Source organism: Pygocentrus nattereri, chromosome 4 (assembly GCF_015220715.1).
Source record: "Pygocentrus nattereri isolate fPygNat1 chromosome 4, fPygNat1.pri, whole genome shotgun sequence".
Taxonomy (NCBI): Eukaryota; Metazoa; Chordata; class Actinopteri; order Characiformes; family Serrasalmidae; genus Pygocentrus; species Pygocentrus nattereri.
Genome location: NC_051214.1, coordinates 44,522,005 through 44,666,183, shown reverse-complemented (window position 1 = coordinate 44,666,183; position 144,179 = coordinate 44,522,005). Strand labels below are relative to the sequence as shown.

Here is a 144,179-nt window from a genome sequence, read left to right as displayed (position 1 = left end):
TGTATAGTGATAACCTTGCAACTATACCTCTTTGCCAAATACATTTTGGATCTGTGTGTTAAATGAGGCAGTGTGCTGAAGTCTGCAGTGTTTTGGCCCACAAGGACTGGAGCCTGACACGTGTGTTCTAGCATGTCTCATTGTCAAAATCATTCCAGTACACTGGAACTGTAGTTTCCTGAAAGTTCCCACAATCTACTGTAAAAACCAGTGAGCATCAACTGTTCACTGTGGTAACTGACCAGAAACAGCATCACATGTCCAATTCAGCTTCCACAAAGTTTTCAAAGGAGGATATGTTATCTGACTGACCTCTCTACCTGGCAAAAATATTACATGTTTATTTTTCATAGTTGTAAATAAAAAAGCTACCAACAATAATAAGATGCCATTATCAGGTTTCTGCTGCCTGAAATGTTCCTATAGAAACTATTTAGCAGTAGCTAAGCAACATTTTTCTCTAAACTTTACTTATTTTCTTTGATGTTAACGTTTGTAATTTACTACCTACAAAATAATCTATAACCCATTATAATTCACAAGTATTGCTCTATTAAAGTTGGCTGAGCTTCTTACAGGCTAATAGCTAACAGGCTAATTATGTCCCTTTAGAAGTATCTAGTTAGACACTTTAAGTTAAAATCATTACTGAAAGTGTCTGTCGAAATTTTACTGAAATGCTTACTGAATGTTAGTTTAGTCATCTGTTGACTCTGTTTCAGTTACAGCTGCCATGAACTGTGTAGGAGTTCTGTGGTTAGCTTAGCACTACAAATGCTAATGGGAACTAGCATTACCCTAGCAGTGGTAAAGGAGAATTTCACCCAATTTTTCAAACATTTCTGTATAACTTAGTGGTGGAAATGTGAACATTCAAGTCATTAAGAGTGCTTTTTTGTAAAATGGTTGGTTGTCGAGAATCTTTATAGTGGTAGTGATAGGAACCAGGGGTTGCAATGTCTACAATGCAAATGTAGTTGTTTTATTTACTATCCAAAGCACATGCATGTGTCTTGTGAGGTTTTATATGCTGCGGCAATAATAAATAATGTTAAATCTGATTTTAAAAAGTTTTATTTGGAGATTATTTTGCCTTACAACACCCTGCATGTACCACTCCACCATGATTGACCTGATAGCAAGAGGATAGTGATTCACTGTCGGACCACTGATGGCAAAGCTGGTGGTCCACTGGAATTTGCTCAGCATGTTCAGCGGTTAAGCAGAGTACTAGATAAAATTCCGCTTATCATTACTCATTTTCCACTCACAGTCCAACTTACTTATTTTTCCTTTCTGCCTTTTTCAGCACCACGTTTTTTATTGTACAACCCCATTTCCAAAAAATGTTGGGGTGCTGTGAAATGTAAATAAAAATAAAATGCAATGATGTGCAAATCATTTAAGCCCTATATTTCATCGAAAATGCTTTAAAGACAACATATCAAGTGTTGAAACTAAGAAATTGAAAAACACTTCTGAAAAACACTGTTTATGAAAACAGGTCAGCACTGCATCCACAAACTCTTACATGCAAAAAGAAACTGCATATAAACAAAATCAAAGAATGCTGTCTATTTCTCTGGGCCTGAGTTCATTCAAAATGGGCTGAGGCAAAGTGGAAACGTGTGCTGTGACCCGACAAATCAACATTTAAATTCCTTTTTGGAAATCATGGACACTGTGTCCACCGGGCTAGAGACCACTCAGCATGTTATCAGTGCACAGTTCAAAAGCCAGTATTCATGATGGTTTAGGGGGCATTAGTGCACATGTCATGCATGAGGTGCACATCTGTGAAGACACCATTAATGCTGAATGATACATACATGCTTTGGCAACATATGGTGCCAACCAGACAACGTCTTTTTCTGGGAAGGCCTTGCTTATTTCAGCAAGTCAATGCCAAACCACATTCTGCACATATTACAACAGAATGGCTCCATAGTAAAAGAGACCAGGTGCTAAACTGACTTGCCTGCAGTCCAGACCTGTTACCACTGAAAAACGTTGGCACTTTATAAAATGAAAAATATGACAAAAGAGACGCCGAACTGCTGAAATGCTATATAAAAATGGGAAAACATTTCACTTTCAAACCTCAGTAATTGGTTTCCTCAGTTTCCAAACACTTGCAGAGTGTTGTTAAAAGAAGAGGTGATGAAACACAGTGGTAAACATGCCCTGTCCCAACCTTTTTGCAAATGGGGAGGTATTTTAGACTCAGTTATTATTTTTCTCTCAGTTGTTTGTGATATTTGTCCTAGTTTATTTTCAAAGATAAAAGGTTATGTGCACCTAAAATCTGTTTGAGGAGATTAAAAACAAGTGAGAGCTTGTAGGCAGGACAATAATCTGGCTGGTCCGAGGGTGGACCAGCAGCAGCGAACAGTCAGCAGGGTGCCGATCTTATCAAGTCAGCGAATGGATATTTGCTTGCTGTCTGGGTGGATTTTAAAAAATATGTTGTAGGCCAAAACCTTATCTTAAAACTATCAAAAAGCAATGTCTCAGTCGTCACACAGCATAATAGCAACCCTTTATGTGATACGTTTCTGTGAGGGAGTCATTAAACTCTTCAGACATCTGGTCACCAACACTGTGAACAATTCTACTCAGTAAGTTTAACTAGAACAGAACATTTCACATTTGTTTACCCATTAAAATGCTTAATTTTGCAGAAGTTTCGGAAAGGCCAGGGAAGTTCTCTTTAACTAAATGAAGAAAGGTTTAATTGCATTAATTGCTGCCATGAGTTTCTGACACATGATTGTATCTGGGTCTTAGTGTAAACAAAATTAAAGCGTTAATGAAATGACTGGAACATCCAGTCTAAACACAACACAATATGATGGCTGTTGTTGGTTAAGTCCTTTCTGAACGGTGTAATGCATTCACCTTCCAGCATTGGGAATGAAAATCATTTCTAAAATCAAATGGCAAGCTGACTCCTACACACAACCAAAAGAATATCCTGTTGTTTACTTAGTTAATGTGTGTGGAAGAATCAGGCATGGTATCGGTGTACTTTGTGATAGGGTTATGAGATTGCTGGGATGTTTGAGCAGCATTCAAGTGAGGAATTACGGCCGTATGTGTGTGTGTGTTGTAGGAAAGCCACGGCCCGTGTCGATGCCGGCGGACGTCTGTCTGGGCATGTCCCACTCGCCCTGTCCGCCCTGGGCACTTGGAAGGAAAGGTATGACCAACACCTGCCTGTGTTTTTACCTGAGCCAAAACAAACAGAGCTAATCTTCTGCTATCAGCTGGAGCTTTACACAAAGCCCCCATTAACACGTGCTCTGCATTCCTGCACTGTTTATATATCACTAATTACAGCGAGGGTCACTGACAGTTAGGTCATAAATGGGCTTTATGGGGTATGTTTTGATAAAGTGTGCTGTCTTTTTACACACATTTGTGGTAGAATCAGCAGCACTTATTTTAGTATAACTGGCCCCTTTATTAGAAACCTCTACCTTGTAGCTCCGGTTTGCTCGTGTACAGTTACAGTGTGCTTGCTCAGATATAAAATATATAAAATAAAGACAATACTGTTATCAGGGTGGGGGAGAAATTATATATATAAAAATAATTTTGGCTACAAAATGAGCACGTATATTATTGAACAGTATTCCTATCATATTTCAAATTTGATACCATCTTCAGATGCATTAACTTTATAACATGATGCATTGATACATTTGTACACCCCTTTAGATTATTCACACTCTGGTCAGCAGCAGGCCTGTGGTCAGAAACTGTGGTGGCCTGGATTTGGCTCATATGCGGTGGACCTGTGGCTGAGTTGAGGCAGCCAGGCTGACAATGAGTCAACGCCAAATTTGGGCCATAATGGAGCTGCAGATGTTGGGGTAGAGGGGGACTAATGAATTGTGTTGCAACAGATGGGCTTCAGCCTGTAACTGTATGTAAACGTAAGGTTTCCTAATAAAGTGGATGGCACATGGAAGTGGCAGGAAAGTGGAAGTCAGTGTCTCTAATAAAGTGGGCAGTGAATGGAAATCAGTATTACTAATAAAGTGGTCAGTGAATGGAAGTCAATCTTTCTAATTAAGTGACCAGTGAATGTACTTTAGTATATCTTTAATGTTATGTCCAGTATCTGTGCACCTATTCTAAGAAGAATCTCATGATTTTTCTCCCTCACAGGTGAAGACGTTTTGCGCAGGTACCTGAGTAACGAGCGAATCCCCACTATCTCGGAAGAGTCCCCTTGTTACCCCGTCCCGTACAGACCCCCAGGTGAACGGCTGGTCCGAGGGGTTGATCACATCCGGGGCAGTCAGTGCTTTATCAATGCTGACTTGCACAACAGTGCTACCATCCCCTACCAGGAGGCAGTGGCCAGAAAAAATTCAACAGCAAAGGCCTCCAAACGTCCACCCTCAGAACCCTCTCTATTCAGCAGCTGGCTAGCTAAACTCAAACTCTTCACACACTGATCACTACTGTGGATACACACTGCAAAAATGATATTTTGGCAAATGAAAACATCTTAACGTATTAGTTTGATCAAACATACCAGGGTTCTTCGATTCCACTTCCACTGACCTGATGATTAAAGATGAATTTACCCAATTTGTCAAAATGTCAGCATAATTCAGTCATTGTGAAGTGGTTCATTGTAGAGAAACTTACACACTCAGAGTTCTTTACAGTGGTGGTGATAGGAACCAAGGGTCACTATGTCTACAACACAAATATAGCCATTTTATTCACTATCCAAACCAGTGAGTGAAGACAGGAAATTGTTATATGTAATGTTGATGATAGTAAGATTGAAATAAATCTGAAAAAACATGTTTTCTTTGGGGACTAAAGTTTTAGGCCAAGACTTTTTCAAAACTATTGTGAAACATTGTCTTGGACATCAGGCAGCATATTTGTGACATTTTATGTGAGGGAGCTTTTAATTCAATGAAACTTCTCTTTAATTATTAAACTCTTCAGATGTCTGGTTCCTGTCACCACTACTGGGAGCAATTCTGAACTTCTGAGTTTCACTGAATGACTTTCTTTATATGTTAACTATTTAGTTATTGAAGTGAAGCATGGCTATGGCTGTTATGAAGTATCAGGACATAACTGTTTGCAAATGGCACCCTATAGTGGAGAATCTACAGCCTGCTAAACGTGAGTGAGTGAGTGAGTGAGTGAGTGAGTGAGTGAGTGAGTGAGTGATTGAGTGAGTGAGTGAGTGAGTGAGTGAGTGAGTGAGTGAGTGGCAAAAAGGACCTATAAAATAAGTATCCCTTTACATAAATAAAAATGTCTAGAAATATTTGGATTTAGTGCCTGATATGCCTGAAGGAATATCATAATGAGAATTCATTTAAAATGCATTCACTTATCAAGATAACACTTTTTGCAATGTGAGTGTGTGCCGCTACGTCTTGTGCCTTTGCTCAACCATTATACAGAGTGGCTGCCATCTATGCTCAGTATTATTATTATTATTATTATTATTAAAGAGCTTTGAAAACTCACAGTGGCATTGGCTCTGAGAGTAATTCTTCATGCCATGTGCTCTGCAAAACAGCACCTTAAATGTAGAAATATAAAATATATCTAAATGATATTTATATATAAATGACAGGTTTTACCTATTGTAAGGGATTCTATAAAGTAAAACAGTCCTACTGAAGACCCAGATCACTTTATTTACTTCAAGCAGTCAGACAAGCCAAATTATTTGCCATTGCGGTAAAATAATTTCACTTAAATGCTTAAATGCTCATCTAGAAAACTGTTTACAACTATTGATCTGAGGAATAAAACCTAAAAAGTAAATACAAATAGACATATGTACAGGAAAAGTAAGAAGTTTTTAAAAGATATTCATTTGTTGTTTAGAAACCTCAGGTTTTGTTTTCGTTCTAATGTCAGTGTTATTTTTGGAATTTATATCCAGCAGATGCTCTTACCCAGAGCCATCATGTTACAGAGGCAGGTGTGTGTAGAGTTTGGAGTCTTACAAGTGCTGTGTTGAGTTAAAACCTGCTGGGTGGAGGGCAGCTGTAGTATCCAATACTCTTCACCAACTTACATACTTTTTTCTCAGACAGCCTAAGACTCTGTTCACAAAGACGCTTGTGCCATTCATTCCAAGACCTGCCATTCATTTTAAGGAGAGCAGTGCATTAACAGTGCATTAACAGACAACCTCACAGCAAGAAGGGCCTGGGTTTGATTCCCGGCTGGGTGCCAGGGTACTTTCTGTGTGGAGTTTGCATTATTCATTTATCATGAAAATCTATAAAATTTAAAAAGTAACCTTTTGGACTGAAAATGCAAAGGTACAATAAGAAAATTCGAGTCTGCAGCCAAACCAAATTTTGATTCTGTTGTAATAAGGTGGTCGGTATTGGGCATAAATGGGCAACACAAAATGGAAGAGAGAGAAATGACTGCTGCTCACATCCCAGGCTGTAAAAATCCAGCTCTGAAGGTTCAGTACGACAGCAACTGGTTAACAAGATTAAAACTAATCCATTGTTTTTTGGTTCATTCTATGAAAAAAAGCAGATTCTCACAAAGAAGCTTCCATGTTTGCAGGAGTTTCCCGCTCACATCGATCTCCACCCACAAACACACCCACAACAAACCAGTAACCCACATTTCTGTGCTTTTTGTTTGTTTTTCTTCATTAAAACACCTGGTCCTTGTGAATGCACCCTAAGACTATTGCACACTACTATATGTTGAGTAACGTTATGATATTCTTACAGAAATCCCGTTAAGAGAAACATGATATATTGTCTATACAGTTGTATGTAAAAGTTTAGGCGCCCCTGCTCAAATGACATGCATCGTTGATTTTCTAGGTGAAAATAAGTGAACACATCCTCTACAGAGAACACAGAACTGCACATTTTACTTCACAGTTACTGTTTATTTACAGAACTGTGCAAAAGTCGTGGTACTTTTTTATGTTGTGCTTAGTTTTTTTTTATAAATATGCACTAAAATTGGCAGAAAATGGCATATTTAAGTCTGTTCCCCATAGAGGATGTGCCAGCTTGTTGTTATGTCATGTAACTTTTGCATACCACCATATTTAAGATGCATGCTTTTGCCAAGACAGCATTTTTGCAGTGTGTGCAATTTGCGTTGTTACAGACACGCTTACAAAAAGCCTGTTCAGTACAGAGGAACTCACAGGGGAGTTAATATTATTGCTGTGTCTTTTTATAGAAATAGAAAGATTCTGAATCGGGTCAAAATCATTTCCGCTCATATCTGTGTGTGTGCTGTGTCATTTGTACTTGGTAATAAGTTATTTCATCTGTGTATTTGTTTTCTATACTGGTTCAGTCACTTGGTTCAGTTTCCCAACAGGAATGACTTTACTGTGTTTTTGGATACGTTTCTTTATTATGTACCTCGTTTCTGAGAAATCTTGCCACTGGGGTTGAACATAAGGCTATAAGCTATGCAGAACATGTCGTGTTCACAGCATGAGAGGAGCATGTCTATAAACGTGAGAATGCGTGTGTATTTGTAAAATGTAAAATATTTTATATAGTTACTGAGTTGACTTTTAATGTGGCTGCTGTGCCTTCTTCTTCCTTTCATAGTTTTTCTCCTATGGAAACTATAATAAAAACGGGTTTAGCACAAATAACACAATGTTAGCGTTAATATTAAATATGCAATAAACGTTTTAACCTGAAACGTGATCAAACAATGGGCTTCACTCTCAGAGCATCATTACCAGAGTAATATATGTCATTGCTTCTGTTAACAGTGGGATCAACACCCACGCTGCAGTACGTCTATGCAATAAAACTAATACAGCAAATCTGCCGTTATGGTGGATTCGTTCATGTGTTCTTATTGTTCACAAATCATGTCAATAAAGAATAAATGTCATTTCTCAAGCCCAACTGAAGCCTTTGATTTCATTCTTGACCCCTTGTACGTGGTGTCCACACAACTGGACGGTTGATTTGAGGCCTTTCTTTGGTAAATTAGGCAGAAGCAATGCTGAAATCAATTGTTGGCTGAATAATGAGAACCATTACTGTAATACAGAGCATCAGCCATTATGCTGAACACAGTTTTATCCTTGATTGCTGGCGCTCTCAATCCAAAATGGGTAAAGGTAACCTCATCTCTGGTACACTGGTCTAAACTTTACACTCACCTCATCTCATTGTCATTGACTGCTAGTCCAGATCGGGTCGCGGTAGCAGTTGAGAGAGCAGAGAATCCCAGATGACCCTGTCCCCTGCAGCTTCCTCCAGCTCATTCCCGGGGACCCCAAGCTGCTCCCAGGCCAACTTGGAGATATAATCCCTCCAGCGGGTCCTAGGACGACCCCGGGGTCTTGTCCCGGTAGGCCGTGCCTGGAACATCCCCACCGGGAGGTGTCCAGGGTGCATCCGGATCAGATGCCCGAACCACCTCAGCTGGCTCCTCTCAATGCGGAGGAGTAGCGGCTCTACTCCGAGCTCCTCCCGGATGACTGAGCTCCTCACTCTATCACATACACTAAACTTTACAAAACATTTTGTCAGATGAACTCTAGTGAACTTGATTAGGGGTTTTATAAAAGTTCTTTATGTATTTATATTCTTTTAAATTAAATTAATCAACCATCCACATAGAGTTAAACACAAAGGTTAACAAGGAATAGGAGCAAACTTAAATATGACATGTTTCTGCCAATTTTAGTGCATTCGAGTTTAATATACTGGACAAAAAAAACATAAAACAAAAAAACTAGCTATCATTTTTTTTAATAACAAACAAACAATAATTGTACATTAAATGTGCAGTAATGTGTTCTCCGGACAGGATGTGTGAACAGAATTTGATTGTGGGTGCCAACACTTTTGCATAAGACTGTATGTGCACCTCGTGAAACAACACATCTAACTGCGTACAATATTTTTTGTACACCTTTTGGATAAAATCTTTAAATCTATCTATAGATTTGACAAACACAAATACATATAGTCAGCTGCATAATTATTGGCACCCTCAGCAAAGAATGGCACAAGCTGTGTTACGAAAAAAGTCTTTGTAATGAATGTGCTGAATCTCTAACTAAGCGTATGAGAGAAATCTAATATGTATCTAATATGGAAGTGAGTTTCATCTCTTTTTTTAACAAAAGCATGTGTCAAAATAACTTAGACATTTTCTGAACAAAAGTTATTAAAGCATATTTGCATCTATTTATTGAATTGTTTTTCACTTGAGTGTTCCGGACCTCGAGCTCACTTATAGGCACCCCTGGTTAAAACGAGTTTTAAGAATGTGGTTAATTAGCTCAATCTCACACTAAAAATATGAGAGACTTTTAACATTTATTGCAGTACATTTGGTCCAAGGATACAAAAACCATCCTCAAAAAATATGATTTTTTTTTTTTTAATAAGGGTGGATATCCTTAAAAACATACTGTAGGTCTTGTTTCATTCCTTTAATGTTGTTTTCACAAAATGGACAGTTCTGTCACTTTTTAATTATTATTTTTAAATAGTTACTTGCTGCTGTAAGTAGCAAATCTGCATGTTTTAATCATTTGTGTAGTCATGAAGAAACAGCGACGCCTAGTGACTGAACAGGCGAAGCGCATTAAACCGTTCGGCTCACGTACTGAAGAAACCTGAATAAAAAGCCAGGAGCAAAACACTAACAACGTCTACAAACGAGTCTTATTATAGTCTTATTCTCCAGCTTCTTGTCTGAATTCTCACGTTCCACCTTAACTGATGCAGAAGTTACATTCGGGCGCCAGAATATAGGCTGCCCCATTAAATGCCGCGCCATTTAAGGTGGAACGGGAAAATTCCAAACTGAGCCTGGAGCATGAGGGGCTGAGTCCAGGCTCGTAATCTATAACCCGGTGCTGCGTAATCAGTTATGCTGCTGATTAGGTCAGTATTTGTCCTTTGACCCAGACGCTGGAGGACAGGAGTAAGTGTGTTTGTGTCCCTCAGGATGTCCACCACCAAAGTGTTTTTGAGAGCTATTTCATACACGTCTTGGAAGCTACACGTTTTCCAGTGCTGGTTGCAGGTAATTTCAACCATTAGATCCTTGACAACCCAGTTTTCTCGTGTAGTTTCTCTCGAACTGTATCTGTTATTGCTAGTTGGCATTTTTGCTCAGGAAGGATCACCAAACAGTCCAATGAGGCCTACAGAGGAGACCCTCACGTCCCTGTGTTGACGTATATCACTGCTTTAAGGTTTTTCTCCACCTCTCCTTTGCAGAATGTACTTTCTCCTTTTGCTTCTCCATTTATGACCAACATGGAGCAGTCTGTAAGTCATCACACTGCAAAAAAGAATGTCTTGGTAAGTGTAAACATCTCAAATGTAGAAATATTAGAAGATTACTGCTTGCCTTTAAAAGGCTTTCGTCTGCTAGTCGGGCAGTTTCCCTTCCTCTTCTCTGGGTTTGTAGGGGTTTGGTGGTGTGGTATGCAGATGTCGTCCTGGAATAGATGGTTAAAAAGTGATAGTTTGGTGGGATCAGTATTCGTTCATTTACACCCCCACCCTCTTTCACCACTACCACTGTATGGTTGATCAGCTAACACATGGTAAGTTTCCTTCTTGAGCTCATACTCCACCAATTAGGGTTTTGCGAGATGCATGACTAATTTATGACCTACTTGCCTCAAACTAAAACAGACTTTCTTAAGTTGTGAGTGTTTTTGGACATTTTATGTGTGTTATCTATTAAAACTGGACAAATGTAGGCTACACAGCGAGGGCAAATAAGGTGGTTAAGGGCACTGGGTGGGCATGTAAACGTCTGGGCCTCAGCCCAGTTCTCTGCAGGGCTGTTTTGCCCTACACCCAGATTTTTTTTTTAATTCACCTATAAAATGTGGATCTTCTGACTTTATAGAGTGTGAAGATCTATACATCAACATCGCTTACAGCACTTCAAAATCCCTCTTTGGTGTGTAATATAAAAAAAATGTAAAAACATGCCAAACCACAGTTTACTACAGAAAATAAAAAAAGTCAACAGAGATGTTTTCCCATAATGCCTTTTTTTAACGTCCTCCACACATTTCCTCTCTCCACATCTACCAGCTGTTCTACGTGTCTCCTTTCTAGTGTCCTAACAGACAGTATATCTATATATTTTACACATTTATTGATGCATTAAAAGGCTAAGTGGTCAGTCAGTAAAACTGTTCATAAGACCAAACTAAAAACCTATTTTCAATGTAAAAAACACGACAAATCAATCCACGTGGGTACGTTTGTGAGTGGCATCCTGAGCCAGAGGCGTTATAAAAGACTTTGTTGAAGCCCAGAATGGAGAATTTTAGGCTGATTTTTCGTCTCGTCATATCCCGATTCTTCTAATTTTCCCCATTCCATCTTAAACAGTGCAGCAGTTGCATTCTGGTCTTTTAGGCACCATTTAACTGGAACAGGAATCAAATGAGAAGAATCAAATGAGAAGATGACTTCAGCTTCATAAAAAGTCATCCATTAAGAGACATTTTACAAGAAACTATTCTGCTTCTGTGGAAATGTTTCCTGCTGGAGCTGCGAGAAAAGTGGCTATAGTCTGCATTTATGTTTATATTATATTTTTAGCCTATACTAGAACATTAGCATGCACTGAGACATATATACAGCCGAGATGGTGAAGTGGACGTAAAATGATGTGGCAATTTTTGTTGAAAAGGACAAAATTGCCTTCTTAACATTTGGGTTGCCGACCCCTGTTCTAGAGCACTGGGCTGTGAAGCAGTGCAACGGCATTCTCTGGAGTGATGGAGCTCCATCCAGTACCTTTGGGATTGTGATCCAGAACTAATCGTCCAAAATCAGTACCTGACCTCACTAATGCTCTTGTGGCTGAATGCAATCAAATTCTCAAGCAATGTTCCAACATCTAGTGTAAAGCCTTCCAAAAGAGTAGGCAGCAAAGGAGGACAAAGTCCCCATTAATACCCTTGATTTCAGAGGAAATGTTGGATGAACAGGTGTCTGCAAACCTTTGGACATGCTTTGCATGCTGTAAACACTAATGGCCTGAGTTTTGGCCATTTTCGTAGCAGTATGTCATAAGGCCGGGCACAGTTTGAGGAGAGCATGTGATGGTGGCCATTACTTCCAATACTTGTTAGCTGAATTAGAATAATAATCCGGTACAAAACTAAAGAAGAAACCATCTGACGCCAAGCATATCTACATATCTACATTTCACTAAAAGGAACAGGGAGATTTATGAATTAAAATTTTTGTCAAAGTATCACTTTAAGGGTTTGCAGTGGCAGCAGCCTCAACTTTGTGGTACGTGTGTGTGTGTGTGTGTGTGTGAGAACTTGTGGGAGGGGAAGTGTGTGAGTGTCTGGTGTGTGTGTGTGCGCTCCAGAGCTGCACTCGGTGTCATTGCTCTTGTGAATGTGAGTTGTGTGGGCTGATGGCTGAGTTGCTCTGTTTTAAAGCTCGATCGTCTTTTCTCTCCTCTCGCCTCAACTCAAGGTTCCTCTGCAAGACTTCTCCAGTGCGAGGTGTCGAGGTAAGTGCATCATACCCAACCCAGATGGACATGCCTGCACACAGTGTGGATGTTAGGGCCGCACAATATTCTAAATATATTGCTACATATAGAGATCCTGATATGCCTTACAGCCTGACCGGTGGCCACATTCCTAGAAGTGTGTTTATTGTACATGAAATGTATTTACATTTCACAATCAGGTGTTGTGCGGAAAAAGAAAATAATAAAAATGCTATGTTAAAAGGGCCCACATTCTTTTTCTTGTATATTATTGTTTTTTCCAAAGCGCTCATAAAACGTTTGTGGGTTTATGCAGAAAAAAAAACTAGTGATACATGATAATATCTGCAGATATTTCCGTTTAAAAAATATATCGGCATTGGACTGTTTCGATTTGACTGATATTACAAACCAACATTTGATGATGTATTTATTGTGCTCTGCAAGAGCCGAATGTTTTACTGCTTTTGTAAACTTCCACAAGCAAGTGATGTATTTCTATGTAATCCTAATCCAAGAGAATTTAGTCCCAATTTCTACATTTTATTAATGATTTTATATATCAGAATTTGCCTGCAGCTTCCATATCGGCACATCTTTTTTCCCTTTAAACAAGCTGGCTTTGTTATTGTGCCTTTGATACAGATGTATGCACAGTGCTGTGAAAGACTTTGCTCCCCAATTGCCCCTATATTTGCATAGTCGCACTTAAATGGATTTAGGTCCTCATACAAGATGTAATATAAGACTGAGAGAACACAAAGAAACACAAAACGTGGTCTTTAAATGATAATGTCATTTATTGAAGGAAGAGAGATTTTTAACAGCTTTTTTTCTAAATTGCTTTAATTCAGCCACATTGGAAAGATTTTTAAGGTCTTGCCACAGCATCTAAATGGGTTCAAACCAGTGCTTTGACTAGAGCGCTTCAAGCCCTTAATTCCATTTCTTTTGAGCCATTCAGAGCTGGACTTGCGTAGCCCAATTGTGTTTGCGCATCATGGATTAATGATCAGACATTCTCCTGCATCATTTTCCAGTAGAGAGCAGAGTTTACGTTTCTGTCAGTTATGGCAAGTTGTCCAGGCCCTGAAGCAGCAAAGAATCCGCACACCATCACACTGCCACCACCATGTTTCACTGTTGGTATGATGTTCTTATTGTGAAGTGCTGTGTCAGCTTTACGCAACGGGACTACAGTCTTCCTACTGTCTTTCAATGCATTAGTGCTTAGAACATTTTTCCAAAAAGCTTGCTGGTCATCAAGGAGGAATATGAGACAAGCGTGTTCCTCTTGGTTATCAGTGGTTATCACCTTGCAGTGGTGGAATCATGTCTGAAGTAGGTGAGATCCTCAGTTTTTCCTGGAGTTTTCACTGTGCTTTTGAAAGAATTTTGGTAGTCTGGCCACTTCTGGGAATGTGCCCCGCTTACTGTGGTCCTTAGAAATTGCTTTGTGACCACTTTCACATTGATATACTTCAACTTTCAACTGTATCACTTCCTGAATTTCTATTTCTGTTTTTGCTGCTGGTTGAGAGCTTTAAGCCTACTTCACATAGCTGGAAAGCTTCTATTTAAGTGCTATTTAGATTCAACAGGGCTGAATCAGGCCTGAGTGAATCTAGTTTATCAATTTACTTTTTCCCACAGGGTCAGTTGGTGTTGGATAACTCTCTTTTTTTTTATCATTAAATGAAAAAATGATAAAATGGTATTTTGTGGTTCTCATGAAATACTTTGTTTTATATTCACTTGTGTTTGCAGACCTGAAACCATTAAGTGTGACAAAGATGCATACATTTGCTGTATTCAATTACATCATTAAGAAAGCTCCGTTGCCATTTTAGGAAGCAAGCTGTCACTCTGATTGTGCTCTGATGGAGCTCGTCTTCCATTGCAGCAGCTAAAACCCTGCAGGTGGTTGGAGACCAAGCTAGATAGACCAGAATGTCAACAAAAAAGATTCCAATGTATGTAGTCGCTGGAAATGCTATGGAGAATAGATAAGCCAATCTTATAATCTGTATAATCTGAACACGTCTTGAGGGGGGAGTTCAGTGCATGAGATTTTAGCAAAACTGAGAAAAGTGGCTACCAAAGCTCTTCAATAAACATGCACACAGGGGTTTTCCAAGATCAAGACTGGCAGCCTGTGCTCAAAACAACATTTCTGCATTTCCCATTTTAGCTATACTGAAAATGGAAAATGGGAAGTGTTTTTTTTTTGTGATTTATATGTTTCACTTTCAACAAACGACTACGAATTGAATTTAGCTTCTTATTTGAAAGTTTTAGTACACCTACATGGTACTGAAGTTACACTGAAGTGCCTTGTGTCATGTTTCAAAGTTTCATGTCCTAACAAACAGTTTCTGGACCTCATTTGGAAAGTTGAATAGTTGTTTTTGTTATTGATGTTGGATATTTGTGAATGTATGAAAGGGGAAATGTAGAAGGCTGTGGCACTAGGAATGTTGCTCTCAGCACAGGTTCTCAGCCCTAATGTTGGAAACCCCCCGTCCTACAAGTTACTGTTTTTTTTTTTTTTTTTTTTTTTTTTTTTTTTGTAACACACCCACTTCAGCTTGTTAATTATCTGTTCACAGAGATAATTAAGTGGCAGAGAGATCTTAACTCTTGGATAGTCTTATAAACTGGGCCCTGATTCGTTGAATCAGGTATGTTTAATGTAGCATAACCTTAAAATGTGTACTAGAATTGGTACCTATTGATTTCCATTATATTAAAGGGGAAGTCTACTGTTTGTTAGAAATTTCTGCATAATTAAAGGGGGGCAGTTGTGGGCTGGAGGTTAGGGATCCAGCCTCATGACCGGAAGGTGGCCGGTTTGATCCCCAGAGCCGACAGCACATGACTGAGGTGTCCTTGAGCAAGACACCTAACCCCCAACTGCTCCCTGGGCGCTGCGGATTGGGCTGCCCACCGCTCTGGCCAAGTGTGCTCACTGCCCCCTACTGTGGGTGTGCTCACTAGTGTGTATGTGGTGTTTCACTTCACGGATGGGTTAAATGCGGAATTGAAATTTCCCCGTTGTGGGACTAATAAGGGTCACTTAATCTTAATCTTAAATTGTGAAGATGCAAGCAAAGTCATTCAGACTGGTTTGGTGTGAAGTGCTCTGGTCTAGTGAAACTCAGAGTTGTTTACAGTGGCGGTGATTGGAATCTGATCTGATGAGCTTAGTGCGTCTAACAGCTCCTTTACAGAAAGCATTACATGACATAGTTATAAATACTGCCTGACACCTGAGACAATAATTTTGAGTTTACTAGTCCCACAAGAAACACATTCTTCAGATATTCCGTAATTTTACAATCATCACCGTTACATATAAAAACTCGTGTAGGTTCACTTGTGGTTTTGGATAATAAATAAAATACCTGTATTTGTGCTGTAAACATTGTAACCCCTGGTTCCTATCACTACCACTATAAATTTGAGTCAGCAAGTTTTGAGGAACTACAATGAACTATTTCATTGTACTATTTCATCAGACCACTTTGAATGACTTTTTACAACTTAACAACTGAATCAAGCAGGAACTTTGAAAAATTGGTGAAATTTTCCTTTAGGAATAAACTGATATGGGCGTTTCGGACTGCGGATGATATTGAATATTTTTATGTAGATGTCTGCTGATGCTGATACATAAACACTTAAAAATGTTGAGGTTAGGATCAAATCTATGTAGATTAGCATTACAAATATAAGATGTATTTCTATAGGGTTACAAATACAGTAAAATGAATAAAATGCTTTTATTTTTGCACAGAAACCCAGCATCACCTAAACATTCTGCTCCGTCTGAGTTCAACAGATGCCTCCGTGTCAGTTTGAAATATCTGCCAAAGCTTAACATCTGTTTGTTACAGATTTTTTAATTATTATTAATTATAATTTTGGGTCCAGTCTTATCTAATATCTACATAAATGATATTGCTACCTCTGCTTCAACCTCAGACTGCAAAATTCACCTTTATGCAGATGACACGATTTTATATTGCTTAGCTGATTCTATTCATGCTGCAACAAGAAAATTACAGAGCTCATTTAATGCGCTGCAGGTGGCGTTATATAAGCACAGACTAGTTTTAAATGCCACGAAAACTAAGTTCATGCTGTTTTCCAGATCTTTTAAAACTGATTTTAGTACTATAAATATTACTATCCTGGCAGGATCCACTATTGAGAGAGTCACAGAATATAAATACCTTGGCATATGGCTGGACGATAAACCACACATAAATAAACTAGTCAGTAAATGCCGACAGAAGCTGGGTTATTTTTATAGACATAAGTCCTGTTTCCCCATGCACACCAGAAAAAGACTAGTTGAAGCAACTTTGCTATCAGTGCTGGACTATGGTGACGATATCTATAAATATGCTCCCTCCAGCTCTCTCAAATTACTGGACCTAGTGTATCACTCTGCCCTGAGGTTCATCACTGGAGATTCGTACAGAACTCACTACTGTGAGCTGTATGCGAAAGTTGGGTGGCCCTCTTTAACGGTACGAAGAGAAACACATTGGTTGATTTTTATTTATAAGACACTCTCTGGTCATTTGCCAGAATACATCACTTCATTGATGAATACAAATAGTAATTATCAGACTCGCTCTAGTAATTGGATCAGCTGCCAGGTACCAAGAGTTTTTACTGAACTGGGAAAATCTGCTTTTAGTCACAGCACCAGCTGGAATTCACTACAGGACACACTAAAACTCGGCTCACTGGCGTCACTCAGTCATTTTAAACTTTTAATATCAAACCACCTACAGACAGCCTGCACCTGTTTTACCTAATCATATTTATTCGTAACTTTTATTTTTGTGTTAGTTCTCCTTAGTTCTTTATCTCTTTTTATTTATTTATTCATTTCCTCTCATTTTATTTTTAATAGTTTTTTTAATCATTATTTTTTCATATTTGTGATATTATATTATTACCTTACTAGTTTCTTATCTACTTTTGATCTTAATTTCTTATCATTTAAATCTCAAGTTCTATGTTTATCTACTTTTATCTTTTATTCACTGTTATTTTAAATTTTCTTTTCATTTAAAATGATTAAATGTAGTTATTATTTTCTTTGTCATGCCAATCCCTGTTTTTGTAAATGCTCGGCTACATTGAAAATGAGGGTTGCCCTCAATGTACTTCTGAGTCATATTAAAGGTTGATTGATTTGATTGATTATCTGCTAATACAAATAAAATTTTGATTCTGATCATATATCCCTAATATTAAAAAAAACTCACTGGTTAGTCAGTAATTGTGCATTAGCTTTAATAAAATTATTGTTATTGAAACTGTGCTGGCCTGGTTGCACCATTTGACTATTACAGGTCTCGCCACCTAACTTTTCAGACTAATTTCAAATTAAACAGGTACCTACCTAGATATCTGTAAAAACCTTTGTTTTTGAACATGATTTTATACTTAAAAGTTTGCAAATAAATAAACAATTATAATAATGACACATTTTCATGTTTTTTTTCTGAGCTCACACCACCTTACACAGTAAAACTTCACAGTAAAACTTCACAGTAAAACTTCACAGTAAAACTTCACAGTAAAAGCCATTCTAACCCCAATTTAAAATGACTCATGATACAATGCCAAGGGCTACTGACCTTGGCATTGCACTATGAAGATCACTTTGGGTCTATTTTATAATGCAGTACCCTGGCTCCTCTTTCGTAAAAGCATGTCAAAATAAAAGTTGTTTTTGGTTGTGCCGCCTGATATTTAGGTTAGTAAGACTACGCAGACAAAAGTTTTTCAGAGAGTTGAGCACTTTTAAAGTTGCCATATTTTATTTTAAAGTTTTCAACCATAAAATCACACTTTACTTTTGTATTTAAAAAATTATTAATTTATTTAACTAAATTGCCTTATTTCATAGTGTACTTAACATATGGCTGACTGGTTACAGCACCTGATTAAAATGAATTTTCAATGGATGCACTAAAAATTGTTTGATGCTAAAGAGATTTCTGAATAATTTGATATGTCATGCATTTATTAAATACTTTTTGGGAAAATAATGGATCATGTATACATTCAGTGTCCTCTGTGATTTGTAGTCTCTCACCCTCATTAATAGAGCTTGTGGATTTTTGTTGGTGGAGGATCTCAAGGGAACTTTTTTTAGTTGATTTTATACATAGTTCGCTGGTGACCCCTGTCCCTTGCAGTCCTGAAGTTAAGATTAAGTGACCCTTATTAGTCCAACGATGGGGAAATTTCACCTCCGTGAAATTTAACCCATTCGTGAAGTGAAGCACCACATACACTCTAGTGAATGTACACACACTAGGGAGCAGTGAGCACACTTGCCCGGAATCCGCAGCACCCAGGGAGCAGTTGGGGTTAGGTGTCTTGCTCAAGGACACCTCAGTCATGTGCTGTCGGCTCGAACCAGCGACCTTCCGGTCACGAGCCTGGTTTCCTAACCTCCAGCCCATGATTGCCCCAAGTTGCTGAAGGAATCGCTTTAAAAGTAATTTAAAAGCTGTATTTGAATGGGAGGGCTACATCATTCTATCAGAGCAACATGCAGCCCACCTCAGCTGGGCTTCAGTCTGCGCTACTACAAGTGGGTCAAAGTAGGAAAATGTGTTAACAGCATTGTTGTGATGTTTGTGTCCTGTAGGGAATGTTGCGATGAGTCGGAGGAGGGTGTCGGTGAAGGATCTTGGCCAGGCAGACTCTCAGGGCTGGCTGTACAAAAAGAGAGAAAGCAGAACGTTCCTGGGGCACAAATGGAAAAAATACTGGTTTGTGCTGAAGGGAGGCTCCCTGTACTGGTACACGACCGAATCAGTAAGTCTTCGGTCTGTTTCCAGTCACTAAAGTTGTCACAGCTCTACGGCATTAGTCCAGTTTGCTCTGATGAAGACCACTTCCTACACACTTAATCTGTTTTTAAGGGTTCTTTAGTAAAGAAAACACGAGCATTCAAAGAACCCTTTGAATGATTCAAGGGTTCTTTGCATGGTGAAGGGGTTCTCCAGATTGATGGAGAATGTGTTGTATATGGTTCTATATAGCACCTAAAAAGGTTCTTCTGTTGTAACAAGTCTGACATTGTAACAGTAGAAGGACCCTTTTAAAAAGATAGTCTATATAGAACCATCTACAACACATTATTTTTCAATCTAAAGAACCATTTCACAATGTAAAGAACCCTTTAATTATTCAAGGGCTTATTTGAATGTTCATGGTTTTCTATATAGAACCTTTTCTTTCCTAAACTACCTTTTGAAGACCCCGATCATTTATAAGTATGTAGATTCACAGGTGAAGATAACTTGAGCCTTAACCCAAACAGTGATTAGAGATTTCTCTGAACTCACACTGATGATTTAATGCATACAATGAGATCTAAACTTTCACCATAATTCCACAGGGTTCCCACACATCCTGGAAAGTCTGTACACTTAGAGACTAGTTTTCCAATCATAGTAAACACCTGGAAAATGGTAACATTTCTGAATTGTCCTGGAAAATGTTTCTATTCATATTTGTTTTGAAAGGTGTTTAATTGAATCACCAATTTTCACCAATATAAACATTTATTAAATCAAAGTTTATTTATTTCATCAGAGGAATCGTGACATAGCTGGAATTCTGCAGATTTGGGAATGTGGTTTAAACAGTGTCAGAGTGCTCTTATAGTATTTCAGTATAGTCCTTGAACTCTGAACTAGTGTAATCGATACAATGATGAAGAGAAATGGAACTTTTTACATAGAAATTGACGAGGTGGAGTGAAATAGAGTAACTCTGTGGTTAATGTCTTATATTTTAGTAATAATTAGTGATAGAAGAGGAATGTTTTTAAAGTGTCTGCCTGTCAGTCATTCAGTAGGAGGTCGTAAAAGACAAAATCCACTGAATTCTCAACTATTCGGATCATTTCACTCATTGAGATGTAAACAGAGTGAATCAGTGTGGTTTGATATGAAATGATTAATTACAGAGGAACCTCCTAATTCTGATTTCTTTACAGTGGTGATGATAGGAACCAGGGGTTGATTACAGCCATTTTATATATTATACAGAACCACCAGTGAACCTTCACGTCTTCTGAGTTTTGTAATGTAATGTCGATGATGGCAAAATAGTGAAAAATCTGAAAAATATGTTTTCTTTGGGGACTCTTTTGCCTTGCGACACCTTGCACATGCCTCTCCACAATTAATAGATATTTAAAAGTACATTTTAGTGCAAATGCTTTTTGCAGAAGTATTGTGGAACAATGTCTCAGGCATCAGGTATTCATAAGCATTCCATGTCATAACTTTCTGTGAGGGAGCTTTTAGAGGCATGAAACTCTTCAGATGTCTGGTTCCTATGACCACCACTGTAAATAGTCCTGAATTCTCTGGAACTGCTCTGAATGACTTTGTTTACATCTTAATGATTTAATCATAGAAAAATGTAGAATTATCAGTGGAATTAAGGGTTGCCTTTAATGTTAAGGATGTGAGCAGATGCAATGCCTCCTGATATGACCTTCATTGAGAGAGAGAGAGAGAGAGAGAGTTGTCTCGTGTGGAAGTGATGGAGAATGTCCTGGAAAAGTCCTGGATAATGTTTTTTTTTATAGTTGTGATGAGGGGGAACTCTGTTTGATTTGATGGCACAGTTTTTACAAAATCTGAATGTACAAACGATAAACAGCCAAGGATTTTATTGAGGCCAAAATATGAAAATTGAAGCACTGAAACACAAGTTGGAGTGCATTATTGTGAAATAAGATCACAGCTGTGATTTGGCTCTAGACCAGCGCGACTTTGGTGTTGTTCATGGTAATGTGTAAAAGAGTATTTAATTGCTTTTATATAGCAGTTTTGCGCTGTAAATAAAAAATTAAAAACAACAATATTGAAAATCATTTCAATAATTTTAACACAGCCATTGTTAGCAACCAAGGGGTCAATGGAATGATATAGGTACAGTGAAATGCCATGAAACTAATTGCATTGTGTGGTTGGAACTAACTATTCTGTATATTGTATATATTATTTATTTATTTATTTATTTATTCATTCATTCATTCATTCATATATTCATATACATTGTAATGAGTTAAGTTTCAAACTGATGCCGTTTTACACCTGTAATGGTGAGTTTAATGGACAGTGTAAAGCAAGCACAGTGGGTAATTAGCATAACAAAACCATCCCAGCCTGTTCATCAGCAGTGATTAATCAGGTTGTTAACTACAGATTAGATTGACTGAATTTACAAGAAGACCAATCAGGGTGCATTTATAAAGTGGTGCCTAGATGCTGCAAAGTTTCAGACATCCACTGCGAGTCTGTTTCTCCTACATCTCCTTCTAGGCTGACAAAGCAGAAGGCTTCATCAGTCTCAGAGACTTCATTCTGGAGCAGGCACACGAGTGCCGGAGGAAGTTGTAAGTGTGTTTTTTTTTGTTTTGTTTTGTTTTTCCTTGTATTATCTTATACATGGATCAGGCATAACACTATGACCACCTCCTTGTTTCTATGCTCATTGTCCATTTTATCAGTTCCCCTTACTTTAAAGGTGCAGTTTGTAGTTCTACAATTACAAACTGTAGTCCACCTCTTTCTCTGCTTACTTTGTTAGCCCCCGTGTTGCGCTCGTCTGAGTGGATCCGGCACAAACTCCAGCAGCACTGCTGTGTCTGAGCCACATGTACCAGCACAACACACACTAACACACCACCACCATGTCAGTGTTACTGCAGTGCTGAGAATGATCTGCCACCCAAATAGTACCTGCTCTGTGAGGGTCTTTGGGGGTCCTGAGCACTGAAGAACAGGGTACAAGGGGGCTATGTAGAGAAACAGATGGACTATAGTCTGTAATCGTAAAACTACACAGTGCTCCTATATAGTAAGTGGAGCTGATAAACTGGACAATGTGCATAGAAACAAGGTGGTCATAATGTTATGTCTGATTGGTGTACTAGATACAGTGACATAGGAAACCATGTATCAACTTCCTATGCACCAACATAGACTATCTATATATTGCCATGTAGTCTGTGCTTTACTAATATATACTATCTGTGCTTTAGTAGTGTAGTCTATTTGTGATTTACCAGTATAAACTGTCAGTGCTTTAGTAGTGGTCTGTATGTGCTTTACATTATAGACTGTCAGTGCTTTAATAGTGTAGTCTATTTGTGATTTACCAGTATAAACTGTCAGTGCTTTAGTAGTGGTCTGTATGTGCTTTACATTATAGACTGTCAGTGCTTTAATAGTGTAGTCTATTTGTGATTTACCAGTATAAACTGTCAGTGCTTTAGTAGTGGTCTGTATGTGCTTTACATTATAGACTGTCAGTGCTTTAATAGTGTAGTCTATTTGTGATTTACCAGTATAAACTGTCAGTGCTTTAGTAGTGGTCTGTATGTGCTTTACAGTATAGACTGTCAGTGCTTTAGTAGTGTAGTCTGTTTGTGATTTACCAGTATAAACTGTCAGTGTTTTTAGTAGTGGTCTGTATGTGCTTTACAGTATAGACTGTCAGTGCTTTAGTAGTGTAGTCTGTTTGTAATATACCAGTATAAACTGTCAGTGCTTTAGTAGTGGTCTGTGTGTGATTTACCAGTATAAACTGTCAGTGCTTTAGGAGTGGTCTGTATGTGCTTTACAGTATAGACTGTCAGTGCTTTAGTAGTGTAGTCTGTTTATGATTTACCAGTATAGACTGTCTATGCTTTAGTAGTGTAGTCTGTTTGTGATTTACCAGTATAAACTGTCAGTGCTTTAGTAGTGGTCTGTATGTGCTTTACAGTATAGACTGTCAGTGCTTTAGTAGTGTAGTCTGTTTGTGATTTACCAGTATAGACTGTCTGTGCTTTAGTAGTGTAGTGTAGTATAAATTGTGCTTTAGTAGTGTAGTTTGTATGTGCTTTACCAGTATAGATTGTCTGTGCTTTAGCAGTGTAGTCTGTACATGCTTTATCAACATGGACTCTCTCTGTATTATGTGTGTAATCTTGCTGTGCTGTGCTTTACCAGTACAGACTGTCTGTGCTTTACTAGCATATATAATATGTGCTTACTAGTATAGACTGTGTTTTAGCACTATAATCTGTGTGCATTGCTAGTGTAATCTATGTATACTTTACCAATATATTCTATATACACTTTACCAGTGTAATCCATCTATCTGTACTTTACTAGAATAAACATTCTGTACTTTACCAATGTAGTCTATATGCATTTTACCAGTACAGCCTAAATGAACTTATCCAGGGTACGTTTCATGTGCAGTGTCCATGAGCTTTACCAGTATAGTCTGTATGTTTTTTTTTTTTTTTGTTTGTTTTTTTTTACCAGTATAATCTCTATGTCCTTTACCAGTGTGAACTTTATTAGCATGTGCCGTTGTAACTGACAACAGCTAATATTAGAAATGGCCATATTGCTAAAGTCTTAATGTGATGCTCAGGCAGTTTTAAGTGTTTGAACATTGTGCGTGGCCGAGGTCGCTGTCCCTCATGTAAATACAGAGCCTAACAGACATGCGATCTCAGCGTGGTTAAGCATCTGCTCTAATAGCATGCTGCCACCCCCTCCCCCAGTCACAGGAAATGGTCTGGTACACACATATTCTTAACTACAGTGCTCACACACACTTCCTTTGCAGACAGAGCTGCCCTACTCTGATGCATTTGTATATTTATACCAAACATGCTAAAGTGGTGGGCACCAATAAAAATCTATTCATTGAATTCTATCAATATAAGTCCTGTTAAGTAAAAACTGACCTTGTACACATTTTTGTTCTGTGTTTTTTCCAGTGCAATAAAGGCCAGCCACCCGCAGGTTGTGACACTCTTCTTTGCAGCCGAGAACACGAAAGACATGCACAAGTGAGTGTGAAAAAAAGCAGAAATGGGAAGTGGTCTTGAATCTCCTCTCTCTCTCTCTCTCTCTCTCGCTCGCTCGCTCGCGCTCTCTCGCGCGCACGCTCTCTCGCTCGCTCTCTCGCTCTCTAAAAGACTATCTGTCTTTGTGGTCACCCACAGACATGCTTTTGGTTGATAGGCCATGAAAAGCACCATAGCCATGAGGTTGACTGATCACAGCATTAGAACTTATATTTATCAGAAATGATGAATAAGCTTGAGCTGCTGAGGATGAGGGAGTTGCACAGACTCTGGTTACCAGCCTTGCGTAGGTGTGATTTTACATTTTGGCCAGAGGTGAGGATGCTTCTCTGGTTGACTCAGTAGTGTGTGCATGTGCCCTTTAACATCTTTTTTTTTTTTAAATGTACCTAATTTTGAGGGGAATTTCAGAAATTTTGCACAGTTCAGTCAGTGAGAGGTAAACAGTCATTCAGAGTGTTTTGGTGCGAAATGGTTCATTGCAGAGAAACTTACAGACACAGACTTCTTTAGAGTGGTGGTGATGGGATCCAAGGATAACAAATTTAACTGTTTTATTTGCTACTCAAAACCTCCAGTAAGACCTGCACATCTTCTGAGTTTTTATATGCAATGTTGATGATGGTAAGGGTTTTAAAAGGCTTTTAGGCCAAAACCTTAGAACCTTCATGAAACAATGCATTTCAGGCAATGTATTTATAACTGCTTCATGCAGCTTTCTGAGAGGGAGATTTTAGAGACATTAAAATCTTCAGAAACCTGGTTTTTATCATCGCCACTGAAAACAATTCCAACTTGGCTTCTCTAAAATAGAACTTTCATGTCAAACCACTTTGAATCACCTGACCATGTTTACATTAAAGCTCCCCTTTAAATGTTTTCTTTTTTCAAACCAGGTGGTTGAATAAGCTAGTTGCAGCTTCCAAAAAGCAGGAGCTAACAGAAACTGCTAGTGAAGGTATTGACACTCACCATCCTACACACACACACACACACACACACACACACACACACACACACACACACACACAGTGCCTTATATGCAGTTGTGTGCAAATGTTTGAGCCCCCATGGTCAAACGATGTGTTGATTTCCTAAGGGAAAATAAGTGACACATCCTTTAAAGATAACACACTTCTATAAATTGTAATGGATGATTATTATTTATTTGCCACACTTAACATATTGCGGGGCTTTGGAGTTAAACCTGGTAAACACAGCCAAAAAAAGTAGTGCAGTAAATAACTAGGAAAAAAGTTATACAACTGTATGCAAAAATGTTAACACCTCTGGTTAAATTAAAATGTTCTCTTCTCTTAGCAGAAATGGAATATAATACAGAAAACCTTGTTTTCATTATTGTATGATCATCTATGACTATAACTCAATGTGTTTGTTAGCGTATAATGAGCCTTTCATATCTCCATAGGGAGCAGGTTGTTTTTCAACAGAGGTGACCATGTTATACCACCATGTTTCTACAGTACCACAGTACAGATAAACTAAACAGTGGCTCTAGGGTTCCTTTTGCATTTTTACAGTGAAGCAGCATGCGTTTTATAGCTCTGTTGCACACTGTTGGAAGAAGTAGAAAGAAGAAGACTCGGTCATTGCTGCATGTTTTCTCTAACAAATCTGCACTGTGAGAAATTCAGACAAATGGAGGATTATGCTTATTATTTTGCACAAGAAAAAGTGATGGAGGGTGAATCTTCATTGTCAAAGGAGCAAAAACATGAAGTAAAAGATCATTGGGACAGACGACAGCAGAAGACCTGACCGCCGCTGCAGGTTATACTGCACGCTTGGAAAGGGAAGGGGTGAGGGACTGGGGATTCAATTGGTTGCAATTGGCAACCTTACCACTAGATGCCACGAAATCTTACACACTGCAGCTTTAACACATCATCTACAGAGAAAAGACTGAAATATGACATTTTTCTGCAAATTATAATGCACAGTTTCTACTTATTTGAGATTTACTTTACTTACTAAAAAAATCAAATATAAAATGTGCCAAATATTTTGCTCAGGCTGTGTTGTATTTCCTGCCAGCATGTTAAATTGACCAAAGGAACAGTAATTGTACATCAAAATGTATATCAAAGTAAGTCGTCTGTAGTCGACCTGTTAACTTACCTGTTAACACTTAATTCATCCGGGGATATTCAAACTTTTGCATACTTATTTATAACCTGGCCCGCTGTACTGACTTCATGGGTAAACCAAAGTAGGCCACAGTTAGCTTGTGCTCTTTTATGTGGTCAGAGCATTTAGTTCAGATGTCACCACTGTGTGTGTATGTGTGTTTGCTTAGAGTGCTATAGTGAAGCCAGTGATGATGACGATGAGGAAGAAGAAACAGCAGAAACCTGTGGCCAGCATACTGAGCAGCTCATGACCAGCTCTATCAATGTGAGTAGCATGTGTCACACAGTTCTTTATGCAATCTAACTTCGTTCAGTGGGGTCAGTATCTTGTTCCTTCTATTTAAATTTGGTCACCCATAATGTGTTATGCGTTCACCGGCATTCTGTTGTTTTCTAACTCCAGACAAACACATCCAAATTATTCTCTGTAGTAACCAGTTGTTATTTCTTTAAGTACAACTATAGGTGCTACACAAAACTGAAAGAAACACATCTCCAGTTGTGGGCACGTCTTCGCACTGCGCAATTTGCTTAGTTTGCACTCTTTTGTAGTTCTTAGCTCTGTTTTGATGGCTGATCAGTTTGAGGGGGCGTTCAGACAACACCTTTTTAGACGCGTGCTGTGCCACGTCACATGGTTTAAAAGAAGTAGAACTTACTACCTCTGTACCTCAAATTGCTCTGTACTCCCTACGTGGGGGAATTAAGACTCCACGCAGATGGTACAGAATATAGCTAATAAATGGGCTTTTGGAATTCAGCCATGTGTGTACAATTCCATACTGTGTGTTTGGGTGAAGAAGGCTGAATTACATAACTTACATGGTGCACTATATAGGAAAGAGGATGGAAACGTTTGAGATTCATGGTTGCTAAATTGCCTTTAAAGTTTCCAGCCAAAAAAAATAAAACCAGCCAAAATGCTGTCTAAAAATTACGCAACAAAAAAACAACCGAAGGTCTTTGTAACTATAATGCAAAATAACACAGCACAGCATTTAACGAACAGGGCACCAATCATTGGCGTCTGGTGAAGACGATGTAAAAGAGCTTTGTTTTTCATTTTGTCATGTTTTCTACACATTTACATTTACAGCATTTAGCAGACGCTCTTATCCAGAGCGACTTACAAGAAGTGCTCCGTCTATCTAGAGAAAGTATCTTAGCTGGTTACCAGTGGGTTAGAGAGAAAGACAGTCCTGAGCTCAGATACTGCTAGAAACAAGTCACTGTAGATACAGAGAGAGAAGGAACAGAGTTGAGCACAGAACTCCGTGTCATACAATGCAATACAGTAAACTACAATACACAGTGCAATACAATAAAATATAATATATAAGTACACATCACTGTTACAGTAATGTCATTACTGTGTGCATGCATTTCATGTTTTTTCCACTGTAGTGATCACTTTTCTGTCTGGCATGAATTCTTCTCTGTAATTTAGTGAGCAGAAGCTACTCCTGAAGCGAATGATTTTGCATGAAATAGTTCAATAATATAATACATGTTCATTTTCACATGAGAAAGTAAAAAAACCCAAAAAGTTAATGAAATGACCACCGAATACACGGATGGGTGACTGTGCATCCTTCTCCTTTTTAACAGGCCATGGTTGCTTAACAACAGTAACATACTGTAAAGTGACTACATTTACTGATGGGATAATTGTTTATCTTAATTACTATTAATAATAGCTTAAATTATTTAGCTAAAATGTGTGTATTTTATCATACCTTTTGTTTACCATTTTCTAAAATCAATTAACCATCTAACGCTGTGCATTACAGGGATTTTACCAAGTGTAAGGGGGTTTTATTTCACTTTGAGTCATGCATAATAAACCTAACCTGTGATTATCACTGTAAGGCACAGTCTCAAGTGACTTATTGCTTTATTGCAAATAATGTTGTTTAAAAACAGCCAAAACTTGCTTTTCCTTTATAACTTGAACGTATGGTTTAAAACCACAAAACATGTTTCACAAGATAGAGAATTGCTTCTCAGTGCGCATTGCTTCATAAACAGCAATGACAAGGAGGCTTGAAAAGGCAGTGTCTGAGTTCCCCTTAGACTTTACATGTTCATCTAATTTTTTATAGGTAGCACTCTGGATGGTGTGTGACTGTGGTGTCTGTGCTAATGCCTCTAAATTATTGGTGAACTGGTGATGACTTGTGCAGTGATGTGTATATGCAAAAGTTTGGGTGCCCCTGATCAAATGTCATTGTGTTGATTTTCTAAATGAAAATAAAGTTTCACATCCTCTACAGGGAACACACTTCTGCAGATCTCCATGCACAGCTACTGTTTATTTGCTGAATTTAATATGGTGGGGAAAAAGCCACAAAATATGGTCTGTGCAAAATGTTAATGCTATGGTATGGCATAATGCTGTGCATACCATAGTTAAAGGCCCAAGTCAACAGAAATTGTGCCATATTTAAGTGCGTTGTGGTGTGTTTTCTCTGTAGGGGACGTGTTAAAACTTGGAAAAATCAACAAAACATGTCATTTGACCAAGGGTGTTCAGTCTTTTACTAACATTTAAAAGTTTGTAATCACAGGTAATTGTTAGAAAGCTGTGAAATATCATCCATCCATCCATTCTCTAAGCCGCTTCTCCATCAGGGTCGCGGGGGGGTGCTGGACCCTATCCCAGCAGTCTTCGGGCGTAAGGCAGGATACACCCTGGACAGGTCGCCAGTCCATCGCAGGGCAGACAGACAGACAGACACAGACAGTCACTCACACACACTAGGGGCAATTTAGCACGTCCAATCGACCTGACTGCATGTCTTTGGACTGTGGGAGGAAACCAGAGAACCCGGAGGAAACCCACGCAGACACAACAATAAATATTTATTATTTATTTATTTTAAATGTTTGTTTTTTTTAACAACTTTCAATTCAACTCTGTAGAGATTCTACAAATTCGGTGGTAGACACCACCTCTGTTCAGTTGTAGATGCCACCTCCACAACCTCTGTTTGGTTGTAGAGTCCCTGTCTATACACTTGTAGAGTTCACCTCTATTTGTTTAGAGGAGTCCATCTCTGTTTAAATCAAAAGTTGTCATAAAATTAATGTTAAAATTAATGTTGTTGTGTTTTTTTTTTACAAACAACTTCAACAAATACAGTACATTATAATATACTGTTGATTCATAAATACTGTCATGTTGCCATAATCTCAAACTTTTGACTTAAGTATCCACAGCTACCTTCTGTTGTTTAGTTTAGACTATTTAAATCTGTACTTTTAGAGTTGTTATATACTTGTTATATGTAAGTTGTTATGTAAAATAAAATGATATATACGTATATTTATATTATAATATTCCAAAATACATGTAATTCAATTGCTGCCTTCAGAATGATGATGTTTTTTAAACCTTGTTGTGCGGGTCTGTTCTGCAGGGTTGTCTCCCTCCTCCACGCTCCTGCTCATCTCCATGCGCGGCAATGCTCCCCCTGGTGTCTCCCGTCTGTGACAGTACAGAGTGCATGAGTTCAGACACAGAGTCATGGCTGGAGCTCAGCTCTGACTCCCAGACCCTTCAGGTGTCCATCAGCGAAGGAAACGCCCCAGGCCGCCTGCAGGATTACCATGGCGATGAACGTGAGTGACCACCCAAAACACATTATTCATCCTGAGATACCGCTTCTGCGTGGCGTGAGCGACTAAGCAGCGTTTGTCCCATAGAGCAGTGCAGTAGGGCTGGGTATTGTGGCAGGTCCAGGGGAATTCACATCCACAGGAGTGCGGGCCTCTATTCTGAATAACAAGATTCTGTTATAGGCACAGGTCTAAGGAAAATGTTGCTAGATGTCTGCTTAATGTGGGGCCATAAACTTGCACACCTGGTGTTTAAAGGGCATTCTGGCCCATCACTAGAGTTTTAATATTTTATTTGTTGTCTCATGCAGTATTCTGTAGCATAGCATTGCATCCCTTACACTCATCAGTTTGACAGTATTCCCGATTTTATGTTATTTTCACGCTTGCATTCATCAGTGTTCACGTACTATAATACCCAGCATGCCGTATGCCATATACAACTCTTGGAAATCCCTGTGATGTCAATCAAGTCCTGACTGCTACCCTAGCCGCCGAGTTATAGTCAAACTGAAGTATTCCCGGATGTCAGCAACTTTGCCAATGTAGCTTTTTGTTGTCGTCCTTATCTGACAAGTTATTTCTGTTGTTTGAGGAATCCAACCTGGTTTCAATAAGGTATTAGGCCTTATAGCACAAACATTAGCTCTTCGGCTGATTTCTGTTCGCCGGTTGGTTAACAACAATATTCTCAGAATAGGCGCAAAAATCACCCACAAAGCAAACATTCCTCCCACCAACAGAATACATCGTCAGAAGGAGGTCTGTGAACCAGAAAATCTCACTTATAGATACCACTACAGCGCCACTGTAGGATAGAAGTGAGCGTGTTTACAATAGAGGATCTAGCAGTGATTAGATTTTTTTCATTTTGGCTGGTGTAACAAGCAAATAAAGTGCATAGAAATGCCAGCAGTACACAGACAGGAAGTTAATAAGAGCATATCGACATTCTCAGTAAAGGTTCTTGAAGTGGTAGTTTGAGGGAGGTGAGGTGACCGCCACATTTATCTGATTAGATTGAGCAAAATGGCATGGGAAAGAGCTGTCATGGTGATGCACTGCAGTGGTTTCTTTGAGTCAGAAGAGGAAAAGGGGGGATGCACAGTGTAAAGAGAAAGCGTGAGAATTCTGTCAGTGATGACGCTTGTGCTGTTTTTAGTGTTCTTATGCCATTTTTACTCTGTTCCAATCAGTAAACACATACAAAATCCTTTCACAAAATCCATCCATCCATCCATCCATCCATTTTCTTAGCCGCTTCTCCGTCAGGGTCGCGCTGGAGCCTATCCCAGCAGTCTTCGGGCGAAAGGCAGGATACACCCTGGACAGGTCGCCAGTCCATTGCAGGGCAGACAGACAGACAGACACAGACAGTCACTCACACCTAGGGACAATTTAGCACACCCAATTTAGCACACCCAACTGACTGCATGTCTTTGGACTGTGGGAGGAAACCCACGCAGACACGGGGAGAACATGCAAACTCCACACAGAGGGGACCTCGGTCACCCGGCCGGGGAATCGAACCCAGGCCCTCCTTGCTGTGAGGCGACAGCGCTACCCACCACGCCACCGTGCCGCCCTTTCACAAAATCCTTACACAAAACTGTACTCGCTTCCCAACTTACTTAAGTGCCCTTAGTTGTAAGGGTTCAAAGTCAAAGGCTGCGTTTAGGAACTTTTGCTACTGCTCCTGTCCTCCCCCTCCCTGCTTACTGCTCCCTTCCTACCCCAGAAGAAGGTGGATGAATCAAGGAGAGGAAACGAGCTGGAGGAATAGAGAGAACAAGCAGAAACTGGGGACAGTTGATTCTTTTAGCGTCATTAAATTTAATAATCATTACTGATGAGCCAACCCTGCCTTCCACCCAATGGCAGCTGGGAGTAGGCTCCAGCACCCCCCGCGACCCTGAGGGAGAAGCGGCTAGGAAGGTGTGTGTGTGTGTGTGTGTGTGTGTGTGTGTGTGTGTGTGTGTTAGGCCCAAACTTTATCCTAAACCATCATAAAACAGTGTCTCAGGTATTAGGCCGTTTATTCATAGCCAAAAAGTGTATTAGTTTTAAATGCTTTTCGTAACAATATGCGTGGTTCCTATCATCACCACTGCGAACAATTCTGACTCTGTAAGTAAGTAAAGATGGAGCATTTCACATCAAACCACTCTGAATGACTTCATTTATATCAACCATTTATTCAGGAATTTTGAAAAATTTGTGGAATTCCATTTTAAGCTTACTGTGCTTAAAAGAGATCATCCAATTGTTGTGTTATTCCATCAGGGCCTCCATCTGATGAGCTAGAGATGTTGTATCTTGACCTCAAACATGCCAACCTGACGCCATGCGGGAAGTTGCAGCCTTTGTCCAAGAGGGATTACAGGTCCTCCTTTGTCAGACGCTGCAAAAATGACGCAATCAATGAGAAATTACACCTGGTCCGAACACTCAACAGCACTTTAAAGGTAGGACTGGAGAATCCACCTGGTTTTAAAGGGACCAGATCATGATTTTCATTTTTTTTTTTTTTATTGGAGGATGCAAACATTGTTTCAAGTTTAAAAGCACCATTTTTACTCTTTACAGTTTATATATGGAAACTAAGCTGCAGCAGAAGAATCATGAATTTTGTGATGTCACAACCATGAACACATTTACATATAATTATCCATTAAGCCTGCAGCAGCTTCGCTGTGACAGTTGACTTTGAAATGGTGCAGCAGCTAGTCTGTTATCAGTCAGTTATCGGAGTGGAAGATGATTAAATGGTGTGCAAGGAAGCAAATTCAGTCTTGCTGGGGATCCAAACATCTGAAAGGAGCAGCTTAAAGTTAAAGTAGTTGGGAGTCCCATGCCTTCAAAGAAGGGGAAGTGATTTATTTATCACCCTCCATTGATATTAACCTCAAAGTCAGCTATTCACCAGCTTCTGGTTCAAATTTTTACATTCCACCTTAAATAGTACAGCAGTTACATTCTGGCACTTCGGTTGTCAGTACAGACTAAGATAATGGTTATCATGATTTTTTTTAATGGAGAAAATATTCATATTTGTGGGTTTCATTGTGTAGCCATCTTGCTGTTTTTTTCTTTTTTCCTTATAACTCCTGTTTGGAGTGAGCCTCTGAAAAACCTGTTTGGAGGGCCCTGTAGCCCTAACACTTCGCCCTACCCCTTTATCTCAACAAAAACTGTGACACCAAGCCCCTAGATGTGAATGCACACAATGGAGGGCTAAGGGCTAAGAGGTAGGAGCAATGGGGTGAAATGGGATTGAGGTTCAAAGTTTCGAGAAGTCATCTGAGGCGGACAGCAGGTGGCAGTATTGAGATTCATTGGATTCTGAAAAAAGCTTCACCAGAGTTTGTGTTCAGTTCATAGTCCAAAAAAAAAAACATATGAAACATATATATTCATATTCATTTATGTGGCCGGTGTAAAAGATTAGTTTTTTCCAGTATGTTAAACTCAGTAAATAAAAAGAACATATGCACTGAAACTTGTTGATGCCATGTTTAAGTTTGTTTTCTGTAGATTGTGTTTTTATTAACATTTAGAAAATGGAAAACGTCATTTGACTAGGGGTGTTCAAACCTTTACCTACGACTGTAATTCCATACACTCACAAAGTGTTAGAAAGCAAGCAAGTCAGTAGGTTATGTATAAGTCTAAGCTGTCTATATGTTGTGTTCCAGGCCAAAGAAGCTGACCTGCTGGCCATAGAGCAGGTTCTTGCTGATTCAGCGTTGGACAGCAATAAGTACCGACAGTGGAAGAGTGCTAATGTGCTTCTGCTGGAGGAGATCAGCAAGAAGGTTCAACCAGTGGAGGAAACCCCCCAAACCCCCCAGCCCAAAGAGCCTGTTCAGAGTCAACCACAGTGCTCCACTTCAGCTATTTCCGCAGAGACCAGCGTGTGAGCACACACATGTTCTGGATGGTGACCTGGTTTGGAGGATGGTAGCTATATTTTGGACAGCGGCCTTTACCACGTGCCCCACTTTACATTTGAACTCAGTTGTTTCACCTCCTGCTTACAGATTAGTTGTGTTCTTTTGAAAGGGCATTTGAGCAGATCTGTTCCTGACCGTCATTGTTATTTACTGAGTTATCTCATCTTGGACTTGTCAAGTGACCTGCTTGGTTTGAGGCAGACAGCAGATGGTAGTATTGAGATTCTCTGGATGCCTCATCAGAAATGGTTCAAACTTAAAATGTACTTAGAAGTACAATACAAGTTTTTTTTAAAGGGTAACTCCACTATTTTTACAAAAATTCTGCCTAATTCAAAGGGGTTTGATGTAAAATGGTTTTATTGTAGGGAAACTTGCTGATTTCTTTACAGTGGTGGTAATGGGAACCAGGGGACACAATGTCTACAACACACACGCAGCCGTTTTATTTACTGTCCAAAACGACCAGTGAACCTACACATGTCTTCTGAGCTTTTATATGTAATGTTGATGGTAAAATAGTGGTAAATCAAAAAAAAAGGTTTTCTTAGGGGACTATTTTGCCTCAGACCACCCTGTATATACCTGACATGAAAGGATTTTAATTAGTATATTTGTAACCATTACATGTAATAACTCTCTGTCAGGGAGCTTTTAGACGTCTGGTTCTCATCATCACCATTGTGAATAGTTTTGACTCTTACGTTTCTCTGGAACGGAGCATTTCACACCAAGCCACTCTGACTTTGTTTACATCTTAACCACTTAATGAGGCTGAAATTTAGAAAAAAAATTATGCAACTGCCCTTTTAAAAGTTATATTTTAAGTTACCTTACAGAAGCTCGAGAGCAGAAGTATTCAGCGTATTTAATCATGAAAGCCTTAATTTAAGTCGTCTTAGATTTGTCAAGTGTCTTCAAGGGGAAACACTTGCATCTATCACTAAAAGTTAGTTTCAGGAAAACACTTCGCTCCCTCCGTTCAGTCATGACACCTCGTCACTTTCGTTCACCTCTGGTTCTTACTTTCTGTCATGTCAAGAAGTTGTTTTCAGGTGTGGACATTTGCATGCTTTGTATTTTAAAATCAAACTCCTGGTTGTTCCATTCAGAAGAACAGATGTAGACCTTTGCACAGTAAACTCTCTCCATCAGACAGTTCAGAACAACTTTTAGAACCGTTTGAAATGTATACAGATAGATGGAATTCTCTTTTAAGAAATAACTGGAAGTAAAATTTCATTTTTCTGTTTGTATTTTAGATAAATGTGTATTTACAACTGTAAATAAATACCTGAAGTATTTTAATTGTTGCATGATGTCTGGATGATTTGACTGGATTTATAAAAGCATTTTTTTTAATATGCCTATTATGTTGTGAAGTAAATACTGTACTGGTGATTTTTATTTTTATTTTTTTTTTAAATCCAAATGTAACTTAGCTGTGATTTGTTTTCAATGGTTTGTACATAATTGAATCATTCACTCATTCAGAGTGGAAATGCATACCAACATTATGGAAAAACATTCCAACTCAATTTGCTCAACCACCAGTGAACCTACACATGTCTGAATTGTATATGTAGTGATGATGGCATTAGAGTGGTTAAAAAAAGTTATTGTTTATGTCAAAGCCTCCTCAGACCTACTGTAAAACAGTATTTCAGACATCAGCGTACTTGTTCATGTCATAACCTTTTGTGAGGGAGCTTTTAAAGTCATATTAAACTCTTCAGACGTCTGGTTCCTATCACCACCTCTGTGAACAATTCTGACTCGGTACGTTTCTCTAGAAACACAGCAATTTCACGCCAGGCCACTCTGAATGACTTGGTGTATTAAGGTAGTTTATTTATGCACATTTCATATAGAAAGGCAATTTAAACTGTTTCACATCACTGACTCTCTAACCCATCCTTAGGTCCCCCTTCTAGGTGGTACACATTTCTTTGCTTCGACCCAGCTTGCAATGTTTTATATAATGAATATGATGAATATTTATATAATAAAAATAAAAAAGGAACATTAGTAGGAAATTAGAGCAACAAAAATCATGTTTCCAAGAGGTTACTAGAAGTAAAACTTAATGTAATGTGTATATATTGATGCGCTGTTTATGTGGGAAAGCAAAATCTGATGTAGTCTCACTGGGGATGCTTTTTTTTTTTTTAAATGTAAATGGAAGAATACAACATCAATAGATTGCAAGATATAAACAAGCTGTCTGATGGTTGAGGCATTTATTTGCTAGCTACATTAGCCTCATAGCTCCAGTGCAAAAACTAAAGTAGGCTTCAGGCACTAAGTACGTCTTTCCTAATTGACTATATATTTGTGAACCGGGAAATGTGTACATTTGATGTATTGCTGAACTATAACTTTAAATAAGGTCGCTCAGATATGACCTTGTGCAGTTCAGTAGTGAATGCTGGCTCTGACTAGAATCCCAGGCAGCCTGTGTAAAGTAATCTAAAGTATCCACAGTGATATGATTACCATTATGACTTCCACAATAGATACAAGCTTAAGCAGCAGCTTTTCTTCTCCCCTCTTGTCAAGCATTTACATAAGCTTTTCTCCAGAAATCAGCACTCCAGAAAGTCTCTAAGCAGAAAAGGAGACACAGACTCTTTTTCCGGCTGTATCACAAAGCCGATGGGCACATTAGTCCTCTGGCAGCCATCTGCGGGTGTGAACTGTGATGAAAGGAATAAGATTGCATATGAATGCCCCAAAAAGATTCATCAATGACGAACCGAGGAACGTGGCTCCAGCATGCAGATCATACTCGGCCATCTGTTGCTGCCTTTTGTGTCGCAGCAAAAAGAGCGCTAAGCCAGGGTCCTGGTGCTGACACTGATTTGAATGAGAATGAGATGTCTGTGCACTAGATGGCACTGTGCAACGTGCTGAGGATTGACCTCATCCTAGACTCGTGATGTTAAAGTGAGAATTCCAGCAATTTTGGAAAAATTCCGTATAATCAAATGGTTAAGATGTCATTCAGAGATTGTCATTCAGAGTGCTTTGATATGAAATGCTCCAGTCTTGTCATTGTTCACAGGGGTGGTGATGGGAACCAGAGGTTATGAATATGCTGCCTGAAGCCTGAGACATTGATTTACAATAGTTTTGAGATGCAATTTTGAGATTTTAAATGTTTTTAGGTCATTTATAAAGAGGAGAGGCACTTACAGGACTAGCCCTTAAAGAAAATGTATGTTTTAGATTTAGCACTATTTTACCATCATCAACATTACATATACTGTAATGTCAGAAACTGACCACTGAGGAAGGGCTAGGTGATGGTTAACACAAACCGTGTGTCAATAGATGAGCTGCAGTTTCTAACCGAACACGTACAACAGACATCTGATGAAGTGGACAGTAAGGGCGTTTTTCCAGAACACCAGAAAACTGAAACTGGGCCGGTTTTTTTCCGTTGACCATCAGCCAGTACTGACGGTTCCAGTTTTGTGGTTGTTGGTACCTGCCCCATACCAGTCAACTTAATCCTAACTGAAATGTGGATGTGGGTGATGGAAAAAAAATTCTAAGAACTTTGAGCCACGTCAAATCTATTGTGAAATCAGTATTCTGTTGTTTAATGTGAGCTGGCTGTACTGGTCAGCCTTGTTAGGAAAAACAGCGTAAACCAGCAAAATCAACATACACTATATGGACAAAAGTATTGGGACACCCACAGGAGCTTTTATGATATGCAAATGTAAATGGATGTCATAAAAGTGACATCCCATTCTAAATCCATAGGCATTAATATGGAGTTGTTCCCTCCTTTGTAGCTACAATAGCTTCCACTCCTCAGGGAAGCTTTGTACGAGATTTTGGAGTGTGTCTGAGGGAATTTTTGTCCATTCACCCAAAAGAGCATTTGTAAGATCAGACACTGATGCAGGATAAGAGGGTCTGGCTCACTATCTCTGTTCTAGTTCATCCCAAAGGTGTTTGATGGGGTTGAGGTCAGGGCTCTGTGAGGGCCAGTCAGGTTCCTCCACACCAAACCCACCCAGCCATGCCTTTATGGACCTTGCTTTGTGCACTAAGGGTCAGTCATGCTGGAACAGAAAAAGGTCTTCCCCAAACTTCCCCAAAAGTTGGAAGCATACTATTGTCCAAAATGTCTTGGTATGTTAAAGCTTTAAGATTTTCCTTCACTGGAACTAAGGGGTCTAGGCCAAGCCCTGAAAAACAATCCTATAGCATTATCCCTCCTCCACCAAACTTTACAGTTGGTGCAGTGCAGTCAGACAGGTATACATTCTACTGGCATTCACTAAACCCAAACTCGTCTATCAGACTTCCAGATAGAGAAGCATGATTCGTCACTCTACAGAATATGTTTCCACTGATCCAGAGTCCAGTGGTGGTGTGCTTTAAAACCAATTTCTTTAATTCTGGAACTCGTACCAGCACCACACAGCACCATGTCACTGCCATGCCACTGTCACTGCATGACTAATATTTGACAAGCTGTGAAAAAAACCCTCATTCTCCATGTCTTCCAGCCCATCATGCCTCATAGAACTGCTTCCTATAAAGAAGGTGCTTTCTTCCACGCCATAGCAAAATGTTTGTTCACTGCATGAGGTTTCCTATGAGTGAGAACCGCTGTACTACATTGTTGATCCGAGTTTATGAGGCCCTCCTTCCACATATAACCCTTTAGCTGAGGCATCAGATGAACGTCTTTCTTCCTAGTTTAGAACATCTGTGGTTATAGAGCCAGAATTCAGCGTAGAATTGTGTCCTTAGGGCCCAAAATAACTGTTTTACTGAGTGCCTCTATTTTTCGCAGGACAAACTAGCCGGAGGCTATTTCACACACAGTGGAGGTCAAACAGAAGACAAGAGAGCAGCTCGTTCTAAACAGAAGAAAGTGCTCTTGTATTTTGTTCTTGTTGAGGAATAAACATCTTTATGATGATAGGAACATTTTGTAGGTGTGAACCATTTTACTGAGGTGTAGCTAAAGGTTAATGTACAAGTGAGGGCACACAATTATTCACTTACCGTATTATACAAATAAATATATATATATATATATATATATATATATATATATATATATATATATGTATAGTCTGTGTGTGTGTGTGTACATAGGTACATTTGGTAAATCTGCAGTTACAGATTGCATTGTATTGCTTTCAAACTATTTTGGAGATTTTGTTTTTGTATTTTCACATTTATAAAATTAAATAAATGCAAATATTTATATGCAAACATTTAGTTGCTCCTGGTCAAATGACATGTTTTGTTGAAGTAAAAATAAATGAGCATCTTATACAGAGAACACACTTCTGCACATTATAAAGCACAGTTGCTGTTTATCTGCATAGTGGCAGAAAAAATAAGATATGTGGCCTGTGCACAAGCTATGGCACATTTAATATATTTTTCCAATATGTTAGGAATAATAAGTAGAAATTGTGCACTAAAAAAGCTGCAGAAAACAGTTTATGTAACTGGTTAAACTGCAAAGCGTCTGAACATAAACTACATAACTTACAGATGAGTTTCATGGTAGTTACCACTTAGTAAAGATTCAATTCTCAGTGATCACAGTATAAAATATTACATATTATTTGTATCACTAAAATTGAGTGTCACATGCGAATGTTTGGGAGCCCCTGGTTGAAAATGTACAAAATTGACATTTTTCTCCAAAATGTTAGTCAGAAAATAAACATGAATGCAGTTGACAGGGTCTTGAAATTTTTTTACATATGACAATAGACAGACAGACGGATGGATAGACAGATAGAAAATGTCACTTCTGTACCAATACAGTATAAATCCATGTTTGTCTGTGTGTGTAAGACAGAGAATTGACCGTTAGGCCATCACTCCACCGCTCCAGATCATTGTAACTAATTCAGTACAATCTACTTTAACTGAATCCAGTTATTTAATTCAATTCCTTGCAGAGTAATAGCTTCAGTCACAAGAACACAAAACAGATGAACAAAAGAGATCCTTTCATGAACTGTATGGATGACTTCAGCACTATGGCTTTGTGCCAAAGCAGCACTAAAGTGGAAACTCTGCTTTCCAGACTTGTATAACATGCACTACGTACATGCCAGACCAGCAGAGCAACAGTGATGTTCAGCACATGACTTTACATGAATTACAGGACTTCTACCTAATAGCTTTTCCATGGCTGTATGTAGTCAGCCTCACTCAAAACATCCATAATTCCTTGAGTGCTTTCTGTACTCTCGCTCCAAATGACTAGACAAACATGAGTCTGTGCTGAAGAGGTTATTATTATTCCTGCCCGGCCTCATGTGTGCACTGCAAGTGGAGTAGTGTATACACACACACAGCAGAAGATGGATGTGCACGTGAACCCTCTGGGCCTTAGTGATATCACAGAGTCTGGAGGCCCTCTCATTGTAGCTCGCTGTTATTTTTAAGCTTAAGGACTTACGTGCAGCTTTATTCTGGGATCTTATTTGGTTATTCTTAGAACGTCATATTGCTGTGGAAACTTTGGGGGAGCAATGTTCGTGCTGTCTCGGGGGAGCACACGTGAGCATATTGGCTTGGGAGATATCCACCGCGCTCTTGACCTTGTGTTTTTCACCAGGAGATGTTTTGCAGCTCAGGTCTGGGCCAACACACCTGTGCATTTCTAGTATTTTATTTTTCCCTCTTTTTCATGTCTCACATTTATGTGATGTGTCTTCTGTACCAAAACAGTCTTAATTCATTTTTATCGTTATTATCCCTTTGAATTACACAGGTTGTTTTTGTTACCATGCCTTTAAGACAGATATGTAAATTACCTTTGTTGTGACTGGCTGTCCAGTACTATACCTTGTTTAAAATGCGTTCATGACAGCAATGTATAGAACAAAGTATATCTAGAATATATATAGAACATCAACCACTGCTCTCGGATTTGTTTTTTTTCTTTTTTTGCTTCCTGACAGCCACGAACAGAACAACATTTAATAATTTTCTGCCTCTCCAGTAACTCTACAGTGGGTCTGTAGTTACATACAACACTTCCTATAACTTTGATATGAAGCCGTAGGCTGACTGGGTTATGGATCAATGGTTAAGGGTGAAGTTATGAGTTCTGTGTGGGGTAGTTGGTATGGTTTGTTTGGGTCTTTAACTCCTTATTTGTCTTTAATTGCACCTACTGTTGTTGTGGTTTTGATTCTGTTCATTTGTGTTCTTTGTCTACTTTCTTATTTATGTTCTTTTATCAAGCCAATTGTAGATTGTAGCTTTAACTATTCCTTTGCTGTCATAGCTGATCCCGCTATGTGCACTGATGTTGTTTGATCTGTACTTTATCGTTTGCACTGACTATGATTCCTTTGGAATCAAAGTGGGGACTGTTAGATCCTAATGTATATATAGTGCATACACTCAATGCACAATCCTGGGTTCATGACTAGGCTTTAGGGCCTGTATAACACAGAGGCCTCAGCTCATTTTTGTGCGTTCATATGGTTATTTGTAACTCATAGTGACAACATTATCTGATCAGCAATGTTTTAACACTATCTGTTGTTTAGGCTCCATGTACCTGGACGTCATAAACGTCCTTGGGGGCCCTTGTCCACCTATAACTCTATTTCATCCAATGCTCTCTCTCTCTGTTGACTTGTCGCATGGTCACGCGATGGTCATGCCATTTGTGTGTATATGAACTCTGCTATTCTGATCAATAAACGGGAAAAGCCTTCTGAGTACAGACCTGAGTACAGAGTTTCCCCCCGCCAGCCGGACTCTCAGGAGGACGGAGGGCTTCTAAATTCACAACTTTGGTACTGAGTTTGAACCACAGAACCTAAAACCATCATCAAACAGTTCTAACAATCAAGAGATATAATCTATCGATCGATGTATTAATATTACATAATCTGATCAATTTCCATTACATTTAGATTATTTGTCTTTTTAAAAGTCAATTAATTTAATAAAGACAGGACAAAAATAATATCAACAAGATTTTTTTCAACAAGACTTTAACTTAACACAAGACAAACAGGACAAATGTGCTGTTGTAAGAAATAAAATGATTATTGATAATTGATGTACACCTCATTTGAAAACAAGAGAATGCTACAGTTCTTCAAATAAAAAATAAAATACTCAAATTTCTATAGATTGGCTACATCTACAACTCTGTTGGGAGGAGTACGTGTGTATATGATTTGAATGTTATATACATTCTACTGTCAATCACTCTATGAATTACAGATACTATGCATCTGTAAGCTGATGGCAGTGGTCTGGTCAGCGGTCATGGCCAGGTGTTGTCTGTGAGGTGGAGGGTTGGTTTGAGTGAGGGTGCGGGGTAATTGGTAAGAGCGTGCATTCGTGGATAACTGTCTCTCTAACATGCCTTTCTTTCCTCAGTAGCTCCTCAGAGAGCTGGGAGACAGGCAACAGAGAAAACCTAATGTCTGAACGACTTTTATCCAACAAAACAAAAGCAGTTATCCATGATTTAATCTGAGGCTTGATCCTATACTAATCTAAGTATAATCCAAATTATATGCAAATACATTTATGATTGTATATATTGCAGCTGAATTTCTTTACATGGACTAGGGAGTAATGATACATAATGAAGCTATAATAATATTCATATAACATCAAAATCAAGCGGAATTTGCTTTTCAATGATCTGAGCCCTTTCAAACAATAACCAACACAATAATATCTTAGAGTCTTCACCCGGCTTATCCCAAAATCATGCCATCAGGCTCTGAGAGTGAATCTGAGGGACGCCTTTCAGCCTCCTGTATGGCCTGCAGAAATGTGCACTTGGGCCTGAACCCAAGACTCCATCCCATACATTCCTCAGAGTGGCTGTGGTTTTGGAGCAGTGCTTGGTCTGCCTGGAAGCCACACAGAGAGAAAGCAACAAAGAGAAGACTTTTAATAGTCTTATCTCCACTTCAAAACTAGAAAACCACTCCTGTGTTGAGTCCTGTTAAAAATAAAAATGGGCTATAACCAGATCTCTCACATACAAAGGACTGAGATTCATATGGTGGTTGTATAAGGTTGTGTGACCTTGGAATACATTGTAGGTTGATTATACGCTCAGGATAGACAGATAGGCATTACCGGAGACCTGCAAAATTCAAAAATATAGAATTTCCAGTATCGTACAACTATTCACAAAAGTGTTTAACATCTAATGATAAATATGGTTAATTTGTGACAGTGTAAAAAAGTGTGTGTGTGTATTTGCTGCACAGAGTGGATCACACACAGCAGTGTTGCTGGAGTTTTAAACACTGCTGGGCTGAGAACAATACGCCAACCAAAAATATCTAACAACAGCAGCTCTGTGGTCAGAAACTGCCCACTGATGAAGGACTAGAGGATGACTAACACAAACCATGCAGCAACAGATGAGCTATCGACTTTACATCTACAAGGTCGACCAACAAGGTAAGTGTTTAATAGAGTGGACAATGAGTGGACACAGTGTTTAAAAACTCCAGCAGCACTGCTGCGTCTGATCCGCTTGTACCAGCGCAACACATACTAACACACCACCACGTCCATGTCACTGCAGTGCTGAGAATGTTCCCCCACCCAAATAATACCTGCACTCTGGTAGTCCTGTGGGGGTCCTGACCATTGATAAATGCAATAAATGGGGACTAACAAAGTACACAGAGATGTCTGTAAGTGTAGATCAGTAAAGTGCACCTATGATACTGTGCAAATACCACAAATGATCATTTTTAAATTGAAAACTGTACACGTTATTTATATTCATATTATTTACATTATTTATCAGGATATATTTCTGGGAAAATTAGATGTATGAAAATCTACTTGCATAAAAATAAGTGGCAAGAGTTTCTAAAACTGGACAAAAGCTGCAGAGAAAATGGGCCTCCTAACAAGCATGCAAGACCAATGAACAGGGACTAGAACAGGGACCAGATTGACCACCTCAGAGTCCATATCACAACATCATTGAATGTGTTTTGATTACTTGGATCGTGAGAAGCAAAAAAATGCAAAGTCAAACAGTGAATGCACTAAATACTGAAAAATGTATGGGAGGCAAAACCTGAAAATGAAAACAATAAAATGTAAACGCAAACCTTTTTGCCATTTCTTTTTCCAAACATCTGCACAAATATCCTGCCAAAATTGAAAATGAAATGAAATGCCGTTTGTGTCAAAAATAAAAATAAATTGAAAACGCTTATTTGTCATTTCATTTTAGTCGTTATTCTGTTTTTCTCACAGCCAAATCTAAAATGAAAACGCTAACAGACAAACGAAATCACAAACTTCACTTTGGCTTTGGCTTTTCTTCATGAAATGCAGAACAAGCCTCAAAACCAAAATCAAAATGCAAAGTTTACTTTCTTATTTCTTTTTCATAGCAATCGGCTGCAAATCTGACAAAATAAAAAATTTCCAGCACTGACGCGCTTTAACTGTTAGAATGTGAATTTCCCCGCTGTGGGACTAATAATTTTTTTTATTATCTTATCTTATCTTATCTTATGAAAAGAAAAATGATAACGAACATCAGTGCCACCTGCTGGAGATTCAATTTTCATTTTCCACTTTTCATTTTCTTTTTCAAACTGACCAACATGCAAATATATGTTAATTAGCACTAGGCAGGGCTACAGGCTACGTTGTAGGACATCCTCAGCTGTCCGCATCAGAAGCGTCATTATTGCTCAAGATAAAAGACTTTGAGTCTCCAGAAAAAACACCATCATGAGTCAGATCTGGTGAAACTGAACATCAGACCAAACGCCATCAGACCAGACAGCCTCAGAGAAAAGGTATCAGACCAAACGGCTTCAGAGAAAAGGTATCAGACATAACGCAAGCCTGGTCAAGCATAGACTGGTTCATATAACTTAGAAAACTATTGTATATCTCAATATAAATGCCAGTCTAACATTTTTAGTTTTTTCTGAGGCTGTTTTGTCTGATACCTTTTCTCTGGGGCCATTTGGTCGACATGAGTTTTTTCTCGGATGGCTGAGAATGTCCTAAAATGCACCCCGTAGCCCCGCCTAGTGCTAATTAACATATATTTGCATGTTGGTCAGTTTGAAAAAGAAAATGAAAAGTGGAAAATGAAAAGTGATTCTCCAGATGGTGGCGCTGATGTTTGTTATCAGTGGCCTTTTCATTCTGACAGTTAAAGTGCGTCAGCGCTGAAAACTGAATCACAGATGGTCACTTTGCTGTTTTGCAATTTAATTAAAATTTTGTCAGATTTGCAGCTGATTGCTATGAAAGAAATAAGAAAGTAAACTTTGCATTTTGATTTTAGTTTTAACACGTGTTCTGCTTTTCACGAAGAAAAGCCAAAGCCAAAATGAAGTTTGTGTTTTCTTTTGTCTGTTAGCTTTTTCATTTTAGATTTGGCCATGAAAAACCAGAATAACGACTAAAATGAAATGACAAATAGGCGTTTTCAATTTATTTTTATTTTTGTCACAAACGGCTCGCGCTTATGTGAGAAATGAAATTGCAAATGAAGGCATTTCATTTCATTTTCAGTTTTGGCAGGATATTTGTGAAGATATTTGGAAAAAGAAATGGCAAAAAGAGTTTTGCATTTACATTTTATTGTTTTCATTTTCATTTCATTTTTGGCTGGATTTGCCTCCCATAAAAATGTAGTTGTTGAGACATCTATAAATGTAGAGGTATACGAAGTGCACTCAAAATGTATGCTAATTTTATATTAAATATGTTATGATTATGGTACACACACACACACACACACACACACACACACACACACACATATATATGTATATATATATATATATATATATATATATATATATATATATATATATATATATATATTATATATGCATATGTATGAGACTGTATACAGCAATTTGACCTGATAAAATGCACAATAAGTGTGGATTCAAGGTACCTAATAAAGTGGCCAGTGGTTGTATGTGACAATACTACCTTGGAAATAACTCTATACCTCAATCAAATAAATAAAAATATGAAACGTAATCAATATTGCAATGGTTCCATAAAGAAGAAGCCCAAATAATCTTCATTTTGGGATGTTTTCATTGAAAAGAAGTCCAAGTTCTTCACTACATACCCCTGAAATAAAAGAAAAGCCAAGCAGCTTGATCTGTATCCTTGAACTCCGCTCAATGTCCCACTGCGCACAATTCCAATCTGGCTTTATCCCCACTGTCAATATCACTCTTGATGGGTTTTCTGTGCCTCAGTGGACTCGTGTGAATAATAATGATATTTGGCCAGACGTGAGGAGTCTGTGTCCCCTGGGCCTTCTCCTTAGAGCTTTCTCAAAGAGTGAAATGATTATATTTCCCCCAGTGAGAGGATCGCTAATACCAACACCCCTCAGCTATGATTATGCAGAGTGAGTGACTGCTCTTGTCATTAACAAGAGGTTGTGGAAGAGATGCTAGCTGTGGATGGGGTTGAATGCACAGGGGAACGGAGGTGCTAATAGTGTTTACCACTGTTTTCTCAGTTAGTCAGCCCTGAGGCTAAAGCTCAAGGCTATATATTAAGACATACTTGAGTTTGTGTGGCTAAAAGGGCCTTACTATGTCTGCAGGGCAGCTGCAGTAATGTGACAATAGTAATGAATTAAACTAATTTAACATCCAGACACAAACAAAATGAACTCAAACTGTCTGGTTGGCTGATTAGCGTTGAGCTTGTGTGAGACATTTAGGACAGGAGGCTCCAGGAGAAATGTGCTAGCAGTAACTAGCGCTGATCTGTGAGTTACAGTCACAGATTTCTGTCATTCTGCTGACTTTAAAGGTATGATAATAAAATTGCCAGTCACGTTTTATTAGCTTATGGTAAGTGACTGGCTGAGGATTTTCCTTTTTACTGTAGACAAAAAAGACATTTTCCAGCTCAAGGACCACCAGATGCCTTCTTTCTCACCACTGTGGAACATTCAGTACTTACGACCTCACGTTCAACACCTATTAATAAGAAACGTTCAAGAATTGAATCAAATTTGAACATTTAGGTTCTTTCTTTAACTAGGCTTTCATAGTATTTGTTCACTGTAGTATTACATTCCTTTAATGTGTGAGCTCATGATTGACTAAGAGGCCTCAGCGTTTCAAGCTTTTATTAGAAACAGCCAGGCAGTGCTATGTTGTTTGAAAGTGATTTGGAGAAACAAGACGAGCAGTCTTAGAGTAAATTAAGGTCAGGCTCATGTGGTTATGGAAGATAAAGAGCTAAACTGTGTTTACAGGGAAGCACAGAATGTTCTTGCTTTAAATAGCTTTTAGTTCTGACAAACCGATCTATTCATAATAAAGACATAATGAAGACATAATGCATGGTCCTATAATGCTCTAAGCGTTTGCGTTTACAGTACCTATAGCTTTCACATTCAACGTCAAACACTAAAGTTGAGGTCTGGACTTTGGTCCGGTCAGTCCATTGTTCTGAGAACAGCAGCAGCTTCTTTGTTTGTCTCTGTCTCCTTTTCTCAGTGAGGCTTCTTGGCAGCTACACATCCATTCAGACCCATAGTGCTGTCATGAGTTGTCTTCTCACGGTGGAAAGATGGACAGAAACACCTGTGGATGTTTATTTTCTCCTCTCTCTCAAAGATGGAAGCTTCAAGTGCTGTTCATCTGATGGTTTGGTGGTCTATTAGGCCTTGAAACAGTTAGCCATCATCAATAAAAGATTAGCTATGCTTTATTATCAAACTCAGCCCCCAGGCTATTTACCAGTTATAAAAGTCTGATGATGCTGCATTTAATAATTAGCATATCTTGCTGTGACTGGCTAAATTACTCAGCAAACAGGCAAGTAAGGCCCAATCTCATTCCTTATTTTCACCTTACCCCTTGTTTTCGAGTGTTACCTTGCCCCTGGAACTAAGTTATAAGGGTAGTGGTTGAAATGTTCCCCTATGGAGGGTAAAGTTCAGCAACCTCACTGCTGGGTTTTACATTTAGGGCATCATATGCCTTCAAAGGAGGGGATGCGATAATTATTTATTATCACCTGCTTCTAATTCTTCAGAGATATGAAGCTGAATCAGCTACTCAGTAGCTTCTTTTTCAAATGTTCTAGCTAAAACTTTGCCAGCTGCTGAGACATCAGCATGCGACTATCAATGTTTTATGTTTGTTATGAAGAAAAGGACCATAATACATCAGAATGACAGTAAACTAAATGATACAATGGCTATAAGAAAACTTTTTTTTCCCCTCCTAACACTGAAAAGCCATGAAGCCCAAACACTTCACCCTTCCCCACTGTCTCAATGAAAACAGGACACCTCTCTAGGCATGAATGTGCGAAACAGCCAAATAATAGGGGTAAGGAGTGAAATGGGATTGGACCTAAATGTGCAACAGGTCCCTTCAGCAGTTCTGCTCCGCAAGCTACATTATCAGCTACTATTTGATGGTAACTATAAAACTTATTTTTTATTTATTTAGCATTTACGGCATTTGGCAGACGCTCTTATCCAAGAGCGACTTACAATTTGATCAATTTTACACAGGTAGGCAAAGGCAGTGTTAGGAGTCTTGCCCAAGGACTCTTATTGGTGTAGTGTAGGGAGTTCACCTGGGTGGGGATTGAACCCCAGTCTACAGCGTAGAAGGCAAAAGTGTTACCCACTACACTAACCAACCAACGATTGAGCTTATTGAGCTCTAAACATTAATCATGCTAATTTCTATCCACAGTTGAATGCCCAAGTGTTGTTTGTTACTTTATTTAGTGCTGAGCTTTCTAATTATTAGACTCATGTATGATCTGTACAGTCTGTCTATATGAAATGTCTTCGTAAAATTAAGATTGTGTGCTGAAAAAACGTGATGCATTTAATTTACTTGATTCAAATGCATAATTTCCATATGAACGACCACATTTTTTGTCTTTCAATTTACAGTCATCAATAGCTGTGCTGATAGATTTTATTCATGTCGAAGTGATGGATAGATTTAGTCATGTACAGAGAAAAAAACAATGCATCACTTCGTATGTCATTTTAATACAGTATAACACTATTTATTTTTAGCACTGTGCCACCCCAATGAAATCTGTGAGTCTTAACCTGCCCACCCCATTCTAAAGGTTTTAGCTGTACATCCCTGCTTTCCCATTCATGATGCAAGTGGATTATCTTGTATCTTAAATCTTTTCTGAAGTATCTCCTGAAAAGGAACACTTTAAATAAAAGTGTGAGAAATACAGAATCTGAATTGTTGCATCCCAAATAGCAAGCATCTATCGGTCGGCTGGCTTGATAAGATCAGCTCCCTGCTCACTGTTTGCCACGGCTGGTCCACCATCAGACCACCCAGATTTTTCCTGCATATAAGATCTAATTAGTTTTTAATATGCATAAACATATTTTAAATTCATGTGGTCTTTTATTTAGGAAAATAATCTGTCAATTCGTGCAAACAGCTCAGAGAAAATTAGATGTTTTTGCTGGTTCCTGGTGGTGTGCAATAGTCACTAATGCTATTTTGTGTTTTCCTGATGGTTTGATATCACAGTGTAAAGCGTTCTAAGTGTTCTGGGACAGCTTGTTAGCTTTCTAGTGGGCTCTAGGTATCCTACAGGAAACTAGTGGTCTCTAATGGTAACTATTAATCCAGTTTCCCTTAGAACTTAGACCAGCAGTTTCGATTAGAACTCCATGCTGGTTTTAAAGTAGCTGTATGCTGGTCACCCAACATGATCACGCTGGATGACTAGTATACCAGCATGCAAAACAAAACATATGCTAGTTTTTTGGTTTTCTAGCAGGGATTGCTGTTAAGATTATTTACAAATTTACAAATGACAGTAGTACAATCCCAATCTCATAAACCCATATTATCTTCACACTAGAACATAGAGGCCGGACGGTGGTGCGGTGGGTAGCGCTGTCGCCTCCTCCAGCGAGGAGGGCCTGGGTTCGATTCCCCAGCCGGGTGACCGAGGTCCTCTCTGTGTGGAATTTGCATGTTCTCCCCATGTCTGCATGGGTTTCCTCTGGGTTCTCTGGTTTCCTCCCACAGTCCAAAGACATTGGCCAGCTGGACATGCTAAATTGCCCCTGGGTGTGAGTGATTGTCTGTCTTCCCTGTGACGGGTGACCTGTCCAGGGTGTAATCTGCCTTCCACCTGATGACTGCTGAGGGAGAAGCGGCTTAGAAAATGGATGGAATAGAACTTAGAATGTCTAGAATGTTGAAAGTGAGACATTTTACCATTTCATGAATAATATTAACTAATTTGAGGCAGCAGCACATCTCAAAAAAGTTGTGGCAAGGCCGTGTCTACTATTGTGTAGCATCCTCTCTTCTTTTAACAACAAAGGGCCAGTGTTGCCCTTAACCCGGGCGACAGCAACACGAGGCTCTTTTACAGCCCTGTAGCAGCTCCACAGCAAAATCAGATTCTTAGGTAATAATAAAATGCTCCCTGCTTTGTAGTAAAATAAAGCTGTGCTGATCGTTCTAACAAAGTTTTAAACATAAATGGTCTGAAGTTAATGTATAACTGCTTCACCCTTTAACCCTGAAGGTCGGCGCGCAGACTGGTAGTCATAGCAACACAGACAACAATCACAGGCCAAAACAAAGAGAATGGGCTTATTTGCGTTTATAAGCACTCCTTATAGCGCTGACACGTTTAATCCGCAACAAGAAACTGTCAAACACTAAAAAGTCGCGAAACTGAAGATTCTCCCGTTCCACCTTAAACGGTGCAGCAGCGGCAATCCGGCGCCTCAGGCGTGTTTAGAGTTGAAGCAACAAATGCTAGCTGGGTTAGCTGGAGAAACTGGCGAATGAGAAGCGACTTGAACACTGAGAGACTTTTTCAATGGAGAAAGCATTTTTAACCTCCCTTTGGAGTAAAAGTTTTCTGCCGGTGATGTAAGAAATGCAGCTATAACTGAGCTAAAGCTTAAAGCACAGCGAAATACGTCTGTGTTTTTGTTTATATATTTTAGCCTACGCTACATTAGCACATACTGTGACATTTCCACGGCCAAGATGGCAAAACGTTGTTTCAATAAATGGACATAAGCCACAGTGTTGTGGTTTCATTTTTGTCGAAAGGACAAAACGTCTTCTTAATATTTGGGCTGACGACCCCTGCGCTATCCCCCTGCTAACCGGGATGGAAGATCCGGTGAGTCGAACAGTGAACGGTAAACAGTTCAAAGAATCGGCTCAAAGAATCGATCTCCACAGCTCTCCGGGCGAGGGATGCGGGCGAGTGTGTGAGGGAGGCGGGCGGGGGGCGTGGCCTCCGCCGATATTGAACCCTGCCTGGCGGGATGTGAGTCAGTGAAAGCGGAGGAGGCGCACAGCAGCACTGACTCGGTTCAGCCTTTATGGACTTATAACTTAGAGACACGTCTTTGGTTTCCAGAAGCGGGTGAGTAAATAACTCGCACGTTTTCTGCTTTGCCTGGTTTTATGACTTCTGCTTTGCTCTTGAGGTTAATGTAGGTTCCTTGCAGTTTCTGTTTTGCTGGATAGAAACGCTTCAGGCTGAGTGCAGCTACGAGTCTGGTTTGTGTGCATTGCTGAGAGTCTTCCTTAGTTCTCATCAGCTTTAGTGATGGCTCATGGCTCTAGAGTTAGTTAGTTAGAGCTATTTAGTTAGGTGGTCAATGCTGTAAGTGCGGAGAGAAGTTTAGCCTCCTGGCAGGCAGCACTGCATGTCTCCAAAGTCATTTCTGCTGTAGTAAAAAGACCTACACTCTCAGAAAAAAGGTACCAAACTGGCCCTGGGGTGGTGCCTCTCTTGTCACTGGGGTGGTACCTTCAAGGGTACATCTCAGTACTTTAAGTCAAGAACCATAATTGTACCATAATCCAACGCAACTATATTTTCTAAGTTATATTGACTCCACAGACCCCGTCTCATCTCCAGGCTTTCCATTATATTGTTCTGTTTTAAAACATTAGGTTATGAAAAGGTACAAATACGTACTTTTCACCTGGAAAAAACTCATTTAAGGTACACAGTTGGACCTTAAAAGCAATGTTGTACCTTTGAGGGAACACTGTTACACTGTTTGTACCTTGATGAACGTAAAATGTTCCTGCACAGAACCTTTATTTCTAACATTGGTTTTCCGTTCTCTTTTCTGTTGATATATGTGAAACGTCTCTCCTTTCTGAAAAAATGGGATAAAAGTGCAGTTTTTCTCATACCAGCTCATTACTGTGGAGCGGCTCCAGGTCCCTGTGGACTGTGAACCAGTTACAAAGCAGTGAAAACCCCCAAAGCCTGACCTCCCCCGTTCATTTCGTTCTTATGGCTCAAGAAACACCTGCTACTCTCTGCATAATCATTTTACCAATACAGACCCCCATACTCTTTTTCTTTATCTGTTTATCTATCTATCCATCTGGTGGTCTTTCTCTGTATACATACATAGGGGTGTAAAACCTCAAGCTCACACAATTATACATATTTTGTGATATTTCAAATGTCACATTAGTATGATCGCATCTGTACAATTCCTTTCAACAAACAATCGATCACTTTGATCGGGCCATTAAACAGTAGGTATTGCAGTGATTGATATCTTTTTGGGGGAAAGTCCCAGTGTAATCATCGCTATTTTTCAGCTAGGACCAGGAAACAGTGGGGAAAAGACATTTTTGTTGAAAAGTGCGCAAACAACATGCAAGAGAATCGATGTACTGTTACACTGTAAAATCCTTACTGTCTACCTCTGGGTTTACACAGTTATTAAACTGGTTATTTGTGGTTGACTACTTTTGTCTTATTTGCTTAAGTTTGAACCTAAGAAGATATTTTTACATTAAAACATTGGGGGGCAGTCGTGGGCTGGAGGTTAGGGAACCGGCCCTGTGACCGGAAGGTCGCTGGTTTGATCCCCAGAGCTGACAGTGCATGACTGAGGTGTCCTTGAGCAAGACACCTAACCCCCAACTGCTCCCCGGGCACTGCGGATTGGGCTGCCCACCGCTCCGGGCAAGTGTGCTCACTGCCCCCTAGTGTGTGTGTGTGCTCACTAGTGTGTATGTGGTGATTCACCTCACAGATGGGTGAAATTTCCCCGTTGTGGGACTAATAAGGGTCACTTAAATTTAGTGTATTTTATTATCCAGTAACATACATTTCGTCCTGTGAATGCAGAGTTTATATGACCATTAACATCAGAATCCTCTGGTTTCCACAGAGTGGACACAGTTTCAACTTTTATTTTTAATATATTCATAGTTAGCCGCTCGTTGATTTATCCACGGTTCTCCTGCTAGCACTGTCCAGCTTAGCCTGTCGGATGGCTGAGAGTATTACTTTAAAACTCTTAAAAGCTATATTTGAACAAGAGGGTAAAATTATGGATTCTATCATGGCAACATACTGTGAGCTGCAGCTGGGCTTCAGTGTGCTCCTCCACAGATGCTTCAGAGTGTAAACGAGTTAATGTGTTAAATTATTGATGCATTATTTAGTACCGTTAATGCATTTTCCTAGTTTGATTATTCTAATCATATATATATATATATATATATATATATATATATATATATATATATATATTGTCCAAAGATTTTGAACTGTCTTCAAAATAGCAACTTTACAGGAGAAGGTTAAAACACACTAAACTTTCACTTTAAGTTGATGTAAAGAGATTTTGTTCCATGTGATTTTATAGCATTTCTGTTGGTCCATTCATCCTGACATTTAAACACGGCGTAAAAGGACAGCTGATGTTGAAATGACACAAATGGAGATACATGGTTTTCTTTGGACAGCGACGATATGAAATACACACACAAATGCTAAACTAAACAGAAATCCTAGTTTTGGTATGCTTTCTTATATTAGATGTTTAATGCATATCAGCGTATCAACGTATCAGTTGTCGAGATGCTGAGCATAAGGTAATATAGAAATGTAGAGTCGCTTCTGAAAATGTGTTGGTTTTCTCTGAAGAGACAAAAATCCATCTATGAATAACAGCATCCACTTTCTATCAGTTACAGTACATCATACCTTAAAGTAGGGCTGAAAGGTTAATCAACAGTCTTAGTACATTTTAAGGGGGTGAATTTAACTTGCTAACACAGAGATTGTGAACTGCCTGTAGTGTTAGACTAGCTAGAAACAACCGAACATCCATGTGCTGTGACATCATAACCACAACTAACTGGTAGTCTGCTGCACTATGTTTAGCATTCAAGCCAGAAAATGTGGATGTTCTGGTCCTCTTGGCCAAAAAATAGGCCTAGGCCTTATTTTGTATAAAATAATATTAATCAGAAAAATCACAATTAGATATTTTGCCCAAATCATTTAACCATTTAATCGTTGACCATCATGACCTTAGTGCTTTTCAATATATGTCCTCTTTGCACAAACACAGCTTGTTAGCCGTACAGCATCCTCATGCATCTTCATTGTGTCTCAAAGTGGCTCCGCTTCCCCCTTCCCCCTGACCGAGAGTGTGTGTCTTTTGTCACGCTACAGAGGAGTGTGTGTCGCAGCAGGTTGCTAAAGAGAACACAAAAGCTTGGCTGAAGTCTTGGAGTGTGGCGCTAGAGGTAAAGCTGATCTTAGATCAGGTCCAAAGCAATAGCTTCACCCAGTGCCTCTGCATATGGCACAAAGGAAGCTCTGTTGTGGAAACACTAGCCCATAATCACCAGTCTCTCACTCTGCCTTCACCAGTCCGTGCCTCTATGTATGCCTGGCCCTTTTGATCAGGATGGCCACATCACGGAGGAATGCACTCCCTGCTGTATTTTTTACTTCTGCTTGGCGTTCTGCCTTCAACAGCATGCATCTGAAATGCTATATTTGACAAATCTGGCCCAGTTCACTGGTTAAAAATGGAATGAACGTCTTGTGTGTCATTTGATTGGCGAATGCGTATGAAAATGAAGACCTCCACGAAATTGAACTTACATCATTTTCACAGCAAGTTTTAAGCGGTAGGTTGGAAAAAATAATCTATGCAAATTTGTACAAAAGGAGTTCAGCCAAAACATATTTGGTGTCTGACATTTGCTCCTTTAGTTTTTGAGCTGGAGCTATGAGGCTGACTAAATCAATGGAATAACTAAGTAACTTACTAAGTCGGAATTGTTCACAGTGGTGGTGATAGGACCCAAACATTTGAAGAGTACAATGCTTTTGAAACCTCCCTGTTTTAAAAAGTATTAAATTGTTTATTTAGACATTGTTTTAGGCCTGAGTCCGTTGTTTTATCCATCAGTAGTGGAGAGGTACATGCAGAGTGTTTTGAGGCAAACCCATCCCCAAGGATTTATCTTTGTTTTACCATTCCCTGGTTCACTGATCATATGAATAGAAAATAAAATGGCAACATTTGCATTGTAGACATGAGAGCCCCTGGTGCCTATCACCACTCTAAAGAAATCTGAGTTAAGTTGAACCATCTCATGTCAACTCACTCTGACTGATTGTCCATAACTCAATGATTGATGCATGCACTTTGAAAAATCGGGCGAATTCCTCTTTGAGAGCTCAACAAGGCTTGGGAAAGGTGTGATGATTTGTGCATACAGTGTACAATGCTTATTGATGCAATACCCCAGCAAGTAATGGGTGAGGGGGCCTATCTTTTAGGCTATGTCTGGAACATGGCCCCCATCTTGAAAGCCACCATGTTGGATCAAGGGCAAGTATTTCCAATGGGAAGGTGGTCATGTAGCATATCAAAGAAGACCAGAATTGTCTCAGAAATCGATTGCCACAATCAAATTTGCAATATCTCTTGTTGCAACAACAACTGGGAATGTTGCCTGCGATGCACAGCTATTTGACGTGTTCAGTGTGCTGTCCCTGGTGCTGAACACAGAGCTGAAGGCGCAGGATCCAATCGTTATGGACCTGCATGAGAATCTCTGGAGAAATGCTGTCACAAGCCCCCACGACGCGGTGCTGAAGGCGGTGTTTGTTGCAGATTTTTTCAGCATACACACTTTGTTTGAGATGACCCCAGAGATAAAAGTCGAGTGCTGTGAGGTCGGGTGATCTGGGAGGCCATTCCAGAGGTCCACGACGGCCTATCCAATGACCAGGGAGTTGAATATCAGGATCACCTCAATCCTCTCTTCTTTCATCAATTCCATCTTCAGTTACCTGTGACGAACAACAAAAGTTTTGAACTTTCTGTGTTGATAACTTTTGAACCACAAGAGATATTGCAAATCTGATTTTGGAAATTGACATTTCTGGTACATGACCACCTTCCCATTGGAAAAATTTACACTTGATCTAATATGGTGGCTTTCAAGATGGCAGCCGTGGCAACCTAAAAGATAGGCCCCCTCACCCCCTCATTACTTGCTGGGGTATTCCAGATATGTCATTTTCCCTTTCATTTCTGAAATAAAACAGTGTCCTGTGACTTTTGACTCACCCTCTATAAAAGACATTGAATATGTCCTAGCAGGTCCACTACATTTGTGCTTTAACAGAAGTCATCTGGCAAACATGACCTTAGCACTCAGCGATATGCACAATCTCTTGATTGCAACAAATCAGCCTTGCTGTTTGGTTTCAATGGAGCGCAAGTGCACAGCATTTTCATATGCTTATCTGGCCAAGCGGTTTGGCCGGCAATGTCCGTCCGCTGACGTTAGTGCACCTGATGGGTATTGTTAGATTGCAAGCACATGGAGGTCAAGCGTGGCTGCGGAATGCTGCGTTCAGTCCAGCGTCTCTGAATCTGACTTGTGTCCAGAGCCATTAGAGTCTGTGTTTTCTTTGCGCTGACGAGCTCTCCCGGAAAGTCTCAGCTTTCATATGGGAGCCCGTGCTGTCTATGTGGGAGCAGGCACTGTCTTTGTTATTCCACACTAGAGTATCAACCAGGCTAACCCATACACTAATTCTAATTGAGTCAAAATATGAGCTTGCTTGTTATGTCTGCCTTTCCATCATGATGGTGTCTATTATGGAGGCCTGTTTTGGAAAGTGAAACCACCTGAAAAATGAGCTTTTTTCACCCTCAACAAATACAGATTAAACTTCTAGTTGACATCTGAACTGAATGGTGTCTACGACAGACCTCTCTGTGTCCGTTTTAAATGCCTTAATTCAGTTGTCATGTTGTGTGTACATGATTTCGACGTGAATAAAAGTAATGCAGTGATGGTGTTGGTCATGAGGACGTCCTGATCTAATCCAGAGGAGCAGATACAGTCATATTTGAAAAGATCGGGTATCAGCTGTATTAACCCTGAGCTATTTCCTTTTTTATTCTTTTTTGATCTATGCCACTATAAGAGAGGTTACGTAAACGGACATTATCTACAACCTGAGGCTTTGTTTCAGAAGATAACAAAGCACTTTAAATGTCTGCAGTGTGGAGCTAATTTACAGTGGAAAATTATAACTTAATTAATAATCTGCCTTGCTTTTGAGTGGCACTACCATCTAAGTGTTCCCTGCTGAACAAAACCCATAGAAACTATTAAGTGCTTCTCTTGGTTCCTTATAGTTTTGTAATGCGTTTTGGCTTTTTTGATGAGTTGATATATTGATGTTCTACAGGAAACTAGTGGTCTCCATTGAAAAGCTTTAAGCCAAGTCCTATTGAAAGGCAAAACCTTTTTTTTTTTTAATTATGGTTTCTAATGGTCCCTTTTCTGCAGGGTTAGTCCTTCATGAGGTGACATCCCATAGCATGCTGTTAGTGAATGTGGTGTCTGTTAGTTGTCATAGCAGAATTAGCAGCTAGTGTTCTCCTGCAAGCATGTTGAGCTGTCAAATGACATTGCATCAATGGCAGTTTGAAAAGAGGAAGGCCTAGCTAGCATGTGGAATTTCCAGTGACTAAACTGGGGAGAAAAATGAGATAAAATGCTCAAATAAAATAAAAATGCTCAATGGTGTTTGAAACAACCTCCATTCCTCTAAACGTGATTGTATAAAATGTGAATGTTTGGCTGTTTCGCTTCCAGTCTGTATTCTATTTACTACATTCCGCTAAAACCATATGGAAAATATAATGACTTGACTAATGACTAGTTAAACCCTGTATCACAGAAATGTTCTGTTTTAATAAAGTAAGCCAAAAAAAACAAAACATACCAGTCAAAAATCTTAAATTGCACACAAACTAAAACCAAAACTTCGTTTTACAGTAGTATTCATTGGCAGAGTAGTATATCTGCACCTGTATTATCTATGAAAATACAAATACCGGATTGGCATTGATTGATACTCAAGGCACAAACAATGTAAATGCTCCCTCAAGGGTGCAACAGTCATCCAAGTAACTGTACCTTAAATACATTTTCCCAGTGGAAAAGTGTGTGTTTACACCTTTTCATAACCTAATGTTTTAATACAGAGCAAAAAAAGTAAAAAGCCTGAAGATGAAATGGGGTGTGTGAAGTCAATACAGCTTAGAAATGATAATATTAATGGATTATGGTACAATTGTGTTCCCTGACTAAAGGTACTGAGATGTACCCTTGAAGTGACAAGAGAGGTACTGCTCCAGTGTTTCGTACCTTTTTCCTGAGAGTATAGATCGGAATGACGGATAAAAAATGGTATTTCTGTGGGAATTATTTACATTTGAATCAAGTAAATTCAAAACAATCAACACAGATGAGCAGTTGCTGTACATTTTGCCTGCCATGCCAGTCCTTACATGCTACCCAATATTGCTTTATGTTTAAACTGATATGGAGTATGCAGTGTCACATTATCTGTGTAGAACTCAGTAGAGATTTCTTGTAATTATTTCAAGGCCCATGGAATCCAAACGATCTCAAGTGTCCTCGTAGCCAACCTCTCGGGACCGTAGCACATAGCCTCCTTTCCTCCTGAGACTATAGATGAAGTGGCCACCCTGCTTTCCAAAGGTCACCAAGCAACCATATGGCCAGTGGACATGCCAGTTATTGTTTGACTGATTAGAGCCTACACCTAGTTAAGCTTTGTTTAAAACAGGCTTTCAATAAGGGTGGATTCAATGAGGGCAGTGATGTATGACTATTTATAAACATGACCCATTCAGGACCATTGGAGGAAATCAAGATTAAAATGAATTATGCTACAGTTGGGCATACCTGAATTTACCTGTTATCTCAGTTAATTGAAGTATACATAAGAAGGTCTGCATTAAATAATGGTCTTTAACTTTAGTTAGTGTGAATTCCTTGATGACACCATGTAATGACTGAGGTTTTCACTGGAGCCTGTTTTCCATTTATTTGTACGGTGCCATGCAGCCTCATATTTCCATGACTAGTTTCCAAATCCTTTGTGAATGAATGGTTCAATAAAGAACCTAAAAATTGCATGTTCTCAGCATCATTTAGATGACAGCTCTTTGACGGCCCAATAAAAAATGACCCATGGTAAACCAAAGGTTTAGGAAGGAGTTGGCACAACTGAGCTACCTTTTCTCACAAAAATCATAATCATATTGGAGTCACAGAGAATTGCTTAAAAAATCTGGACAAGTGTAATATTTCAAGCTAACTTTTGATGTGTTTATTGGCCTCATTAGAGCAGAATGTTTATGTGATGCTGGGTTACTGTGTTAAAATGTCTGTACTTTATTCATCATACTGCATTTGTAACCCTACAGTAATGTTATTTTTCTCTATAATGCTAATCCAGTCCCAATTTCAACATTTTATCAATGTTTAGGCATCAGCATCTGCAGACACATGCATGAAAAATTACAATTGCAGCGATGTACAGTGGTATGCAAAAGTTTGAACACCCCTGGTCAAATGACCTTTGTTGCTTTTCTAAGTAAATATAAGTTTACACATTGTACACATGACGGTTACTTAGAAAATCAACAGTTCATGTGATTTGATTAGGGGCACCCAAACTTTTGCACACAACTCAATCACACAGTCGTATGTGTTATTTAGTTATCGAGCATTCAAGCAAGGTTATATATAACATATGTCAAATCATTAGACCTTCTCTGAAGATCCAGAAGACCCAAAGATTTCTTCACTGGTACAGTGTAAGTGCTTCTACAGTCTTAAAAAAGATGGTTCTTAATAGGTTCTTCAGTAAAGAAAATGGTTCTATATAGAACCATGAGCACTCAAAGAACCCTTTGCATGATTAAAGGGTTTTTTTGCATCATGAAAGGGTTCTACAGATTGATGGAACCTGGAATCGCAGTCGTTAGGGAACTGGCCCTGTAACCGGAAGGTTGCCGGTTCGATCCCCAGTGCCAACAGTCCATGAGTGAGGTGTCCTTGAGCAAGACACTTAACCCCCAATTGCTCCCCGGGTGCCGTGGATAGGGCTGCCCACCGCGCCGGGCAAGTGTGCTCACTGCCCCCTAGTGTGTATGTGGTGTTGCACTTCACGGATGGGTTAAATGCGGAGGTGGAATTTTCACATTTGTGAGATTTTATCTTAACTTTACTAGAACCTCTTTACTAAAGAACCCTTGAAGAACCATCTTTTTCTGTGTGTATGTAATGCCAGCATCCTGTATTTGGACTAGTGATGGAAGACAAGAAATACAGACGCTGTTCAGCATGAAGGCACTGATCTTACATTCATTCATATTAACGATACCCTTTTGGTTAATCTCTGTGTGTCTGTCTGTCTGTCAGTCTGTCACTGTCTCTTCTGTTGGACGGTTTGAGGCTCATCCTCATATTCACGCAGACCAGACTGACAGAGCCGGAGAGAGGGCGAGGAAAGTGAAGTTAAAGCATCACTAGTCTCCTGCGTTCGTTTTTCCATTGCTGGTCACTGTTGGCCAGCAGCCTGGCTGCATCTCTAATCGAGTTTTGAAAGTGCCTCCATGTCTTTTGTGGGCAAATGCAGAAGAAGGGCTTTCTGTTTCCAGCTGTCTGAACTGCTGCCGTGTGGAATTTGTGGTGGATTTTCTACCTAATTAACCTCCATTTTCTCGTGCAAAGGGACTTTTTTTTCCGATGGAGGAATGTGATATGGCTTTAGCGCTCCTTGCGTTTAGTTATTTTCTCTAAGCCTGGCTCACGCGCAACATTAACCTGCTTGTTTGGGCCCAGCGGAACCGTGTAATTCCACAAAGGCGGTGTAGACTCTACAGCTCTGGAGACGAGGAGGGGGGCGCGATAACATCTTCACAGTTTATTTTAGCCAAACTCAACTCAATTCGTCGCACCACATGCCAATGGCCTGCATCAACAAAATGTCTCGCTATCTCAGGCATAGTGGACTTTGTTTTGTTGTTGTTATATTTTTCTGTAGAGGATATTGGGCTGTTCAGTTACATTGGCTTATTAAGTTCTTGTCTAAGCTTTGGTCTATTTAAGGCACCTATGATGGCTGAACTTTGATAAATTTAAAGCAGTATGAAGTAGTTTTTGAACATTTTGCTCATCAGTCACCAACGCTGAGCATTTTGCTTAGATTTGCATCAGAGCTGTGAAGCTATCGTAGCTTTTATGGTCTCTGTATGACACATTGTTTTAAGTAAAAATGGACAGAAATACGTTGCGAAAACACTTAGCAGTCATCCCAAAGCCTGTACTTTGTCCATTGTTGTGTGCCGTATGGAGCCAGAGACCACATAAGCAAGTCTGTTTAGGATTACGTGTTGAAGAGTTTAACCTGGTTTGGGTTAGACAAGTATGTGATGTCTGCAGCCCTCAGACTTTTATATTGTCGCTGTCCAAAGAGAAATGTGCATCTCCAAAATACTGAACAGTAGGAAAAAAAAAACATTTAGTGTAAATTAATGTAACAACTCATTTTGGAACGTTTGGAGCTTATAGGAAAAAAATGGATATACATCTTTTATTTCGGACAGTGATGACATGATACACCATAGCTCAGTAAGATTAATTAAGGGAGCCTATAAAAGGGTTCCTAAGGTCATGATTAGGGTCATTGGGTCATACCTCAAAACACCCTTAAATAGCAACTAACATGGTATATACTGAATGGTATGGTATTGGGCTGGTCTTAAGGGTCTATCTAGTACTGGCTAACAATGTTGTGCAATGTTGTGAATATAAAATCATGAGTAGAAACATTTAAACCTTGCCTATCACCAAATAGATTCCCATTCTCATTGACTGAAATGTATGAGGTTCCTGGGAACATAGACGCCTTGAAACACGAGACTGGTTCAAAAAGGGATCCAAGGGCGCAATGCTAATTGGTGGCTAAAAGCTTCTTGTATTTAGGGATGTTACTTGGAGTGTTTAGGGATGAACAAGATTCAAATGCTCAGATTTATGCTCAAAACAGGAAATTGCCAATCGGACAATTAATCGTTTTTATTTTGGCTGAGCTATGTTGCAGTTTCATGCTGTAAAAAAAGCTATAGCATAGTTATTCATGACTCATTGTGTTAAAGTGTAGCACTTTGTTTGATTTGTGTTTACCCTTTTGTGGTGTTCAGGTCTGTGGGACCCAGTTTCAGTATTTACCAAAAGGAAAAATTATGCGATTTATTATTATTATTTCAACCTCAGATTAATTAGCCTTTGCTACAAAGGCTATATATAAAATAACACATTTTTTAATACATTTATATTACACATGAACTTGCGGGGATTAAAACTATAGAGGTACTGAGTCCCTTCACTCTGTTCTCCTCCCACATGACCTGCTGTTAGAGTGTGTGTATGTGTTTGTATATGTGTGTGAGGTTGGACAACATGGACAGGCTGCTGACTGGCTACAGCTGCTAAAGGAGAACCCTACGCTGGCCACTTGTGATATTTTTAACACCTGATATTTTTACATAAATTGTTATGGTTGTGATTTAATAAACCAATAATGCGGTGGGATCACCAGACCACTGAGTAACAACAACATGAACACCACACAAGGCCTAAAAAGTGAACTGACTTAAAATGTGAAACTTTTTAAAGTTTGGCTCTTCAATGAGCAAACAACATTTCGATTGCATATTTGGCTGATACCAAGTTCTAGAAATGTGCTGGCATGTTTCACGTGTTGAATTAGCCCACTCAGTGTGAGCTTCAAAGAAAGAAATCAGAATCTGAATTGGTGCATCCTCAGTGTGTCTCTTCAATGATTTATTCATTTTTAATGGAATTGTTTGTTTAAATGTTTGTCCAAATGTCCTGTTTTTGTTCTCTGTTACCATTTAATCAGTGTCTAATGTCAAATTCTAATGTATAAATCTCTGAATAACAACAGTAAAAGGTAAGCCAAGTGGCTAAGATACCTTCCTCGTTGCCTGTTTACACCTGAACATGTGTGTGTGTGTGTGAGAAACGCGACACGTGTCCTCAGCTCCTCAGCTGGAAAACCGCAGGCTTGGAAAGCAAAGAGCCATTGAGCATCAGTGAGTTTTTGCTGCTGAACGTCAGGCCGCAGAGGAAGGGAAGGGTCCTGTCTGAGAGCAGACTTTCACCCAAAATAAACAGGGCCAGCATTGTCCTTGGCAAACACCCTCCCCCTTCCCTTCCATTTTTTAACATGTGGAAAAGCAAATGTGGAATCAGCTGAATGTGCGGAGCTGTAGGTCCGGGTTTGGTGAGGCTAAAGTACTAATTCAAAAGGTGCTGGTTAAGATGCGAACAGACTTCTGAATTCATTTTCCTCTCTGTCTGCCACTGCAAGTATTACCTTCGGGCTACTTGTACATGCATGTGCTTTTTTGTGCCTCAGCTCCCAAAAAGTGTTGAATGCTAGTCTACTAATAACAATTAGTGCTCAACTTTTGCTAAAAGAGGCTTCATTTACTCCTTCCACTGCATTTTTACAGAGTACTGAGTACTCATAGTTTTGGGACCTGAAGTTGGTTTTTGGTAGTTAATTCTTCTTACTAGGCTTTTACTGGAGCATGGTTTAAAGCTACTTTATCCACTTTTCCTAATACCTCTATAGTCTGTTCTCTCATCTCATGCATTAACATAAAGCTCCAGGACACAGGAAACCAGAGCAAATAAAACTGAGGATTATGAAGTGCCTGCAGCTGTAATTTGGAGAACCTTACATCTGTATATTTCTACTTGGCCAAGCTTCGAACTTCGAAGTTCAGAGTGGGCACTGCCTCTTTGTGCCAGAAATGCATCGTTTTAGGACCATTTTAGTGGGTTTCCGGTCACGTTCAAGTTTTACAAGTTTTTAAGAAACATGATTCCTGCTCTGGAGATATTATAATGAATATATTTGCTTCTGCACATCCTGTTGGCCAAGTCATGCCTTAATAGCATTGGTGCAGAACTACTTGTAGCTATGGTTATCAGCTGTGTTGCATCTTTGTTTAATTTAGTCCAGTGTTTTCAGTCTTCAAAGTCCATGCAGTGATTTAGGGTGGAGGTTGCACAAGCATTGATCAGCCATAACATGAAAACCTCTTTTTCTACCCCTCTTTGTCAATTTTATCAGCCCTACTTACCATATAGATGCGCTTTATGCTTCTACAATTACAGACTGTAGTTCATCTGTTTCTCTGCATACTTCGTTAGCCCACTTTCACCCTGTTCTTCAATGGTCAGAACCCCCACAGGACCACCACAGAGCAGGTATTATTTGGGTGATGAATGATTCTCAGCACTGCAGTGACTCTGATGTGATGGTGGCGTGTTAGTCTGTGTTGTGTGTATTTTAAAATAGTAGATGCTTGTTTCTTTTCACTTGAAATATTAACAAAATGTCCTATGGTCAGGGGCCCAAACTTTAAATTGATAGAACTGGCTCAGCCCCAGTGCAGAATGCAAAGGAAAGCTTTTATGTTGCCCGTCAGTGGCAATATTTAAAATATCGTCACTGCCCAAAGAAAAACAAGTATCTCCAAAATAGCGACTTTGCAGGAGAATGCAACAACACCCTTACCTTTCATGTATTTAATGTATAGAGATTTTATTGTAAGTGATTTTAGAGCATTTCTATTGGGCTGTTCATTACGAAATGTTCACACAACTTAAAGGACCTATCGTGTGTTGAAATGATGTAGAAGAATAAAAATCAACAATAACGGAGATACATGGTTTTCTTTGGACAGCGACGATATATAACATAATTTGGGCGTTTCATTCCCACTGAAGAGGAATATGCTTCTCCTGTGAATCATGTTTGTTTTCAAGCTCAGGACAGGGCAAAAACAACTGTTGACGCCACGTTAATTGCTTGCTTTCTGCAGTGTGTCTTGAGAGGTCTGCCACAGAGTGAGGTTGCTTTAGTGCCAATCCCTCCCATTGGTTTGGTTGGTTGAGCCATCACTTCTTCCTGTTTCTTTCCGAGTGACTATTACAGTTAAATCCGCTGCTCTTTACGCAGACCTTTTTCACGATAACCTCCTTATGACATCATCCTGCTGTTTTTTTCCCAGGCATTCCCCTTCGATAATGAGAGGCCTTGTGCCACAGCTGTGTTTAATTGCAGATACTCCTCCATTTGCCCATTTTATTTCTCCGTTGTTCCCAGAAGAGAGCGATAGGTCTGGTGCGCTCTTTCATCAGTACAATTGCTTACTTGAGCTTTTCAAGTATACACAAGCATCGGCCACACATGGACACAAACACAGACATGTTTGTTTTTAATACAGCGTCAGGATGTAGGTTCATACATATGCCCTGAGATATATGCAAGTTTCTCAGTGAGGCTTCTCATCAGCGACACATCCTTTCAGACCCATAGTGCTGAGTGGTCTTCTCACAGGGGAGGGATGGACAGAAACACCTGTGGATGTTTTCAGATCTGAAGCAGCTTAATTTTCTCTTCTCTCTCAAAGAGGAAAGCTTTAAGTGCTGTTTTTCTGATGGGAGCAGTGTTGGTGCTCTGGCAGGTCCTGAGTGGCTGTTAGTAGCTTTAATGAACTCAATTATGTAAATTTCCATTTCTTATGTGATTAGATAATCTCACATTTACTATCCTCAGAAATATCTACTAAAAAAAATAATTACTTGCTCTTAATGGCCATTTTAATTAGAAATTAAAGAAAAGAAGGGTAGTCTGTATGTAAGTATAGATAAGTATAGATCTATATGTAAACCTAACCTACGCCTCACCCTGAACTTAACCTCAAGATGCTTGCATCCTGAAAATGTACAAAAACACACACATTCTCACACACATTGTGGGTGTACAATTCAGTTCTCTCATCTGTGTTTTCCCCTCTGAAGGTCTCATTCATCTCTCACATGTCTTAGTGAGGGAAAGCATTATTAAAGTGTATGTGTGTTCGTGTCTGCAGTAATAAGTTACAACTCTCAGACATTGCTTAGCGTGTGTCTATAGGGGAGCAGGTTTTATGGGGTAAATGGTAAGCTGCTAGCTTGAAATCCCTCACGATTAAGGCTTTAACATGCCAAGAACACTGAGCCTTCTTTCCCCAAGGCTTTGTGTGAACTTCAGTGACCCATAATGCATTTCAGTCTTGTGTTTTGGGCCCTGGGAGCTGATGAGATCTTTGCACTGGGGCTGTAAAAGCAGTAGTGGATGCAGATGTTTTTCTTTATGAGCTTCTGTGCGCTAGAAGGTGGAGGTAAAGCTCTTGTTCATGTTTTTATGGTGATTGTCTAAATAGAACTATTGTTCTAGATTTAGACCAGCTTTAGAGATGGCTTACTTTTTTGTCTCAAAGAACAAGGAGATGATAGTATAAAGTGTATGGAGATACAAAAAATATACAAAAGCATCCTTCAAACCTTTCTTCCAACATTCACTGTATTAATAGGGAGGTGGTCTCCCTTTGTTGCACTAGCAGCTTCTGTTATTCTGAGAAGGTTTGATTCAGCTATGAGAGAATTAGTGTAGTCAGCACCGATAATTGCTGAATCTGGATTGTTTACAAAGCTCCAACTTATCCAAAAGGTCTTTGAGTGAAGTTTCATCTCTCCAACTCATCCCAAAGGTGTTCAGTGGAGATTCATTTCTCCAACTCATCCCAAAGGTGTTCAGTGGAGATTCATCTCTCCAGCTCATCCTGAAGGTGTTCAATGGGGATCCATCTCTCCAGCTCATCCTGAAGGTGTTCAATGGGGATCCATCTCTCCAACTCATCCTGAAGGTGTTCAGTGGAGATTCATCTCTCCAACTCATCCCAAAGGTGTTCAGTGGAGATTCATCTCTCCAACTCATCCTGAAGGTGTTCAGTGGAGATCCATCTCTCCAACTCACACTGAACGTGTTCAGTGGAGATTCATCTCTCCAACTCATCCCGAAGGTGTTCAGTGGAGATCCATCTCTCCAACTCACCCTGAGCGTGTTCAGTTGAGATTCATCTCTCCAACTCATCCCAAAGGTGTTCAGTGGAGATCCATCTCTCCAACTAATCCGAAAGGTGTTCAGTGGAGATTCATCTCTCCAACTCATCCTGAAGTTGTTCAATGGGGACCCATCTCTCCAACTCATCCCGAAGGGGTTCAGTTGAGATTCATCTCTCCAACTCATCCTGAAGTTGTTCAATGGGGACCCATCTCTCCAACTCATCCCAAAGGGGTTCAGTGGAGATTCATCTCTCCAACTCATCCTGAAGGTGTTCAGTGGAGTTTCATCTCTCCAACCCATCCCAAAGGTCTTCAGTGTAGATTCATCTCTCCAACTCATCTCAAAGGTGTTCAGTGGAGTTTCATCTCTCCAACCCATCCCAAAGGTCTTCAGTGTAGATTCATCTCTCCAACTCATCTCAAAGGTGTTTAGTAGAGATTCATCTCTCCAACACATCCCAAAGGTGTTTAGTAGAGATTAATCTCTCCAACTCATCCCAAAGGTCTTCAGTGGGTATTCATCTCTCCAACTCATCCCAAAGGTCTTCAGTGGAGATTCATCTCTCCAGCTCATCCCGAAGGTGTTCAGTGGAGATTCATCTCTCCAACTCATCTCAAAAGTGTTCAGTGGAGATTCATCTCTCCAACTCATCCTGAAGGTGTTCATTGGAGATTCATCTATCCAGCTCATCCCGAAGATGTTCAGTGGAGCTCCATCACTCCAACTCATCCCACAGGTGTTCAGTGGAGCCTCATCACTGCAGTGAATATGTTTCCATTGCTCCACAGTCTAATGAGTGCTTTACAGCCCTTTTGCATTGCATATGGTGACTTTAGGCTAATGTGCAGAGCATCCCATGTTACTGACAATACTTTTCCATACATATTACATGACTGTGCACATGTCTGGATATTTATGGACATACAGTGTACATTTATATGTACAGCATGGACATATAGAGCATATGCTAAGTATCATTGTAACTCATCAGGCAGCTCTGCCTGTGGAAGCTTTTGTCCGTCATTGTTTTCCATGTGCTCTGGTGCTCGTGAGCCTCTCCCACTGTTGCATAACCGGCATGGCTCTTAAATTCCCAGCAGTGAGATCAGTTTCTGTGGCACGGAGCTGAAGTTTGGAGTAGCAAAAGTTATGTAAGAGAGTGAAGGGGTTGCTGCTGTTCTCATGTTTACATTTTCCTCTGGCCTGGAGGAGAACTTTTGGGAAGAGGAATGACTGAAATCAAAAAACAACTTCTGCAGCTTAAAGTTGGAACTGGATGGGCGGATGGGCAAAGGCAAGCCTGGGTGTGTCTGCTAATCTAACGCCTGTATGTATTTCTGTGGTAAACACAGTGTGCATGGCAGATAGGAAGATTAAAAATGGGAAGTCAAGGCTAGCATAGTCCTGGAGTGTTGTGTCTGAATGCGTGTGGATGTTCTCAAGGCTTTGGGTGGAGATCTGCTTCAACCTAACCTGCTTCAAAGCCATAACTTTTATTATGTTAATCCACTAAAAGCTTGGTATATTGTTTTTATTTACTTACACCGCTGTGCAAATAGATTCTCTAGTCATGTTTGTGTATTGAGTAAAATTTGAGTCATTTCATGATGCAGTGAATCATTTAAAAAAGAATCGTATTCAGAATTGATTCGTTGTGAGGTCACAGACTTACATCCCTGGTGGAGGCACACTGAGGCTGTTGCCTATCCACCTATCCAGTGCCAACTTTTAGCTGCAGAAGTTGTTTAAGCTTCCCAAAGAAACATTCTCCTGAAGGTCAGAGGAACATATAAACAGAAGAACAGTTGATTGTCCAGTATGCAGACTGACTGATGGTAGACTTGGAAAAGTCTGCCTCTTGAAAGTCCTCTTCTGATTGTCTAGCTGCAAATGACAGGAAATGGCTAAATAGCAATGCATGGCCAAAAGAAGTAGTTTCTTAGTGAAAATGTATGTGTGCATGTGTGCAAAAGAAAGATAGTGAGAGTAAGAATGAGATTTTTCCAGTTCTTCTTAACTAAACAGCATGTCAGCAAAATTCCCTTGTGTTGTGTGAGCATGGCCAAGCAGGGTGCTTTTGTCTTCTAAACATGTCAGAGGTATTTTTCATAGCCAATCAGGCAGGAAGAATGGTGACAAACCTTTCTGTTCTCTCAAATCACCGTCACTTCCAGACCTGTGGGCTCCAGGTGGGAGCAGATGTTCTGAAGAAGGGCTATGTATTATATTACTTGTTAATCATTATCATGATGCCAGGATTCACAATATTGATACTACAAAAGTGTACAATGTCCAGACTCTGTGCTCTCATTCAGTGATGTATTTATGAGGGCTGTTAGAATATGTAAAAAAATATATGTAAAGTGTGTTTATGAAACCAAATGATCTGTTTGACAGACTTTCCTTAATCACTTTATATTTATAAGTTTAGCTGTGTGGCTTAGCTGTAACTTTTTGTGAAAGTCGCAACCCCTAGCTTGAGAATCGCTGGTTTAACAATGTTTGCGTTTGTGTCGATTTTATACTGAGCTGAGAATTTATGAGACATAAGATTGACTTGGAAATCAGTTGTTTGCTGGAGTTATTTATCTTTTCTCTTATTTTCTTTGCAAAATAATAGTATGATTAAAAATGCATTCAAAAGTTGAATAAATTTGAATATTTGACAAAGAAACAACATTGATTTCTGAACCCATCTGATGGCCTCAGTAACTACCAGCAGTGCAGGTGAGCCATTGGAGAGAGGAGAGGAGGGTGGTGGGCTCTGGGCAATTTTATAACAGCCCTCTAATGTCTTTGTTGAATGCATCATATCACTACTTAATGCATCATATATTCTACTTCAGTATACTTCATCTGTTAGCCTAGACCCTGGTTTACACATTCTAGTTATTATCCTAGTCACTCACTGTTTTATTCAGGACTATCAGCATCCTGACTGGTCACATATGAGGGCTGGATAAATTGATGCATTCACAAAATCCAACAAACATAAATCATTTTGGTTAAAAAGCAATGAAAGAGTTTAGATTTTTATATAGGGCAGAGCTTATTTTAATCACCATATGTTGCCCTTTGTAGTTTAGGATTTCTTTGTATATATCTTGCAGGCCTGTCCTGCACTGGGCTGGACCATGCAGTATGAAAATAAAACGCTAGCAGCACAATTGGTGGATGTGGCTTGGCTGTTTTTGGCTGGGTGGATATGTTTTCTTCATGCAACACTTTTAAGCTTTCAGATTCATTCTAGAGGCTGGAATCAGCTGGCCTTCAGCACCAAAAGTGTCAAGCATTAAGTGTTTAATACAGAGGCAGAGCACAAGTGGCTGTTTTCCCTTTACCCTCTACTTTTCTTCATTACAAATGTGATTTCTCATTGATGTCATTTTGCTATTTAAAGAACATGATCTAACAAAAGTATAATATTCATCGATTTTTTCACTTTGTTTCACAAATTACCTTTGTGCATAAGAAATCATGAACAGGAATGTACTTCACATTTCAGTATCCTTTTGGTACACTGATCAAAGAAACCATTGCTAATTGCCCCCTGAACATTTACACACTCAGTCAGAAACTTTCACAGCACATCCAACAATAAAGGCAGCATGCAGCTTCTTTCATGCAGTGATAGAAAAGAAGGCAATTAAAGTAATAATTAATTTTATTGAAATGCACAGTTCAACAATGTCAAACAGAAAATAATATTTAATAAAAAAATGGAGGCAACAATGGAGAAATGGAGAGTCACAAAGTCAAAGTGCATATTGGCTAAAATGACAAGCTCCCGTGGATGAGAGATTGAGACGTAGAGTGTAGTATAGCAGAGAACTAGGAAGCGCCATAAGCAAAAATATAACTTTAAGAGATATAACAATTAATATAACAGACCCAGATCCAGTAGTTTTGTTGTCCAACTACAAGCATGAGTAAATACATAAATAGATAGATAGATAGATAGATAGATAGATAGATAGATAGATAGATAGATAGATAGATAACCCACAACTTGTTAAGGGGCCCCTGGCAGCCACAGAGCCACAAATAGCTGCATATGTCGCTTCATAGGTAGAGCCAGCATAGGACAGAGTACTGTCCATTACCATACTAAGGCTTTTGATTTGTGTAGTTTGGGAAAAAGTAAAATCCTTAAAGTTAATATGAAAATCAGATCATTTAGAAATCGCAAATTTAGACCTAATGAAAAGTCTTAGTATATGTATATGTAGATAGTATATGAGAATGGAAAGTAGAGATGTAGCTGTAGGCAAGGTACATATATAGAGCTGGGTATCAAATGCGTAATAATGGAAATCAGTAGCTTAGTGCTTCATAATAGATCCCGATGGAAGAAGATAATTGATGAAGATAAAGGGGCCCAGTAATTACACCTGGGGAACACCATTTAACATATTTATTTTTCCTATTGATTAAGTACAAAGTGAGCCATTTGTGGGCCAGGTTGGTGATACCTTTGGAAGAAAGTTGATCTAAAAACTAGGACACAGAAAGCTTCAGTTTCACATGATGCTTCTTTTTACTATGACCAACATGGACATTCGTGCACACTGATCACCCTGGAGACAAATCTTAGTGAGTAATAGAGGACACTCTTAACGTATCGTCAACAGTATTTCAGTGAGAGAGGGTTAATTATACTTTACAAGTTGACCCCTTCCTTGACACAGAACAATCCTGAGCACAGTCTTATCCAATGTCATGTGCATCGTTTCGTAGAAGTCTTTTTTTTTTTTTTAATTTATTCACTCTATTTGCTTTCAAACTGTTAGTTTTGCTTGTGGCATAACACTGTGAACTGGTTTGTATGTGGTATCAGTGTGTTTACTCAGGCTTAGCAGTAACCACAGCGTCCTGCCCATTAGTGGCCAGCAGATGCATGCATTTGTGTGGACAAGTTGGATGGAGGCGGGTGCTGAAAGCAGTGCAGGCTCAGTCTCAGCTCCAGTACGTACAGAGCATCGGCAAGCTAAAGCTGCACTTCATCACTGCGCTCAGTCCGGCAGACTTTCAGTTAAATGAGTCATTAATCTACTGCTGAGCTGCTTAAATCTCTCTCACTGAATGTGGTTGTTCTAGAAATTGCTGACTCTGTGTTTTTTCACAAAGGGGCTGAATATTCGTCTTCTGGGCCCATGAAGTTGCTGTTGTCACAAGTTTGGAGACACCTTGCCTTCTTTAGAACTTTTTAAAATAATGTTGGATTTTCATTCACACTTTCCACTGACACAAGTTACACTGTATGTCCAAAAGTGTCCAAATAACCAAATTCTAGTTAGTCGGTTCAGCTGCTTTAAAGTGCACCTACTGCCAATTCAAATGTTCAAGTACTGGTCAATAGAATGGGACGCTCTAGAGCAGCCACACATGGACCTAAGGTCTCCATGCCCAAAGTCAAGTGTAAGCTAGTGAGCAGTTTAAAGCCTCTCAGCATTGAACTGCATTCTCAGAAATGATGGAGCTCCATACAGTACCATTGGCTATTTAAATTTAGGGTAATTTATTTTATGCCATCATTTTACCCATAATAATTATACAGCACTTTAAAGTTTGTACTTGAACTTTGTACACTCTTAGCCAGAAAATAGCTAGAACCTGTTTGCATTTTTAGTGTAGTTCAGTTAGACTGAAACTTTCCATCATGTTGCTCAGAATAATTGCTGATCCCTGGTATCGGGTCAGTACCTTCTCTAGTTAAAAGCACATATTAAAACTCTTTTGGCCCGAAGGCCTTTTGGTATGAAAGGTTACAGTGTTGACATCACAAGGCTGGATAAACTATGTGGCCTTTGGCTTTATAAAGGCAGATTTTGCAGGGGAAATGGCAGAATTTACATACTTTTGATTTAATATTTCTTCAAAAAATATACTCTTTTGAATTAAACATAAATTGGATCACTAGGTGAAAGGAAGTATAGATTTATATGAACCATTTTACTAAATTCGTTCTGCATTCACACAGTAAAAGAAATTTTAAAATAAAAACAAGTATTCATACTTAGGATAAATACTTAATGTCATGAACTATTCAAACCCAAGGCATTAATAGAGATAGTAATTAGCTAAGTAAATACAAAATAATCTTTTATAGGGTATTTTCTCTGTCCCAAACCCTATCCCCTAATTTACACTTGTGAGAATAATGCTTTTTTCAGATTTTTAAGGATCTTTTTTTTTAACAAAAACAAGTCCAAAGACTTATTCTTACTAAGATTCATCATGCGTTTAAGTTTTACTTAAAAAAATGCTGTCCCGTGTTTTCATGTCACTACTGAAACAGGAAAGGTTTTAGTCCATAGATGGAGCCTTATTTTAGCCACACCCCTGCATTTTAAAGCAGGAAGTGAGACTGCATCCCTGACCCTCACGGCCACATGGTGAGCAGTTATATCCCACTTTTTTGAAGTTAATGTGTCCCAAAGTCTGAAAATCACTGTGTAACATTTAGAATGTTCACTACAGGAACACATGTTTTCAGCATTTAAGTAAACATTTTTGTGTTTTGATGAAAAATATGTTGATTTTATGTGAATCTGTTCAAAGCTGTGTTTAGTAGTCATTAGCATTTAAGTATTCTGCTCAAAATTAGCTAAAATTGTCGCTACTGAAATATTTGGTCATGTTTCGGTAGTATTATGGTGGTTGGTTAGTGTAGTGATTAACACCTCTGCCTTCTACACTGTAGACTGGGGTTCAATCCCCACCTGGGTAAGCACCCTACACTATACCAATAAGAGTCCTTGGGCAAGACTCCTAACACCACCTTGGCCTACCTGTGTAAAATGATCAAACTGTAAGTTGCTCTGGATAAGAGCGTCAGCCAAATGCCATAAATGTAAATTATGATTGGTTCTTGACAAAATGCAATGTTCAAATGAACATAATTAAGGTACAGGCTCAATAAATGCAAAAGGATTTTATTCTAAAGTCCAAGTCAGTTAGAAGTCTGAAATGTGTTTTGAGCTCTGACTTTGAACCAGTTTGGTAGAATCTCACTGCATACTGAGAGCCGGTGTCGATCACAGCACTAAACCCAGTGGCGGTGCTGTAGGGTCTCTGTTGAATTTTAAATCCTGCTAGACATTGATGGATGGCCATTGGATCTGAGCACCTGCGTGATGCAGAGGCATCTGGACGCTGAAATGGCCAGCCCGTGCCAGACACTTGTCCCGCAATGTGGCTTCTCATCCCTCTCTTTCCTAAGGAACAAAGGAGCAGAATAAATGAGCACGTTTCTCCTCGGGGGGAGTGGATTTCACACCCCGCAAATCTTGCAAAGGAAAAGTTTAGAATGCAAAAACTAAGAAGACTAAAAAGACTAAATAATCTCAAATCTGAATCTCACCACTTGCAAATCACCAATGAGCTGCCCACTGAATATCCTGGAGATGAAGAATCTTTAAATTGACACATCAATAGTAATAAAGTCAAGTTTGTGAGTCTCTCGACCCTTTAGAATGCTTAATTATCATGTACTTATTGTAATTTAGTAAACTAACTCAGTCATCTGTCTACTCAACCAGATGCACGCAGGTATGCGGGTGAGGGAATAACTGAGTGAATCTGCTGAATTTAATGACACATGGCATGTTCTGACGCCTTCCATAGCTGCTATGTCTGTATGACTCACTGGGTGTTACAGCAAGTTCGTTTGAGTCTAATCAGAATTGAGTGTCTCAGTCCAGTCTTAGTCCCATCCAGATGAAACAAACCGTCTGGCCAAAAAAGTGTTACCATTGATGCATCTTTTGTAAACATGTCTATATTAAGCATATATGGACACAGAATTCTAAATAACCACTTAAGCATTCACCCCAACAGTAGGACACCATGAGTGTTAGGCCCAATCCCATTTCTTCTTTTTAACCCCTGCCCCTTGTTTTTGAGTGTCACCCAAACCCTTAACTTCCAAGGGGTAGTGGTTGAAATCTTGCCCTACGAAATAGGACAACCCTCAAGTAAAAAAAAAAACATTGCTTCATTAACAGGCTACTAGTGGTCCATCTTCAGTTATAGCAGAGAAGGGAACAGTACAGCAACCTCCCTGCTGGGCTTTACTTACTACTTACTTTTAGGGCATCATATGCTTTCAAAGAGGGGGTATAAGACAATTATTTATTATTGCCCACCCCTAGTTCTTTGGTGATATGAAGCTGAAATCAGCTATTCAACTTCTTGTTAGAATTTTTTTTCAGTTCCACCTTAAATGGTACAGCAGTTACATTCTGGCACTGCGGGTTTCTACGCTGCCGGACTGTTTAAAGTGGAAGGGGAAAGTTAGCTAGCTATCTACCAAGGCATTAGCATGCTGTTAGAGGTTTTGTGCTTGTTATGAAGAAAATGACCATAATACACTGAAATGACATTAAACTCAGATGCAATGGTTATTGTAATTTTTTAACGGAGAAAATAATCATGTCTGTTGGTTTCTTTGGATGCTTGCCCAGCCACCTTACCAGTTTTTCTTCCCGTCTCATAACACTGTGTGGAGTGTGCCTCTGAAAAGCCTCCGTTTGGAGGTCCATGTAACCCTAACACTTCGCCCTACCCCTCTACCTCAACAAAAATTGGGACACCAAACCCACTAGGGGCAAGGGGTGAAATGGGATTGGGCCTTAGCCTCAGTGAATTTAATAAAAAAGCAAGGCTAAGTGCATGTTGTGTATAGATATATAGTATTTAAACAGCTCTGTTGTTAATTTACAGAAATAGTCTGAAGTGACAAAGACAAATGATCACCTTTATTTCACATTTACATTTATTTTAGAAGTAATTATGTTTAAAAATATAGTTGAACTATACGTAGAGAAAAAGGGCAGTAAATTACTGTAATTTCTCTTTTAAACAATCCTTGTAAAAAATAAAAATAATATACTTCTGTTACTGGCACCCCTGCTGTTGGTGTTTTTAACGTTTTTCTACATTTTTTCCCACTATGTTTATATGTTAATGCACTGTTTTAGTGTGTTATCTGTAGATGATATGTCACTTTCACTTTGAAAATCAACAAAACTTGTCATTTGACCAGGGGTGTTCAAACCTTTCCGCACAACTGTACAGTGCTGGACTACATAAAGTTTTAAACACTAGTCTTTTTTACGCTGGAATGCTTTAAGCTGCCAGCCTAGTGTTCTCTGTACTATGGACGAAGAGGAACAAAAAGACCTTTCAAGGTGCTTACTCTAGTGTTCATGTTTATGGAGGAAGAGGAAAAAGCCCATACCAGTGCACGGAAGCAGCTGCAGGGACCCACCCTGTGCTGCTCAGCTCCCCACCTGAAGTAAGCAGAGCTCCACCCGTCTGAATACAGCAGTAGCACAAGGGTTCCTCTCAGGCAGCAGGAGAGAACAGGGTCAGTCTGGCTTCCTGTGGTCCATTCCCACACTCCAGAGCTAAGGCTAAATGCCTGACCTCGTGATGATTCAGTTTGATTAAGAAAAGTTTTTTCACCATGATTTGATGACATTAGATTTTTTTGCTTCAATATTTCACTCACACATTCCAAAATCAAATATGGTGAATATATAAAAAAATACAAAAAGCAAATGTGAATTGTAGAGGAACTATTCACTGCTTACAGTATCTGATATAAGAACAAGACACTAACTATTTGAATCTTGAAACCAAAAAGGACAAGAAAAGATTTCTGAGCTTTTAATGGAAGTCAAGGGCTGGGTCCATTCATACTGATTTTTATTCCAAAGGCAGTTAGCTTTTTTCAAATTATGTCAAAAAATGAAAAACAAACCAAAAATAGAGATGTCGACAGTGACAATATATCTCATTACAGTTGATTTACTCCCTTAAATTGCGGACTTTTTTATTCAGCTAAGTAACTTCAACAACACATTTACATTTACAGCATTTAGCAGACGCTCTTATCCAGAGCGACTTACAAGAAGTGCTCTGTCTATCTAGAGAAAGTATCTTAGCTAGTTACCAATAGGTTAGAGAAAAAGACAGTCCTGAGCTCAGATACTGCTAGATACAAAAGTCACTGTAGATACTGAGAGAAAAAGGAACAGAGTTGAGCACAGAACTCTGTGCTATGCAGTGCCATGCAATACAATACAATACAATACAGAGTGCATTCAACAATAAAGGAATGGGATGTGGCCTTTCATAATTGCCATAAACCTGCAAAAGCATCTATAAAGGCGAAGTCCAACAAGCTTCAGTTGTCATAAAGACTAGTTTTGTAAGCTTCGATGCCAAGTTGACATCACACCTGTGTCCAGAGTCTCACTAATGGGCTAATATGTTAGTTATGTAGTTATGAGACTGAAGGCCCTTCCAGTTTGAAAGAGTAAATGTTCTGAAGCTGATGCAGTTGAATCTCCACCTTCAGATGAATTTGTACACTGCTACTTATCACAGTCTTTCTTTTCCCATGGGAAGTCTCTGCCCTCTGTCTGTAAAACCAGTCCCTGGCCAGGCCTTCCTGTGGGCCTGAGCCAGCTATACCTCAGCTGCCCCAGCGTACAGCTTTTCCTTCCTCTCTGGATTGTTCTGTGACGCATATGGCCACTTTCCTGTCATGATATGAAGAAGGAGCGGATGGTGTCAGCTTTTGTGCTGTTAGACCTCCTGAACTGCATTTGAAGGCTTATCTGTCTGTAAGATGGACTCCCTGTGAAATTAGCTCATGATCAGTTGTTCTTGGATCCCGGTCTTAGAGAATGTCTAATTTCAGCGCCAGCTGTAAAGTATTAGCCACCAACTTGAAAACTTTTCCGCTCTATCAGTTTGTTTTTGTCTGTAGCCGTAGAGTAGGGCTGAGCGAAGTTGGCCTGTGATGGGGTTTGATTTGGCCTGCCATAAAGTTACACCAACCCCATCCACTTTTTTCAGTGAGAGAGAAAATATGTTTTGATGTGATACAGAACTTGAACTCCTGTTTTTCCTTGAAGTATTTCTGTAACAAAGTGTCATGCACTGTTTTAAAATGCATTTTAATGATTGGATGTAAAATCTGCCACCTTTTTCATTTGTGTAGTTTATTTTTTTCAGCTCTCCAGGTTTGTGCACCACTGATTTCTTGGTGGGACTGCCACCTATCCAGGATTTCCCTGTTCAAGTATATGGAATCATTCCAAACAAAATGTCCAGGAATCCAATCCTTTCTGCTTGTTAGCATGTTAGCATAGTCAAACCATTTGTATACAGGGAAGAAGTTTGTAAGGTGTAGATTTCCCACTAACGCTGGGACAGTTGTGTGAAAAAGGTGGCTTACAACAGCAATGCTGATCACTAGCAAACCAGCTTATCAGTGCTTTCACACAAAAACTTGCATCTAAATTTTCATTTTTGTTCCTTTATTTGAAAACTCCAGTTACTCTTTGCATTTTGATAAAATTCTATGATGAATTACTGAGCAGAAATGGGCCTGAACTACTTACATTTTTACATTTGGCTGACACTCTTATCCAGAGCGACTTACAATTTGATCATTTTTACACAGGTAGGTCAAGGCAGTGTTCGGAGTCTTGCCCAGGGACTCTTATTGGTATAGTGTAGGGTGTTTGCTCTGGTAGGGGATTGAACCGCAGTCTACAGTGTAGAAGACAAAGGTGTTAACCACTACACTATCCCAACTACTTGAAAGAGAATCTTGCGGCACTGCCTTCTATTACAAGTCAAGAATGTTTTTTCCTTCTCACGTAAAGTTACCGGTTTGGAGATAAAAGGTTTACTGTGTTCAGGCAGCAATGATGTGTTTGGGGTGCCAGTATGTTGGTCAACCAGCATGACTATTCTGAGTGACTAGCTAAACCAGCGTAAACCAGGATGGGATTCATGCTAGTTTTTGCTTTTTTTTCAGCATGTTAGGCAGCACTTCAACACTTTAACTAAGAAGATCAGGTTCTGCAGCTAATCTGATATCTGTCTGTTCTAAAATGCATCCTAACCATAGCTAGAATTCCACTTATTGAGTGTCCAGGAGTTTTACAGGGCTGTGGTGCCCTATTTAGAGAATGTCTACTTTCAAATCCGTGCTAATTCGCTAATGCTACACTAAAGCTATGACGTATTAACCACCACATCAACTTCAAAGCATGTTCAGTTCTACGTGACCAGCTCACTCTGGACCATTTTGTCTCTTTTATTTAGTTACTTGATAGTAGCGTTCGGGTGCTTCATCCCGCAGTTGACTGTTTGAGGTGCCAGTCTTCCAATACTGAAGTCCGTATTCAGGTATTCATTATGTTGTAGGAAACATACAGGCTACCAGTGCAGTGAAACACATTGGTTTTACTCATAGTTGCAAGTAATTATGTTATAATTTTGCTAATACAAAACAGAAGCGCCTGGACATGAGGGTGCTGCCAAAACCAAAGAGATGCAATTTTATCACTAACTAACTAATGCTAGCTTGATCCATAAACAATAAAAACATACTTCTCTGACAAATAGCATATTGCTGTCGTCCACTGGGGAGAAAATACCTTGTGTAGATGTCAATAAGTGCTCATCAGCGTCCCATGTGACACGTTAGCTTTGTTAGGTCATTAACTCATCTGAAGAGGCAGCCTCCATTACCGTTCCAAAGAGGTAATCCTTCAACCAATTATTTTCAGCCAAAGTCCCCTTTTAATTGATTTATTTATGGTCAATGTCATTGTTTTCCTTCCCTGCGGAAAACCAGATATTCGTTAATGAGTCTTTCATATGCTTAAATATCAAAATATCTGAATGCTTATTCCTAATTGCTAGTTTGCACTATTTGAACTCTAAAGCATTAGCCACCACGTCAGCTTTAAATCAGTTTTAGCATAGATTTCTATGAGCCATTTAACTGTTCTTTGAAACATCACATGATTATCTAGTGCCAATCGAATAATAAAGTCAGTTCTGTTCACGTTCAGCATTGATTCCATGGTTAGCTTGGCTTACAGCTTAGCACTAACAACTGATGTGTTTGCGTTTTAGCACATGTGTATAAGCTTTAAAGTGTTAGCCTCCACATCAGATTTACAGTAGGTTTGGTTTTTGCTTTGGACAGAATGAAGTGGAGCTGTTCTGTCTTTGAAACCACTAGCTGGCATTTCCTGTCACTGGCGACGTTTAACATTATGTTGTCGTGCCACAAAGCTAATGCCAGCAGAAGGAGAACAGCTTTATTGGAAACTGGATGTGCCCTACTGACTCCACTGCCGTTGTGTTTAGCCGCTGATGGTCTGGCTTACTTCAGTGTTATGGCTGCTCGAAAGCGTGTAGCCCTCTGCCAGTCACATCTCATCAAAACTTTTAACGTTCATGCAAACAAATTTGGAACTAAAGACAACTGAGAATGCCATTTCATGTCCTGTACATCTTAGTACTCGTTTTTCATCAGACAGAGAAGATGAAGTGTGTAGTGCTACATTTAGTTTGCCCTCTTTTCTACTTTGATCTAAACTAGAGATGATGGTCCAATGCCAGGTATTAGTGTCGGGTAGATAGCAGCAGAAAAATGCTGGTTTCTGAAACAAATCTGGCCTGAAATATTACAGGACTGCTTGTAGTGAAGCATAACGTTAAGCTCCAAGCTTAACTGCAGATGAAAATCTGTGATTTTGGATAAGTCATGTTGTTGGCTGTATATTGTTTTCCACAAGATAGTAAGCAGCTTGTCACATTTAAATGACCATCTTAAGTGAAGCGCTTTAATTTTTAAAAAATTGCTCAAAAATACATCACTCACCGCCGTCCTCTAAAAATACAATTAACAAACATCAAATAAACACATGTTGCTCGCTGCTGCGCTCTAAAGGTGTTATTAACAAACACAAAATAAACAAACATTACTCACTGCTGCCCTCTAAAGGTGTTATTAACAAACACCAAATAAACAAACATTACTCACTGCTGCCCTCTAAAGGTGTTATTAACAAACACAAAATAAACAAACATTACTCACTGCTGCCCTCTAAAGGTGTTATTAACAAACACCAAATAAACAAACATTACTCACTGCTGCCCTCTAAAGGTGTTATTAACAAACACCAAATAAACAAACATTACTCACTGCTGCCCTCTAAAGGTGTTATTAACAAACACAAAATAAACAAACGTCGCTCACTGCTGCCCTCTAAAGGTGTTATTAACAAACACCAAATAAACAAACATTACTCACTGCTGCCCTCTAAAGGTGTTATTAACAAACACAAAATAAACAAACATTACTCACTGCTGCCCTCTAAAGGTGTTATTAACAAACACAAAATGAACAAACATTACTCACTGCTGCCCTCTAAAGGTGTTATTAACAGACACAAAATAAACAAACATTACTCACTGCTGCCCTCTAAAGGTGTTATTAACAAACACCAAATAAACAAACATTACTCACTGCTGCCCTCTAAAGGTGTTATTAACAAACACAAAATGAACAAACATTACTCACTGCTGCCCTCTAAAGGTGTTATTAACAGACACAAAATAAACAAACATTACTCACTGCTGCCCTCTAAAGGTGTTATTAACAAACACAAAATAAACACATTACTCAGTGCAGCCTTCCAAAGGTGATACTAACAAATACCAAATAATCATTACTCATCACTGCCCTCTTATGGTGTAAATAACAAACATCAACAAACATCGCCCTCTAAAGCTGTTATTAACTTCAAATAAGCAAGCGTTGCTCAGTGGCGCCCTCTATAGATGTTAATAAACAGCAAATCAACAATCATTACTCACTGTTTCCCATTAAAAGTGCTGAAAACAAACATATAAACAAACTTTGCTCACTGCCACCCTCTAGAGGTATTATAAACAAACATAAAATAAACTAACAATTCTCAGAGTTCGAAGTTTTGCTGTTTTTATAACACCTATGACGTTTCAAAAAATGTGCTTTCTATGTCGTAAGGACTTCTAGCAGCATTTTATCATGTAATCACACCTTAACGGTCAGAACCAACAACCACGGCTCCCCATTGATCTCGTCTTTTTATCCCCTCCATACCCCTTTTTTCTCCAGCTCACTGTGGCTGAAGGCAGTGGCGTTGATGGTGGTTGTGGTATTCTGGTCTAAACAACAGGCCCAGTCATGATGGTTCCCAGGCGGCCAGCTGCTATAACCACCAAGAAAACCCACTCAGTACAAGAAAAATACAAAATACACACATTCATTATGAGCTCACTGCTGAGGCCCAGGCTGCAGGAGCTCACTACCATGTTCTGTTGGTGCACATACGCCTGTGTGAGTACTTATACAATGTGAGGGTGAATATAGATGAGAAAGGACACTCAAATATAAAATGAAAACAACCTCTACAGCAAGGTTATTTTCTGCTAGCACATCTATGGGATTTCTTATAATAAGTTCGCAGTAAGCTAATGCTGGGACACATTGTTTGGCTGTTCTGCAATCAAAACTTGTAACAGACATTCCATATTTTATTTGAAGCTTGTAACAGACATATATTTAACATAGTTGCCTTGTATGTAGCAGTTCTGCAGTGACTCTTTCAGAAAACTTTTGTCCATTTGTACCAACTAACGGAAACCTGGTTAGACAGTGGCTTTATTCACAGTCAATGATTAACTATAACTATGACTTCCAAAAAACCTAAAGTATTTTTTTACTCACAAACCTTATTATAAACCAAAACTTGATCACTTGGTTCCATTGTCACATCCTAATCTAAGGTGTGGGGCCTTCAGTTCAGCTCATGAAGTCCTAACCAATGGGACAATTTGCTTGGCTGTACCTACCTCATTTCTAGATGAATTTAACCCTTTTGTTTCCAATTAAAACATAACAATGAAATACTAATATTTCTGCAATACTTTCAGAGTTAATATACAACATGCATGAAAAATTACCGACATGTACTTTTAGTCTCCAGAAATCCCTGGGAGAGTTGAATGAGTTTCTAAAACGATTAAACGTTAAAGAAAAATGTATAAAAGTGATTAAAAGTTATAGAGAAAATGGGTCTACTAACAACTGTACATGTGCTGGTCGACACCAACACTGTCCCCATCAGGTAAACATCACTTAAAAGCTTGCATCTTTGAGAGGGAGGAGAAAATCAAGCTGCTTCAGATCTGAAAACATCAGGTGTTTCTGTCCATCCTTCCACTGTGAGAAGACGCTGTGGGTCTGAAAGGATGTGTAGCTGTCAGGAAGCCTCACTGAGAAAATGAAATAGACAAAAAAAAAAAGAAATCAAACAAAGAAACTCAACAAGCAGACAAGACGGAACTTTGCAGGTGTAAAAAAAATATCTCTGCAGATTCCTCTAAAAAGAGTCTCCTCAAATGAATGAAAGCTGTGATAAAGGTGAAGAGTGGATACACTCGGTTCTTATTATATATTTAGGTGATGAAGCTTGTGTGTAATTTTCAGTAAAACTGTTGCCACTGAAAAATGAACGACTTGCATTAATGGAGTTTTGACTGGAAATGAAATAATTGAAGAGTTGAGTCGTCACAGTATATATATGTGTGTGTGTGTGTGTGTTGGATCGTGTGTGTGTGGGTGTGTACGAGCATGTGTGTGTGTGTGTCTGTGTGTGTGCGTGCGCATGTGTGTACCATTTGGCAGATGTTCAGTCTTGAGGGAGTTGAGAGGTGTTTCTGTTTTCCTCTCTTCATAATGAATCTTCTTCCTTTTCCGCTTTCCGGAGCTCCAGCAGATGCATCTCTATTTTAATCTCTCCCACAGCTCCATTATTCTTGCACTAATTCATAGCATATCCAGCTACTAATATCATAACTTCTTTTTTCCATTTGGATCATGTTTTCCTTTACGTGCACACTTTGAAAAAAGTGATAAACCTAGCAGCCTAATGGAAATTCACTTTCCAAGATAAAAACTCGTCATCAGCACCGTGATGGTCACTAGATTTATTATGTCATTTTCTTGAAGGAATATGCAAACATTTTTTAACCTAGTCTCTATCTGCTACGTCTGTATCATACTTTTGATCTCCACAGACAGTATTTAGAGAGTTTCAAACAGCGCTCTGTTGTTAACTCTCTTACTTCTTATTCTTCCACACTTTTCTGCGATTAATACAGCCCAAACCGCTTAACGTACAGACTCCGTTCAAACTGCCTTTTGAAGGTCTTGGTGCTGTGACTTTTGGATTGGTAGTTTTAATAAAATTAATTTTAAAAATTAAAAACCTCCCATCAGAATGATTGGCAGAATGTTCAGAACGTCAAAGTCTAACTGACATCGATGATGTCACAGCAGGCCACTCAGTCTCACAGACACAGCTGATCACGCAGGGAATCTGCTTTAAAATCCTTAAACTTTCACCTAGAAACTCCATTTCAGTTTTAAATGGTAGAGAAACTTGTCCTTTCTGAAAACCTAAAATATCTCATCATTTTATCAATTAGCTTTAGAGTTATGAGCATTTGTTTGGCAGTAGGCACAGAAAACTGCCCCATTCACTCCCATGTAAATTTCTCAAAATCAGAATCTGCTTATTTCAAGATTTTCTCTGTGTTTAACTCGTCATAACTCAGACATTTTCATCTCAATACGCACAACATTAGATCAAAATAATCCTCAAGGGGTCTTATCTCACACCCTCTATCCGGTTAAGCGATAGAGTAAACATTTCCTGAGTTATGACTGTTTGTTCAGAGGGTGCAAATCGGACTCAAACAAGGCTTCTCCACTAAGAGCTGCATAATAACAGAGTGACACTTCATTTGAATGACCCCCCCTCCCCCCTCAAACACATACATCTCTCCCTCTCACACACACCACACAGACACACAACACACACAGACACATACCTAAGGAGGTGTTGTTCACCTACACAGAAACACACACAAACACACACACTCTTTTCAAGCACTCTTGCAGTTTCTTCAGGAAATCACATTTAGTTCTAACATGTTGTGCTGTTTTTGCAAAAGAACAGAAAACCTCGAAACAAAGTCACTTATAATAGAAGCCAATGGGAAGATGCTAAATTCTGTGAATAAACATTTGAAATGCGAGAAGTGAATTTTAAACTACGTAGATGTTAAGAATGAGACAGGCATGAAAGAGTGTCTTTGCCACATATGTTACATATGAAGAATATCACTATAAATACCGAGTTTACAGGATCAAACTAGGAAAATATGTTTAAAAAGATGTATGGCTTTAATAATTTATCATGTTAGCTTGTCATAAGTATGTTAACTTGGATGACACAACTTTACTGTAGAAAACAGTAAAAGAAGAAAGTAGGGGCAATTTGTCTTTAAATGTGTAGTGCTCACCACGTTTTGATCTTGAGCTTCAATAATGATGCACTTGTGCCACTACTGGTCTCTGTTGAAACAGATGTAACTTAACCATTAAAATAGATGTAGCATCACCATGGCACTGGGAATAGTGTAACTACAAAAATGGGTGAAGCATCTTCATGAAAATGGGTTTAGCGTAACCATGGCCATGAGTGTACATAACTATGGAAATCGGTGCAGTGTAACCATAGAAATCAATGTAGTGTAACCATGGAAAGTGAGTTTAGATGGTAGATAATAGTGGAAATGAGTTAGGTGTTAAATTTGACACCACTTTGTCAATAATTGTGCAGAAATTTTGAAAAATTGCTGACCTTCCCCTCTAAATGTCTGTAGCACTCTCCACATGTTGAGTTTGAACTTGAATAATGATGCACATATGCCAGTAGCTGTCTCTGTATGCGACTCTGAGCGTCAAGAGCAGATGGAATTCCAACACGCACATATACAGAAGAGCAACAAGTGCATCTGACCCATCAGGAGGGGTGCTTTTTCATTTGAGTGCCTCTGCATTCCAGTGCAATATGTCACTCTGGAAGCTCGGGGGTCGGTGGGTCGGTGGGTCAGGGGTGACTGAGCGCCTTTCTGAAGCAGCAGATGGCCAGTAGAGCCAACACACACAAAGAGAGACCCGTAGACTGAGACCATTCATTCACACCATTCAAACCAACTTGTCGGAGAGCAGAGAGACAGACGTCCCACAATGCACTTGTTACGCCTTCTTGGACCCCTGTGTCTGAAGCCCATCTCGCCTCATTGGCAGTTTCCGTCTTCTTAAAATCTTGCCGTTGTTCATCGCATCGTCCCGCCTGCTGCTGATGATTATCATAATGAACCAGTGACCTGCTCCCCATTCACATTCAGCATGGACGCGTCTAGAGACACTGCTCTGCTTTGAACTGAATCGAACTGAATACTTTACGTCATGCTAACTGGTGAGGTTTAAGCTTTTTGGTGTTTTTTTTTTATCCATCTACTGTACCTCTATATAAACTTTGAAACATCAGGTTTAGGGCTATTTGGGGTCTCTTCTCATTCAAGTAGGCCTAGATATGAGCTGAAAGCATTGATTTTCAAAAATGCCATTCCATTTGGTAATGCCAAATAACAAAATAAATGTTCTAGTCAAATGCGATGCATCTTTTTTGCTCAGTGCTTTATAATATTTCAAACAATTTGTTTGCTTGTTTACCATAATAGTGTCCAGTCAGTAATGGTGTGTGTCCTCTTAGACCCGGCTACTAGTATAGTCGTGGAAATGGGGGAGGTGTGTCTATGGAAATGCATGTGATGTGCCCATGGACATGGCTGCAGCGTAACTATGGAAATAGGTCTACCATAACTATGTATATTGGGTGTAGCCAAAGTCCTCATAGAAAAATCTGTTCACTCAACGGCCATCTTGGTAACACTCATATGAGAGTAGGCTCCAGCCTCTTTGAATGTGTGGAGATATATAAAACCAGAAATAAAAGTCACGTTAATGTTTCACCAACTAATCTCTGATCAAATCTGACAAAGGTAAACAGTTTGCGCTGTTTGGCTAAAATAATATAATATGCGATTTCCCGGTTTGTTTGGGCTACTGTGTGTGCGCGTATCTCCACAACTAGGGGGGCTTTTCCTGTTCACAGCTTAATCCGCAAGCTGATTGGCTCGTTTTATTGAAGGACGGGACTTTCCTCTTAAACGGACATCATGTTTAGCGCTACTAACTTTATTATTCATATTTCAACCACTCACCCGCCTCCACCTTTATAACGTCTCTAGTATAGCATAACCATGGAACTGGTTATAGTCTAACTATGGAAATGGGTGTTGCATAACCATGGACATGGCATAACTGTGGAAGTACTTGTGGCATAACCATGGAAATGGGTGCAGTTTAACTGTGGAAATTAAGATTAAGTGACCCTTATTAGTCCCACAACAGGGAAATTTCACCTCTGCGTTTAACCTGTCCGTGAAGTGAAACACCACATACACACTAGTGAGCACACACACACTAGGGGGCAGTGAGCACACTTGCCCGGAGCGGTGGGCAGCCCAATCCGCAGTGCCCAGGGAGCACTTGGGGGTTAGGTGTCTTGCTCAAGGACACCTCAGTTGTGTGCTGTCGGCTCTGGGGATCAAACCGGCAACCTTCTGGTCACGAGGCTGGTCCCCTAACCTCCAGCCCATGACTGCCCATATCGACATCGAATTGATGTAGCATAACCATGGAAATGTAGTTGCGTATCATGGGAATGGGTGTAGCCCACTGATCTATATGTCAGTTCTCCTTCAGATTGATATTTATCAGTCATATTACACTTTGGAGGTTCTTTAGTCAAGAAAATGGCTCTATATAGAACCATGATCACTCGAAGAAACCTTTGCATGATTAAAGGGTTCCTTGCATTGTGAAAGCATTCTTCAGACTGATGGAGAATGTGCCGTACATGGTTCTATATAACACCAAAAAGGTTCCACTATTGTTACAAGCCAAATAACCCTTTTTGGTACCATATAGAACCCTTTATGCTAAGAGTGTAGCCCCTGCTCCCTATTGCTAACCTTCAAAAAAGGAAGTGTGGGGGGGTGGAGGGGGGCATTTACTGAATTTTGAAAAGCCCCCCTCCCTCATTGGAAACCAGGCCTGTAGTTGGAACCAGTCGCCTTTTAATGGGGTGCGCTGAGGGCTTTGGTGTATGCAGTAGTGTCTGTATTCAGCTTCGGACACCTACTTTCAAATCAGCTCGCTCCAGGGTCAAAGGTCGGGGATGTGTTTCGGGGTGGTGTGTATTGAACCCAGGACAGGATGGGTGTTGGTGTGTTTGGCTGCAGCTGGACCCTGCCGCCCCCCCCCCCCCTATTTGCTCAGTCGCAGGATATGAAAACTCTCCAGCTGAAGCTCTATTAAAAAAGATATAAAGAACTTTTTTCGCTAAAGATAATCGAGTGAAAAAAAAAGTTTTTATATTTATCCCAAAAGTAGTTGATCAGTCTCGCTTCTTAGTTTTGCACTGGAGCTATGAGGCGGATGACACTAATGAGTAATGATGAGAAATGGTAGTAAAATGGAAGCTTATGCCCCAAACATTTGCATATGACTGTCTAACAGCTCACATGCATTTTGGATAATGCTAATTGGTGGAGTATAAGCTTCCATTGCTTTTTAATCACCAGTGCAAAATTTAATCACCAAAGATTCAACATTGGTGGATTGACTGCATTTGGGGTTTAAAATAATCATTCGATTTTTTTTCACAGAACTATCTCTTTAAGCAAAGCGGCATCAGTCTCATAGACCAAGACAGAGCTGTCACGTCAGATGTTTTCATGAAAGGCTTCACGTGGGGTCTTGTTTGGAACTATCCTGTTACCTCTAAGCCATTATGGTTATAGTCACACGAAAATGAATGAAAATTGTTTGGAATTTCCAAGGCTGAAAATAAACAGCGGGACAGAATGAAGTCTACTTTTGCAGAGCCTTGTAGCGGTACGTCATGGAACCTGGAGCAGCCAGAAGGAAAGCGTGAGGGCTGTTTGGATTTGGGGGAAGGGGGGTGGGGGGGTTGGAGGGGCTTCCCACCACACCACACACACACACACACACACACACACGCACACACACACACACAAGGGTTGGCTGTGTTTCTGACACATGCCCCTCCCTCCTCTGTTTCCCCACAGATGAGCAAGAGAGACCTTGGGACAGCTGGAGAGAGAGAGAGGAGAGAGAGAGGAGATCCATCGTAACTTTAGAAGAACTCAGTGGATTAGTGGAGTGGAGGAGTGCACAGAGAACTGCAGCAGGAACAGCAGGACTAACAGAAAACTGCACTGAGGAACGTGATGGACTATTATTATTCATCCTAAGGACCTGAACAACAGTCGGTAAGACAAACTAATGTTACTCGACCTGTATATATCATATAAGAGAGAGCGAGAGGGAGAGAGAACTAAGAGAGAATGAGTCAGAGAGAGAGCAGTAAGAGTGAGTGAGTCAGTGAGTGAGTGAGTGAGAAAGAGTGACAGAGCACTAAGAGATAGAATGAAAGAGTGGGAGAGAAGAGAGAGAAAGAAGGAGAAAGAGAGCAGTTAGGTAATATTTAAAACAAAAGCAGTTACTAGAATGTTGTGCATAAGTAAGAATATATGAAATATAAAAACACAAGGAAAACAAAAGTTACAAAAAATAAAATTATTAATAATGCAAGAGAGAGTTGGTGAGTATCTGACAGAATAATTGGAAAAAGCGAAAAAGAAAGGTATTATTAATATGATTATTAATCTTTTTATTATTACAATTATTATCATTGTTCCTGTTATAAAGTCCATGACTACTATCACTTCTACTGAAACGGTTAACTATGCTTTGGCAGTAGAAAAGTACAGTTAGTGCTCAATACCGTCAAACCACTGAATGTACCTTGAACTGAATTGATGCTCCACTCACAGATGTGTTCTTTCATAGCAGCCGTTGCTAAATTAGACAGTCTTTAGAGAGTTGTAAAGATTATCTCAGCCCAATGAGAGACTGTAGTAGGCAAAACTGTCAAAATACGTCAAAATATGTCAAAATACCTACCTATTTAAAATGTCATGAACATGAGTTCTATAATAAATGAATGAATAAATAAATAATTAAGGTGTAAACAAAGTCATTTAAGGCAGGGACAGATCACTGACCATGCCATTGGGCCGAGACCCCCGGGCCTGACGAGGCCCAAATACTAAGACCAACACACTGCAGATAAACATTAATGATGAACACATACACTACACTCACGACTAGGATGAAAAAAGGTGAAGAAATATTATCTGTTCTCAGGCCACTGAAGTTTTATATCATTATGTCCTACTCAAGTGGGTTGTAGACAGGAGTGCTTCTGTTTTTTCATAATAACTTGTGTAAAATAAAGAAAGAAGAAGTTTCATCCACTGTCGTGATGTAGACGCAATACTTAGCTTTGCTTAAAGTGCCCAGAAACAATATTGTGAACTATTGATTAAACTCAATTATTAGGTCTTATTTGTTATTAATTATGTGTTTGGGGGTTATGTGTTAGGTTGCTATAGCGTATTGGGTAACACCTCTACACTGTAGACTGGTGTTCAATCCCCACCTGGGTAAACACCCTACACTATACCAATAAGTCCATGGGCAAGACTCCTAACACTGCCTTCACCTTCCTGTGTAAAATGTAAAATTGTAAGTTTGTAAGTCACTGTGGATAAGAGCGTCTGCCAAATGCCGTAAATGTAAAAGAAGCCAGAGTCAGAATTATTCGCAGTGGTGATGATGGAAACCAGACGTCTGAAGAGTTGAATGTCTTAAAGGCCCCTCACAGAAAGTTATTACATGAAATATTTATTAATACACTGCCTGATGCCTGAGACACTGTTATACAATTGTTGCGAGAAGGTTTTGGCCTATTCCAAACCATACGTGGTGGAGAGATACAGGCACCACTATACTATTTTACCATCGTCAACATTACATATAAAACTTAGAAGACACTAGTGTTTCACTGGTGGTTTTGGATAGTAAATAAAATGGCTATATTTGTGTTATAGACATGGTGACCCCTGGTTCCTATCACCACCACTGTAAAGAAATCTGAGTGAGTACGATTCTTTACAATAAACCATTTCACATCCAAGCACTCTGACTTTGTTTACATCTCTACCACTGAATTATGCAGAAAAAGCACATTGTAGGACAAAGCAGGTTCATTTTCAACCTGCATGGTTTCCATCAGTTACTAGGACATAGTCTAGCTTGGTAGTGTAACTCAACATTGTAAGGGATTTTTGCCAATATTCTGTAAAGCTGGTCAACAGTTCTTATGAAAGAGAACATTTCTGGGCAGAGCATGGACAGAGTAGATTTTACAGAGTACCGTCATCATAAATGCCTATACCCCCATAGGTAGCCCCCCGTACCTGTGCTTCGTTGCTGATAAACATACGTGTTTTTTCTCTTTGTGCTCATAGATCAGAATGGGGAACACAGACAGTCAGTACAGCAGTTTCATCATCCCCAGCAGGTCTCGGCCATGCTCTCTGAAGATAAACTCCTCCAAAGAGGAGGCTTTATCCCCCCACAGCTGGTGGAGGAGCACAGGAGGGGGAGCATCGACTTATAAGACCCGCGGCTCACCCAGAAATGGACAAAACCAACACAAAAACGGTCAGCCGTATGCCCCCCGCCACTGCGAATACATCAAAAGCAACAATAACAACAAGCAGCAGCACAGCTCCATTCAAAACAACAGCAAACTGGACTACGAGTGTCTCCTGACCCAGCAGAACGGCTGCTATGTGTAAATATCAGTCTGTTTTTGTCTACATACAATGTTTTTTTGCTTCTGTAGCATTCAAATTGTCATTCAGTGATCAATAACACTGCAAAAAGTGTGTGCATGTGACTTATATTGCATGTGTAAATTATGTGCATGTTTTAATGCCCCTTTAAACACAATATTGTGACCTATACCAATAACTATAGATGGACAATTTAGGTCAAGAAACAAAAGTCCCAGCCAGGACACCTCAACTTCTCACTGTAATACGTATATAAAGTGCAGGGATCTTATGACTGGTAACTAAAACAAAGCTGTATCTCTGAGGTATCCTTCAGTAGATTGTTCTTTAAAAATATTGAAAACGTGTTTCTTATATAACATTGTTCTAAAGAACCCAATTTGGCACAATTACTTTTAAGGATGTATACATGCAAGTACAAATGGAGGAAATGGTAATTATGTTTAATTTTCCCCATTTATGTTGGCCACTGATATGTCCCTATTATGAAACCCTGTTAACTAACTCTCTGTCTAACTGTCTATACAGCCCAAGCAGTAGCCCTCGATCTGCTGCCAGAAGCTCTGGCTCTGAAGCTTCTCACAGTAGGAACAGTCCCAAGGTGCTTTTTAGTCAGGATGGAAGTTTGCGGGTGGAGTTTACCAACAGCAGGCCAGAGCTGGACGATGTCCCTAAAGACTCCACGCTGAGAGACAGTAAAGGCAGCTCCCTCAGCTCTGAGGCATCTTGGTATGATTCTCCGTGGGGCGCTGGCACGGATCTGTGTGATAATGTCTTTACCAGTGGTCAACCTTCAGATAGCAGCGGCTACACCACTCTGTCCTCCACACGCACTGATGACTTCAGCTCCTGCCCCACATCCACCCTGGACGGCCATGTGAGTGACCTCCTTCACCAGGTAATAATTGTGGAGTGATTTTAATCCAGTATGAATCTGCAGCGTGTAGTTTTACAGTCTGACTGTAATAATTGTGGAGTGATTTTAATCCAGTATGAATCTGCAGCGTGTAGTTTTACAGTCTGACTGTAATAATTGTGGAGTGATTTTAATCCAGTATGAATCTGCAGCGTGTAGTTTTACAGTCTGACGGTAATAATTGTGGAGTGATTTTAATCCAGCATGAATCTGCAGTGTGTGTAGTTTTACAGTCTGACTGTAATAATTGTGGAGTGATTTTAATCCAGTATGAATCTGCAGTGTGTGTAGTTTTACAGTCTGACTGTAATAATTGTGGAGTGATTTTAATCCAGTATGAATCTGCAGTGTGTAGTTTTACAGTCTGACTGTAATAATTGTGGAGTGATTTTAATCCAGTATGAATCTGCAGTGTGTAGTTTTACAGTCTGACGGTAATAATTGTGGAGAGATTTTAATCCAGTATGAATCTGCAGCGTGTAGTTTTACAGTCTGACGGTAATAATTGTGGAGTGATTTTAATCCAATATGAATCTGCAGTGTGTAGTTTTACAGTCTGACGGTAATAATTGTGGAGTGATTTTAATCCAGTATGAATCTGCAGTGTGTGTAGTTTTACAGTCTGACGGTAATAATTGTGGAGTGATTTTAATCCAGTATGAATCTGCAGTGTGTAGTTTTACAGTCTGACGGTAATGATTGTGCAGTGATTTTAATCCAGTATGAATCTGCAGTGTGTAGTTTTACAGCCTGACAGTAATACTTGTGAGGTGATTTTAACCAAATTTTAATCCAATCCCGCAAATTACATCACAAATGCTCCATTGCTAAATTTAATCCAGGTTTGATAACATTTGACAAATCATTTTTCTTAAACAGCATCTTGCATTCCTTTTTGTGTCATATTTTTGTTAAACTTTGATGAATCAAATCATTCACAACATGAGTAATTTTAGCAACCACATTATATCAATGGTTTGCGAGTGTGTTATGTGTAATTTGTGTAATGTTAAGAAACATTACAAAGTAAATTGTAGTTGTAATGTAATTGCAATATGGTCTCTATTATCTCTGTTGCGCAGCCCTTTCGCCAGGCCAGGATGAACAGCAACCAGTACAGCAGCAGCGTTTATGTGCCCAGCTATTCTGGATGCGCTGAGGAGGACAGTGGCATCGGAGACTCTGTCCTGCTCTCTATAGAGCAGAAAGACTTTGGGCTGACCTCTTTCGGTGACCTCTACACTAACCCAAACCTGACAGGACCATTTCCCACGACTGGAATACTGCCGTCAGGTCAGGTCCAGGACACTCCTGACCTCCGAGAAGAGAGTTCAGCAACCCAGGCTTTTTCCTCTCTCACATTACCCTGCAGAAAACCGGTTGCCGACAGCAACAGCAGGAAGGACTCGCTCAAGAGCCGAATCCGCCGCCTCAGCGACTGGACAGGCAGTCTAAGCAGGAAGAAACGGAGGCTGCAGGTGAGGGAATGAAAAGTGGGCTGATGCGGGCAGACACAAAGCACCACCACTGGTCGCTCAGTACTTTTGTCTGCATCATTCAAAGCACACACTCTGCTCTCACGCCTGCTTGAATGGTATCAGATGAATGTGGGTCTTTGAACGCTTCACATCTGCGTGTAATTTTGGCATTAGCTGAGACTGCTTTGGTTAGGTTTGGATATCTTTTGTGTATAAAGTGACAAGATGAATGTCAAACAAGTTTTCCTAAATTGATCACATATTTTTCTGATTTTCTAAAGTTCAGAAAATTCAGGCTTCCAGATGGCTACTTCTGCTGTTTTTAACTATACAGTGGCCTGTATGTCAGAAAAAAACACAAGCAAGTCTAAGAGGTTACTTAACAACTTAAAAAGTATGTGATTTAGGCAACAGATCTTCACATCTTAACCATTTAATTAAGCCCAAATTAGTCAGTGGCATTGCCTTTTATGGTCCCTTTACACTGTTTACCACTCACTAAAAGTGTGAAACAGTGCTGTGAGTGCAGTGTCAACCTTCTACTGCAGGTGTATGTTAATGTTTACTCTCCTCATTATCATCTCCTCATGATTGTTGGGTTCTTCTTTTCTCTCTCAGGAACCCAGTGCTCTGGAGGCCTCAGAGCCATTTAGCAGTGGAGTGGATGGTCTTCTGGGTGACTCCAGTCTTCAGCTGGGCTGCGGGCCATACTGGAGCAGTCTCGTGTCCAGCCAGACGCAGTCGGCCTGCTCTCTAACTGACCCGTACGTGCTCTGGAAAACAATGAAGTGTTCAGCATGCTTACAGCTTTTAAGGCATCAGTTTGCATAGATCTTTTTTCCTTTGTTTAATTAAGCAATAAAGCACAGCAAAGATTTTATAATAACACTCCACCTCTAGTGCTTTTTGCTATTAGACAGCAGTTTTATAAAGTAAAGAAAGAGAAAAGGCAAAGCTGCCTAGAGCATTGTTTCAAATATGCTTTTAATATTGGCAGTTTCTTCTGACAAAATGTAGTCCTACCACAAGTGGTATGTTGCCAAAAAGACAGCTAAGGTTTGGCTTAGAGATGACAGATTTGGATTTGTGCCTGCTACTTTCACATGTTCCTTGCTGCAAGGAAGAAAATATCTTTCCAGGCACATGAGTTTTTCCAGTTAAATATTGGTTAAAATAGGGTCAGTTAGCTTGGAGTATATAGAGTAATATAGCAACTTACTTGGTCATTGGAATGATGCAAGTATGGTGAAAAAAGTGCTGTTATCTATGGAAGCCCTTTCTGGTCAAGTAGAGAAGAAAAAGGTTTTCTTTGTTTCTGGCAGCAGGAAACTTTGATTCTGCATCAAATTACTGCGCTATTTTTCAAAGTTGTGACTTGGCATCACAAAAATATGACTTATTTATCAAAATATGAACATATGTTGAAATAATTAGTTATTACCCCAACATAATTACTCACAGAAGTAAATATGTTCAACTAAGAACAGGAGAGCACATTCCTTCTGCACAACTTAAGTTTTAACTTGCCTATTGGCTCATTTGGTGAGCAAAAATTCTAAATTATTGCCCTCAAACTAGCACAATTACACTGAGAATGACATTATCACTGATTGATTATTCAGCAGGATTGTCTATTTTATCTGTCACTATATTATTCATTTTTTACTACTATGTTTTGAAAACTTTTGAAAAGTGTTTTGTCTGTGTTGTTATATCTGAGAACAGCACTCTTGCTGCATAACAACAATGGTCACTACTCTGCTGCTGGAAGTGACTGAAAAGTAGAATATTAAAAGTGTATAATATTTTAAACAGTGTTTCAGAGGTTCTTCGCTTTATTTTTAATTTTCCTATCTTTAACTTTTACATTGTTTTACTTTAGCAGAACACCTGTGAAGTTCATAATAACACTCTACCTCAAGTGTTCTATACCTTTAATGTCTGTGTTTGTCCATTTAATATATATCCCCTCATCATTAACTGTTTTTCACAGTGTGCAGCAGAGCCAGCGGCAGAATGTTTATGAGAACTTCATGCAGGAGCTGGAGCCGGGTGGCAGCAGTAGCAGTGGTGCGCTGGCGGACACTCTGCAGGCGTGGGAGTGTGACGGAGAACAGGGTGAAAGCAGCAGTGGATCTCTGGGCTCTTTGGAGCAGATGGAGCTGCTGTTTGAGAAGGAGCAGGGTGTGGTGCGCAGGGCTGGCTGGCTGGCCTTTAAGCCGCTCATCAACCTGCATAAGGAGCGCAAACTAGAGCTGGTCACTCGCCGTAGGTGGAGGCAGTACTGGGTCACACTAAAAGGTGAGAATGACTCACCTTTTGTATACAGTGCTGGTTTTCCTGCTAGAACACAGCGAATCAGCTCATTAACAAACTAGTTGAAGTGGGTGTGATAGCAAAGGAAAACAGTTAAACACAGGGGCTACACTGGGAACAGGGTTAGGAACCACTGGTATGTAAGATCATAGTGAGAATATAGCTACACATGACACTGCACTTAGTTTACATTAAAGGTTTAGGGGTTAATCCTATACATTAAAACACAAAAGAATCATCCAAGGTGAATTATAAATTATTACATAGTTTTGTGTATTATTGTTATGCCCAAGAGATTAATAAAAAAAAGACACAGGAACATCCCCAAAGCATCAGGGTTTGGGGCTCAGGCGCTGGCTTCATGCAGCCTGGCACATCCTCACATTTATCATTTTCCATCATATTGGACCATGATAGGTTCAAGGTTGTTCCTGAGGTACAACACTAAGCTGCTATGTTGCACCCCACAAATTGCAGTTTCGGATGTGCAGAGAAAGCCTGTGTTTTTAATGGAAAAATATGAGCTCTGCACCATAGTAACACATTTGATACAAATATCAGTGTATATAACCATTATAAGTCATTCAAGAGGAGTTTGCCCATAGAATAAGGAAAACCATCTAAAAAAAAGTTGAAAAATCTTATAATACTCTTTTATAATACTTTAGATGTCATGCCACAGTGTCATATTTTGCAGTGTGTCTATACGGACAATATGAAATAAATATAGTGAACAACAATAATTACAAACAAATACAGATGTGAAACATCAAAATGTGCAAAATGGTGAATGACAAAGATGTCATGAGAGGTAGTCACAAAACACAAATAGAAACACTGCGTTCTGCTCTCCTACAGGCTGCACGCTGCTGCTGAGTGAGGCCAATGGTAAAGGCTGCCCGGAGCAGGACGCCAGCCCACGTTACGCCCTGCAGGCCGAGGACAGCATCGTACAGGCCGTCCCAGAGCACCCCAAAAAGGAGCACGTCTTCTGTTTGAGCAATGCTTACGGAGATGTCTTCCTGTTTCAGGTTTGACTCCAGTCACCTTTAGATTTCAAGTGCTTACCTCAAATGTAGTCGATCAGCCAGGACATGTTTGATGTCTGAAGTTTCGCAAAGGATCACATAGTTGCCTCAAAGTACACTGAGTTGTTAAGTAATCTCAAATAGTCTTGCTTAGACTTGCGATACGGTTTGAGGCAAGTGTGAGACGATGTAGGCATGCAGTGTGCACAGTGCTAATTGGTGTTGAGTCCTTAAAGGAAAGTCTGAACACTCAGGTGACGTCTCGTTAACGCCCCTGCACAGGTCTCTCCACAGCAAAGTAGTTTGTTTGGCTCAAATAACACCCAATAAATTGTGTTTTTTTTAGGTTCCAATGCATTTGCTCATGTCTTTACCAACAAGGAAATTGAATAAACCTATTTAAGGCTGGGAATTTCTGTGATATAGTTGCTATTTTATGAGCTATGCCGCCGTATTAGCCTCATAGCTCCAGTGTAAATCTAAATAAACCAGCTTCAGACACCAAATGTCTTGGCTAATCTGTCACATTTTTACAATTTAACCTTAAATACAGACTAAAAACAGACCGCAGATCATTTTTTTAAGTCTGTGGCCAGATATTTACATCTGACAAGTAGATTTTCTTCACACACTAGATACTGTAAAATTACATAAGCTGTATACAATTGCATTAAATTCAAAAATAAGAGTGCTGTATGCAAAATAAACCATTTCACCAAACAAAAAAAGCTGACGTACCATGAATGTTGAATACTGAAGAGGCGTGACTGTAATTTAGCTACTACTAACTTAGCTCTTGTTCTAATTCAGATAGTTGAGTCTGCGTTTGTGGATTCATTCATGACACAGCGGTAGATACAGTGTGTTAGTACACTCACTTGTATTAACTTCATTCATTTTTCAAGCAAAAATGTCAATGCTATCACAGTAAGAGTCCCACGTGATTCTACTGTTAAATATAAGGTTACTTGATTTAATTGAACACTAAAATATTTAATAAATACTGTGTTTGTTAATACTTTTGCTACTACTAAGAAGAAGACAAAAAAGTGTTTTTGTCATTCATACTTGTAGGTGTTGTGGTTTCTAGCTGCTGTCCTCTACTATAGTGTTAGAAATTCTAACACTGACTAATGTGAGCTTTTGTGTTTGTAAAATTCATGCTTGGAAAGAAGATATGGGAAACTCATACGAACCCCTATAAACCTAGTTTTATCTCATTCCTTCAGTATATATTGTGTTCAAAGCATACATGCCACAAAAATATGAAGCATTTGGACGTCTTACAATGTTCAAAATAATTGTCCGCGAGCTTGAAGCAGGATCACATTCAGAAACCACATTGTGCTTCACAATGTATTTTAGTTGTTGCTACTCCAGCTCATAATGACTATGTTGGTCTACATAATATGTTCCCTCACTGCCAGTTTTATAACTATGTCTTGGTAAACCCTGTACTGTAATGAAAAATTGGCTGTGCGTGTCTCAGCTGGAGGGTTATGTGCACTCATATTTGTTGCCCTTGTCTTTGCCTGGGAGCAGAAGAAAGGCCTATTGTGTTAAGCATAGTTCATCAGCTTTCTGCTTTAAAATCTTCCTCACTGCACTACAGAGAGATGTGATGGATCTGTACACATTTTAGACACATATACCTACTACGTATAAATACAGTGTAAATATATCAGCAGTGTTGGGGTAGTTATTAAAAAAGTAATCCATTAGAAATGATGGGATTACATTATTCATTACTGCCTATGAAAAGTACTCATTAATCCAGTGGTGTGTTAGTCTCTGAAATGTATACTAATTTGTACTAATCCCACTAGAAAGTACAGAGGAAAATCCAGTACAACTTTCAGTACTTTGTTTTAAAAGTGAGCACTATGTAACCCCTTTGAAATCACAGGCTTATTACTAAGGCATATTATTCAGTAATTACAGGGATTTCAATGCAAACTGGTGAAGCTAATTTAAGGTTATAAAAGTGTGTAATAAAACTTTGAGCCTGCCAGCAGGCCCTGGCTATTTAAGGGGGTAAAGGGCCTATCACTGCCTTTGAACAAGACACAACTAGTTATCGTTGACTCAAAACATTATGGCCACCTGCCTAATTTGCAGTTGGTCTTCCACAAGTCGCCAAAACAGCCTTGACCCACCGAGACATGGACTCTATATGGCCTCTGAAGGTGCCCTGTGGTATCTGGCACCAAGACTTTAGCAGCAGATCCTTTGAGTCCTGTAAGATGTGAGGTGAAGCTGCCACGCATCTGACTTGTTCCAGCACATCCCACACATGTTGGATGGGGTTGGGATTTGGAGAATTTTGAAACCAGGGCAACACCTTCAACTTCTTATCATGTTCCTTAAACCATTCCTGAGTAACATGTGCTGTGTGGCTGGATGCATTATCCTGCTGAATGGCGGGATATGGCCATTGGGGAATACCATCACCATAAAGGGGTGCATCTGGTCTGCAACAATGTTTAGGCACATGGCACGTATCTAATTGCCGTCCACGTGAATGCCTGGGCTCAGTGTCTCCCAGAAGAGCATCACACTCCCTCCACCACTGTCGCTGGTTTGTGGTTTGTCCCACCTCGGACTTGGACTGTCTTTACTTTACTCACCATTGCCAACTGGGAGCCCCTCACCAGCCTGGCTGTTTCAGAGATGCTCTGATCCAGTCATCAAGCCATAGCATTTTGGGCCTTGTCAAAAGTCACTCAGATCTTACAGCATACTGCACACCTAGTACAAGAACTAAATGTTGACTTATTGTCTAATATATCCTAGACCTGCTGTTACAAGAGAATCAACGATATTCACTTCATCTGTAAGTGGTCATAATGTTTCAGCTCATTGGTGTTCAAGAAACGTGTATTATGTAATTCAGTACTGCACACACTGTGTTACCACCTTACCCCCAGCACTGGACATCAGTACAAAATACAGATACAAATACAGTGCAATGATAATAGCGTAACATTTAAGGCAGCCCTCTACATATTCTATGATGTCCAGCTGATCCACTTATGTCATGCTTAGCAGACAAAAATCACACCACTGGTGCCTCCTCCAAACATCACCACGGAAACAGGGCTTTTTGCCATGCCACAGCTCCGGTTGTAGTCCAGGGAGCTCGCAGCGACCAAGACTTGGATGCTGCGCTGTGTGTGTGCTCGATTTTGGAAAAAAAAAGTCATGACTTTGTAAAAAGGCGAAACAGAGCTAATCTACAGGGGCAACGACATACTCCTGACTTTTTAATATGCACTTTACAAAAGCTCAGTGTTTAATTTTTTTTTTTTAATTGACAGGGCCAAATCATTTCTTTTTGGTTGCTGAGGTTATGGTTAGATTTAGGATTAAAAACAACAGAAAGCATATACTTAACAGAAAATTACACAGAAGCCTGTTTAATGTGCCCACACTTTGCTTTTATTACTGCTTCCAATCTATGTAGGAGATTTACTTTCAGTTTTTCAAAGAAATCTGCAGGGATGTTTTTCCACACCTTCAAAGTTCAGTCTTAGAAATTGTATTTTCTGCTCGATCCAAATAATCCCAAAGACACTCGGTGATGTTGAGGACTCTGAGGGGGTCAGTCTATTGTTTAGCTTCTTTGTTTGTTGTGTCTGTCTCCTTTTCTCAGTGAGGCTTCTTGGCAGCTACACATCCTTTCCAACTCACAGCGCTGAGTCGTCTTCTCACAGTGGAAGGATGGACAGAAACACCTGTGGAGTTTTTCAGATCTGAAGCGGCTTGATTTTCTCCTCTCTTGCAATGTGCTGTTTATCTGATTCTAACCTTTCTGATTGTCTCTCGTTCTAAAGGCTGCTAACCAAACTGACCTGGAGAACTGGGTGACAGCCATCCACTCGGCCAGCGCCTCACACCTGGCCAAGCGTCAGGGCAAAGAGGATACGGTGCGGCTGCTGAGGAGCCAGAGCAAAACCTTGCTGCAGAAGATCGACATGGACAGCAAAATGAAGAAAATGGCTGAACTGCAGCTGACTGTCATCAGTGACCAGAAGAACAGGAAGGCTGTTGAGAGTCAGGTGAGGGACATAGAGGAAATGTGTCTTTTTAGGAAGTAGCTGTATGTGTTTGATGGAGTCAGAGCTGTTCAAAGTGGTGGTGATAGGAACCAGATGTCTGAAGAGTTTAAAAGCTCCCTCACAGAACATTATTACATTTGTATTCTAAATGTGTTGCCTGATACTTGAGACACTGGTTTACAATTGTTTTGCTCTAATATTTTAGCCTAATGTTTGGCTGAGAGATACATGCAGGGTGTTTTAATTGAAAATAGTACTCAGAGAAAATCTATATAACCACTCTTTTATCATTACATATGAAAATACAGAAGATGTGTTTAGGTTCACTGATGGATAACAAATAAAATAGCAATATTAGTATTGTACACATTGTGATCCCTGGTTCTCATCACCACCACTGTGAAGAACAGAGTCTCAATAATGAACCATTTCACACCGAACCTCTCTGAATGACTGTTTATGTCTCAGTTACTGACATTTTGAAAAGCTGGTGGAGTTCCCCTTTAAGGTGGTAGTAAGAATGCAAGAGTTACATGATAACGACAAGGATGGTGATGATGATGATGATGATGATGATTATTATTATTATTATTACTCATTCTATATGAAACAAAAAGTACATGCATATTCCAGGTAAATATAAGTATAATAAATCCAGGTTCATATAAAAACGAAGGGTTAAAACCAGCTTGTTGCTCTTTCTTACTGTGAGCAGATCCAGCAGTGGGAACAGAACCTGGAGAAGTTTAACATCGAGCTGTTCCGAATGCGCTGTTACCTGGCCAGCCTGCAGGGCAGCGAGCCGCCCAACCCAAAGAGCCTTCTGGCTGCTGCCGGACGCCCATCCAAGATGGCTCTCAGCCGTTTGGGAATTTTCTCTGTCTCATCTTTCCATGCCCTGGTGAATAGTGACCACCACTTTCTCCCATTTTTATTTCTGTATTGTTTTAGGAACATGAAAGATCCTGACTGTGTACGGACTGCATTTCCCTTGATTTGTGTGTTTGCAGGGACACAAATATGTGACAGAATATATGGATTAAATCAAAAATACTCCTTTTAAGCCATAGTTGTTTAAAAACAGTATTGAAAGCAATCAAAACACATTTTTAAAAATGAGGCCTGTATGTGCTGAGAGCAAATTATTGGGGGTATAATTCACCTCCCCTTCCACACACACAGAAAAGGACATATCCCCCCTGATCACTCTATGCCTATGCTACTTGCTTGTTGAAGTAAAGGGACTTTCTTTGAATATAAGAGCAGGCATGATTAAAATGAATGCACTAGCATTACAGTGTAGTATAGAGATACAGAGACATTTTGTCCTTTGGTCAAAATCCACTTGGCTGTCTGGGAATTATCTCTGTCTCGTCCTTTCTTGGTGAATAGCAACCACCACTCACTTATTAGAGTAAAGTGACTTATAAACAACAGCAGGTCTAATTAAGAGACAGGCCACTGTTAAGCGTAGCAAGTCGGAGATGTTCCCATGAAATGTAATTGGGCTGTAATATAATTTATCTCATATCTTTCTAAATCTGGCTGTTGAAGATGGTCTAAAAGTATGTAAAGTTGCAGTATGTGTTTGTGTGTCTTTATAGATGTGCACTCGTGACGAGGCCACTCTGAAAAGACGTTCTCGCTGCCAGTCTCGAGCCGTTCGGAGTAAGCGCGGCATTTTCTCCTCTCAGAAAGGCCTGGACAGTCTGACCAGACGAAACCACGAAAAGAGGCAGTCCCTGTCCCAGGTAGGGCTGAAAGTAGCATTAAAAACAGTAAGAAAATTTGAACCAAGAGCAGCAATTAAAGGGTTTATATCGTGGAAAACGGACATATTGAACTGTTTTTTTTTAACAAGATTTGATGTAAAAACAATTTTTTAGGTTTCATCATTCACTTCACAGTCCACAAAGTCTAGGTGTGAAACTAAGCTGCAAAAAACAGCTTTTATTTCCTCATTGTTGTGATGTCACACATGCATAAATGACTGTTTAGCTCTGCTCACTTATCGTCAAGCGATAAAGATTGTCAAGCAGACAGCACAGACTGGGTTTTGAAGGAAGCACAGTACAAGGCAGCCAATCAATACATTTCATTTACATATAAAAATAGAAAATGGTCCTGTAAAAATAAATTATGACTTTTTGGTGCGTATAACCACATTAAGCTGATAAAAAGAGAAGAGACAAGAGAAATGTAGAAAATGGACCCTTTAATTACGGTTTTTAAACAAAATAGTCTACCAACATCCTGATGTTTCCCTCTCACTTTGTGGCATAACTACTTTGCTAAAGGCTGCGATGGAAAAAAAAAATTCTTATCACCTGTGTAAACAGCTCTATAAGTGGGCACTCGCCCCCACCCTAAGCCAGTGGCACCTTTCTGAAGCCCCTCTGTTTGAAACGAAAGGCTTGGCTGATAAATCCATTCGAAAACAGTGGTTTCTGGAATGTGCTTTAATGCTCTTTATAAGGCATGACCTACAAATTCCCCTCCCTGTTTTTCCCATAATTTTCTCATCTGACTAACTGCAAAGCCATCGGACATGCATGTTTGCTCGCATTACTTGTTAGCTACATTAACCTCACAGCTCCAGTGAAAAAATAAAGATTCAAACTTCAAACACCAGATATGTCTTAGCTAATCAGTTACATTTGCAGTAAGGAAAAAACTGTATATGTTTGATTTTTTAGCGAAAATGACAAAAAATTTGTAGACTTTTATTTACATTGTATCTCTAACTCTGTTTTTGAGCAAGAAAATGCATAAGCATTAATATACTTCACACTTTAGTCAAGTTTTATTACTAATCTGATAAAACAAAACAGAGATGAGACTTTAAAGATCTGAATTTTGCTCTAAATGAGCTTGTGTACTTGACTGGCAAAAACAAAAATCATCCAACAATAAAGGCAGCATGGAGCTTCTTTTATACAGTGATAGGAAACATGATAGCTCACAGAAACCTCAAATTCCACATGCTGGTCCATTTTACTTACAACATGTAAACGCACACTCACCAAATACACTGCAACCAGATTTTGATGAAGTTAAAGGAGACCTGTGAGATGTTTGATTCGATAGAATCAACTACAATCACTGCAGAGTTGTCAGGTCAGGAAATACTATAACAACACCCCAACCCTTCACCCTCAAAGATTTTACAAGCTCCCACCACTTCGCTCAACGGCACTCGTGCTGGAGCTCAAACAGCAGGAAAACACAAAAGTGCTGTTCATTTCAGCTCAAAGCTCCAAATCCAGCAGCTCCAAATCCACAAACACATGATTCCTGCCTGACTCACGAGCAATTGGAGGCGATTGCTCAGCTTCTCCAGCTGGGTAATGACCCAGAGCAGCTTAATCTCAGCCAAACGACCCCTAATAATATGCATTCTACAATGGGGGGGGGGGGGGGGGGGGGGGGGGGGGGGGGTTACCATGAGCCACATGTGGTTAATTGCTGCAAGGTTTGTTGGAAACAGAAGGTTTGTGTAAAACCACACTGTCCACTTAGATATTAAACAGCTGGAAAAGACTGGCCTTCTGTCGTCTGAAGTCTGCCCGACTCTGGTCAACAGTAGACATGGCTGTGGGGAATGCGGGTGGTGTGGGGGAGTGGTCGATGTGATTACTTCCAGAAAGCTTTGATGACTTAGCTGAGGTGAGTTAGCATCAGTGACCCCCAGCAAGCAGTGAACTGGTCCAGATGCTGCACTCCTCCAACTTATATGCTAACACTAATCAGTGGTGAACTGTGACTAAGCCTTAAATACGTGCCATAAATGACCTTTACAATAATGCTACTTTCATCTATCACCCCTATTGGATTGTAGTAGTATGTTAGCACAAAGCTAACACTAATTCAAAGGTACATTTTTCGGCCAACTGGTAGGTTTTATTACACACTTCTATAACCGAAGACCGAAGACGAAGTATTTGTAGCAAAATTAAGTATTTGTAGTATGAAGCATTTGTAGTTACTAAAGAAAAAGCCTTAGTATGTAATGAGCCTGAGATTTTAAAGGGTTAAACACAAACATTTGAAGCCTTTTAGAAGGTTGTAACAGACATTAACACATATTTTACCTTGTAAAGCGACTTTTTTCACTAAAGAGCCCTCATAGAGCTGCTGCTGTTTTCCATTTCTGACGACTGACACACTGGCTAACAATCATATTCACAGTCAGTGACCTATCTACAACTTCCAGAACTGAACAAAAAACATGGTCGCACCCATTGAAATTCAAAACATAATTGGTTGATTCCACTCAGTTCCTAAGTTAGTGATTCTGACGCATTAGCCAGCGGGAGAGCTTGCTTGCATGTTTCTACCTGGGTACTACAGATATAAAGATTGGACAGTTCTCCATTGGGCATTTTGAAATTTTGAACCAAAAACCAACCAAAACCTCAGAATAAAATATGATGTGTTGTCAGTGTTTATCATTTCAGGTGTGTAAACCACCTTTATGCCAAAATAAATTTATTATCAGCTTTTAAAGCAAACACTCCAGACAAAATGAAAAATGTAACCATTTCTACATCTGTAAATATGCCCTCTGCAGTGTGTCTACAGTAAGATTTACCCATTTAAAAACTAGGAAACCCACTGCTAATGATATATCTTCAAGGTCGGACGATCAAGCACCTTGGGGTTGATACTTGAGGACGGCTGTTTAAAAGTTTTTTTAATAGCTGGTTAATGCAAGAAGGCAAATTATTGCTAGATTAGCTACCTTTCAGGTCTGTATGTATAGGCATGGCCTATTCCTACCCACAGGCTTGTTCTCCAAGATATGTACAGACCACCACATCCTTTAGAACTGCCATTAATGCAGCATCATTATACAGCTGAACACGTTTGGAGGAGAACTACGTCAGCTAACAGACCCCCATGTTGGCTAGCACTGCACTGAGCGGTGGTGGGAGAGAGACGAGTTTCCCACCTAGAGAAAAAGAGAAGCCAATTATGAACCCCTAATCTACAGATGGCTGTGGCATTGCTGGGATTGAGCTCCCAATCCTGACGTTAGGGCCAATGTCTAGAATGTTATGCCACTCAGGGGCCCCCCCTACCACCCTGGGCAGCGTAGATGCTGGTGTGATCTGTGTGGTCAGTCTGCCTGAGGTGCTGTGGAGGATCATTGAGGACAGACGGGCGTCTGGGTGAGGGAGACAGTGGCTCATGCTGATGAAGGCTGCTGCATTAGGCTGCCCACACTGAGCTGTAATTACAGCATCACTCAGAGCTTTGATTATTTCCTTCCAAACCTCAGAACTCGTCTCTATTCCGATCTGGGGGGAAAAAAATTGTATCAAAGCTGCTGAGTCAGATGTATAGTTTCTAATTAAGTGCAAAGATAGAAACTGTGCAGCGTGTTTTGGGTATGGACGATTCCTTGGATGTATACTGATGGGTTTGTTTATGTTTGTGTCTTTTCGTGTTGCAGATATTTGAAGGACATCCCCCTGCAACTCTCTGCCATCCAGCAATGCAGAGCAGCTCTGAGGTACTACACACACTAAAGAAACAGAGCTTGTTGGTCAGGCACACTCACAAATATGAGGAATTCATCTTGATGAAGTGTTTATATAACTGGACAACACAAAATACAAACATTAAATAAAGAAATCAGCTTAAATGGTCATATTAAAACTTTCTGTATTTCACAGTTCGTTAGACCAGTAGAAATGGCCCTCAATACAGTTTATCTGGCTGTTTTTTTGAGTAAGCCCCTCAGTTAATTTGTACATTTTTTTCCTTCAGTAACATTGGTGGAATATATTTTGATGGAATGTTTTTTTTTTTAATCGGAATCAAACTGTATTTTTGTCCTTGTCGATTAAGCAAGTCAGCATTTATAAAAAGTATTTTATTGTGTTTAAATGCCTTATTTATTGGGGCATTTGTGCACGATTTTTAAGATGAAGAAAGCTGCAGTTGTGTTTTATCTCGGCACAGCTGTCTTTATGGAGAGGTGTGATTAGGCTTCTCACCCCTTCTTCAGCCCATTACTCGCTAGCAGCTCAACAAAGAGTCACAATGTTTCACACACAGAGAGACAAGTGAGTCCTGGTTAATCTTATAACAGAGTTACAGAAAAACAAGAATTTTTAGCCCCTTAGAATTTGAAACATATTACATACTAAGGCTTGTTTTTCAATGACTACAGTGACTTTAGCGCAAACTGACTGAGCTACACTTATAGAAGTGTGTAATAAAAAGGGGTTAAATGACATGAAATGATAAAACCTGCCTAATATGACCTGGTACATGAGCTGACAAAGTGAAAAGAGTTAGTTTTGGTTTCATTTTGACTTTAACGATCGGAAAGTAATTCATAAAGTATGGATGGATTGCATACTTTAGAGTACAAGCAACAATGTGGAGCTGCAAGAGTATCAACACCTTCCTTTTGACACGTTTGATACTTAAATAAGTGTAAGGCACTTTGCACAAAAAGAATCATTAAATATAATAAGTAAGCATTAAATATATATATATATATATATATATATATATATATATATATATATATATATATGGATGGATGGATGGATATATATATATATATATATATGACACACTTTAGGTGTAGACACCGAGCTCTACTCCACTACAGGGCCAATGAAGGGCTACTAGATGCTGCTGTAGGTACACTATAGTACCAGTATTGGTGCAAATGTGCTTTGTGACATGTTCACTTTCGCCTGTCTAGCTCAGCAGGTGCCCCTCAGAAACTTTCTCCACCAAATGGAGCCAAGTCTTCCCAGTGTCTGTTTTTAAAGCCCCATACTGTGCCGCATCCAGGTGCCAGAGGCATTGTTGGACAGGAGCTTTCTCACCCTCTCTAATCCCTTGAAGGAGGGAAGGAGAGTGGGTTTCTGAGGGTGGGGGGTGGGGTCTCTGTTCTCTGGAGACTGGGCTTGCACAGCTGTCCCAACAGCCTGCTGCTCTGTTGACACTACGCTTTGTAAACAGGCCGACGGCATGTGAAGAGCCCTCTATGGGCAGGAGGGGCTTCGTTTCATCACAGCATCTATTGTCCATGAACTCTGACCTTAATGAGGTGTTGCTATGGGGAGTAAACTATATTAGCATAATTTGTTGCTAAAAATCTTTATAACTTCTGTAATTTCGGAATAACCCAGCCTGTTTCCAGTGTAGTTACTGAATAATAAGCCTTAGGCTGTAATAATCCTGGGAATTTAAGAGGTTAACTTTGGATATTGCAAGACATAACAGCCCATCAAATGGACATTTAGCTTTTAAAATACATTTTAATAAAATTCACCATGTATGTTGATTTTGCAGTAGTTTAACTAGAAAACTGTTCAGAAAAACTGCCAAATTGAAGAAACAGTCAAAAAAACCCACAATGGAAATAGACCAAAAGGCTTTATTTTGATTTCAGCACTCATCAGCATTCAAACCTAAACCACATTTAGACCAAGAGAGTTTCTGTATGTGTTTCCTAACGATAGACAAGAAAAGAAAACTGTCAAATCATTATTTAGACAAAACCTGCTGTTCATACCAAGGAAGACACTTTGATGAACATGAAGCTAAATACACCCAAACGATTGGCACATTCACTCATAAGTGATGAACGATGCCATAGAAGAACCACTTTTGTTCCCCCAAAGAACCATGTTTGAAAAAGATTTGTATGTGTGAGGTTTAAAGAACCCTAACCCATGATTTAAAGTTTCTATACCTCCAATGTAAAGGTTCTTCCAAGATCCTGTACATTACCTGGAGGTTCTTTAATCTTAAAAAGGCTCTTTACACTGATACATCTAAAAATAAATAAATAAATAAATAAAAATGACAAAAATGGCCCTTCAAAGAACTGTCTATTAAGTTTTTAGAGAGCCAACAGAGGTTCTCAACTGTAGCTGTTTTATGCTAACAGAAATGATAATTATTCATTGTAATAAGGGATGCATGAGGATATCAAAATATCAGTATGACAGATAATATCTTAAAAATGACTACCATTGGACGGATGATGTATTGATGTATTAATTGTACTCTGGAAGAATAGAATGTTTAGGTGACACTGGATTACTTTGCTAAAGTATCTGTATTTTATTCATTTTACTGCCTTCATAACCCTGTAGAAATAAATGTTATGTTCCGTATTACTAATCTACGTGGATGAATCATCAGCGGCATCACATTGGCAGATATGTACACATCAAATACTGGATATTAGCATCAGCCCATGAGTCCCATATTGGAGCATCCCTAAAATGTGGTGATGAAAATCAGATATTACTTTGAAAAAAACTTTAAATTATGGTGCTGACAAAGAGCTATTAATGCATAGCACATGAACATTATGACATATGAACATATGACTTTTCATTTGTCCTTGTCTCATATTATATTTCCAGCAGAGACTAGATGGTTTGGCCAAACTGCATTCCGCAGCACCCCCCGAAGGCCATTCCTGGGACTGTCCTGTTGAGACCCTGATGTTGGTGTCTATGCCTGATGGCCAGGCCGTCAGTGTTCCTGTGAAGCAGGATTTCCTGGTGGCTGACCTGCTCTGTTTGGCCTGCAAGGTAACTCCTAACATAACGTACCAGATTCAGGAAACTTCTAAAGGACGTTCCGCTGCTGCTTAGTCAGCACTTTTTCCGCTGCCTGCTTTCTTAGACTCCTGCGGTTAACATGGACTTGATGAAAGCAGAGGAAGTGAGGGACCAACTAGCTTAAAGCTGTCCCAGCTTCTGTATTAATTGCCTCAGTTTTTTCAATAATTAACATATCCTGTTTGAAGCTCTTCCTCTCAATGCCAAATAAAGTAAAATCCTCCTGCTTAGCCTAAATTTAGTCCCTCAGCTGAAAGATGTCTCGTGTCTGAAGTTTGCTATCGCATCTGTAGTTTTGCACCTGTCCAGGGTGTATCCTGCCTTTCGCCCAGTGACCGCTGGGATAGGCTCCAGCACCCCCCGCGACCCTGAGGGAGATGCGGCTTAGATAGTGTGTGTGTGTTACCAAGCTAACGTTGTGCAAACTGCATGCCTAAATGATTGCAAACTTATTCAAACATGTCTTGGCTAATCAACTATATTTGAGATAAATGAGAAATTTAAAAAGAGGACTGGCTAATCTTGGACTCTGTCTGGCTGTGTGGTGTTGCAGGGGAGACAGTTGGACCCAGTGTTCCATTGCTTACGTGTGAAGAGGCATTTGGGTCAGGACATCGAGTCCTTCACTCCAGCTTCCACTGATCTACTGAGAGAGCTAGTAAGACGTGTTCTCTTTTGCACACACACACACACACACACACACACACACTCACACTATATATCATATACTGTACTGCTCACAAGTCAGAGGCCATGCTTTTATTTACTTTCTAGCCAAAAAGGCCATCAATTACAAGTTAGTCATTTTTTTGCGTCAGGAATAAGAGCAGAAAGCATACAGTCGTATCCAAATTTCAAAAGAAATGTTTTAGTTTAAATGAGTTAACACAACCTCTACAGAGAACACATTTAATTTGCCATTTATACAAATTTTAGTGCACAATGTCTATTTATTTAGAGATTAACAAATTGGAAAAAAAATAAAATATAAAATATGCTCATAAATTTTACATAGGTGCATATGTTAACTTTAGCAAATAAATTGTGCATTAAAATGAGCAGAGGTGTGTTCTCAAACATACAGTATATGTACAACTGTATATTTAACAGAAAATTACACAAAAGCCTCAATATGTGAATGCAGTACTAATTTTTCAGGATTTAATGTCCACTCTGTTGTTACAGCTTCTGTTCTCTTCGGGAGAGTCACTTAGGTTTTAAATAAATCTGCAGGGATTTTTTTCCAACTTCAGGCTTAGAAGTTGGAATCATTTTCAGCTTTTCATGATTCAAGTAATCTAACACATTCAGTGATATTGAAGTCTGGACTTTGGGATGGACAATCCACTCAAAAAGTTTTATATACATTCTACTTAAGCATTTTCTATGTATTTTCTAAATATTTTCTAAATACAGTATTCTGTATTGTAAAGTGTTACATAAATGTTACACCAGTGACACCAGTTAGATAATATTTCATTCAGGTATAAAGTTTAATTGAATGTTATGTATGTGACTCCAATGTGTGCTTTGTTTTTCATTCAGGTGTTTGATGAGCTTGAGGTTTGTCCTCTTAACGTGTTCATCTTAAACATGTCACGTCCTAACACAGCCACGGATTTTGGTGAGTTGCAGCACACGGAGTGGCATATATGTAGTGTATTTATGGCATACAACGTTTTCTGGACACACAATATGTATATATTCATATATGTAAATAGTGGGTTTTCGTTCAGCAAAGCAAAATTGTTCTCACAACTTTTTCAACATATTCAAATCACAGTGAAGCATCTGCTCTCCTGCTTACAGACACAAACATTGTATGGACTGAAATTCAGAAGTTTAACAGACTTTCCCTGCTTGTTTGAATGAGCTACAGTTGTATGCAAAGTTTGGCACCCCTGGTCAAATGATAAGTGAACACATCCTCTACAGAGAACACACTTCTGCGGATTTTAATGCACAGTTACGGTTTATTTGCTGAATTAATCATAGTAGACAAAATATTGAATATAAAGTGTGGCGCATGCAACGGTTACGACTTATTTTTGCTATTTTGAACAGCAAATATATAGAAATTATGTACTAAATTTTGTTGAGAACTACCATGTAAAAGTTTGCAGACACATATGCTGAGATAAGCAACTTTTATTAAGGGCAAATCCAGGGTCGTGGTCATGACATACCCGGTTCATATTGCCAGCACAGATAGATTGAGGGACAGACATGACGAAATACAAACAAATCCAAACTAAACAAACAGCACGTCAGAACAGGCTTACAAACAATTCAAACAAGGACCAGCAAGACAAACAAAGACCAACAACCAGACAGGGGAAAACACAGGGCTTAAATACATGAGGGTAAACGAGGGACAGGTGGAGACAATCAGGGGTGGAGTCACGAAACAAGAGGGCAGGACTGAAAACCAAAACAAAGCACATGGACAGGACTGGGATGGGCCAATCGTGACACATTTGTATATGACTGAGATATTTTGTTGAGAAACAAATAAAATGTAAAGCGTGTTTCAAAGTGTAAATGTAATGGAGACCAAGGAGAATTAAACAGGATTCAGATGCTCCAGCACTGGATGTTTACACCGTAAAAAGCACCAGCTTAGTTGTGGTCTTGGATCTCTTGAGAGCGAAGCAGTGAATCTCACTCTATCTACATCTGCAGGGTTTGCAGTAACGGGGCATGTGGACGGCTTAAGGCGAAGCCACGTCTACGTTAGTGAGGTGCATCCAGAAGGCCTGGCATTCACTGAAGGTAACTCATCTCTACAGTCCAACCTGTGGTTCTAAATTTACGATCTCTACAAGTGGATGATGTATTATGTGATAATATCCCCCAGATTATATTGATGTGATGAATTTGGTGTGAGGTTTGATTCAGCAGGTGACTTCGGGTTCAGGGGTCAGAAAAAGCAAGAAATAAAAATGTGCCTCTTTCCTTAACTTCTGATTTGAAAGGGAAACTTGCCAAGTGAGAAGGTTTCACAAGTGGTGGTGAAAGGAACCAGGGGTTGCATTATCTATAACACCAAAATGGCCAAATGTATACATTTATTTACTATCCAAAACTACCAGTGAACCTAGATGAGTCTTCTGAGTTTTTATATGGAATGTTGATTTTAAAATGCATGTTTTTTTAAAAATACATTTTTATTTTTAGGCTAAAACTTTTATAAGAATCTAGCTTTAAGAAACGTTAAACTCTTCAGTCATCTGGCTCCCATCACTGTCACTCTGAACTCACTGTGAATTCTGACTCGGTAAGTTTCTCTAAATGGAGCATTTCTTGTTAAATCACAATGTGAATAATCTTAATAAAATAATAATGCAGACCTTTCTGTTCTAAGAACACTTCAAAGAAGAAGTGTTCTTCTTTAACAAAAAGTTATTAAATACTTAAATAGTTCTAAAGTAGAAAATCTTACAGTGTATTACTTTATGTTGGCTTGAAAGAGTTGACAATATACTAAAACTGTAATTTGTTATAATAATAAAAACACTCTGATAAAAGGTAGCATTCACTTAGGCACTGCTAAAGCAGGTCATAGCTAAAGTTGGTTTATAATATACATTACTACACATATTACTAACCTGCCATTAAGTTCTTAAAATCTGCGTTTTTTCCAAACTTTTGGTAAAGTTTGACTATTTTTCCTCCAGTTGACAAATCCAAAGCATGGTGCCTTATTAATGGTTTATTTTTTGATGATTTATTTATGTAGATAGTATAACCTTTTTACTGTACGTCTTAAATGGCCCATCTTCATGGGAAAAAATGTTTTTACTGTTGTTAAAGTTTCAAAATGTACCGTTTACTCCTCAGTCCATACAGTCCGTATAGAATATAAAGTCCATATAGACTATACAGTCCGACCGTTTAGAACTCACTGTTAAGATATAATTAAATCCAGTTTAGTTCTGTCCTTTCACTCAGCACAAACTGCTTTTTGAATGACGTACAGTACAGGGCAGCCAATCAGAAGAGAGCTCATTTACTTATATCAGTATTAAAGGCAAAACAGCCTGCTTACTTCTAAGATGAAATAATTAAAATGTTCATGAAAAAATGAATTTTGTCTCTTTTTGGTATGTAAACCCATACAATTGGTATAAGTGAACTTAAAATACAAGAACAATGGAGGATAAGGGTTCTTTAAGGTCTGTTTAAAGTGAAAGTTGTAGTGAATAGTTCTCCTACTCTTTGATGAAGTGTGCTAAGTGGTGGTGTTTGCTGTGTGCAGGGCTCAGGGCTGGAGATGAGATCCTGGCTGTGAACGGTGTGAGTGTGTCTACTCTGGACCTGGGCCTCATACATACATTCTTCAGTCAGAACACCCTGCGGCTGGTCCTGCGGCGTGAAGAGCCCATCTCAGATGACCAGGGCAGCGTCTGGCCTGAGTGTGACCCCACTGACCCCTACTGCCCTCCTCCACCCCCCAACCACAGCCATGCACAGCTGGGTTCCTCAGGTATGACATCAGGGGCTTCAAAAGGCTTCAAAAGTCCACTCTGTCATCAGGTTTATATCCATAGTATATACACTTACACTAGTGTTAAAAAGTTTGGCATCACTTGATATTTAATAATTCATATTCAATAGTAACTTTCACAGTGTAGACTGAAATGGTATAAATTAGACACAAAAATTTGGCCAAATCAGCAGTTTGTTATTTTAACAGCGGGGCTTTTGCAGACATTCTAATTTTGTCTTATTTATAGTGCCAGTGAACTGAACTGGACGCTGCGCTTTACTCAGAGGCATGTACGTTTCTGTTTTGGAGTAATGCCAGGGTTTGTGAAGAGAGAGAGAACAGGCTGAATGAATTGCCTCTGCATTCAAGACCATTAATGAAATCGGATCAGTGCTGGTTTACAGCAGACAAGTACACTTAGTGTCCAGATGCCACACCAGGGGCCGTCTAAACTGTTTCTAACAGCTATCTCAGCTTCTCCCACCCTCACTCAATCAAATTAACCCGACTAAACTCTAAGGGCTGCCTCCCCAAACCCAAATTAAGCCCTAAACCTGGACTAAAAAAAAGCTTTTCAGTGCTTGCCATTGCAGTTTATTTGCATAGCATAAGTCAAATATTAAGTATTCAACAACAACTTATAACTCACCAATAGGAATAGTAGAAGGTTTTTATTTCATATGCATATGGTATATAGTAACAATACTACTATTACTGACGGGGCTCCAGGAACACAGCCTGTGATTCAAGCCACATCACATGTTACTCTAGGACTGTAAAACTGCACAAACTGCGGATTCGTACTGGATTAAAATCTCTCGACAATAAATGAATGAAGAAAAGTTTTAAAATGAATAACTGAATAATAATCTTGCATTTTGTTTTCCTCTCGTTTTCTCCCTCTCAGACGTGTGTCAGTTCCTGGAGGTTCCAGGAGATTCGGTGGTGCCTCTTTCTGAGGAGGTGCGTGATAAGGCCGAGGCCTGCAGAAAGGTAAGCTGGAGGAGTGTGAGGCAGGGCTGAGGGTTATCTCTATGCTGGGAGGGGATGTGGGGAGGGAGCGTGTGATGTTAGAGTGCCTGGTGAAGGCTGGTTTACTCTGAGTGTCAGGAGGTCAGATGGACGGTGAAGCAGGACAAGAGAAATTCCACAGCTCTTACTGTACGTTTGGTACTGTCAGATGCAGAGTTTGCCTTCATTCACATTAGATGAAGCTTCAGGCCAGAAACCTATGAACACAAGCATAAGCAACAGACTGCTAACAGACTGCAAGTGCATGGGTTTATCATTTCTATACACTACTGTTCAAAAGCATCAATGGGTGCAATAATATAAGACCAATTTGTTTGCAGATAAATATATAAAATGATTCTGAAATGCTTATCTTGTGCAAGTGCACAGCATTCATGTAATTAGTAGGACACTAGGGAGCTGTAAATAAAAAATGAAAAAATGTTAGAAGATCCAAAATGATGAACAGAGCTGTAGAAGACTCTAAAATGACTGAGCGAAAAGCCCTGAAAATGAAACTAATTTGAATTCCAAAAGTGGAGATCAAATCTTCAGGCAGATAACATGACAAAATTTTGTATAAATACATAATTACAATATATTATTAATCATTTATCAGTATTTACATACACCGAACAGTCTTAACACCGAAAAACTGGTGCATTAAATTTACACGGTTCAAATGTGACAGTCATCACACCTGAATAATGTATGTTCAACACAAGAAACTCAAATATAGCAGTTTTGCTGATGTAACATATTTTTTGTGAGCAGACATGGGCCTTTTTTCAGTGTACTATTCATAAAATAATAAGAATACTAATACTACTAAAATTGCACATGATTCCAAACTTTTGAATGAGAAGTGGAAGAGGGCAGACTTTCATTTGAAATGTTTTTGAGGATTCAAATTCTGTAAAATATTGCTTTTGTTCATCTAAACGTGCTTTGAACTGTTTCACTCAGACTATTTGAGTCAAATATAAACAGTTCAATTGCTTGGAGTTGAAGTTACATTAAGTGTTTTTTTTAATTGAGCTGTTTTTTTTTTTTTTTAATTGTGTTTTTTTAAATTGAGCTGAACCATTTTTACACTGCACTGTCAGTAAAAACGTATTGTACAGGTACATTGTTGTTCACCAATGTATAAACAATGAAAATGTATTCTGTATTAAATGTGCTCTAACAGCTACATTGGTCTTACGGTGCAAAAGTGTTTTTAAATATGTTTTTAAGGTGCACTGGACATAAGTTAACCCATCCTCCACAGAGAACACACTCGTGTACAGTTTAACCCTTTAAATGGCCAGGGACCACCGGCAGGTTCAAAGATTTATTACACACTTCTATAACCTAAAAATAGCTCAACTGGTTTGTATTGAAGTCACTGTAGTTACTGAATATTAAGTGTTAGTATGTAATAAACCTGGGATTTTAAGGGTTAATGCACATTTACTGTTTATTTGCTGAATTTCATATGTTGGGGAAAAAAATAAAACATAAAATGTGGCTGGTGCAAAAGTTATGACGCATTTCATATGATGTTTGTCCTGTAACTAAAGAGTGTGCACATATTACGTAACACAATTACTACCAAAAGTAAATAAACTAATTGATAAAGCTGAATTGACGTGACATATTTTATTCATTTGGAAATGATACCCACATTTTAAGCCAAATAACTTTAGTGCATCACTTTTTTTCAGTGTACTCCTCTGGGCCTGTGGAAGTGTTGTTCCTTTGTGAATTGGGGCTTAAAATATGTGCTATTATGACCTTTTCTCTTTGTCTTTATGACCTTTTCTACCTTTGGATTTGTGAATATAATACTTAAGAAAAACACAATCGTTTTCTCTTTTTTTTTCTTCATAATAGTCTATAATTAAAGCGTCGGCCCTGAAAAGATCACATTACAGAATGATTTACTGCAGATAATACAATAACCTTCACAGACACATGTCTGTACGTGAAGCTAGCCATTCCTGGCTTCGCTTTGATTATACTGTTCACATAACCAAGCTTTTTTTAACTTGTAACAATTTTCATTTTACTCTAATTTGATATATTTTCCGCAATTTTCTATCTTTGTTGTTTTTTTTCTCAAGCTTGTATTGTTATAGAGCAGCTCCACAGCGCAGTACAGAGTCCTCTCTGGGGAATTTATCAGTGTGTCAGCACTTTATTACTCGCTGGCAGGACAGATTATGATGACAAATGGCTGGAATTCTGTTTGAGACGCTGCAGTTTACACGCGGCGCTGAAGGTGGACTGCATGTGTCTCTGAGATAAAGCTCCAGAAGCTCATTCTCATTCACTGGACCTTCAGCTCTGCAGCCATACAGGTTTACTTTTTCTGAGACCACACTTGTTTATATAGGCTAATAGCTGAAAACAGCAGCAGCAGCCATGTTAAAGCCCAAATTTGTCTGCATTTGGTCCACAAATGTTTATCAGTAATGTCTTTGGTCCACACAGTTTTGATAATGCTGTGTAATAATAACATATTCTCACTGCCCCCTAGTGTGCGTGTGCTCACTAGAGTGTATGTGGTGTTTCAGTTCATGGACGGGTTAAATGCAGAGGTGAAATTTCCCCATTGTGGGACTAATAAGGGTCACTTAATCTTAATCTTAATCTTAATATCTGTGTTGAATTTTGAAGGTACTGATGAAAGATGTCCATGTGCTTCAGATCTGTAAAAGATCCTGTATGACAGTAGATGTTCCTCCTTCTGTTCTTCAGAGTGTGGAGACAACATGCACGCTGTACCAGCCCTTCCCAGAAGATCCAGGCCTGTCTGTGGACGGCTATAGAAACCCGTACTCCACCGACAGCGGCCCTGCTAGGGGCAGCCCGCGACACATGTCCGTGACCGAGAGACTGCACAAGGTCATTCAGGAGCTGGTGGACACAGAGAAGTCGTACGTGAAGGTATGACGTCAGATCATGCTTGGTTGCTCAACACAAGGCCTGCAGTCATTTATCTCCCATCCTGTTTTCCTTATGACCTTCATATAGCTTCTATCAAATTATATGGATATATAAAATGAATGATATATGATGTATGGATCATTCTACCAAAGTGGTTCAAAGTCACAGTGGAAAATACATTTTAGACTTTAGACTAAAATTCTTGTACTTTGAGTGACCCTGTACATTAATTATGCATATTTTATTAAAATAAATGTTTAAACATTCCATTTTGTCACTGACAAAACAATAATAACACTACAGAAACTTTAGCAAATGCAGAACCGTGACCATTCTTAATGTTCCACACTCATTTTCAGACTTTGGGACATCTTTACTTTAAAACAATGGGCTCTAACTACTCACCATGTGGCCACAGAGACAGTCTCACTTCCTGCTCTAAAATGCAGGGGGGTGGCTAAATAAGACTCCGCCTATGAACTAAAACTCTGTGAAATCTCTAAAAATTAGTTTAATAATTATCTTTAAAATGTTTAGTCTGCCAACAGTATACGGATAAAAGAGAGACAAAAACAGTATTTATAGATTTATCTTTAAATCTTACTGTGTTGTGATAATGATAATTTGGACACTTAAATTGGGACGTGTTATTAAAGTCTATTTTAAATTAATTTAAATCATGTATGTTTGTTTTTACATCATTGTATATGCAAAAAATATTTAATCACTTAAAATTTTTCAAGTTGGGTTGCTGTCGTGTCGTGTTTGTGAGAACCTTTTGGGATATCAGTATGGAAAAAATCTTATATTCCATATTAGGATGGCAGTTAACATATTGTGCAGTGTTATTGGACATACGACTCGACTGTACAGCTTGACTATATAGCAATGGCCAAGGGCCCTATGGCTAATTAATTGACACGTGGCATAATTGTAGCTAAACCTCTTGTGTGGTTACTGTACAGGCTGTTTTCATACACAGTCTATACAATATACATCTCTGTCTGTGTTGTTTTAAGGACTTAGGTTGTCTGTTTGAGATCTATCTGAAGCCTTTAGAGAGACAGACGTTCCTCAGCCATGGAGAGGTAAGTAACACCTGTCCTACAAAGCACCAGAGTGCATTTACACACAGATAAATAAACTAAGACCTTGAGTTTTATCAGCTTCAGCTGAAGTTCTCTGTTCTTCCCACTAGATGGAGTCTCTGTTCGGCAGTCTGCCGGAGATGCTGGACTTCCAGAGGATTTTCCTGCAGACACTGGAGGAGAGAACCACCTCATCTCCAGACTTCAGGACACTGGAGACACCAGAGCAGCTTAGGGTAATCCAGAGTATAAACCTTCATGAATTGCATATATACCTACACATAATCAGTCAATCACAGGAGGGTAGCAAGTGGGGGCAGTGGACTTCCGACTGGCTAGAGCTTCAGTTCCTTTATCATGTTAAAGTTACAGTGATTCTCTATTTTCGCAGACAGAATGAGGTGCTTATGGGGGAAATAATATAGTACTATTTTGCTAAAACACTGGCTGCTGCTGTTGTTATTGGAGTTAAGTAAGACAGTTTTCATCATTATTGCAATAAATTACATAATGTTACGTCAGATTATGCTTTTATAGCCATATCATGGATATCATCCGCACTTAAATGAAACAATTACCACTTTTTCATAATCGCTGTGTTAATAGGAACCAGATGTTTGAAACAATCTCGAAACAAAAATGTAAAATGTATTTTTAAAATATGTTAATAGCAGAGAGGTACATGTAGGTTTACTGGTGGTTTTGGAATGTAAATAAAATGGCTGTATTTGTGTTGTAGACATTGTGATCCCTGGTTCCCATCCCCACCACCACTGTAAAGACATCAATGAAGACTCTCTAGAATGGAACATTTTCACATCAAACCACTCAGAATAATTTTGTTTGCATAACTATTTTAAAAATGGTACATTGAACTGCATATTCCATTAGATAGAGAGCACAACTAGTCCTGTTTAACTGGATTTAGTGCAGGGCAGTGGGAAAAACACAAAATAAAATTCCTAAATTTTATAGGCTTATTATTCAGTAATAACTTTGCCTACAGTGCAAACTGGCTGATTTATTCGTAGGTTATAGAAGTAAGGAATAAAAGTTAGGACCTGCCAGAAGCTCTTGGTCATTCAAGGTGTTAAATGGGGCACTGTTGGTTCTTTTTTGTATGTTCCAACTTCACAGCTCAGAAAAACGGAATAATCATGTATTATATTGTGTTCGTGTACATTCATACACTTGACTTTCATGTGATGTAACTCTTATATGTTTTTTGTTTTCTTAAATGCAGAAACTTCTTTTCTCTCTGGGTGGATCCTTCCTGTACTACGCGGACCATTTTAAGCTCTACAGTGGCTTCTGTGCCAACCACATCAAAGTGCAGAAAGTTCTAGAACGAGGTAAACAATCTTGATCATCTTCATTGATACGTTCCTTCCAGTTCCAGCCAGTTGATTCACACATGTGAGTCAAATGAGAACAAAAGACGTTTCCATCAGAAATCCCATCATTGTTCTTCTCATTTCACCTTTTTGTTCCTGTGTCCATCTTCGCAGCAAAGACAGACCGGGCTTTCAAAGAGTTCCTGGAGGCGAGGAACCCCACCAAACAGCACTCGTCCACGCTGGAGTCCTACCTCATCAAGCCTGTGCAGAGAGTGCTTAAATACCCCCTGCTGCTGAAAGAGCTGGTATCCCTGACTGACCCCGACAGTGAGGAGCACAGCCACCTCACAGGTGACACATCACACTGTCTAAACCATTCAAACAGCGACCACCAGCAAACAAAATCGCGCTCTTTCCTATGTGCTTCTAGTAATGCATTTTCACAGTTGAAACATGACTTATTTCCATTTCCATTTCCATGATTTCATTTCCATTTCCATTGTGCCTAACATGCTAACTCTTCCATCCTGTTGCAGAAGCATTGAGGGCAATGGAGAAGGTGGCCAGCCACATCAATGAGATGCAGAAAATCTATGAAGATTATGGCACTGTGTTTGACCAGCTGGTGGCAGAGCAGAGCAGTACAGAGAAAGAGGTGTGTATAATCAGAATTATATAGACTATAGACTTTTATAGAGTAAAAATATCATATAAACAAAAACACAGAAACAAAGCTTCAGCTCAACTATAGTCGTTTTTCTTGCATTTCCAGCAGGAAACCTTCCTCAAGAGTGTAATATTTTCCTGTAAAATGCAAAGCTTTTCATTCTCCAGCTTGACTTTCCCGTTGCACCTTAAATGGTGCCTGAGGTGCCAGATTGTAACTGCTACGCCATTTAAGGTGGAACGGGAGAATTCGAACAAGAAGCTAGCAAACGAAAAGCTTACTTCAGTCTTGTGACTTTTTAGCGTTTGACAGTTTCCCATTGCAGATTAAAGTATCAGGAAACCAGCTGAGCGCTTCTAAATGAAAATAAGTCAGTTTGTCACCAAATTATCAATGTTTGCCTAAAGTCTCTCTCTTTGCCTTTTCATTAGCTACTAGTAAGGCTGTTCAAGGTTGTATGTGTTGCTATAGTGACCAGCAGTCTGTGTGACAACCTTCAGGGTTAAAGGCTGAATTAGCAGTTATATGTTAACTCCAACTTTTAGGACTAGTTGTTGTTAAACTGCGTTAAAACGATCAGCAGAGTTTTATTTTACTGTGAAGGAGGATTATTTTATTTTTAGCTAAAAATCTAATTCTGCTGTGGAGCCTCAACAGGGCAGTCAAAGATCTGCATGCAGCTTCAGAGTTGCCGAAATGTTGCCGACCCCTGACCGACATGTAAAAATGTAGAACATAAATGTAAAAATGTAAAATCTCTGTTTTCTTTTCGTTTAAACACAATTTAAAGCGAATTTACAAATTGTTGCTGTCCAAAGAAAAACAAGTAACTCCAAAATAGTAACTTTACAGGAAAAGGCAAAAACGTTCTTTACTTTTAATGTAAAATTTTATTTGAAGCAGTTTTGGGGCATTTCTCTTTGACCATGCCATCATGAATTTTTCAGACAATGTAAAGGACAGCAGCAGAGCACAAATTATGCAGAAAAAAATGTTTAGTTTTTTTTTTGGACAGTGAAAAAATAATTTTTCATTTGCATTTAACATACTGTGAAATATTGCACAATAAAGTGTAATGCGAACTTAAGTCATGGTTAGGATAATTGCACAGATAAAGTGTTAACAAAAAGTTAAATGACTGTAATATGTATCTCTCAGGTGACAGAAATTTCGATGGGAGAGTTCATCGTCCACAGCTCTGCGCTCTGGTTGAACCCCATGCCCTCGTTGGGCCGCATGAGGAAAGACCCTGAACTCACACTCTTCAGTGAGTATCACTGAGACTATAACTTAACAGTCCAGTTAACTGCTGTTCAAGACAAGTGAATATTTAATAAGTATTACGAAACACATGATAACAACTCATTTTATTTACCCCAGTCTTCAAGAGAGCAGTTATTTTGGTGTATCGTGAGAGCAGCAAGCTGAAGAAAAGGATGGTGAGTTTAAAAGACCTTAAGAAAAAACTTTGCATTCTGAGTGTTAAAGTAACAGTTTGATGAAAAAACTAATTTACACAATTGTATGCAAAAAAGATGAAAAAATACAGACAAAATTCAGGTTTTCATGACTGTTAGCAGCACAATGCACTTTTGTGTGAAACATAACAAAACTCAGTTTTATAGATAACAATATCATAAATGTCCTCAGTTTAGGTTTTAAGTAAGGACAAAACTGTAGATTTGAACTATCACTAAAACTATCACTGAACTTTCACTTTATTAAGTTTATTTGGAGTTTAATTTAATTAAGTGTATATTTAAGTTGAGTTGTCCTAACGTAGAGGTTTTGCTTTTCATATTTCCTGAAGCAGACTAGCTCCCGCTCCGGAGATCTGGACCCCTTTAAATTCCGCTGGCTCATTCCTGCCTCATCTGTACAGGTTCGCCCTGGAAACTCAGCAGGTGGGTGTTTATACAGGCCTGTCATTCACCACTATATTACAACATCAGGCATTAGTCAGTGCATTAGTGTTAACATCAGTGGTAACTGGCATTAGTTTATAGGCTCCAACACAGCTGCAGCTGCAGTCTAAGTGTTTTCCTCTCTTTTACAGGATCTGAGGATCCTTGTCTTTGGGAATTAGTTCACACTAAGTCGGAAGTGGAAGGAAGACCAGAAACAGTCTTCCAACTCTGCAGCAGGTAAAAGGGCTGGTTTCACATTTTAAAAAGAAAACTGGACAGCTAAAGATAAAAACAAACACAGTGAATATTAATATGACCGAAGCCGACTACAACTAGGTTTTATATGAAAGATGTACTTAGTACATACGTACAGTGGTGTGAAAAAGTGTTTGCCCCCTTCCGCATTTCCTGTTTTTTTGCATGTTTGTCACACTTAAGTGTTTCGGAACATCAAACCAATTTAAACAATAGTCAAGGACAACACAAGTAAACACAAAATGCAATTTGTAAATGAAGGTGTTTATTATTAAAGGAGAAAAAAAATCCAAACCATCATGGCCCTGTGTGAAAAAGTGATTGCCCCCTAAACCTAATAACTGGTTGGGCCACCCTTAGCAGCAACAACTGCAACCAAGCGTTTGCGATAACTTGCAATGAGTCTTTTACAGCGTTCTGGAGGAATTTTGGCCCACTCATCTTTGCAGAATTGTTCTAATTCAGTTACATTAGAGGGTTTTCGAGCATGAACGGCCTTTTTAAGGTCAGTCCACAACATCTCAATAGGATTCAGGTCAGGACTTTGGCTAGGCCACTCCAAAGTCTTCATTTTGTTTTTCTTCAGCCATTCAGTGGTGGACTTGCTGGTGTGTTTAGGATCATTGTCCTGCTGCAGAACCCAAGTTCGTTTCAGCTTGAGTTCACGAACAGATGGTCAGACATTCTCCTTCAGGATCTTTTGGTAGACAGCAGAATTCATAGTTCCATTTATCACAGCAAGTCTTCCAGGTCCTGACGCAGCAAAACAGCTCCAGACCATCACACTACCACCACCATATTTTACTGTTGGTATAATGTTCTTTTTCTGAAATGCAGTGTTCCTTTTACGCCAGATGTAATGGGACACACACCTTCCAAAGAGTTCCACTTTTGTCTCATCGGTCCACAGAATGTTTTCCCAAAAGTGTTGGGGATCATCAAGATGTGTTTTGGAAAAATTGAGACGAGCTTTAATGTTCTTTTTGCTCAGCAGTGGTTTTCTTCTTGGAACTCTGCCATGCAGGCCATTTTTGCCCAGTCTTTTTCTGATGGTGGAGGCATGAACGCTGACCTTAACTGAGGCAAGTGAGGCCTGCAGTTCTTTGGACGTTGTTGTGGGGTCTTTTGTGACCTCTTGGATGAGTCGTCGCTGCGCTCTTGGGGTAATTTTGGGCGGCCGGCCACTCCTGGGAAGGTTCACCACTGTTCCATGTCTTCGCCATTTGTGGATAATGGCTCTCACTGTGGTTCGCTGGATTCCCAAAGCTTTGGAAATGGCTTTATAACCCTTTCCAGACTGATAGATCTCAATTACTTTCTTTCTCAATTGTTCCTGAATTTCTTTGGATCTCGGCATGATGTGTAGCTTTTAAGGATCTTTTGGTGGACTTTACTGTGTCAGGCAGCTCCTATTTAAGTGATGTCTTGATTGAGAACAGGTGTGGCAATAATCAGGCCTGGGTGTGGCTAGAGAAATTGAACTCAGGTGTTAAAAACCACAGTTATAGTATGTTTTAACGAGGGGGGCAATCACTTTTTCACACAGGGCCATGATGGTTTGGATTTTTTTTCTCCTTTAATAATAAACACCTTCGTTTACAAATTGCATTTTGTGTTTACTTGTGTTGTCCTTGACTATTGTTTAAATTGGTTTGATGCTCCGAAACACTTAAGTGTGACAAACATGCAAAAAAACAGGAAATGAGGAAGGGGGCAAACACTTTTTCACACCACTGTATATATTTATATATGTGTGTGTGTGTGTGTGTGTGTGTGTGTGTGTGTGTGTGTGTGTGTGTGTGTGTGTGTGTGTTTGTGTACAGTGTATGTTCAAACCATTGAATGTTTTGTACATTTTTGTATTATTTACATGACTTACTATTACTTAGACTTAGCTCTGCCCATATACACTGTTTGTTTTGTTTAAGACTTGTTTGTTTACTACATAATTCCATATGTGTTTTGTGTCTTCGGTATTAATCTACAATGTGGAAATAATAAACATAAAGAAAAAGCACTGAATAAGAATGTGTCCAGACTTTTGACTGGTACTGAATGGATATCAGTTTTACAGGCACAGTAACAAAATAGACAGATGGTAATAGTTGGAAAATGGTCATGTAAATATGGCTATTTTTAGTACCTAAAATCACACAAATGGGAAAAAATAATATACAAGAAAAATGTAGGATGTGGGCCCTTAATAATTTAATAACTCTGAATCAGACCAAAATAATGAAATGGGATTAAATTGTTGTAAAATCTGAACCACATAATGAACCACAATAAACATTTCAATCATCTCATCTATTTGTTCTTTGTGTACAGTAGTTTGGAGAACAAGGCCAATGCAGTGAAGGCTGTCCGCTCCATCCTGAGAGAAAATTCCAAAAGGAATGTTCCAGCTGAAAGAGGATCCAGAGATAATCTGACGTTTCCCAGGAGGAGCCACCCAGCAGCAGTCAGAACCAGCTCCTGGCTCCAGAGGCTCCAGCCACAGTCAGATGGACTTAAGCGCAGTCCACTGGATTCAGAGGAGGGCAGACTTGGTGGAGATACACATTCAGAACCTGCATGTGCTCCAAGAAATGAAAGCTCCTCTCTTAGCAAGAGGGCCAGGCTGTGCTCCCTGACCGGCTCGCTGGAGGCTCAGCTTCAGAGGCTGAGCTTCATGGACCCACAGGAAGCCACCCACAAGGACTCCAGCGGCCTGCAATCCAGTCAGTTGACCCTGCTGGAGGATACATCTGCAGTGGACCTCAACTGCCTGCTGGCTAGAGACTGCAGCGTACAGAACCTGAACTCTGTCACAAATGAAGACTGCTTCTATGATACGGTCATGGGCATCCAGAAAGCTGCCATCCCCACATTGTAGATACATGAGGGGTCATCTGTTCTGGTCCAGGAGGGCTTTAGTCCAGCAGTTTGGGGATTTCCCTGCTCAAACATACACATATCCAATATTTCTTCTCTAAAAATTCCTCAGCTTCAAAATGAGCTATTTTTATAGAAGCACTTCAATTAAATTGAGCATCTGAAAGTAGACAATAATGCTCAAACTGTCCAAGCACTACACCACAGAAAGAAATACACAACTAATAGTATCACCTCTCAGTGTGACTGAATACTATTTAGATTTGAAAGATGACTTTTTTTATATACATCAAAATTCCTATTTGAAAAACTTTCCAAATTGCAAGAGGTGCAGTTTTAATCATTGCCTACATTATCAGGAGTATTTTCTTAGGTTTTAAGAAGGGAAGTTTAACTTAACAAAGAGCTGTAAACTGCCATAGATGAGTAAGACCTGATGGTTCCCAACCATCCCCTAGACCTCTAGACGGCCCACATTTTTCTTTCATCCCTGTGTCAAAATATGTGGACTATCTGGGCAGCTCTAGGGACCTGTTGTGAGAATCACTGAGTTAGACCCTTCAGAAGTAACCAGATAACCACATCTGGCCTTGCTAGACTTGTACTTGCCTTGGTCTTCACTTCTCCTGGACCAGAATTGCTGTAGAGGAACTGATACCTTGGCTTACCGAGAATACGCACAGCTTACATAACATTTATGATATTTGGCAGATACTCTAATCCTGAATAACCTAGAGCTTAACCATGTTACAGAGGATGTAGTGTTGGGAGTCTTGCCTAAGGACTCTTAGTGTAGAATAGAGAATGGAACCATTGGCCTTCATACAGCCCACTGTATGGAGGCCAATGGTGTTATCCTCTACGCTACATCACTGGCATGCTTTAGCATACGCTAATTTAGCCAGTGGCTTTTGCACAGATGCAGTGGACCTAAAGACATGACGGATTGGCCGATTACAGTGTAAACGCTGGTCCTCAAGCGCGCTGCCTTGCATTCTGAGCTCTACGAAACACACGTTGCCTTGATTAGCTTTCTTAACACAAGCCAAGAAGATTTGACATTTGTGAATACTGTGTCTTTATATTTATACTGCTTTCTGACAAAGGCTCTTCTTAGTTTAGGAACAGCTTGATTTAATCATGTTTTTACGAGCAGGAAGATTCTGAGAATATTTTCTAAGTTATAACTGTACATCTCCTTCGTGTAATTTGATTCAGTGTTGTTGTTTTTTTTTTTGCGATGGATGTAGCATGACTCTCATTTCTTAAGATAAATACCTTTTGGATATGTTTCTTTGTTGTTTACTGTAATTTACTGTATTTAAAGTACCTCCTGAACTATATTGTCTTTTGTAGTGTTACTTAATTTATTTGTAAAAATATGCTATATCCGCAACCTGGCCAGCTCTTGACCTTAAAATAAGCTTATATTGTAATATTTAATAAAATATCTCTTCTGCTCTTCCACTTCTGCTTCTTAACCAAGTCTCATTTTGCAAAGCTGCAGATTTGCTCTACATTACAGCTCGACCTGTGTGCCTTCCACCTGATGGGGGCTGATGAGAAATTAGATTGATTTCAAAGGGGGTGGAAGCGTACTGGCACACAGAGCTGTCTAATGAATGCTTTTATGCTGTATCTCTGGGTTAAGAAACACGCTGGATCTAACAGTTGGCTGCTCCTGTATGGAGGGAGAGAGAGAGAGAGAGAGAGAGAGAGAGAGGAACCCGAATGAATCATAATTATGGCTCTTTTCTTGAGTTCTTGCTTTGTTCAGGATGTCAGTGGGCGATGTTGGTGTGAGCGTGTTGGAGAGTGGGCATGGATAACAGCTCTCGGTTCCAGATGCTCTTTGTCACCTCTTTTTCAGGGAGAGGGAGAATAACCGTCATCTACAGCCAAGTAGGAAAAAACATTTCCCTCATAAAAAGAACTTAGCTGCACAATTTAAATCAAAAGCTTTACTGGAGCTGGATCAGTATTACCTGGGGAGGTTATTTTACTGTGATTAAGAAATTACTGACAAGATGTGCGACTTTAATCCAGTGTGAATCTGCGGTGCGTGCAGTTTTTACAGTCCGACTAATAAACGTGGGGTGTTTTTAATCCAGTATTAATCTTGGAAAAACAAGATCTCATTATTTTCTAAATACTAAGTCATAATACTGAGATAGTAAGTCAGTTATGATGCAGCATCTAATTTTGAGATATTAAATCTTATCCAATTATGAAAAAAATCTAAATAACTAGTAAGTCGCTATAATGAGTTAGCAAGTCATGCATATAATATAAAATCTGGTCATAACTGTTACAGTTGAGAAACATTCTCTGATTATGATGATAAAGACTGTAAGTCACAATAATGAGGTGGTGTCTTGTTATTATGAGCTATAAACAGTCTTATTTTGTGATAGAAATGAGGTTCCACATTATCCTGTGTAAATTGGCCAGTCACACACACACACACACACACACACACATCTTCTAAGCTGCATCTCCTTCTGGGTCACGGGGGGGATGCTGGAGCATATCCCAGCTGTCATTGGTAGGATACACTCTGGACAGGTCGCCAGTCCATCACAGGGCAGACAGAGACATACACATTCACTCACACCTACGGACAATTTAATTGGCCAATCAGAACTTCCCAAACTGCACATCTGATCATCCAATAGGGTTTAGGACACATAAAACTCTTTATAGACTAACTGGCAGTATTAAAGTCTCTAGAGAGAGAGCAAAGAACTCACTGGAACAGAATTCAGAGAAGGAAAAACACACTGTTGAGCGTGATGGCAGCAGTTCATGCGTTGCCACAGTAACACCTGTGTGGAGGAGCGCAGAGCCGGCCCACCACACTCACACTGAAATGCTGAATGAGGCTCCAGCCCCCAACATGCTGAAGAGAAGCCTCGGCTCTTCCTGCCCTCTATCTGCTTCACACTGAACTGACAGAGTAACTACAGAGAAACCAGGAGCTGCTCTCTCTCTCTCTCTCTCTCTCTCTCTTTCTCTCTTTCTCTCTCTTTATCCTTCTGCCTAGCTCTCTCTTCTAAAATCTCTTTCCCTTTCTCCCACTCTTCCTCTGTCTCACTTTCTCTCTCACTCTCTCTTACTCTCTCACTCACTCTCTCCCCTGCTCTTTTTAACTGTGTTTCTCTTATCCTTCACTCTCTCTTCCACATACTGTTTCTCTCACTCTTACACTCTTCTGCTCTCTTTTACTCTCTCTCTCTCTCTCTCTCTCTCTCTCTCTCTCTCTCTCTCTCTCTCTCTCTCTCTCTCTGGAAGAACTCCAGTCATCTCGGTTCAGCCTCTTACTGGACAGAGCTCTGAGGAATGGACATGCCTCTTTCTCTGTGGACAGATCTGATGCTGTAATGATTCTGAGTTTTGGATCTTGACCGTTCGGACTCTTGGTCTTTTTGTCTGTGTGACCGTGGAATGTGCTAAACTCCACTCTCTTATGCTGGAGCTCCCCATCTCCTGCCATGGACGTGCGTTGGACATGCTTTGAGTGCATGCTTGCTGAAACAGGTTTACTCACAGGCAGCTGGGATCAGTCCTGGGCTTTTCTCTGAAGGCTGGAGCAGAGCGTCCAGGTTTGTACATTATTTAGCTTTTCTACTGAAAAGTTGGACCAAGAAATAATTCTAGTCTCTGGAAAAATCTACATGTGAAATCAATGTTCCTTCCAATGCTAGATCTAATCCAGGTCCAGGGAATTCAGAGCTGGTTTACTGTGTTGGAGTAAATTGAAATGTAATTGGTGATTCACAGTTGAAAAAGCTTTTAGTCTTTATAATTCCAGACTAATTACTTCCTAAAGCTTATTATTCAGAATAAGCATGTTTCCTTCAGAGAGTTTTAAAGAGGACTGATCACATCTCAGTGTAAGACACCCTCTTTTAGTGTTCAGGGGATGCAGCTTTATGACTTTATGACTCTCTGGCTGTAAGCATAAGGGCTGTGTTTAACCACTTAAATCCCATTACTCAACAGTCAAAACTACTACCAAACTAATGTGTAAGCTGTGTAGTTAAGATTGTATGAAAATGTGGAATCACCTATGGACCCTTAGGAGTTTAAAGGGTTAACTTCGAGCCTGAATCTCATGCAGATGTAGTTTGGTCAGGCTGAATGAGGACCTCTTTATCAGCAGGTGTACAACAGTCTGCCTCTGTAGGGCTCTCTGGACTACTATTGTGCTAATGCCCATGAACAAAGAACACCCGAGCCTCAAATTCACTCCTCAATCCAGTCATCTGACCTAATGTTCTTCATACAGGACCAGTTACCAGACAACAGAATAACATGCTGGAAAAATTTATGCATTAGTTTAATCAAATGAGCTTAGTAACCTTAAATGTGACAGTGTTGTAGGACGGCACCTTTGGCACAAATCAGCTGTGAATATTGCTCCATGCGAGATCTGCCCTTGTCAACTGTAAGTGCTGTTGTGAAATGGAGATGTTCAGAAGTAACAACAGCTTAGCCACAAAATAGATAGGTAATGCAAACTAACAAAATGAGGCTGCCAAGTGCTGAAGAATGTGACATGTAAAAATATTTTGTTGTATTGCTCACTACAGAGCTACAAACTGTCTGTCAAAGCAACATTAGCACAATAAATGAGTGTTGAGAGCTTCATTAAATGGGTTTCCATAGCCAAGCAGCTGCATACAAGCCTAAGATCACTATATGCAATCCCATGTGTCCATGTGAGTGGTGTAAGCCACACCGCCACTGGTCTCTTGAGCAGTGGAAATGTGGTCTCTAGAGTGAGGAATCACACTTCACTACCTGGCAGTCTGATGGATGAATCTGAGTTTGGCGGCTGTTAGGTGAATGCCTCCAACTGGAAAGTGTAGTAACAACAGTAAAGTTTGGTGGAGGAGGAATGATGGGCTGGGGCTGTTTTTCAGGGTTTGGGCCCCTTAATTCCAGAAAAGGGTAACATTTTTTGTGGCAGCAAAGACCCTTTCCTCTTCCAGCATGACTATGCTCCTATGTACAAGGCAAGCTCCATAAGAACATGGATTGATGAGTTTGGTGTGGAGGTGCTCCAGTGGCCTGTACAGATCCCTGACATCAACCACACTGAACTGGAACGTAGATTGCAAACCAAGCGTTCCTGTCCAACATTAGTGTCTGACCCTGTTCTTTTGGCACAGAGATTGGGCACAAATTCCCACAAACACACTCCCAAATCTTGTGGAAAGCCTTCCCAAAAGAGTGGAGACCATTATGGCTGATGTGGAGCGGGCGCAACTCTATATTAATGCTCATGGTTTTGGAATGGGATGTCCAACAAGCTCATACAGGTGTAATAATCAGATGTCCACATACATTTGGCCATATAATCTATATTACATTAACACAGTCAGCACAGAACTTACGTAAACAAAGACAAATTGTTTTAATTCATGTAGAAATGATGTCCACATTTGAATCAACAAAATTGGATGTATTTCTTTTTTCAGTGCAGCTGTCATTTGAGTCATTTAAGAGTGCCATTTTTTTCTCAAGCCTGAATGAGTGAACTTATCTGAAAGACTGAGTGAACAAAAAAAACAGCAGCAAAACACATCCAGCACAAATTCTCAAGCAAGATTTTCCATCTCATAAATGTGAGGTGCGAAGCACATTTTTAGTTTTATAACCTTATATGAACAGACTTTTTTAAACAACACTTTTAATCTGAGTAACAAACCGCCTGAGAATAAGTTAAACAAACCCTGGATATCTGTAAATACACCAGCTATGGCTCCAGTTCCCCAAGAAGCAGCGTAGCACATCTTTGTGCTGCAGCATTTTTGGTAAACAAAGATTTAGAGGCGCTTTGAAAAGAAGTAGTACTCGATAAATATTTGATCAGCCATGATTTTATTTGTAATGAGGCATACAGTAAAGATGAGCTATTGGTCATATTCGAGGACACATATTTCCAGTGATAAATTACTTCTAAGTAAATATCCAAGACAAATTATGTGGAATCTGGGAAAATATCATGCTTATGGCCAAGAGCTCCAACCAAACCAAAACTAAATACTTAAACCAGCCTGACTGAGGCTTCAAGAAGGATGTGGTCACTACAAAATTTCCTAGGTTTTTTCCTTGTTGTTGGTCAACTTAAAAATTCCAGGTTTATTACATACTAAGGCTTATTATTCAGTAACTACAGAGATTTCACTGCAAACTGGCTGAGCTATTCTTATGTTATACAAGTATGTGATAAAACTTCGGGCCTTAAAGGGTTAAAGGGCCCAAATCATACGCACCTGCTTATTTTTAATGTTTAGTTGATATGGTTTGATGTGGTATGTAAACACTGTTAAAGTTTTCAAATGGCCAGTTCATTACTCAGCCCATACAGTCCATATATGGACACTAAGCAGCAAAAACGGCCTGGTTGATTTTACTGTTTGTGATGTCACAAAAGCCAACACATTAAAATGTATATCTATTCAGCCTACAGCAGTTTAGCCCCACCCACTTACCTTGCAGTTATAGGCATATAAATAAATGCTTTTTTATGAGGCACAATGCATAGCAGCCAATCAGATCAGAGGTCATTTACATATATACTGTATGTCTTAAAGGCACAGTGATAAATAATTGTAATTGATTAAATGTAAGGGAAAAGAGAGACTGGAAAATAGTCATGCACAAAACTATGACTATTCAGTACATAAAGTCTCTATTGAAGTCAGTGGGCAGATGCTGAAGACACTAGATTTCAACTATAAGTAGGTCAACAGCTTTTCTGTTCTTTCACCAAGTACAGCTAAAGAAGGAGAGTGGTGTACAAACTAATGGGGGGTAAAATGTAACATGCATAATTTATGTAAGATCGGTTCTTTTATTAAAGAACACGGTTCTACGTAGAACCATGAACACTCAAAGAACCCTTTGCCTGATCAGTTGGTCCCTCAGATTGATGGAGAATGTGTTGTCTCTTGCTCTATATGGAACCTTTTTGAAAAAAAATCTATACAGTGCCAAAAAGCATTCTCCTACTGTTACTACAGTCTTAAAAAGATTCTTCAAAGGTTCTATAGTAAAGAAAATGGTTCTATATAGTGCTATGAACATTCAAACACCCCTACGCATGAGTGAAGGGTCCTTCAGATTGATGGAGAATGTTGTAGATTGTTCTATATAGAACCCTTCTTTTGTTACAAGCTTGACACAGTAACAGTGGAAGAACCCTGTTAGTCTTCAATCCAAAGAACCCTTTCATGATAAAAGGACTCTTTGATTCTATTTAGGGTCTTTTTCTTTACTAAAGACCCCTTGAAGAGCAATCTTTTTTAAGAGTTTCATAATAATAGAACTTTTTGGTGCTATATAGAACCCTTTTCAAAAAGGTTCTATATAGAACCGTCTACAGCACATTTTCCATCAGTCTGAAGAAACGTTTCACCACGGAAAAAAGACTTTGATCATGCATGACGATTTTTTACGGCTCATGGTTCTAAACAGAATGGTTTTCTTTACTAAAGAACCCTCAAATAACCTTAATCTTAACCTTAACCGTAATCTTTCTTAAAAAGGTAGTTAACCAGATTCAAGTAGAATGTGCAGTTGACCTTGTGTTGCCATAGCAATGTCATCTAGGCATTCTGACATTAATGGGACATAATTCCTGCAATTTGCTCTGAAAGCTGTTAAATACTGTAAAAGTACCTTTCTGGATTTTCGGATTTTATGTGTTTGAAAGTATGTTTTGTGATTACTGAATTGTGTAGAAGTCACAGAATTCACTTCTATATCATTTAATCTCCCTCATGGTGGCTAAAATACTGTACAGAACCATTAGAAGCATGTAAATAATGCGTAGTGAGAGCTAATCAGGCCTTCGCATAACAGCATTAGTTTAACTATGTGTCACAGCTGAGCCTCCTAAAGTAAACAGTGAGCACTGATATCCTCATATATGAAATCAACACAGTCAGTATTTCTAGCACCGATTTATCAACCATATGCTGTAGATATACAACCGCATTTTCAAAAAAGTTGGGACGCTTTGCATAATGTAAATAAAACAAAATGCAATGATATGCGCATCATTTAAACACTATATTTAACTGAAAATAGTACAAAGACAAGATATCAAACATGAAACTGAGAAATGTTGTTGTTGTTTTTAATTAAATGCGCATTTTTTATTTGAGGGCAGCACCATGTTTATCACTGTGTTACATCACATGTTCTTTTAACAGCACTCTGTTAATGTTTGGAAACTAAGGAGTCCAATTTTAACGGATCGTACTTCTTTTGATGTACAGACTATGCATTTAGGTTGGAATTGTACCGGAACGCAAACCTGTATTGAATTTAATTGTGTTTGTATAAAGTTTCTTTTTAGTGGCTGTTAAAACAAGCCCATCAGTCTATTACGGTTAACCCCACCTATAGGCTAAGGTGCTTGCACGTCTCCTGCATTTGGCTGAATTGCTCATATGCAATTGATGCAGGAAACAAGGTTTACATTTTCAAATTTATTGGGAAAAGACTAAAATGTGTTAAACTGTGCTTTGCTCTTCCCTACAGCAAGATTCCTGAGCAGATAGAGCTCAGGCTGAAAATCTAGACTACTTCTTTAGCACACTGAGATTACATAACATGAGAGCACCATTAGAGATGCAGTCTTTAGAGAGAAAAGCTGGCTCGCAGTGAGGGAAAAACAGCACTATGAGAAATGCAGTGGTTCCCAACTCTCTGTCCTCTCTCTCGTCTCTCTTCCCACGCTCTCCTCACAGCCAGGGGCCGAATGCACTACAAACACACTCGCCCGGCCCTGCTGGTCCAGCCGTTCTGATGAACTTCTCATATACAACTGCACTTAAAAAGATGACCCAGCAGAGCTGCCTGGCTTCCAAACTCAGATCATGTTGACATGAATCACACTTGCTTTGCATGTTAAGGTAAGTTTCATGATTTTAACTAAAGGAGACCTGATTTTTCCACTGATTTCCACAGATTTTTCAAGCACTTCCGCATAATACAGTGGCTGAGGTGTAGACAAAGTCATTCAGAGTGTTTTAACGTGAAATGGTTCACTGTAGAGAAACTTACAAGCTCAGATTTCTTTACAGTGGCGGAGATAGAAACCAGGGATCACTATGTCTACAGCTATTTTATTTACGAAACCTACACGTGCCTGCCGAGTTTTACATTAAGATTGTGGTAAATCTGAAAAAAGTATTATAGGAAGCTATTTTGCTTTCCCTTGTGAAAAAGAAGCTCACTTTAGCACATCAGTAGTATACTTTGTAGTATGTAAAGAATACTAAAAGTATAGGTTTTCATTTCATGTATATTTTCTGGAAAAACACCTCCAATATACTTGGTTCAATTTCGTAACATACTGAAGTGTACTTCAATAACACGCTTAAAGTTGATGACAAGTACGTTTACTGTATTATTGACACGTATATTTTGAAACAGTGACTTTTAAAGTCATTTGATTTTAGAAGCATTTTAGATTCAATATAAATACAACAAGCCTTCAAATGTGAGTATTGGTTGCACCCAAGAGTTTCAAGTGTAGAGTCAAGTTGTTCCAATGCAGAGCAGAAAAAGCCTTCACAAGCCCAGAAGATGTCCTCGTACTTAAATAGGTGTTTTGTGTATTAACTCATAACTCAGTAAGTAGCAGTGTATCAGTACTTCCAGTTTATTATATATTTCGTGTATAAAATGCTTGAAAATAAAAGCACAATTAAATACTTGTAAGAAATATTAAACTCAGTTAAATTGCAATTTAAATACACTTAAGATGCCCTAAGGTGTTCCATAATAACACTGTAGCTGACGCTGGCTGAGGTGTGGCCATGCTGACAGGCACACCAAGAGCGCCTATTTGTGTTGTTTATTGTTGTTGTTTATTAGATTCAGGTATGTGTATGCGTTATTTGTGTTGTTGGTCACCATCAGGGTGAAGTCTCTGGCTAGTGGTGACCTCCCCCATGCTTTTGTATGTGCCTTTCTGCCCTGGTGATTAATAAAGAGCTCTTCTCATGGTGGAATCATGCCCTCCACTGTGATTTACTCCATGCTTTAGCATATATTGAGGAATGTTTAAAATGTGAACATGCAGAGTATATTCTCTTCATACTAAATACATTTTTGAAAAGTATACATAAATGCATTTTTCTTTCAACATGGCTACAACGTCTTCCTCTCCGCCATAAATGAATTTGAATAAAATATGTTTCATGTAGTAACTTACTGTAAGCGAGCTTTTAGAGGTGGACGTCTGGTTCCTATCACCACTCTCTAAAACAGAGCATTTCACATCACGCCACTCTGAATGACTTTGTCTACACCTTATTCAGGCTATTTAATATTTAACAGTACTTATACCCCTCATATTTATAACCTGTACATTCTTGTTTATAACCTGCATAACCCCCTTCATGTTCATACCCCCTCATATTTTTTTAACCTGTATATACTATACTTACTGTACATTGTAAGATATATATTTATATTGCTGCTAAGCACTTCTGGATGGATGCAAACTGCATTTCGTTGCTTTGTACCTGTGACATACGCAATGACAATAAAGTTGAATTCTATTCTATTCTAATAGTGCAGAAATTCAGAAAAAATGGTTAAATTGAAATCTTCCAGTGACAGGAAAAGAAAACCGAGACACCTCTTGATGTAAGAGTCCTTCAGATGTTCAGAGATGTTTATGAGTCTGCAGGGAAAACCTTTCAAAAGCCTCTGACGCTCCATGTTGACTGCTCCTCTCTGAGCAAGCTCAAATATGACTGTGCAGTGATCAAACTCAGTATTTTTAAACTCTGTTCCACATGGGTGTTATTTTTGCATGGTGGGACTGCAGGCTGCCAACCTGTGATGGTTCTGCAAGTGCCTGCAAAGAATATTTTGGAATGAAATACTGCAATGACTTGAAATCTGGTGTTATTTTTTTTTTGTTAAAACGGCTCATCAAGAGTGCAGTTTGCTGTGGAGCAGTTGTAGTACTAAATCTAGCCAGAGAAATGAGGACTAAGTGATAACAGGAACACAGGCCTACATACAAGAAGTCCCTGAATACAAGCGAACTGCATTATTAATCCATAGCCTCCCACACAATCCCACAACTGGGGCCACAGTCAAGCACGCTGACACACTCAAATGTGTCCCATTTCAGGACAGATACTCAGTCTTATATATAATTAGGCATGTTGCACTTAACTCCTTAACACATGCACTTAACTCCTTAAAGGGCCAGTAGCCTTTAAAAAAAAAATGTTTTACATAACCAGTCCATATATGGGAGCTAGAAATACAGCCCATTTTGAAATAAAGAGCCCATATCATGTTTTTCTTGTGTTTTATTGGTTCCCTTGAGGCCCACTTAAAACATGGGTTGGTTTATGTACAAAAAAGGTAATAATTCATTTTAACTTGACTGTTTTACAACCTCTCTTTATCCTTTATCCTATTGTTATTGTGCCTTTAAGACTGATGTATGTAAATGAGCTGTGTTCTGATTGGCTGTCCTGTGTTGTGCGTCATTCAGTAAGCTCTCAGAGCTGAAACCTACCTTATAACTATATCTTATATAACTATAAGTATATAATTGTATGGACTGAGGAGTGAATGATATGTATTGAAACTTTAACAATGCTGCCTGATGACGTTAAACTCTGCTATTTTAAAAAGTGATGGGAATTTTAGTTTTCTATTAAAGGGACCCTTTAATTATTTGTGTGATGTGACAAAAAATAAATCATAAAATCTGAAGTGTGCCATGTCTTTTGCACAGGCCACGTTTTGCAGAAAAATGCCCTATTTAATGTTGTTAATGTTGCTTAATGTTGCTTGTTCGGTGTTCATTGGACTGTCATAGTTTACAGCAGGTACTGAATCATTTTTAACAGTTAATGAATAATAACTCCTAATATTAATGTCTGAATAACGTCTGGAATTTAAAGGATTCATAACTTACACCTGCTGTGTCCACTGTGCCTGTCGGAGTTCTCCTCCTACTGTTGCTCCTGCTCCGGAGGAGGTCAGGAGGCACCTGCATCTGCAGGAGATCTATCATTCCAGCTGGGCTGTGCCACTAATGAGAGCATATCTGCGATAATCATAACTCTGGCATTTACACATCCGCTGTCCCACAGGATACCAGAAGCTGCCCCTCAGCGGGCAGCCCACCCTCACCTGCCGGTCATACATCACAAAGAGAAGCACTAGACAGACTATTGGGTCGAGTGATACTGCTGTAATATCATAACTTTAAATGTAATGCTCTTACATTCTGTGCTCTCTGGGGTGGAGGAGCGCATGGACAGTGTCAGAAATGAACATTTATATCAGGCAGTTATGGCCTCCTGGATTAGATTTTCAGAGGCATTTTTGAGCTTTATGAGGGATTTTTATGGGGTCAGCGCTTTACATTTTTGTAACTTAGGGGATGATTTCTCTGCCCTGTTTAAATTGAACTTGAAACCAAAATGAACCTTTTTTACTATGTTTCTTAACGTCTTTGTTCATATTAAGCACAATTGATGATTTTATATAATAGTGTGGTAGACAACACTACTAGAGCTGAGTCAGTGTAAAGACCAAGATCTGGACACAGTGAGTCCAAGTCAAGACAGAGACAAAATCTTAGTCAAGATTTTTACTGAAAATAAAATCAAAAATAAGAAAGAGGAAAAACATGATATTCAATTGGAATTCATCATCATCCATTATACATGCCATACAGGCAGAAAACACCCTGGACAGGTCACCAGTGCATCACTATACACGCGCACACACACACACACACACACACACACACACACACACACACACACACACACACATATATATATATATATATATATATATATATATGTGACCCATAAGAATAAGCAAGGATAATGCGTGTGTGTACATCTCTCTCTCTCTCTCTCTCTCTCTCTCTCTCTCTCTATATATATATATATATATATATATATATATATATATATATATATATAGAAAGAGAGAGAGAGAGAGAGAGAGAGAGAGAGAGAGATAGACAGATAGATAGATGGCTAAAAATATTATGAATTATTATAGTATAGTCCTGTATGATTTAATATTATTATATTTTAGTCTCATGGTCACGATGGTTGAGATTCTTTTTGTCTGAATCACCACCTAAAGTTAACTGAATATAAACCAAACCGCACATATCCGTTTTTATTACTATTGGATAACATAGTAATAACAACATTGTGATCTGCTCTCAGGTGACCCGATGAATATCAACAAACAAATAATACCCAGATTTAATCCGTCGTGAGGAAAATCAACCAGCGGTGAGCTAATTTTATTGAAACATAGAGAAAATCACTGTTTTATTCTGTCTGAAGCTTTTGTTGATATTCAGTAATGATAGAAAAAAGCTCATTTTGCGGTTAGGTCAGTCAGAGGAATCACACATTCGGCTAGTGTCGTGAAGAGTCCAGATAATGTCCAGCTCCAGACAATGAATTTATGCTTGTAAGACCCGACTGGAGTACTACAGCAATATTATTTTACTTAAAAGACAAAATTCCTTTTCTCCTGTTATCTTCCATCGAAATTTCGGTCCATTTCAAAACATCTCCTCCCTGTTAAGGACATGGCCATGCAGCAGTGGGGGAGGCAATTAGTATTAATCATTTGTGGCATGCGCCGCCCTGCAGGCCCCAACGATGACGCCCGAACACCCAGCGGCAACAAACCTCTGCGAGGACGCCGGGGAGAACTGCGAGTGAGGAGGAGGAGGTGGAACGCAAAGCCCGAGCTCCGCCAAATGACCCGAGTGATGTGAGTGAGGAGGAGGTGGATGACGGCTTCTTCGCCAGCAGACGGGTCACTCAGCGGAGCTCGGGCTTTGTGCTCCGCCCCCTCCTATGGACTCAAACTCATAGACTCCACAGTACATACTTTTAAACTGTAATTAAAATAAAAGTGACAGTTTTCAAACACAAGGAAACTTAATAAAAACTATAGTGCTTTCTGTGAAATGAATTACAGCTAGTTATTACAGAGAAAACAAGAATTTCATATTTTCAAAGTGTCAAGGTTGGTCTAGAAGTGGATTTGTTCGCTCTCAAAACTTAGAGGCCCATATTTATTTTTATGTGACTGTTTTTCTGCCTTTAAGCTTTAAAATCAAGGGCAATTCCACTGATTTTACAAAAGGCCGAATAAGTGAATATATTGTAAATGTGTTGATTTTTGTGACATCACAAAAGCAGTGAATTTAAAATGGGCAGCTTTGCAGCTTAGGTCTCATATATATGAGCTAATATGGGCTGGAATAGTAAAGTTAGAGAGTTTAACAATGTTTATGTATGTCAAACTACCCCTTCTGGATCTGCGTGGTGGTGCACATGACAAGGCCTTCGTTTTTCTTTTCCTGCTCCACCCTGATTTCACCCACTATTCCATTACACCCCTCTGTTGTCCCTGTGTGTTTGTGAAGTCTCTGTGCTTTCTTTGTTTCTGTGGTTTGACATGTTTTTTTGACATGAGTCTTCTTTTGCCAGTCTTAGGCCCCCAGTACAGTCACTTCACACTTACAATGTACTACATCAAACTACAATCAAAGCAAAATAAATAAAAAATAATGATAATGATAAAAACTAATAAAACTAGAACTTTAATAACCTTGCCTGGTTCCCCTTACAAAAACAAAGTAAAAACAAAGTGCATTTTATTAAGTAAACTTAAGAAAAGTTCATTCCCAAGTATGCTTTATGTAGTAAGTATTCTAATACCATTGTACTATAACTAGTACCAGTGTAATACCATTTGTACATTGTACCAAAGTACACTTTCAATACTTCTTGGAAGGAATTGGTCCACTTTTTAATTTATAAAAGTATGCTCTTAAGTATACTTTGTGTGTAAGAGTTAAACTTTAAGTACTGCATTTATACTGTGAACTATACCATAAGTAAACTTATAGGTAAGTTACTCTGCAGAGGGTTTCTTTGCAGTTATAAACTTCTAGACTACTTTTTAGTTTATGTAAGATTATATACTATTATACGTTATATACTTATATTCTGCTTCTTAGTTTATGAAAGTACACTTTATAAAATATAATCACAAGTACAGGCCACAAGTATACACAAATATTCATGTATACACTTGAATAAACTTATTTTTTATAAGGGTCATGATGTTTTTGAAGTTCTTCTAGTTGAAGGTAAAGGGGTGGAGATCTGGTACGACTGTATGTTTACCCCATAATTGCATGTGTCTATGCGGGTGGCCCTGTGGGAGACTTTCTTTTAGAGAAATTATCAGGTAAATATGTTTACTGCAGATTATATTATTCACTGCTTAAGACCTGTTTGTACCATCACAACCTTCTCACCAAAGTGGCAGCATGTGTTTCAGTGGTCAGGTGTTGGTTTTTTTTTTCTCCACATCTGTGAGAGGGAAAAAAGAACTGGCAGTCTCTTTCAATTGCATACAGCCACTCGCTTCCTGCTGTAATATGGGTGCCTCATACATAATTGGTTGTCACAGGTAATAGAAGTTCATTTCCAGCTGGTCTTTTGTGGTGGAGAAATTACTATGCTGAGAAAAGGAACGTTTATTATTATCTTGTGCTTTTGCTGGGGGCACATTCGCTTCTGTGCATAAACGACCTTCAGGTGAGGAGCCCCACACTCAGGTTTGTAGCATTAGTTCAGTGCAGACCCCCACTTCATTCGCACCAAGGACACACATGGAGGTGTTCTTTCTTCCTAGTTTTTATCACGACCACGAAAAAAGGCTTTAAAACGTACTTCATGTTGCCAAGGAGATGGTGCATGAGGCTGATTGTACTCTTATTTTTATGTTTTGTAGTGACCGGATCCCTCTTTTCCACGATGATAGATCTTTCCGAGCTGACTGGCGCATTATAGCACACGCTGAGCATCCTCACCAAGGTAAATATTAACGCTTCTGTTTGTACTGTGATGACCGATACATGTCCCTATCTCGAAATTAGCAAAGCACAATAGGATGAACAACAAAGGAGACATGTGACTTCGTATTTTTAATGCCCCGTGTTGTCATATGGCTGGGAGAGATAAGACAAAAATCAATTAAGTCTCGCAAAACTTGCACGCTTGTCAAGACTGCAAATTGAATTTCTTTGTGGTAGTATTTTAGCTTTTTGACAAGAAGGTTGTTGTAACCTCAACGCCCATTGCTAGAGGGTTACTCCGCAGCTGAAAAAGCATAAAGAATGATTAAACACTGCAAAAAAAATCACATTTCACTTCCACGAAAGGCGAAATGCGGCGAGCTTTTACGTCCTAAAAAACAGAGAGAGGGTGAGAGAGGGGAGGGAACAAAAAAAAACAGCAAAACAGAGAGTCTCCTTTGGCAGGCACCAGCCCCCTGCGCCTCATCTGTCAGAACGTCACGCTCGCTCGCTCGGTTCAATTCTCATTTCGCTCTTTATCGCAGACCAGCGAAGCCTGTGCTGAGGAATTATCTGTGGAGAGGACCTGCGCCAGGCTGATAGGGAGCCGCAGAGCGAGGAGGAGGGACAGGAGGGCCACCGCAAGGTGAGCATCGAGTCAGGGGGGAAGGGACACCAGAGGCTGGTCACCCGCAATGCCTTCGTCCACCATGCAGATGCTCGCCTTCATCCTGGCATTACTTGGGGTTCTGGGTGCCACTGTGGCCACTCTGCTGCCCAACTGGAAGGTGAGTGCCGATGTAGGTTCCAACATCATGACAGCGATCTCGCAGATGCAAGGGCTTTGGATGGACTGCACCTGGTACAGTACTGGAGTGTTCAGCTGCACCCTCAAGTATTCTGTCTTATCATTGCCTGCTTATCTCCAGACTGCCCGAACCACCATGGTCCTCTCTTGCATGATGGCCACTCTGGGGCTCTGCCTGGCCGCCCTGGGGCTCAAATGTACGCACTGGGGGGGCAGCCACCGCTCCAAGGGACATACAGCACTAGCAGCAGGGGCTTGCTTCGTCATTGCTGGAGTCCTGTGCCTCGTTCCTGCCTCCTGGTTTACGAATGAGGTCATCACCACCTTCATGGACTCCAAAGTGCCCAAGAGCAGCAAGTACGAGCCAGGGGGAGCTGTTTACGTTGCGTTTGTTTCTGCCGGGTTCTTCTTAGCCGGAGGCGTGATCTTCTGCTTGTCGTGCCCAAGAAACAGAAATGGTCCACTGGACTCTGGCTCGTCCCACCCAGACAAGCTATTACGGCAGGTGGCCAATGACCGGCACAAACAGAAGCAGCACCGGGAACAGCAAAGCCAAACGGAGCCACAGG

At 39.5% G+C, this 144,179-nt stretch overlaps 4 protein-coding genes across 16 annotated transcripts in view; all 4 read left to right on the top strand.

Annotated features, from left to right (window-relative positions):
* The window catches only part of cnksr3 (cnksr family member 3), a 50,226-nt gene extending 42,311 nt beyond the window's left edge, over positions 1-7,915 (top strand). The window contains exons 12-13 of one of the 2 annotated variants that reach the window (XM_017695721.2): positions 3,113-3,199; positions 4,174-7,915. In XM_017695721.2, coding sequence (XP_017551210.2) covers positions 3,113-3,199; positions 4,174-4,466 — 380 coding nt within the window. In that variant the 3' untranslated portion in view covers positions 4,467-7,915. Of the gene's footprint in view, positions 1-3,112; positions 3,200-3,720 lie in introns of both variants that reach the window. The other variant, XM_017695722.2, reaches the window with a different exon arrangement.
* Positions 7,916-9,564: 1,649 nt separating this feature from the next.
* On the top strand, positions 9,565-34,560 carry ipcef1 (interaction protein for cytohesin exchange factors 1). 2 transcript variants are annotated; one of them, XM_017695724.2, is made up of 11 exons: positions 9,565-10,053; positions 10,251-10,334; positions 12,495-12,531; positions 19,196-19,365; positions 21,894-21,967; positions 24,353-24,424; positions 25,339-25,400; positions 26,760-26,857; positions 30,012-30,213; positions 32,494-32,675; positions 33,906-34,560. In XM_017695724.2, the coding sequence occupies exons 1-11, from the start codon at positions 9,976-9,978 to the stop codon at positions 34,128-34,130; spliced, it is 1,284 nt and encodes a 427-aa protein (XP_017551213.1). In that variant the 5' UTR covers positions 9,565-9,975; the 3' UTR covers positions 34,131-34,560. The 2 variants fall into 2 exon arrangements, with proteins under 2 accessions (XP_017551213.1, XP_017551215.1); XM_017695726.2 differs by lacking the exons at positions 9,565-10,053; positions 10,251-10,334 and adding an exon at positions 10,565-10,582 and having other exon boundaries at positions 33,906-34,557.
* A 16,955-nt stretch (positions 34,561-51,515) lies between these two features.
* On the top strand, positions 51,516-128,353 carry LOC108444009 (T-lymphoma invasion and metastasis-inducing protein 2). Of its 8 annotated transcripts, XM_037538208.1 has the most exons (30): positions 51,516-51,593; positions 89,289-89,492; positions 91,176-91,222; positions 91,596-91,924; positions 92,454-92,823; positions 93,924-94,319; positions 94,938-95,083; positions 96,313-96,620; positions 97,494-97,666; positions 101,497-101,721; positions 102,437-102,622; positions 103,326-103,472; positions 107,177-107,236; positions 110,127-110,297; positions 110,881-110,985; positions 111,873-111,951; positions 113,010-113,099; positions 114,586-114,813; positions 115,724-115,809; positions 118,570-118,758; positions 119,778-119,846; positions 119,957-120,082; positions 121,090-121,198; positions 121,355-121,534; positions 121,720-121,838; positions 123,009-123,117; positions 123,231-123,289; positions 123,661-123,754; positions 123,907-123,994; positions 126,341-128,353. In XM_037538208.1, exons 4-30 carry the CDS (start codon positions 91,602-91,604, stop codon positions 126,885-126,887), a joined length of 4,782 nt encoding a protein of 1,593 aa, XP_037394105.1. In that variant the 5' UTR covers positions 51,516-51,593; positions 89,289-89,492; positions 91,176-91,222; positions 91,596-91,601; the 3' UTR covers positions 126,888-128,353. The 8 variants fall into 8 exon arrangements, with proteins under 8 accessions (XP_037394105.1, XP_037394109.1, XP_037394110.1 ...); XM_037538212.1 differs by lacking the exon at positions 91,176-91,222 and having other exon boundaries at positions 92,454-92,802; XM_037538213.1 differs by lacking the exon at positions 91,176-91,222 and having other exon boundaries at positions 110,130-110,297; positions 123,664-123,754.
* A 1,813-nt stretch (positions 128,354-130,166) lies between these two features.
* Positions 130,167-144,179, top strand: part of LOC108444011 (claudin-20) — an 18,071-nt gene continuing 4,058 nt past the window's right edge. The window contains exons 1-4 of one of the 4 annotated variants that reach the window (XM_037537537.1): positions 130,167-130,488; positions 135,652-135,816; positions 142,739-142,821; positions 143,348-144,179. The exon at positions 143,348-144,179 is cut by the window's right edge and continues 4,058 nt beyond it. In XM_037537537.1, the coding sequence (XP_037393434.1) occupies positions 143,498-144,179 (682 nt within the window). In that variant the 5' untranslated portion in view covers positions 130,167-130,488; positions 135,652-135,816; positions 142,739-142,821; positions 143,348-143,497. Of the gene's footprint in view, positions 130,489-135,647; positions 135,817-142,591; positions 142,623-142,738; positions 142,822-143,347 lie in introns of those variants that run through there. The other 3 variants (XM_037537541.1, XM_037537539.1, XM_037537540.1) reach the window with 3 other exon arrangements.

Excerpts from the sequence above, each read along its gene's own strand:
- ipcef1 (XM_017695724.2), top strand. The coding sequence starts at position 9,976 with ATGTCCACCACCAAAGTGTTTTTGAGAGCTATTTCATACACGTCTTGG. Across the intron at positions 21,968-24,352 it reads CACGAGTGCCGGAGGAAGTT|TGCAATAAAGGCCAGCCACC; the intron begins GTAAGTGTGTTT and ends TGTTTTTTCCAG. Across the intron at positions 25,401-26,759 it reads AACAGAAACTGCTAGTGAAG|AGTGCTATAGTGAAGCCAGT; the intron begins GTATTGACACTC and ends GTGTTTGCTTAG.
- LOC108444009 (XM_037538206.1), top strand. The coding sequence starts at position 91,602 with ATGGGGAACACAGACAGTCAGTACAGCAGTTTCATCATCCCCAGCAGG. Across the intron at positions 114,814-115,723 it reads TGCACAGCTGGGTTCCTCAG|ACGTGTGTCAGTTCCTGGAG; the intron begins GTATGACATCAG and ends TCTCCCTCTCAG. Across the intron at positions 118,759-119,777 it reads CAGAGAAGTCGTACGTGAAG|GACTTAGGTTGTCTGTTTGA; the intron begins GTATGACGTCAG and ends TGTTGTTTTAAG.